The sequence below is a fragment of the Pleurodeles waltl genome, chromosome 5 (assembly GCF_031143425.1).
Source record: "Pleurodeles waltl isolate 20211129_DDA chromosome 5, aPleWal1.hap1.20221129, whole genome shotgun sequence".
NCBI classification, from domain to species: Eukaryota; Metazoa; Chordata; class Amphibia; order Caudata; family Salamandridae; genus Pleurodeles; species Pleurodeles waltl.
This window is the reverse complement of record NC_090444.1, coordinates 762,715,652-762,859,830: the sequence shown is the minus strand read 5'-3', so window position 1 is coordinate 762,859,830 and position 144,179 is coordinate 762,715,652.

The window sequence follows — 144,179 nt, the reverse complement described above, 5'->3', positions numbered from 1 at the left end:
GGATTCAACACCCCAGCTGCTTTATGTCACTGTCATACCATTGACTATTCCCCAGCCAATGTGTATGTGCCATACATGATTTATAGTCCTTTATGTGCCAGGGATGTGGCCAATTGAGTGCCAGAACATGTTCCCATGGGCACACTGTGAAGGCTCAGTTTCCAACATTGACTTAATTCCATGGGCAATTACTGAAAAAGCATCATTACCTATGATGTCACCCCTTTACACACATGTACGGTGCAGGCAAAGCTACACTCACACAGAGTACTGACAGTGTTCAGTTCTAACATTTCTTGACAGCCCCTACCTTATGTGTGGCCCCCTTGCATGCAAACTGTTGGACATGGTGTTGTGGTGGTGAATGGCCTATGAAATTGCACATTGTCCACATGATGGTACAAAATATGTAGTGGTGCATGGATCTTGGCCTTCAGAAGTCACATGCCAGAGATTTGGGTGTCACTGATATGTGAGATGGAGTTTATAGAACCCCCTACATCACCAAGGATGTGTGTACCATACTTGTTGTTTTTGTGTTTCTGACACACTCCCTGAGGTTAGATTCACATTCCAGTGGTATATGTATTGGACAATGAGTAGACCAAGGAATATGGATTTATTGGAGCTATTTACAAAGTATTATTTTGGTTGACTAGGTATAAAAGTTTTCAACACTTTTCTGTCTCCTGCAAACTCCTGCTGCTGTGTTTGATTGTTCCTCCTCATCATCCTCCTCCTCTTCAATGTGGACATCTGCTTGTCCATCATAGGGGACATTGTTTCTGACACGCATGTTGTACAGGATAGCACATACCAGTATGATCTTGCATACCAGCGGGGTAGCATACAGGAGGCTTCCTCCTGTCATGTCCAGGCACCTGAACCTGGATTTGAAAGGCCAAAGATCCTCTCCACCACATTGTGAGTTTTCCAGTGTGCTTCATTGTAGGCACATTCTTCATTGGTAGTTGGACTTGCCAATGGGGTCACGACCCACGGCTGTATGCCATAACTTTGGTCAGCTGCAAAGATAAGAGGGAGAATTTTAGTAAAGACTTGAGAGGGTCTGGAATATTCCATGGCAGTAGTCGGTTGCAGTTTCAGTGGTGAATCAGAGGTGATTGTGGCGTTGTGTATGTTTCAGGTCTTGTAATATGGTTCAGTTTGACTGTGTTGATGTACTTGACATTCTTGAGTACTGACTCAAGGACCTGTATATGACCATCAGGATTCCAATACGTATCCTCATCAAGTATGTAACATGTTTTGTGTAGTCCGTTTTAGTAGCAGGGTCCTCATCTTAGATGGAGGCTACCACCTCCTTGTAGCACAATGGTGTCAGATGTGTAGCCAGCACAGTTGCCCTACAAAGCCAGCCCATTCTGTCAATGTTTACATGTGGCATTACGCATGCAGTGCAACACTTAGTGAGCCTTAGTGGCAGAGGATGGTTGTGTCAGCCATCTTGGCCCTCATTACAAATCTGGTGGTCTCAAGAATGCCAGACTCACAGTGGCAGTTGGACTGCCGCGGTCGTGGCAGTATGACCGCAACATTATCACCATGGTGGGCCCACCATGGTTGACTGCCAACATTGCTAGGTTGCCACAAGCCAGCTGCCTGGCAGTCCCAGCAGTCTTAACCCTCCAGGACAGTGCTGCAAGCAGCACTGCCCTCTGGCTTTCAACTCCCAAATCTGCCAGCCTCTGCATGGTGGTTCCACCGCCATGCAAGGGCTGGCAGAATGGGGGTGTCAGGTGCCACCGAGAGGCCCCTGCACTGGCCATGCACTTGGCATGGGTAATGCCAGGACCCCAAGGACAGGTCCTGTAGTGCTTTCCAATGCACAAATTAAATGCAGTAAAAAGTACAACAAGTGCCCCTGCACCCGCCCCAACTCCATATTGCAGCTGGATCAATTATGAACCAGCTGCAATGTTTTGGCCCTCTTCCCAGCTGGGCTGGCGTACGGAAAAATTATTTCCACCCTCAGGCCCAGCAGTGAACTCCTAATAGGGCCTGCAGTGTTTTGACCACAATGGCAGTCTAACAGCGGTGGAAGTTTGCCAAGCGGTCTCTGCCGGACAACAAACCAGTGATGAGTGTCCAGGTGTAATGTGGAGATAGTCCAAAGGTATGTATCACATATTAGTATGATGATCACATTTGGTACAGGTGTATGTCCTAGCATCTTAGTAATTGGATTTTCAACCGGATTCACTACACATGCACAGTGCAGACTTTGGGAGGGGACCCACCTATTTTTATGAAGTGTCACTTGGTGTAGTGCATGTATGGCCAGTCATGTCCTCCATACTCCTACAGGGGCCTTCTATAGCATCCATGCACATTACAGTTTAGCAGTGAATCTGCACCTTGGTCTTAGTTGAGTAGTTGTGACACCATTTCTCATGATTCTGCCCCATTGTCTTTAATAGCAGGTACATTAGTCTTCCTTTGTGTGCAATACAATGCATTCAACAGATGTATGTGCAGCCTACATGTATGTTAGGTATGTGTATATGGGATGTAGTTGTTTTTGCAGTTGGCACCACTTGGGTGGCATTTGATGTAGATTATGCCTGAGTCTTGCACAACATGAATGAGGTTGGGGTGTGACTTTCTTTATACGCCCATCCCATAGGCCATTGACATGGCGGACCTATTGTTGGTTTGGCCTAATGTGTGTGTAGTATACTTAGTAGTCAACCAGTGGACAGTTGTAGTGGTTTGTGGTCTTCTTCTGTATGCATAGGGGACATAGCTCTGCCTGTCCTTCATGTGGTGTGGCTGTTTGTTTGTGGCTGTGTTAGGTACATGTGGGTGTCTGCATGTGTGATGCCCAATCATTGCGGTGTACTGCGGCATGTTGCTTATTTGTTGTTGCCAGTACATTTTTTGGTCCCATGATCATGCATCTTGGTTGTGGTGTATATGTTGTTTGTTCTACAGGGTTGGTGTGTTGTGTGTGTGTTGATTGGTTGGTTGACTTACCGACAACTAGGCCATTGCCATATTGGAACTGCTCATTGATGGTGGAGTGCTGGAATATGTAAGCATCATGGATGCTGCCGGGGTACTTGGCTGAGCTGTTCGTGAAGAGCCCACGGTGGTCCACAATGGCCTTTGTGGGTGCCATGGTGGTGTTTGGGGTCGCTTTTGTGGAGGAGGAGGGAGCAGCTGACGTTGCGGACATCTGCGGCGTGTGCCTAGCTGGAGCAGTACGACTTCTATGTTGTCCTGGACATAGCAAATGTTCCTTCTGTGAATTTTCCCTAAATAGTGGTGTATGTGGCCCATTTTAACACCTGGACAGACACAGGCATTAAAATTTGACACAAAATGGGGTTAAAATAATTGTTTGGGTCCACATCCCGTCCGTGAGCAATTTTTGCATGGGGTATAAATATTGTGCCATGGGCTTAGAGTCATTTTTTGGACGGGAACACCTACCTTGCAACTCATTGACACAAGGTGGGTTCACGCATCTAAAAAATGACGTTAATTCCTTTATTTTGACACTAGACAGGTCTAGTGTCAGGATATAAATATGGAGTTAAGTTTGTGTAAAAAAAATGACGTGAATTTGTCATAAACAGAGGATAAATATGCCCCTTAGTGACTGTGTTTTGTTTAATGATAGCGTCCCTTGCCCCCCCCGAACCCTGCACTGTGATCTCAACTAATGACTGTGCCCTGGTGAGTTTGATTTGAGTGCGGATAAAGAGACAGAGGCGCCAGCAGTGAAGAGGAAGAAAACTGCAGAGAAGCCACCTGTGGTGAAAAGGAGAATATTTTTCAGGAACAGTGCCAGTTCTCCCCTTGGCTTTTAGTACGGAAACAGTCTAAGCTGGTCCACACATGCGACTTTTTGATTCCAGACCCTGTAAATTACGTTATTTTGTGTGATAAATTCAGTATCATCTTAGAGAGGAAATTGAAACCAATTGTGGATCATCTCAAATGTAGTGAGCGCCACCTGTCTGACTTATTAAAAGTGCCTAATAAATGTAGATGAATTAACATTAATAAAACTAAGCATTCAAAAAGAGTAATGCATAACATCAATAAAAATATTTCAGACAGTGAGATAATGCGTTGCTCTGAGTTAACAATCATTGGTCAATTCAAATATAGCAGAGTCAATAATGTTTGGCTGGGCACAAGTCAACCCTATAACTAACCAAACCAGGGACATACATGTGTGGAAAGAAACACATGCTGACAAAATACTAAAAGCACAAAAAGGACAAAAATAATTTGGAAAAATATAATTTCGGACTGCAGGTCACTAACTAAGTTAGGCAAAAAAAATAAAAAAGGGAAAGCGGCAGCTACTCTGAAGCTCAGTCAAGAGTCTTCAGCGGGGGAAATAAAAGGATTTCTAAGTCTGGAATGGCGTTTCAAATTCAAAGGGACCTCTCAAAGGGTTCAGTATTCAGGGAATCTTCATCAGCAAAGCATCAGGATCAGCAAGCATCTGAGGGCTGCAAAATTCTGTCAGGGACCGCTCAGGACTGCTCCAAAGTTCAAATGTTTGCCGATATTCACAAATCATTCTGATTTATCAAAGATACACAGCAACATCCAATGGGAATGAATCGTATGACTCCAAATTGAAACAGTCCAATTTCTTCCTAGGTCTGTCATGGGAACATCTTCCATCTGTGTGGCTTCATGCTTGTTTGAAACAATTGGATATGAAACCAGACCATGTTTCACACTGTTCTTCCATCAAAGGCACTATGCTACATTCTCTCTATCCTTAAACAACAGAATCTATTACCAATTAGCTATGCTTCTCATGAGAACATAATCTAGAAGAAAGTGAATGTTACAAAATGAATCAACATTTCTTAGCACAGACACAAATTACAAGCATCAACAGGCCTCACTCATGCTAATACAAAATAAAATATAAAATACATTTTATTAATATGTTTAGTGAAACATACCTTATATGCAAACTTATAAATTCATCATTAAGAATATTTTATTATTATGAGTAATGCATTATATCTCAAACAAAAAGCATTTTTACTGCATTTCACTAAGTACAACAGAGAACTGCATTTCTCTCACTTTGCACATATTTGTAAACTCATTAAACAGTTACTGATCACTAGAAATTCAATATAATTTCCATGTGCACTTAGCCTAGAGTCTAAATTACATTAGAACATCAGTTTTATCCTTCTAACATATAATTTAATTTAAATGCCACCGAAGTCGAACTCTGAAATACAAGTAAGTGCACATCATTTAAAATGAGTGCAGCATTCAGGAGCTGTGCATAGTGATGCTGAATGGTGACGCATATATTTTGCTTTATATTTGTTTTAAGAAACCCCTGATGAAGGGTCTATGACCCAAAATGCATTGGGTCCATTTAATGGTGATGTGATGCCATTAATCAAACACACAGATATGATGTCAATGCAACCATACACAGGAGAAGTGTGAAGTTCTATAACACAAGTGAACTGTGGAAAAGTCTTACATCAATTAATAAATAGCTGTGGCAACATATTATGTTTTTTTAATCCATTAAACCATGAGGGATGAATGGAATTAATTAATACAGGGTGATCCTGTGGATCTGCAGTAAAAGTGCATCAGGAAGCTGGTTAGTTGTTTTCACCACCGTCTTGTTGTTTTGGTTTTGTGCAGAATGAGACAATGCATATCTCCTGACAGCACAGAGGATTTATCCAGATTACAAGTTCACATTTGACTACGCTGAGGGGCATATTTATATTCTGTTTGTGCCGGATTTGCATCATTTGTTTTACGCAAATCCAGGGCAAACTTAACTCCATATTTATATTTTGGAGCTAGACATGTCTAGTGCCAAAATTTGGGAATTAACGTAATTTTTTGCCTGCGGAAAACTACCTTGTGTCAATGAGATGCAAGGCGTTCCAGGACAAAAAATGACTCAAAGGCCCTAGTGCCTTATTTACCCTCCCGTGCAAAAATCATGCACGGGAGAAGGAGTGCCTTAAATAATGGCGTTAAGCCTCCTTAGCACCATTATTTAATGCCTGGGTCAGGGCAGGCATTAGGGGACCTGTGAACAGCCCACAGGTACCCTTCCCTGCCCCCAGGGACACCCCCACACACCCCGCACCCTCACCTGGAGGACACCTAAGGATGGGGGGACCAATCCCAGGTAAGTATTAAAAAAAATAAAATTAAGTGCCATAGGGGGGCCTAACTTGGGCCCTCCTACATGGCACTGTGCCCAATGGCTATGCCCAGGGGACATAAGTCCCCTGGGCATGGCCATTGGGCTGAGGGGCATGACTCCTGTCTTTACTAAGACAGGAGTCATGTCCATGGGGGTTGTGCATCAAAAAAATGACGCTAGTCAGGTTAGAGTCATTTTTTTTTTACTCTAACCTTACTAGCGCCATTCTTTCCCGCACAACCTCCAGTTTTCCCTATGCCTCCCTGGTTAGCGTCATGTATTTTGACACTAACCGGGCCTTAGTGCCGGCTTACTTAAATATGACACACGGCTGGCATCCTGGAATGGTGCTAGCTGGCGCAATACTTTGCGTTAACGCAGGTTTGCGTCAAAAAGTATAAATATGGGCCTGAGTGCGCAAATGGAACATAGTCTTGTTACAATCCACAGCTGTGCCATATTTTACTTGTTTTGTAGTCTGATGGTGTTGACTGTTAAAAGCTCCAAGTAAATCTTCTGGCATTATTTAACTTGGGAACGTTGACCAGAAGAAGGGGCGATTTTTTAGCAGTTTTGAGGTGTATGAAGGCCAGGTAGAGAAGGAAGAATTTATTGAGCTTTATGTGTTTCATCGGTATCAAGAAAAGCCTGAAGGCCTATTGTGCTGATCCCCTTTCTGAAGCCAGCTTGGGAGCCTGATAACATTTTTTCCTTGTTCAATTCAATCTTGTAGGTGTTCGAGGAGTAATTTACCATGTATTTTATCGATTCCATAGTGCAGCAACACCGGGCAGGGAGGTAATTTCCTCTTTCAAAGCAAGATCATTTCCTAAGGATAAGAACTATTATTTCTGATTTCCAGAAGCTTAAAACGTTGGCAAGTGTGTAATCTGTATTAAACTGTGTACAATACTGAAGCCTGCAGAGGGGCCTAAATGCAGCACACGTTGCAGAGAACTCAGTCAGGACCTGGAGCTTTGTTGATTTAGGATGTAGATTGCATTAGCCATCTCTACTTCAGTAAAATGGGCATACAAGGCCTGTAGTATTTCTCTTTATGGCTCCTCAATGTTGTTTGCTTTTCGTTGTGTAGTTGTCTCTGGACCTAATCGCTTGACGCACTTCCTAAGAGTGGGAAAATAGCAGAGCCATTTCACCGTTCCTACTTCCACTCTAGGTTCATTGGAGGACCATTACATCCCCATCTGATTTGTTTACAGAACCTTCTGGAATCTTTTGTTCAGTACTTTTGTCATTAGCTGCCGGACTTTGCTTTGAACAGTTCTTCTCTCCTTTATTAACATTTTATATTCTTTCCTCAAAGGATTTAATGTCACATCTCCTGAAAAACGTGTTGACATTTCAAAGGCTGGGTTAGTTCCTGTTTTTACCTTGAAGCAATCTTTATCAAAGCAGTCAAGGTTTCCCCTTTTATTTTTGTTTTTCTTTGTTAATAATGTTTTGAGGTTGGGGAGGGTATTAAAGAAATTTGTTTCAGTAAAATTTTAAAAATGATGGTTACTGAGTGGTTCAAAGATTCTCCTTGCTTTACAATTTATTTTCTTGATGCGTGGTCAATCACAGTCATAGGCCATCCTATGGCCTGCTGGATTATCCTAATGGACAACCATTCATCTACAGCTATTAATACTTTCTGAAATGACCTCTGTTTGAGCCTCTCTAAAGGTAGATGCAGTGAGGGCGTGATGGTCACTTCTACTCTTTGTTGAACACTCATGCAAAGTATCATTGCCTAGAACTTGATGTTGATTAACCCATAGTTGATAAGACTTGATCTGTTTTCTCCCCTGAATGTGGCGTTTGCTGGTGTGTGAGACTTAGTATGTCTGTTTAAGGTATGGACGCCGCCTAATACCTACAGGGTTGTGAATTGGCACTCCCGCTCGGAATCTCTGGGCTACTTCAGCTCAGGCAAATTCCATACATACTTCTTTTCCTCCTATGTCTGTTTCAACAAGACTTGTGTCTAGCTTTGATTTGAAGTCACCACAGACAAGAATGGTCCTGACTTAGTTAGCTATTGTTTTTCTGCTTGCGTATATTATAGCTTTTTCTGTCTTTAAAGGTGGCCCATTTATCTTACTTAGATATGGAGGATAATAGACGTTTTAGATATAAAGGACCAAACCCTATATTTATACTTTTTTAGTGTCGCCTTTGCGCCGCTTTTTGATGCAAAAACGGCGCAAACTTAAAAAATACAATTGTATTTTGCAAGGTGGTGCCTCTTTTGCATTAAAAAATTATGCAATGCGGCGCTAACAAAGTATAAATATGGGCCCAAGTGTCAATTCTCCAGTATGATTTGTTGAACATTACTTCGAATGGCTTAGTAATAAAGAAGTTTGACGATGTGGCCCAGGCAACCCAGATAACAAGGCCACCTTGATTGCTTCGACAGAGCATGAGCATAGCCATCAATAGAGATTTCTTACATTGCCCACGTTTCTTGAAACAGCATATATCAAAAATCTTATATAGAATAGTTGGGGTGGGGTGAATCCTACACTGAAGTGCCTCGTGTACACAGCAGGGCCTAAACCACTTAGCCTCATTATTCTTTGCTACGTCAATTTGGGCCCTGGGTTTTGTTTTGCACTTTCTGGGAATGGTGACTTGTTTTTCACTCATTATTGGTTTTACTGTTGCACTAGGCCTAACCACACAAGTGGCATAGCATTTTTATCTTCAGAAGTGAGGCAATGCTGGGTGGTAGTAATTTAGTGAATTACTGCAGTTTCCTGAAGTTTCCATCACAGAAATGTGAAGACAAATGTGTGTTTTAGTCAACATTTGAGGTTTGCAGGGCATTATGGGTAAGAAAATGGTGTAGGATGGATGCGAAGCACACAACCCTGGACCCACCTAGATGTCTAGTTTTCAGAACTATCTGGGTCTAGTAGGTTTTTCCAGGTGGCCACCTACCCAATCCCAAAAAGTGCAGCTGTTCACCATTCCAAGTGCGATGATACTGGGAGTTAGCCAAACTCTCCTGGCCTAATTTGTAAAAACAACACCCCAAAAAATCAAATATCATCTTGCTTGCCATTGTGATTAAATGCTTTATCCCGCAGGGGAGCCAAAAGACTCTTTCTCCATTTTTGAAGGGGTAGGGCATGGTCATGCCCATGCTGAGTAGCCCCCACCCATACAAAGAAAAGTAATCCCTGGTGTCCAGTGGGCTTTCAGCCTCCCAGGGGGGCAGATGAAGTAATTGCCCCCCTCAGTCCCCCCGTGGATCAGAAAGACTGTTTTCCTTTTTTCAGAGGGGGTGGTGGAATGGCCATGGCCATGCTGGGCAACACCCACCCCTAAAAATAAAAAAGTAATCCCTGGGGCCTCGTGGTTTTCTGCCCTCCTTGTGGGCAGATCGGTCTAAACTTATGGCTGATCTTCCCCTGGGGGGCAGAAAATGGCTAAAATAATCACCCCATAATGGGGAGTGGCCTTTGCCGAAGGGGCCGCTCTCCAAAATATGTTCTTTTAATTCTCTGATATGTAGTGGCATTCTGCCCCAGCCTAACAATAAAACCGATCTGCCCTCGGAGGTGCAGGAAATGGCCACAATAATGCCCCCAATATGGGGAGCAGCCCTTGCCTAAGGGACTGCTCCCTTTCACAAAAAGAAGTCTCTGGTGTCTGGTGGGGTGGATCCCTACTTTGAGATCGCCCTCCTTGGGCACTTCCCAAGCAGGGATCCACTTGGAAAATGTACCATTGAAGAGGGGAGATTCTCCCCCTTCCAATGATATCTCTCTTGTGTGCCTGGGTGATGAGGCAGCCCCCTGAGCACCAAAGCAGTGAAAGTCAAATGAGCTGATCATTTCACTTCACTTTCACTTTCAGTGTAATGACGTCAGTGCGCCATGTGCGCTGATCGTCATCACACTGAAACCAAAAGAATGCCTCAGGCTGAAAAACAAAAAAGAAAATACCTCTGCTGTGAACAGCTGAGGGATTTGGTGATAATGTGCAGAGGACAGAATGGTTCCATCCTCAGCACAAGCCCACCATGGCTGAGGACGGAACCATTCCATCGTCAGCATATAAGGGGCTTGGTTTAAGGGTTTCTCAGAGATTATTTTTTAGTTTAATTACCAAAGTACTTGTTTTACTTTTTGTCATAAAAAAGATTGATGGCCCATTGCCTTTTTCTCCTTACAGTCTGTTAATATAATTTGTATTACAGCTGGTACTTCTTCCTACTTCAGTAAAACAATAGTACAATTGTAGGGTTTGGGTTTGGGGGAAAGGATTAGTAGTGAATCAGTGACCACATCCTCAATTATGTACGTTCTCTTGTTGATCACAGCAATGTGGGAGGTCTTCTTCAGGAATTGGGTACATAGTTCAGAATAAGACATAAGATCAACAAAAACATTGTTCTTGCTGTTGATAGTCCAGAAATATATGAAGATATATCTATTCAAGTAACAGCTAACCAACCAATTGGGGTCACCATCACCTGCATCTAACAGATGATTAACAACTTCCCTCTTCCATCTTGGGAGACAGTCCTGAATAATCTGATTTCCCCGTGATGATGCATCAATGTGCAGTGCTCCAACTCTCTTCCACAGGTTTGTGCCACAGCAGTAGTTATAAATACATACGTTAAACATTGGTTCCATCAGCTGTGAGTAAAAGCTAATCTTGCAGGTAGCCATACTTTTAAAGAAAAAAAGGCAATCTTAGACTGATAACCAAATGATAAGGACTAAAGTGCTAATTTTCGTTCTCTCTATTCCTCTTGTCAATCACTAAAAAGACTCTCTAAAGATCCCTCAAACCTTTCAGGTGGTTGAATCTCAATTTAGAGAATGCCCAAGCAATCTTCCTACATTTGTTAAGTTGGGCACTGGTAGATAATGTACTATATGGTAGGCACATGATCTAAACATTTGTAAATAAAGAATCCTTCTCTGGTCATGCTTTTCCCCTCAAAGGCCAATATTACCATTCGCCCAGATGGGTGGACAATCTTACATCATGATAACCAAGATGTTTAAAATATTTGCTGGTACTGGATGTAACACATTTCTTTGAAAGAAAGCTAGCAGGGTACACAGCCAGACAGGAAGCCTCTGGTAGTTTTTCATACATTCACCCATTAAAATATTCATCTGTGTACTAACATATTAATCAGCATGTCAGCAAGTGGCTATATTTACTCATGGTGGATGAAACTTTTATATAATTGTATTAAAATTAAAGATTAATTAATCAAAGGTATTGCTTATGCTAACTGTACTAATTGACTGCTACTTTTTCCTTTACGTTAGTGTGATTGTGGCACATTTTTGAAGTCTTTTCATGTATTCAGAATAAAATATTAGTATTGATTTATTCCCATTTTTTCTTTCCATTTCAGGTGTCCTATCTACTTTGTTAGTTAGAATAGGCTTTTGTTTATGGTCAGAACAGATAGACTAGAGGATAGTAAGTGGAGCTTAGCTGTGGACATGTAGTGCGTGGGGATGTACCAGGCAGACTGGACCGTTGCTACTTTAAGGCTGTGCAGCTGTGTGATTCTTTGTTCAGTGATGGGAATTGGGGAACTGGTAGGAAGTAGCTTCCAGAACCTTCTACTTTGTATTAATTGTGTGTCCCTGTGCATAGCTTGGCAGATCCTGACCTAACTTTGCTGAGGGAAGACATTTCCCGAACACTGCTGATTTCCCTTACTTGAGGTGTTGAGCTTTATGCTCGAACACTTGCGCGCCTATATTTCTCCTGAACCTTAACTTGGTTCAATAGATGCTGACACCTTCTTCCAAATTACCTATGCAAATATGTGACAGAACAACTAGATCCTAAACAACTATAGCCTAGACCACTGCTGCTAAACAACTAAAAAGTCTCTACAACTTAGTACTGAACAACTACTGTCTAAACAACAATTGTGTCCGAATAACAATTGTCTGAACAACTAATATATATATATATGTATACATATATATATATATATATATATTCTAAACAACTAATAAACCATAAAAAAACAAAAAGAAAACCTTACCTTACAATTAGTTGTTCAGGCAATTGTTATTCAGGTACAATTGTTGTTTAGAGAGTAGTTGTTCAGTACTTAGTTGTAGAGACTTTTTAGTTGTTTAGCAGTAGTGGTTCAGGCAAGTAGTGGTTTAGACCTAGTTGTTCAGGATGTTTCCCTCCCTGAATACCCTATGCCACTCTCAATGCTTTATCTTGATTAGAGAAGTTCCTTTATGGAACCAATCTACTTCCCACTTGTGCTCTGTATCTTTTTATATTTGCATTCCCTTGTTCATTTTATACAAATTTAGATTTCATGATCACATTGATATATATACTTATTTGATAAATTGATACTATTTGACTAACTTATAACCTTGACTAAATTGTTAATAAACCGTCCAGGATACAATCCTTTCTGTCATTATTGCAGAGCCATGTTAGTTTCTCTAAAATGGAATTTCTTTTGCTGATGCTGGCTTCTTTCATACTTTTCAGTTAACAATCAAAGGTCCATATGACCCAGTGTCGCAATCTAATAGATGACTATACTAGAGTATTAAGGTACAAGAAACTGCATCGGATCGGGGGTTAATTTATATGTGGTGTCAGCCTGCTCCTTCCCCATGCTTACCTTTTTTGGGCCACCCTTCCATGGAACTCTTCTGTTACTTCAGGGAAAAGCAACAATGCTTGCAAAGTGAATGGAAGAGGGCTGTCGGCTAGAACAAAGCCATGTTTGACTTCATGGCCACCTCCATATAGTGAGCTACCTCTTTCTTTCTTGTGCAGTTTTTTGGGAGGTACCCACTCATGCCCCTGACTCATTTACCATTTTGTTGTTGAACCTGGATCCCCCCCCTCTCACCCGATTCTGCTGCTGTACTCCTCCTGAAAGGTGAATGCTGGTACCTTGTTGGAGGAACATGGAGACTGTGGGGAAAGAATAGATGAGATGCAGACAAAGTATTCACTTCAGTGCATTTTCAGGTGCTTTCCCGGCTGGCTAGTTATGTATGATATTTTTACTTTTATATTTGCTAGTAGTTGCACAGTTTTTGCTTAACGGTGCATCCCTCTATCTTTTGGGACGTGACCTCCGTGTATTGGCCTCGCCCCCAGAGACAGTTTTATCTGATACTTCTCAGTCTTTCTCAGTGTTGCTTTCTTTATGTTTCTGTCACCAGCATGTTTCTAATGCCTTTGAGTTATCACAATCTTGATACTGACTGGGACTGATGCACCACACAATCTGGCCAAGCAGAGATCACAGTAATAAACCAACATATCAGTATGTCAGTCTATGGTAACATGGATATGTGCAGGTTAGCAATACTTCAAAAAAAAAAACACAAAGGGGTGGATTTATGAATGCATTCCTCCACTGCAAAGTTAGCAAAAGTGACACAAACCAATGAAAAGTGTTGATTTGTTGTTTATGATGGAAACATGCTTAACAGCAACACAAAGTAACAATTTGCACTATTTTGTGTCAAGGGTGCATCCTAGATTTGCACATAGGTGTTCCCACACTACCACCCATAGTTTCTGCTGAAAACCCCTATCTACTAACATTTGTAGATTGAGCTTTGCCCATAAAATGATGCCTCCTCGAGGTAGGTGTTAACATGGAGAAATGTTTTTCTCCAAACATTTCAAACTCTGCCTGAATGCTGCACTGTACAGCACACATACAAAGATTAAATCATTTTAAAGTCTCAGAATACTTTTTGTTGTACTAAAAGGTTACCCTTCTAGTACAAAACATATGCTAGATATCAAGTGCACACCTTTGCGCAATGGTGCAGAGGTGTGTGTGTGGATCTGGGTATTCTTTTTCCGTCACAGCCCTGAGCATGTTAGCTGCAGTGTCATGTCATTGTAGATATGGCACTGCACTGTTTCCACCATTTAGAGGCTTAGTGACCCAACCCCGGTTGTAACAGAAAGTAAAAATTTAGTAGCCTTTCTAGAAAAACAGAAAGTACGTCTTAGAAGAAAACAAATTTCAACCTTCCCTAAGTAAGAAAGGAAAGTAAAAAGAGCCTTTGTTAAAGAAGTCAAAATTGAAGTTAAAATATCAGAAATTCGACTCAGGGCTTGATTTATAGTTTGGTGGAGGAGATTACTCCATCACACGTGATGGCTTTCCCATCCACTGTATTATGATCCCATTATAGCCTATGGAGATCGAAATACGGCTGACAGGATATCCATAACATTTGTGACGGAGTAACCCATCTGCCAAACTCTAAATCAGGCACTAAATGCCTAGATATAAAGTTGGATGCTAATTGAAAATCCTTAGATTTCCAGAGGATAATTCATTAGTGAAATTTCTTACACCATCCTATCCCCAGGGTGCAAAGAAATTTCAGAATACATTTTTCTCCTATTCTAGAACTTCCTACTGAACCGGGAGACTTTTACATTGGCATCATAAACTGAAAGACGCCTGCAGGACCTGCAGTGGGACCTATGTCACAGAGTATCTCAAATGACTAGTGCACAAAGTTTGAAAGATCTTGGGTTAGGGATGGTCGGAGTTTTACCTTTGTCTCTTGTCTTTGAGACGGACCAAAAATCCTCCCAGAAGGGAAATGTTTGAATACTGTTTGTTATGCAAAGCTCTCATAGAGAGCCACTAGAGTGATCATCTGGTTCCTGAATCTAGTAATTCAGTTCTATGACATAGCAACAGTGGGAACAGATCTTGCTAACCATTGCTGCTGGAATGGAATTTGAGGCTGCTCTGTCTGGACTCTGTAACAGTCTGTCAGAGCTGCATCGGAATGCAAAGAGCAGAGCTTTTGAAGAGAAGGGAAGGGAAGACATAGACGCTGGTGGGGCTGGGTGGCATGAGGCTATGTATTGTTTTTAATTTGGTACAGATAAGAGAGACCATTATATACATGCATACATATGTAGGCCCTCTCATTACACCTCATCCCCTGCATAGCAGTTGAAAGCAGGGACATATGATTTTGGGGAGTATGCATAACATGATATTATAGATGTGTAAAAAGTTAAATAAGGTGATGATTTTCACTTCTGGGATCTTAGTAGCATCATAGAAGACTTGAATTTGATCCCACCTTTTTGACATCACTCCGAATTCCACGGTGAACAGTAGCCCTGTAATTCACTGTTACCCCTATATAAATGCATATTTCGATGCTTTCATACCTCAGTATATTCTGAGGCGTAGGCCCAAAAGAAGAGAAACATCCTAAAGTCAGAACTGTTAGGAAATGCTTGTGGGATTCAAGCTCCCAACATGTTGCTAGTGCCTTCCATAAGCTGGTTTTCTTTCCGTGATCTTTTTTGAGCATGTGATTGGCACTTGATGATGCAAGAGAGTAACATCTGAGCAGTGACAAGTAGAGCAAGGGCTCATGACAGTTTGGTATGAGCTTGAATTTTCTTAAAGTGACAAGGCACTTCTTCTTTTCCGTTCTTCTATTCTCAAAAGTTATGTCTGTTCTAATGGGAAGTGCCTTGTCTCAGAATAAATTGAATTGTTTCTTCTGCATTGGAGTTACCACTCAACTTGGAGCAATACTACCAAGAAGATTCCTGAATCTCTTCAGAATTGCGAACTAATTTCCTTTGATAACTGTTGATCTGGATTATAGATAAAGTCTAACAGTACTCTGTAACTTCTGTAGATAAGAAAGGCATGAACTCTTCACCATGAGTTCCAGGTTTTTCTTCCTCCAGACCTATATTGCTATCAGACAGGTGCATCTGCAAAATAGGTATTAAGCCTGCAAATGGCAAGTTTCCGGCTTTAGAGAACACCACAGACACTGCTGGCCCTATGAGTCAATAGGAGGGTAGATTTCCAACGATTGGAGCCTGTCCTGGGCCAGTAGGGAAATAAAAGTGAGCTAGGCAGATGTCAAGATCATCTTAGTTTTTTTCTTCAGCAGTAGAAAAGGAATCCCCTTTCCTATGTTGTCCAAGCTGCCTATCGTTATTTGCGATAGGCAAGGTCAGGGAGGGTGAAAAAACTGAAGAATTGGCAAGAGAATGTATCACTGTATTCATGTGAATATCGAGGCAGTCATCTGCCATTCTTGAGTTGGCAGATTTGATTTTTCAAGGAAAGGAGGACCCAGCTTAGCCACCAAAGGCCAGAACTGCATTCATACTCAGTGCTTTTAGGGCATTTTTCCATCACATTCAGATTTTGTGAACTGCAAGGGCTCCGAATCAAGTAACTTAGGCAAACTATACAGTTTTGAAAATCAGTCACATTAGTGAAGATTTTTAGCTGTGATTTGCTAGCTAACTGAAAAAATGTTTCCTATAAGGCAAGAACGATTTCACACTGGTAAATGTATGCTCACCTTTTTTTGGACCCCTACAGTCAAGGAAAATGAACATTAGGCCATATGTACTAACCAAAAGCTCAGAATTGCAAAATAACATTTGCACTGCTAAATCATTTATTCCTATGAGTAAATCCCATTTTAAAACTCTGTAAAGTTTTACCGTCTCATAGAGTAGGATTGTGAATCAATTCTTTTTCAGTGTTCAGGAGGCATGTTGTGGGCATTCCTTCCAAATATTGATTCAGTATCGATTGTATCAATGGAGTTTGTAATTGCAATCAGAGTCATAAACCATTTAAAAGGTATCACCGCCATGTTGGGATGACAAGCCATTCGCAAAGGGGAAGGATTCCCATTTGGAACCGTTTCTTTTGTGTACGTAAAACAAAACTTTCGAAGGCAGTAGAGATATGTCCAGGTGATCACTGCCTGCTCTCAGTGAGAAGTTTAAAAAAAAAAAAATCTTCTTTTTAAGCAGCCCCATTTCCTTCCAGGAAAACTGACTGCTTTAAAAAATGCTTTATTGAAACAGAAATACAGACATGGTGGCATGCTGACTCTTTCAGTCAGAGTGAGACAAAGTTTGGGCTGGAGAAGAAAAAGATGGCCAAGTGAGTGGATGCACCTTCACATAGCTCCCAGTAAAGCCACTAAAACAATTCCTCCCTTTGTCTCATTGCTGCTGCGGAGGACTCACCACAAGACAACAGTATTTAGGGGCAAACTAACAAAAGGTGAAAACCGAGATTTCAGGTAATTAGTAGAGACACGATTCGATGCGTTGAAGACTGGCAGAAGATCTCCTGAGATTGGAAGACCTTAACAGGTGCGGTTAGGATGAGGGCTACCGTGATAGATGATAGCAGTATGTGGGACTTTAATTACTTATTGGACAAGTGTCTGGACAGTTTAAAGGTGACACTTAGACCCCTTGGTAGGTCCTTAAGAGCACTACAAAGTGTCATGGAAACTATGAACCTCATAAAAATCTGGACAGTGCGACAAGTGGACAAGAGGGGGTACCCTTTTACTATGCTCCACATGACACATTCTACCGAATTGAATTTGCCCCGCTTTACTCTGAGCAGATAATGGAAGTTGGGAGGGTGGAGTATCTGGGTCGGACACTGTCAGACCATGCCCCTCTACTGGTTGAACTGGTAGGAAAAGCATATGCTGCACTGATACCCCAGTGGAAGCTACAGGTGAGTCGTTTCAGCATAGCATATATAGGGAGGAGATTAGGGAGAAACGTAGGGAATTTTTTCACAATTAAAATCTGGCACCTTAGAATCGGCAGGGACTTTATGGGAGGTGTTTAAATTAACTATCTGGGGGAAATGCATGGGAGCAATCCATGGAGCAAGAAAGTCACTGTTAGATAGAATAAATAAATTAAAGGAACGCTGCCGATAGACACATGGTTATGGAACCAGGGGATTGGAAAGCCTGGGGCATAACATTGGAAAATACAGAGCAAGAGTGGGAATGATTAGGCAAACATGACTTTAGAGCACACACTTCGCTACAACATGAACAATGAAATTATGCCAGTTGCATACTTGCATTGATGGTAAATAGGGAAATGGGGACAAAGACTGTGGTAGCAATCAAGAACAAGCAAGGGCATACTCCAATGAATCAAGATTCTATCCTTCAACAGTCTGAGGATTTTTATGTGGCATTATATGCTAGACAGACATGGGGGATAATGGGACAATAGATAGCTTGCTGGAAGAGGCTCAGTTGCCCACTTTGACAGAGTAGATGAGAGAGACTATTAATGTGACAATAGATGTGGAAAATATTAAGTGGGTAATACGGGATATGAGGAAAGGAAAAGCACCTGCAAATAATTGGCTTATTGGTCTTCTTGTGTAAGAAAAGACTATACTTGTTGGCCTTCACACTGTTAGATATGTTCAAAGAGGCGTGAGTGAACAGGACGCTTCCAGAATCATTAAGAGAGAATCAAATAGTGGTTCTGCCAAAGCCTGGAAATCATCCACTGTATTGCGAGTCATACAGACCTCTAACCAGGATCAATGTAAATGCCAAGATTTGGGGGAAAATACTCGTAAGACAGCTAAAGCAGAAGAAACGCTAGTTCACATTGATCAAGCTAGATTTTGCGGGGATGAATAACAGCTATAAAAATACGTAAAGCATCTGTGATAATAGAAAATGAAACACAAACAGGAGAAGATGGTGCTGTTGCTAGTCTGGCTGTGAATACAGCATTTGACACAGTAGATTGGTCATTTATGTATAAAATATTTGTGAAGAACAATTTGGGACAAGGTTTTATGAGATATGTGGTCCTTCTGTACAAAGGGAGCACGGCAGAGTTAAGGGAGGGCAACAGAGTTTCTAGGAGGTGGGAAGTCCAGAGAGGGACACGACAGGGGTGCTCACTCTATCCATTGATTTTTGTGCTAAAAAATGAGCCACTTGCACAACTGATTAGATGGAGACATGCAGATGATATTATAGTAATAAAATGTACATGTGTGATAATATCATTATATGCTGATGATATGTGTTTAACCAGCAGGAATCCTATGGATACGTGTGGAAGAACAGAGAACATGGTGAATTAGTCAGGCCATTGTTTAAGTTTCAAATTAAATATTCATAAGTCAATTATATACCCAATGAATGATGCAGAGCTAGGTGATGGGAAGAGCATACCATTACAGATACAAACCTATCATTTTAGATACTTAGGGATATTAAAGAGTGCAGATTAGAAAGAGATGTACAATTCTAATGTTGATGCAAGGTGGATGACACTTAAAAAAAGCATAAACAAATAGTTACAGTTCCCAAAGTCACTGATGGGTCACATCAATCTCTGTAAAATTATCATGCTCTCAAGAGTGCTGTATGTGCTGCAACATGTGTATAGTGAAATCCAGTTTCCTTTAATTTACATGAGGTACTGTAGCTATTATAATTGGGATGAGGCAGGGCAAAAATAGCTCGGGATGTTCTAAAGCTTCCACCGGAAAAAGGTGGTGTGGTGATCCCCAATTTGAGGAGGCAAAAATACAACATGTGGTTACATGGATGAAAGATCAAGTATGTAATATGCTGCAACAGATTATAAAACCTACAAATCTAATGGCAGTTTGTAGGAGATTTATACGAGGAGGGTAGATTGTTGGGGTTTTGCAACCTTTTGTGAAAATTGGAGAATTGATAACAAAATGTGTACACCAGAATGGCAGCAGCCATTAGGAAAATATGGCCTGTTGTCTCTCAGGAGCCAGAAGTTCATATTTTATCCCAAGCACTAATGGTGCATGCTCAAAATTAGGAGAATGAAGATATAGCACACAGCTCTGATATGGCCAGATTTCCACTTAACCCATGGAGGGACCAAGGTCCGTATTGACAACTATATTGATCTTGGAGGGATAAAAGCTCCTTTGTCCAGCATGCAAAAGATGGCCATACTACATCCTGGAATGATAGAAGAGCTGACTTGTTGATTGGTGGGAGCCAGGGCATCTATTGCCGGTTTGTGTCTTGGTGTTGAACATAAACAGGTTTGATAGCCTCTACAAAAGCAGGAAATTTTAAAGAGATCTTGAGATTTTAAAGAGCATTGCTCCTCTGGAAAACCTAGCTCATAGAGTGCCATGCAGTTGAGGGTTTTGTTTCTATTGTACAAAATATCAAGCTCTCCACTAGAGGATGAGCCATAGGTGGGCTATTATTTTGGTGTCTGTTCATTGTGGGAGAAAAGTAACAAAGCTCCAAACCTCTTGCTCATGAGTGCTCGCTTGTATAAAGAGATTTGTTTGATGTATCCATTTTAAAACAAATAGTCTGTGTAAATAGAAAATATATACCACCAGTATGCTCCATACTTGAGAGTAAGTTATTGAAACTGACCTATGAGTTGCAAAAAGTAACTGTACTTGGATTACCCAGGTATTCTGTTTACTTATTGTAGGGGAGGACTTTAACAAAAAATCAATGTTAAAAATGCCTGATGTCTCATTGAGGGACCAGTTGATTTTGCTAAATATCCCCTTTTGGACTTCCTTGTTGAAAGACCCGAAGTGAAGGTATTATCCTGTTTAGTTCAGCAGAACTTGATTAATGTTAAAGGGCATTGCATTGATGATATGCCTGCTGCCAGCAGCTTTAAATATGGCAAAAACGGTATGCCCATTGATTATGTACTTGTGCCAGTACAGTAGTTTCACTGGGTAAAAAAAAATTAAGGCTCTCAATCTAGGCCCTAGTGATCATAATGCACTTAGGGGCAGCGCCACTTTTCTTGAACCCCTTAGTGCCCCCCTAACGCCACCATTTAAAATACGGTGCACCATGGCGGTAGTCAGGGGAACCAACCTCATCATTTTTTCCTAGTCCGGCGCTTTGCAGGATTAGTGTAAAAAATTGTGACGCTAATCCTGCAAAGTACCCAGAAGCCCATTGAACACAATGTGAGCCTCTTTTTAACACCGGCATTTAGCAGGTATTAAAAAATGCTGTTTAAAATGGTGCAGTGAAATCTCATAGATTTCTTTGTGCCATTTTTTGGCCCCACGCGCCCAAACGCCCCCCCTTGCATACATTAAGCCTGGTGCAGGCGTAATGTGGCGCAAGGGGTTACAAAGTGGCGCAACGCAACCATTGCACCACTTTGTAAATATGGCACAGCATTTTTGGCCTTCGAACGCCACATCGGTGTAAAAAAATGACACTAATGTGGCGTTGGAATGGTGCTGGGCCCACATAAATCTGGGCCTTAGTTTGAGATTATAGAAGCCTTTAAGCCCCAAGAAATGCAGTCCTGGTTGCTGAAGTTGTATACCACCGAAGAATCCAGGTTATGATCACAGAAAACTCATTACAGGCTCTGTCTTCAATTGAATTTGAGCTTCTAGATGTGGAAGTAGGGGAAGTTGGGTAGTATGACAGTCTGATGAATCATCAGTTGGCCCATTTAAACAGGGAAAGGTTGGACCAAGGTTATCGATTGGCTGCAGAAAACTGGTGAGTGACTGGATTGATGATGATTATCGAACGGGGAGAAGAGCTTTGAAGAAGTGCCACCAAGCATCTCAGCAAGAATTCAAATATCAAATGTTTAAGTGAAGCAATTGAAAAAAGCATATTGCAGCCTATGTGCTCATAAAAAAGGGAATTTTACAGAACAAGTTGGGATAAAATGTTAGCTGCAACCGCAGTGAAATACAGCAAGCACTTCTGGAGGCTTGTGAATACTGTTACTTTTATATCACCATCCTTCTTGGAAGCACAGATAGCTGAGGAAGATTGGTATACCTCCATTCACTTCCGTTATAGTGGAGGAAACCCTGAAAATCTGATGATGGCCTGAGGTATTTTGCAAACTGACAAAGAGTCTATTTTCAAATTCTCAAACCGCGGTGGTACTATCAGAAATCATCTGCAATTTGAAATCCTGTAGGGTGGGAGACCCAGATAGCCTTGCATCATTTATTTTTAAGAAGGACCCCAAGAAGAGGGGCCTAATTCTAAGTAGGGTCTTCAAGTGGGTAACAATCATAAGTATTGTTCTGGCTACATGGAGGGGGACCTTAATGAAACCTTTTCAGAAAAAAGGAAAATCTGACTCATCGGCCAGTTAGTGCTTTATATTGCCATGGTGCAATCTATGGGATTTCCTTGTGCCATTTATTATGGCACTTTTAGCGCCTGCTCAAGAGCAGGTATTGAAAGGGAGCTTCCATTCTTTAGAATGGGCCCCTATGTACTTTGCAGGAGTAGTGCCAACAGTTTGGCACTACTCCTGCAGAGTGCATCAATAAAGTTCTTAAAATGACTCTATTGCCCACTACCCTTTGCCATGGTGCGCCGTATTTGAATACGGTGTACACATGGTGGAAGTAGGAGGATGCTAAGGGGCGCAGGGGAAGTGGTGCTGCACTCGGTGCAGTGCCCCCTTTCCATAAATCTGCCACCTAGTTGCCGGGAAATTTGGTGCACAGTTTACCCTGTTTCTCAACAACTGACCATTGTTGGTGATAGCAAAGAGATCAATTGAGCTAGTAGGTTGTCTTTGGTGCTGCTTCGTTGACTTCTGGGTGACCTTCAACATGGTGGACAGAGGCACTTTATGGCTTAAGCTCCATCAGTGGAACATCCCCAAGGCCCTACTGAGTCTCCTGATTGAACTCCATAGTCATAATTGGGTTCAGGTTGACATGGATGGGGCTGTGAGCCTGTCTAGGAGAATTGCAGGGGAGAATGGCTACCACAGGGTTGCGTTCTAGTATCCCAGTGTTTTACTGATTTATAGTGGATCTCCCCCGGCTCTAAGGTGGTCATTATGAACACGGCGGAAACAACTGTCGTGTTCATGCTGGCGGTCAAAACACTGACCGCCAGCGACCCCGGAACCCCGCCGGCCAGATAATGAACATTTCTGTGAGCCGGCGGGTGGAAACCTTGTTTCCGCCCACCGGCTCACAGAAAGGCTCAGCCTGGACATCGACGGCGGCTCCACATGGAGCCTCCGTAAATGCCTCTGTGCGGCAGGTGCAGTTGCACCTATTGCGCAGATCACTGCCCGAAAATCAGACAGTGACCTGCGCGACGGGCCCCTAGGGGTGCCCCAGGGCACCCCTTCCACCAGCCTTTCCTGGCGGGATATCCCACCAAGAAAAGGCTGGAGGGAAATGAAACATTATCCACAGGGTAGATCAGCTACCCTGGTGGATGGTGTTTCAACCCGCCGCCAGGCAGCCTGACGGCGGGTGACGGCTGCCGCTGGCGGCCTTCACCATGTGCATTATATGGCGGTTTGGCCCACCATGCCGGCTGGTGGCTTCAGCCGCCACTGCTGGCATGGCGGGTCAAACCGCCATGATCATAATGAGGGCCTAAGTGTTACATATAAGGCCAGATTGACAAGAAATGGTGCAAAACTGCACTAAAACAGTTTTGCGCCAAAACATTTAAAGCAGCACTAAGACATTTCTTAGCGCAATGTGTGCACTATATTTACAATGTGGCACAACGTGGCGGTAAGGAAGGCTGTGTGCCAAAAAAATGGTGCTAATCTTTGCAACGTTTCCCCCAAAAATTGGCTATTGCTGAACAAGTGTTGCTAACCAGATTTGCAGCACATTACTCCGTGGCGCTAATCGTGATAGCGTCACTTTTCTTCTAAAAGCGTCCAGGAAATGCCCACTAAAACACCAAATAGAAGCATGCAAATTGGAAAAATTGAGAAATCTGGACAGGAGAGGCCCCATAGAGACCCTAATGAGCCAGGTAGCAGCCAGGATGCCCATGCAGAATTCCAGGAGAAAGGGAAAAGTAAGAGTAAGTGTTGCTTCAGGCAGGAGGAAAATAACATCTTGATCACAGAAGTAACAGAGCACCAACACCACCTATTTGTCACCTCTAATTTGCCGTTAGGTAGGAAGGGGGCCATTTGGTAGTCCATAGTAGATAAAGTCAACAGTGTGGCAGACGTTAGGAGAACAGTGGTGGACTGTAAGAAGTGCAGGCATGATTTCAACCACAGAACTAAAGAGAAACTGGCCAGCAACCAAAAGGCAGCACTTCAGACCGGAGGAGGAAGCCCCACACCCCAGGAGCAGCTGGATGAGCTTGAGGAGATGGTGACAACCATTATCCTGGATGAGCTGGTGGAAGGAGTCCAGGGACAAGACAGTGCAGCGTTACAGGATCAACAACAAACAAAGGGTACGTTTCTTTGGGCGGCAATGTTGTAACTCACTAAGGTGATGCACACTGAAGGCACTGTATTCATGCTAATGGGTTGCATGGGGGCACACCAACGGCTACACACCAAACGCATGGTGTCACTTTGCTACCTACACACCTACCTTCACTGTGTCAACCGTACCATCTAGCCAAGTCCAACTCACAATTGGCAGCACATACCAGCCATGTTGCTCACGGCGGGGCACCAAGGGCTGTGAAAGGGCTGCCTGTACAACCCGGAAAGGGCACTAATGCAATGTACACACAACAAACGGTGCTTAATTGTCATCACCATCTGTGGTGTTGCACATTTTGCTGCCATGTACCTGCGCAGGAAATTCTGCATCATACTGTAAGGGGGCCCCTGTTGAAGAGATGATTGCTGTTGTGCATGAAGGGACACCTTTCTTCATAACAGCAGGTACAAGTGCTGTGTTTTTTCCACTATGTGTGAGCACATAGCAACATACATGGAAATGTAAAAGCACTAGAACCAACAATAATGTCAGAAGCTCCCCTGTTACATACAAGTCATCTCTGGGGTGGAAACAATATATGTAGCAATCCCTGTCATTCACATGCTTGCAAGGCATCAGTAGTATGCTCGGCATTATCTGTGTTTTCTTGAAAAGCTCCAAGCATCACACATGGTATGCCATCCACATGCAGTGTCAAGTGTCAATGGTGCACAAAACTACCAGGCCCTGAAAAGGCATAAAAGGCGCCTACCTCAACCTGGTAAATATGGGCTGGCACACTGCACCACTGGTATGTCATGTAAAAAATGCTTTAGTTGGGTAGTGTGCTATCAGTGTCTGGGACATGTGGCCTAATGTGGACAATGCATGTTGAAATGATACAATGCAGTGCAGCAACCCAGCTTGCTGTGCTGTGTTGCATCATTTGGAATGTGCAGGCTAGTCCAATCCTCACGTACATACATTTCATTCTGTAGTACCATTGGTAATGGGCCACAAACTGCTGCCCAACAACAAAACTGCCACACAATGGCCATGGTATAGGAGTGCTTCTGTATCAGGTCTGATTGCACATGTTCAGGAAGGGACATGTCCTTCAACATCAACAATCAGGAAGCTATTCTGAAATCCACCAATGTCTGTTGCAGATTGTAACACACATTGGAAGTTGCAAAATATAGGACTATAACTATGTCAGTCAGGGGGAGCACCACTGCAATGTCACCCCTGAGGCAGTCTTGCTACCTGATACCTTCATACATCATCAAGTTTGGAAATGTGTCAGGTCCCTATGCCACCCCACATGTGTTTTAAGTTTAATGAAGGGGGGGCAACTGTCAACATGCATCCTTCATGTCACCTCTTGTTTTGTGTGCCTTGGCCTGCACCATCCATAGTAAGATGTACTTGCCAAGCCTAAAACTCCCCTTTTTCTGCATGTAGGTCACCCCTAAGGTATGCCCTAGGAAACCCGTAGGGCAGGGTGCTGTGTAGGCAAAAGGCAGGACATGTACCTGTGTAGTGTACATGTCCTGGTAGTGTAAAACTCCTAAATTCGCACTTACACTGCTGTGAGTCCTGCTCACTTCATAGGCTAAGATTGGGGTTGCCCTCATACACTGTTTGAGTTGTAGTTGCTGATCTGAAAGGAGTAGGAAGGTCATATTTAGTATGCCCAGAATGGTGATACAAAATCCTTCTGACTGGCGAAGTTGGATTTAATATTACTATTTTAGAAATGCCACTTTTAGAAAGTGAACATTTCTCTGCACTTAAATCCTTCTGTGCCTTACAATCCACGTCTGGCTGGGTTTAGTTGACAGCTCCCATGTGCATTCACTCAGACACCCCCCAAACATAGGATAATCAGCCTCACTGGCATAAATCTGCATTTTGAATGGGTCTTCCTGGGCTGGGAGGGTGGAGGGCCTGACACTTGCATGTCAAAGTACAATAGCCTGCCCTCACACAAAGGACTGCCACACCCCCTACTGGTACCTTGGCAGACAGGATTGAACTGAAAGGGGACCTTGTGCACTTCTAGGCCACTCTTTGAAGTCTCCTCCACTTCAAAGGCACATTTGGGTATTTAAACAGGGCCTCTGCCCCTACCAACTCAGACACTTCCTGGAGAAGAAACTTGAACCAGAACCTGCATCCTGCCAAGAAGAACTGCCTGGCTGCCTAAAGGACTCACCTGTCTGCTTTCTGCAAAGGACTGCTGCCTTGCTGTTGCCCTTCTGCCTTGCTGCTCTCTGGCTGTGGTGAAGAAGTGCTCTCCAAGGGCTTGGATAGAGCTTGCCTCCTGTTCCCTGAAGTCTCAGGACCAAAAAGACTTCATCTCTACAAGAAGGACTCCTTGTGTGGTGAAATTCAATGCACAGCCTGCCAGAAATGATGCAGAGCCTGCACCACAGTGAAAAATTCACTGCATGCTGAACTGGAAGGACGCAGCCTGACTTCACACCGAGAAGATCGACGCAGCGCCAGCACAGCAACCGGAAATTCGAAGCACGGCCCACCAGATCGCCGCACAGCCGAGCCAGAATTACGCAGCCCGACTTCCAGAGAGGAATCAACTCAGCGCCTGCAGTGCGGTAGAAAATTAGACCCAACGCCCCCCCAAATCGACACAGCTTCTATGACTTCATCCTGCCAGTGCTGAAAATCCATGCATCGTCCCCGGGCCGTCAGAAAACACCACAACCCGAAGAGGATCCACGACCAAGCACCATAAATTGACGCACAGCCGTCCCTGCATGAAAACTAAATGACGCATCGCTGTGTGCGGCCTGAAAAATCGACACACCCACCTTTGTTTCCACGCATCTCCTCCTCTCTGGTTCTTTGCAGAGATTTTGCATGCAAACTAGGTACTTTGTGCTTGAAAGAGACTTTGATTGCTTTTAAAAGACTTAAGACACTTTGGCCCTCATTACAACCCTGGCGGTCGGTGTTGAAGCGACGGTAACACCGCCAACAGGCAGGCGGTAAAAAAAAATGGGATTATGATCACAGCGGAAACCGTCAACATAGAGAGACACTTTAACACTCCAACCGCCAGGGCTGTAGCAACAAACACAGCGACGGTCACTGCCAAAAGACAGGTGGAAGACAATGTACCACTTACCCTATCATGAGAGGCCAATCCGCCAGCTTTTCCGGGGTGGTACCAATGACATCAAAAGCATGGTGGAAACAGTACATCGAAGGGGAACCACTAACCTTCCGACACTCCACGAAGAACCAGGACGCCATGGAGCCCGAATTGCAGATCCTCCCCATGTTGGTGTATCTTCTCATTGAACAGGAAGAAGAAAGAAGGTGGCGCCGGCGACAATGGTGAGTACTGCACCTACCACGCTGGGGAGGGAAAAGAGAGTGACACACATGCAACACGCAACACCCACCCCCCCATCCTCACCCACAACACCATACACACTCAATCAATCAATCAATTATTGGATTTATAAAGCACACTACGTACCCGTGAGGGTTTCAAGGCGCTGGGGGGGAGCTGGTGTTTACTGGTTAAAGAGCCAGGTCTTGAGGAGTCTTCTGAAGGTGAGTAGGTCTTGAGTCTGTCGCAGGTTGGTGGGGATGTTGTTCCAGGTTTTGGCGGCGAGGTATGAGAAGGATTTGCCACCGGAGGTCTTTCTTCGGATGCGGGGGACGATGGCGAAGGCGAGGTTAGAGGAGCGGAGCTGACGGGTGGGGGTGTAGAAGCTGAGTCTGTTGTTAGGTAGGCTGGTCCGGTGTCGTGGTGCGCTTTGTGAGCGTGGGTAAGAAGCTTGAAAGTGATCCTTTTGTTCATGGGGAGCCAGTGAAGGTTTCTCAGGTGGTGGGAGATGTGGCTGTGGCGGGGTATGTTGAGGATCAGTCGGGCGGAGGCATTTTGGATGCGTTGGAGGCGTCTTTCGCTGGGATCCCTGTGTAGAGTGCATTGCCATAGTCCAGCCTGCTGCTGACGAGGGCCTGTGTCACTGTTCTTCTTTTTTTCTGTCGGGATCCACTTGTAGATTCTGCGGAGCATGCAGAGTGTGTTGTAGCAGGAGGAGGAAACTGCGTTGACCTGTTTAGACAAGGTGAGGGAGGAGTCGAGGATGAAGCCAAGGTTGCGAGCGTGGTCGGTCGGTGTCGGTGGGGTTCCTAGTGCGGTGGGCCACCAGGAGTCGTCCCAGGCGAAGGCGGTGGGTCCGAGGATGAGGACTTCCGTCTTGTCCGAGTTCAGTTTCAGACGGCTGATTCTCATCCATTCGGTGATGGATTTCATCCCCTCGTGGAGGTTGGTTTTGGCGGTGCGTGGGTCTTTGGTGAGTGAGAGGATGAGCTGGGTGTCGTCGGCGTAGGTGAGAATGTTGAGGTTGTGTTGTCGGGCCACTTGAGCGAGGGGGGCCATGTAGATGTTGAACAGCGTCAGGCTGAGGGATGAGGCTTGGGGGATGCCGCAGATGATGTCGGTGGCTTCGGAGCGGAAGGGGGGGAGGCGGACTCTCTGGGTTCTGCCGGTGAGGAATGAGACGATCCAGTCGAGGGCTTTTCCTTGAATTCCGGTTTCATGGAGGCGTAATTCCAGGGTGCGGTGGCAGACTGTGTCAAAGGCAGCAGATAGGTCCAGGAGGATGAGGGCTGATGTTTCACTGTTGTCCATTTGGCATCTGATATCGTCTGTGGTGGCAAGATGGGCGGTTTCTGTGCTGTGGTTTCGTCTGAAGCCAGACTGGTAGGGGTCTAGGATGCCGTTGTCTTCGAGGTGGCTGGTTAGTTGTGTGTTGACGATTTTTTCAATCACCTTTGCTGGAAAGGGGAGCAGAGAGATGGGTCTGAAGTTCTTGCGGTCGTTGAGGTCTGCTTTGGGTTTCTTGAGGAGGGCACGGATTTCGGCGTGTTTCAATTTTTCGTGGAAAGTCGCTGTTTCGAAGGAGGTGTTGATGACCTTTTGTAGTTGGGGGCAATGGTGGCGTCGGCTTTGTTGTATACATGGTGGGGGCAGGGTTCTGACGGAGATCTGAGTGGATGGAGTTCATGGTCTTGAGTGTCTCTGTGTTGCTTACGTTGGTCCAGGAGGTCAGGTGGTTTGCACAGGTGGAGTGTTCGGGGGTGGGGTCTGGCGTGGGAGTGGCGTCAAAACTGTTGTGGATGTCGATGATCTTCCAGTGGAAGAAGGTGGACAGTGCGTTGCAGAGTTCTTGGGATGGAGGGATGTCGTTGACGTTGGAGCTGGGGTTGGAGAGTTCTTTCACAATGCTGAAGAGCTCTTTGCTGTCGTGTGCGTTGTTGTCCATGCGGTCTTTGAAGTGGGATCGTTTGGCTTGTCTGATGAGTTGGTGGTGCTTGCTGGTCGCGTCTTTGTGGGCTGTGAGGCTGTCAGGTGAGCGTTTGAGGAGCCATTCCTTTTTTAGCTTCCGGCAGTCGCATTTTGAATTTAGCAGCTCGTCGGTGAACCAGGTGGCTTTTCTTCTGGCTTGGTTGTCGGTGGGTTTTTTGAATGGCGCAAGGGTGTTGGCGCAGTCGTTGATCCAGAGGGTGAGGTTGTTGGCGGCGGTGTCAGGGTCGGTGGAGGTGGGGTGTTGGGTTCTGGGCGTGGGCGTTGCTAAGCTGGTCTTCCGTAACTTTGTTCCAGCATCGGCGGGGTGGTTGTTGGGTACGATGGTGCTCGGAATGTTTTTTGTAGGTGAAGTGGATGCAGTGGTGGTCGGTCCAGTGGAGTACAGTGGTATGGTTGAAGGTGATGTGGGCGCTTGAGGAGAAGATGGGATCAAGCGTGTGGCCGGCGATGTGGGTTGGTGTGTTGACGAGTTGTCTGAGGCCGTGGTTGGCGAGGTTGTCGATCAGAGTAGTGGAGTTGGTGTTGTCGTTGTTCTCCAGGTGGAAATTTTGGTCCCCGAGGAGGATGTAATCCGTTGAGGGGAGTGCGTGGGTGCTGGTGAGGTCGGCAAGGGATTCGCTGAATGGTGCTCAAGGTCCGGGGGGTCTGTAGATGAGCGTTCCTCTGAGAGTGATGTTGGGGTCGGTGTGGATGCGGAAGTGTAGGTGTTCGGCGGTCTGAGGGAGTCGTCGGTGTGGGTGTTGACTTTGAGGGAGGATTTGTGGGCGATGGCTATGCCTCCTCCATTGTTGCGGTCCCTACGGATGATCTTGTAGCCGTCCGGGATGGCTATTGCAATGTCGGGCGCCGAGGAGTCGTTCCACCAGGTTTCGGTACGTCTGGGGCGGTGGAGTCGAGCAGGTCCCAGAGCTCGATGGCGTGCTTGCGTGCGGAGCGGGTGTTGAGGAGTATGCAGTGGAGGTGGTTGGTTTCGGTCTTTGTTGGTTTCGTTGTTCTGTCGCAGGTGAATCTGCAGGTGCGGCATTCAAAGGGTCCGTGGGTGTTCCTTGGTGAGGGCTGGGAGCATGCTGTGATGCGGCCGGGGTTGAGGGTGTTGAGTTGGTCGGCCGTGTAGCGACGTCTGGAGGTGCAGGGGTCTTGTGGACCAGGGGGGTGGCGCTGGGCGCGGTCCAGGGGCGGACGGGCGCAGACGGGCTTACATTTGGCCGAATCTGGCATAAGAGGAGGGGAGGGTGGGAGTGGCAGCTGGGAGGCGGGAGGGGCTGTCCAATGGGGGTGCAGGTGGGAGGGGCCGCAGGGTACGCAGCGGTGGGAAAAAAAGGCAAAAAACTAAGCGGTGAGAAGGAGGGGGGAGGTGGGAGGGCCGCAGGGGACGCAGCGGCGGAAGAGGGAAAGTGGAACTGGAAAGACAAGTGCAAAAACGGAGAGAGAGGAGGTTGCGCGGAGGGCAAAAGTCGGGGAGCGACCTACCTGCAGCAGCAGGGTCAAAGGTTGCTCCCAGCTACTGCGTCGCGTCTGGCATAAGAGGAGGGGAGGGTGGGAGTGGCAGCTGGGAGGCGGAAGGGGCTGTCCAATGGGGGTGCAGGGGGGAGGGGCGGCAGGGGACACAGCCTCGGGAAAAAGGCACACACAATAACACATCCAACAACATTACTGATACACACCGTAACCCCCTTGAAGAAAGCAAGGACAAAAGGAAATGAGTTTAACCAGTGTTATATTGGAACATTCAGATATAGCAATATAATTTAAAGTAATAAGTATATACAAATATTTACAATATGTACACAAGGCCGTACACTGTCCCTTGTAAATGTCCGTGGACCAGTGGTCCCAAAAAGCATGGGCGAAGCCCACACATGACACCTGCCTCAAAACGGAGAGAACACTGCAGGGGTATCAGGTCGAAAAAACACAGGCGCCTCAGAGGGGAAGGGGAGGGGGCACCTCAGCCAGAAGATGGTACAACGCCACTGCTCCTCAAGGGGTCCACATGCCCACAACGATGTCCTGGGGAGTGCAAGGCCACAGTCTCTCAAGTGGGTGGTTTGCCCACTGCTTGGTCCTGGGGAGTGCAAAGCCACAGTCTCTCAAGTGGGTGGTTTGCCCACTGCTTGGTCCTGGGAAGTTCAAAGCCACAGTTTCTCAAGTGGGTGGTTTGCCCACTGCTTAGTCCTAGGGAGTGCAAAGCCACAGTCTCTCAAGTGGATGCCTTTCTCAACTGGTTCTGGAGGGGGCATTGTGCAGAGTCTGCGTCATCCTGCCAAGGATTGGGGGAGTGGATGCATATCTCCACTGGATCTGCAGGGGGCTTTGTGCCCAGTGTGCTTCATCCTGCCAAGGATTGGGCGAGTGGATGCATATCTCCACTGGTTCTAGAGGGGGCTTTGTGCCCAGTCTGCTTCATCCTGCCAAGCATAGGGTGAGGGGATGCATATATCCACTAGTTCTGGAGGTGGCTTTGTGCCCAATGTGCTTCATACTGCCAAGGACTGGGGGAGTGGATGCATATCTCCACTGGTTCTGGAGGGGGCATTGTGCCCAGTGATGCTGCACCTGGTGTGTGGCAGTTCCCATTCTCTCACCTGGGTGTCTGATCCACGAGATGTGCATGGAACAGGTAGCATGATACTCCATGGAGGCAGAGCCACTCTCCATCCTGCAGCGACTTAGGCTGCAAATTGCTGGTAGTGCCAGTGCTGGTGGTGGTGCCACATGTGGTGGCTCCAGGGTCCAGGACGTTATCTGCAGCCTTGGACGGCTGCTCACTGGTGATGCTGCTGACGTCTGATGTAGTGGCACCGGTGGGGCACGTGGCAGTGCAGATGGTGGCGGTGGTGGCATGCGGCGATGGCTGCGGCGAAGATGCTGCCGGTGCTGCCCGTGGTGCAGGTGTTTGTAGTGGTGGAGGGAAAAACCAGACCGTCTCCGGCAGCCTCGGACAGCTGATCCTTGGGGAGCATGCTGCTGACTGACGTTGTGGCAGCGGCAGTGAAGGTGGCGGTGCAGGTGGCTTGCAGGTGGCAGTGCAGGTGGCGGTGCATGTGACGGTCATTGCGACGGTGGTGACCGTGGTACAGGTCGCTGGCATCTCTGGGGAAATGGTGGTCACCAGCCCGTCACCATGAGGCTTCATGCCCTGAGGGGTCTTGGCCTTTGTCTTGTGTCCCTTCCCCTCCTTGCTAGTCACTGTTGGGACCTTGGCACTGTCCTCTTTTTGTTTGGATGAGGCCTTGCTGGGTGGGTGGTGCGACCTTTCCCCTGCTGCTTGCCGGCCCCTTCTTGACCTTGGCAGGTGGCGGTATCGGGTGGTCCTTCCCATCTATAGGTGGCACACTGGCAGCTCTGACGGGTGCCCCCTTCTATCCTCCCGGACTTGCAGGGACCACAGCGGATGTTGATTTGGTGGCTGAGGAGCTGGGCTGGGATCCAGACTTCCTGGCCCTAGGGGAAGGACGGGGAGAGGTGTAGGGAAGAGGTTATTGTTAGCTAGGAAAAGTTTTTTAGACACACTGGGACGGGAAGATGGAGGGAGTGTGGGAGTGGAGGAAGTGGTTGTAGGAGGTGTAGGTCTGCAGAGTTTGGGTGAAGGTGCATGGGCTTGAGGCTGTTGTGAGGTGGATGGCTGTTGAGTGGGTGTGTGCCTGCATTTGTGTACTTTGGGAGGAGGGCTCACAGACATGCTGGGAGAGGACACAGGGGATGTGTGCATGGTTGTGGGGGTGGTGATAGCTCGTGAGCGGTGTGTTGTGATGGGTGTGCTGGTGATGGAGGCAGTGGCTGATGATGTAGTGCATGCAGGTGTGAGTGGAAACGATACTGGGAGGGAGGTGGAGGACGTGGAGGAGGGGGCACAGTGGAGGAAGTGGATGTTGGTATGTGTGCATGAGTATGGTGCTTGTGTGAGTGCCTGTGTGATGATGTGTGGTGCTTATGTTTTCCTGTGCCACTTTTGTGTGTTGATGTGTGTGCCTGCAGGTCTGAAGGTGTGCTTGGGATAGGCTGAGGTAGAGGGGATTGGGTCTGGGTAGTGGAAGTTGGAGGGGGAAGACTGGACACAGGGACAATGGCTGCCATAAGTGCTGAGGCCAGAGCCTGAAATGCTCTCTGTTGGGCCGCCACGCCAGAATGAATGCCCTCCAGGTATGCATTTGTTTGTTGAAAATGCCTCTCGACACCCTGGATGGCATTCAGAATGGATGACTGCCCAACGGTGAGGGATCTCAGGAGGTCAATAGCCTCCTCACTGAGGGCAGCAGGGCTGACTGGGGCTGGGCCTGAGGTGCCTCGGGCGAAGGAGATGCCCACCCTACTGGGTGAGTGGGCACTGGAAACACACTGATGGGCTGCTGGGAGGGCGGTGCTTGTAGGGGGGGTGGCGGCTGTACCTGTTGTTGGAGTGGGCACTGAGGTGTCTGCCACTGCCATGGAGCTTCCATCACAGGAGGAGTCGCTGTCACTGGTATCCCCTCCTGTCCCCGTCATGGAGCCCCCCTCGCCCTTCATCCCACTGGTGCCTTCACCCTCCGTGGATTCACCCTCATGGGCCATGTGGGACGTAGCTCTTTCCATAGCCGGTGCCTCAGCTCCTCCGCCAGATGATGCTAATGCACACAAGGACAGGGTGACAAAACAAGAAGGGGGGGAAGACATAGGACACACATGCTCAGTGTCAACAACAACACTACTGTTGGTGGACACAACACACACTGAACTGCCCTGCGCACTAGGCCTTGCCCAACCACTTACTATGGTAGTCACCAGCCCATGGGATACAATGCCTAATGCCAGCACCTGCACACCTGACACCCACAGGACCCTGCACACTAGTAGTTGCCCAATTGTACCATTTAGGTAGGGGTGCTTCTGAGTCTGCCAACAAGGGACCTACCCTGGCATGATCGCTCTGGCCTAGGGGCACCCAAAGCCCAAAACCCCCCACCCAGCTAATTCCTAAAGCGCGCAAAGTCAGCTTTCTGAAACTGTACTCACCCCCTTGTGGCTGGTGTGATGCCCTCAAGTGCCCATCCAACTCCGGATAGGCCACTTCCAGGATACGAAACATCAGGGGGGTAATGGTGCGATAGGCACCCCTTCCACGTTGAGAGGCCAGCCCCAGCTGGGCCTCCGCTGTCTTCTTGCTCCAGCGGCGCAGGTCCTCCCATCTCTTGCGGCAGTGGGTGCTCCGCCTGTCATAGACCCCCAGGGTCCTCACCTCCTTGGCGATGGCACGCCAAATACCATTCTTCTGGTGGGCGCTGACCTAGAGGGTGAACAGAGTGGAAAAATGTCATTACTCACCCATCACGCTCATTGCCCACCAGTTCCCACCCACACCCTGATGCACATACACTCACCACCTCACATGCAGCACTCAGGCCACCCTCCAACATGTGGCTTACATCCCCACCACTCCAATCAGGCATCGCCCACGCATCATGCTCACAGTGTACTCACCTGTTTGTCTGGAGGACCGTAGAGTTGCGTGTACTGGGGGAGGACCCCATCCGCCAGTTTGTCCAACTCCTCCGCAGTGAAGGCAGGGGCCCTTTCCCCAGGCACTGTGGCCATTGTCACTTCCAGACTCAGGTCACAGCAGCACTTGCAGTTTAGGACCTCTCCTGTTGATGGTCAGGTATCAAGTGAATGAATAGATAGAAAATGGCGGTGACGTCCATATCGGGGCATACCGTCACCATTGGCGTACATCGACATTGGCTCCTAGGACCCATAGGGCCCAATGATAACCAATGCGGAGCTGTGCAGCAGTCTTTGACTGCCTACCACGATGCTGCACAACGCCACCACAGTTACCTCATTTCCCCTTATTGTTCCTCACAAGTCAGGCAGCCGCCATTTTATGTGTGCACATGGCATGGCACCTAACTGCGTCCCAGCACATATTGGCACATATACTGACTCAAGATTTGACACACAGCTTCTGTAACATTAATTCTGACACAGTTGTGCTACCTGTGTGGTTTATACCTTCTGCTCACCGTTCTCCTCCATAGGCTCCAACTGCTGAGGCAGCATTTGAGATGGCGGCATCCTCCAGTGTACAGACCCCGGTGGACCTGTCTGCAATGGAGGACAGACACATTATAATCACATACAGACTTGATCGTGCCACAATCCAAGAACTGTGTGCCCAATTGGAGCCAGACTTGACGTCAGTTATCCGCCAGCCCACAGGTATCCCCCCTCTAATGCAGGTCCTGTCAGTGCTCCATTTCCTGGCAAGTGGCTCCTTCCAGAGTACAGTGGCCATGGCATCAGGGATGTCTCAGCCAATGTTCTCAAACGTGTCGAGCAGGGTGTTGTCTGCCCTGTTACATTGTGTTCCCCCCAGGTCCAGGATTTGGCCACAGTGAAAGCTGACTTCTATGCCCTGGGACATATCCCCAACATCATTGGTGCCATTGATGGTACACATGTAGCATTTGACTCCCCCCGGAGAAATTAACAAGTGTACAGAAATTCAATGAATGTGCAAATGGTGTGTTTGGCAGACCAGTACATCTCCCATGTGAATCTCAAGTATCCTGCCTCTGTGCATGATACCTATATCTTGCGCAATAGCATTATCCCTTATATGATGGGCCAACTCCAGAGGCACCGGGTGTGGCTAATAAGTGAGCCCAGGATCCCCACACAGTATGAGTAGGTGTCTGGGTATGGGGTTGTCCCTAAGGGTCAGTGTGTGTCTCACAATTGTCCCTCGATAGTTGCAGGTGATTCTGGTTACCCCAACCTCTCATGGCTACTGACCCCAGTGAGGATTCTCAGGACAAGGGCAGAGGAACGCTACAATGAGGCACATGGGTGAACCAGGAGGATTATTGAGAGGACATTCAGCCTCCTGAAAGCCAGATTCCGGTGCCTCCATCTGACAGGTGGCTTCCTGTTCTACTCACCGAAGTAGGTGTACCAGATCATCGTGGCATGCTGTATATTGCACAACCTGGCATTGAGACGCTGGGTGCCTTTTCTGCAGGAGGATGAGCCTGGTGATGGTCTTGTGGCAGCGGTGGAGCCTGTGGACATTGAGGAAGAGGAGGCAGAGGAAGAAGATGTTGACAACAGGACAAACATCATCCTGCAGTACTTCCAGTGACACACAGGTAAGAGACTGTGGCCCCTATTTATACTTTTTGACGCACAACTGCGCCAACGCAGTTCTGCGTCAAAAATGTTAACGCCGGCTAACGCCATTCCAAAGCGCCATGCGGGCGCCTTATTTATTGAATGACTCACACCAGGCAGCGGCGGCGTAGGGGAAAATGGAGCTTGGGCGTCAAAAAATTGGGCAAGTGAGGTCTGAGGCAAAATTTTGGCCTCAACCCGATTTGCGCCATTTATTTTTATGCCCAACCCCCATTGAAATGGACTTATGTCCCCTGGGCATGGTCATTGGGCATAGTGGCATGTAGGGGTGCACAAATCAGGCCCCCCTATGCCACAAAAAAAATACGAAAAAAATACTTACCTGAACTTACCTTAACATCCCTGGGATGGGTCCCTCCATCCTTGGGTGAACTCCTAGGGGTGGGCAAGGGTGGCAGGGGGTGTCCCTGCGGCATGGGAGGGCACCTCTGGGCTCCTTCTGAGCCCACAGGTCCCTTAACGCCTGCCCTGACCCAGGCGTTAAAAAACGGCGCCCATCAGGCTGGGCGCTGTTTTTTAAGGCCTGCCCCCTCCTGTGCGTCAAAATGACGTCACAGTATAAATAAGGCACAGAGGCCTTAAAGTCATTTTTTGGAAGGGAACGCCTACCTTGCATATAATTAACGCAAAGCTGGTTCCACCTTCTAAAAAATGACGCACATGGTGGAACTTTGACGCCCGCATGCTCGGACGTCAAAGTATAAATATGGGGCAGTGTTTGCGCCGATTGTGCGTCAAATATTTTGACGCACATTCGGCGCTGTAACTCCTCTTGACATATCAGTTTACTTTAGGACATTGTACATGGCAGCCTCTTAAACTCTGTCTATGGACACTGACTGTTCCCTTTGGATTTCCTTTTTTCAGATCTGTGTACCCCATTCTGCCTTCTGCTATGTGTACTGCTGCCCAACAAATGTCATACATTGGTATGAGTAAATGAACATATGCCTAGGAATGCTTTGCTAATGTTGTAGTAATACATTTGTGAATCATCAGACTGACTCCAGATTGGTATTTGATTAAAGGGTGTTTATTTAGGTGATAATGAGTTTAGGGGTATGTGCAAGGGGCTGGGGTGATGGTGGAGGAAGGTCCATGGTACAGTCCAGTCTTTGGTATCACAGGTACAATGCTAAGGGGGCATAGGAAGTGGAGCAATGTCAGTTCAAGGTGGACAGGGAAACAGAGAGGGACAGAAGGGTGACAATCAGGAGGGTCCTATGTCCTTGTGGGGGTTTTGGCAATGTTCTCTGTCTTCTGGCTGGATCACAGGGACAGTTTGCGGGGTGGTTCTCCTTCTGCAGGGGGTGGGGTGCTGGTGGCCTGTTGGTCCTGTGGCGGTGCCTTCTGTCCATTAGCACCAGCGGAGGTGGAAGGCTGTTCCTCAGGTTGGCTAGTGTCAGGGGCCCTTTGTTGAGCCACTGCCTCCATCATGGTCTTGCCCATGTAGTGACCCTCCTGCAGCCTCTGGGTCTCCTGAAACTTGGCCATGGTCTCCTGGGAATGGTGGTATGCTCCCACGATGTTTGAGAGCGCCTGGTGGAGGGTCGGTTCCCTGGGCATGTCCTCCCCCTGTTGCACAGCAGTCCTCCCAGCTTTCCTGTCGTCCTGTGCCTCTGTCCCCTGAACCATGTGCCCACTGCCACTGACCCCAGGTCCCTGATCGTCCTGGGTTAGTGGGATTGCCTGGGGTCCCTGTAGTGGTGGACACACTACTGATTGACGTGTCCTGGGGACAGTGGCATGGGCCAGCTGGGTGGGTGCTGTGGTGGTGTTTCCTGAGGGGGGAAGTTCAATGGTGGTTTGTGACTGTGTCAGGGGAACTGACTGTCCCGAGGTCCCAGATGGGCCGGGCTAGTCATCTTCATACAGGCGTGCAGAGCTGCTGTCGTCACTGTGGGCCTCTTCTATGGGGGGACTGGATATGTCTGGCACCTCCTGCCCGGTGACGTTAGGTAGGGGTCCTGTTGGTGTGTAAATGCATAGTTATTGTATGTGTGTGTGCCATCTTGTGCAATGGGTGAGTTACCCTTTACTCCTGTGCTTGCATTATTGGCTTGGTCCTTGTGTGATTGGTCACTTGAGCAGTGCACTCCTGTGTGACTCTCACTCATTTCATTTTTTTTATCTTGGTCTTCATCCACCCTATACTGATTAAAGGTATGATGTTTTGGCGTGATGAATAACCAATTTTAATACTTTTTCCTGTTCTCTCCAACCCTAGTCTACTCCTGTTGTATGCTGTCATGCTTAATTAGTAGAACAGCACGCGTAAGAGCCCCCCTTTAGGGAGCCCGTCAGGCGTTGCAGTGCCGGCCTGGCGAGGAGCATTTCCCGATGATGATGCTAGACATCCATTGTGATGCTTGAGGGCCCTTGCTCCTGAGACCCCAGGTTTCCCAGGAAGTCAGAGTAGTTTGGAACAGTGTACTCTAATCCATAAGAAAGATCTATTCTGCCCGTGCAATTTGAAACAGCACTGACTAATGCTGTACACGGTGTGAAGCTGTTAGCATCACATCATGGCCACTTAAAGGACTACCACTAACGGAGAATGTTTTATATGATGTGGTCTGACAATGTTGTATGGACATCCTTCAGCCCAAACACACAGGTCAAGATCTCTAAGGATAACACGAGTTGGCAATGTAGTGACTCAGGACACTGAGTATGGGGTATGACACCTCCATGGTGGTTGAGACGTGGGTATTTCTGAATTCTTGTACATTGCCCACTCTACAGCATAACGAGGCAAGTAATCACATGGTGAAATGTCTCACCATGAACAGAGTTGACATGTGCAATGTGGGGCACACAGTGCAGTCATCTGTTTAGCAAACAACAGATCCACAAAGTTCATATACATGTTATTGGAACTCAGATATCATGACAGACATTTCCAAGGCCCTTTCTGTACATGTTGACACATGTGCAACAAATCAGTCCACATGCATGCATTGCATACTATGACTGTAATGGTATACATGCAATTGTTAAATGGCATCATAGGTCACCAAAGCACTTCTCACACCATACTTTCACCATCCATAACGTATACATACTGACACTTACAGAATCAGCAAAAGTGGAGACCTCTCTGATGGTATAAGGAGGGAGACCACCTGAAACAGTAAAAATGTGGTATTACACTGTGAATGTTGACCAATGAACAGCAGCGACACATAATGCACATCACACATATTTTCTTAATGTACATAGGGGACTTAGGTTAGTGATTACTCAAAAAGGCCAAGTGAGATGTATTTTTGACATACATTGTTAGGCCAAATTTGCATTTGAACATATTTGAAGGGACAATACATCCATGTCTCAGCCACATTGTCCACATGCTGCAAATCACTCACCAGTGCATCATTTTAGATCATAGACAATTGTCATGTCACTCTGTACATACGAAACTCAAAGGACACGATCAGGCATGATTTCCTTTACTTCTGCATCACTTCTATCATCACATTACATGACTATGCAACATACAACATCTGTCATTCCCCTACTAGATAAGGAAATATCTTCATGTAAAACATTTCTACACAACCATGACACAATTGTGCCAACATTGCTGCACAATATACTTGTGTCAAAAACATGCATAACATTCTGGGGATTGGGTGAGGGATGTACCATTTAACAGTATTATGGTAGTTCACTGGCCTCTTCATGGATGCATAATTTTTCAAATAGGTACTACCCACTAGCCTTCCCTCATGCTTCATTTTGTAAATGTTGGACTCTGTCACATAGACATGAACTCTCATTTGCACAACTGGAGTCAACCAGAAAGTTTTTGTACTCACCAACAGTTCCGCTGACCTCAATGCCAAGGAAGTCCAGGGAGTCACTCTCCCGTGTAATAAGGTCTGCCCACTGATGTTTTAGTTGCCGGACAGTCCTCTCCACCTTGAAAATCCTGTTCATATGGGACAGGACCATTCCCCAATGTAGCTTTCTGGCCTTGGTACTGTACCCTGGTGTAAGGAAATGCCTCCTTGGCATGGTTGCCCCCTGACTTTTTGCCTTTGCTGATGCTATGTTTACAATTGAAAGTGTGCTGAGGCCTGCTAACCAGGCCCCAGCACCAGTGTTCTTTCCCTAACCTGTACTTTTGTATCCACAATTGGCAGACCCTGGCATCCAGATAAGTCCCTTGTAACTGGTACTTCTAGTACCAAGGGCCCTGATGCCAAGGAAGGTCTCTAAGGGCTGCAGCATGTCTTATGCCACCCTGGAGACCTCTCACTCAGCACAGACACACTGCTTGCCAGCTTGTGTGTGCTAGTGAGGACAAAACGAGTAAGTCGACATGGCACTCCCCTCAGGGTGCCATGCCAGCCTCTCACTGCCTATGCAGTATAGGTAAGACACCCCTCTAGCAGGCCTTACAGCCCTAAGGCAGGGTGCACTATACCATAGGTGAGGGTACCAGTGCATGAGCATGGTACCCCTACAGTATCTAAACAAAACCTTAGACATTGTAAGTGCAGGGTAGCCATAAGAGTATATGGTCTGGGAGTTTGTCAAACACGAACTCCACAGCACCATAATGGCTACACTGAAAACTGGGAAGTTTGGTATCAAACTTCTCAGCACAATAAATGCACACTGATGCCAGTGTACATTTTATTGCAAAATACACCCCAGAGGGCACCTTAGAGGTGCCCCCTGAAACTTAACCGACTGTCTGTGTAGGCTGACTAGTTCCAGCAGCCTGCCACACTAGAGACATGTTGCTGGCCCCATGGGGAGAGTGCCTTTGTCACTCTGAGGCCAGTAACAAAGCCTGCACTGGGTGGAGATGCTAACACCTCCCCCAGGCAGGAGCTGTGACACCTGGCGGTGAGCCTCAAAGGCTCACCCCTTTGTCACAGCCCAGCAGGGCACTCCAGCTTAGTGGAGTTGCCCGCCCCCTCCGGCCACGGCCCCCACTTTTGGCGGCAAGGCTGGAGGGAACAAAGAAAGCAACAAGGAGGAGTCACTGGCCAGTCAGGGCAGCCCCTAAGGTGTCCTGAGCTGAGGTGACTCTAACTTTTAGAAATCCTCCATCTTGCAGATGGAGGATTCCCCCAATAGGGTTAGGATTGTGACCCCCTCCCCTTGGGAGGAGGCACAAAGAGGGTGTACCCACCCTCAGGGCTAGTAGCCATTGGCTACTAACCCCCCAGACCTAAACACGCCCTTAAATTTAGTATTTAAGGGCTACCCTGAACCCTAGAAAATTAGATTCCTGCAACTACAAGAAGAAGGACTGCCTAGCTGAAAACCCCTGCAGAGGAAGACCAGAAGACAACAACTGCCTTGGCTCCAGAAACTCACCGGCCTGTCTCCTGCCTTCTAAAGAACTCTGCTCCAGCGACGTCTTCCAAAGGGACCAGCGACCTCTGAATCCTCTGAGGACTGCCCTGCTTCGACGACGACAAGAAACTCCCGAGGACAGCGGACCTGCTCCAAAAAGACTGCAACTTTATCCAAAGGAGCAACTTTAAAGACCCCTGCAATCTCCCCGCAAGAAGCGTGAGACTTGCAACACTGCACCCGGCGACCCCGACTCGGCTGGTGGAGAACCAACACCTCAGGGAGGACCCCCGGACTACTCTACGACTGTGAGTACCAAAACCTGTCTCCCCTGAGCCCCCACAGCGCCGCCTGCAGAGGGAATCCCGAGGCTTCCCCTGACCGCGACTCTCTGAAACCTAAGTCCCGACGCCTGGAAAAGACCCTGCACCCGCAGCCCCCAGGACCTGAAGGACCGGACTTTCACTGCAGAAGTGACCCCCAGGAGTCCCTCTCCCTTGCCCAAGTGGAGGTTTCCCCGAGGAAGCCCCCCCTTGCCTGCCTGCAGCGCTGAAGAGATCCCTTGATCTCTCATTGACTTCCATTGCGAACCCGACGCTTGTTCTAACACTGCACCCGGCCGCCCCCGCGCCGCTGAGGGTGAAATTTCTGTGTGGGCTTGTGTCCCCCCCGGTGCCCTACAAAACCCCCCTGGTCTGCCCTCCGAAGACGCGGGTACTTACCTGCAAGCAGACCGGAACCGGGGCACCCCCTTCTCTCCATTATAGCCTATGCGTTTTGGGCACCACTTTGAACTCTGCACCTGACCGGCCCTGAGCTGCTGGTGTGGTAACTTTGGGGTTGCTCTGAACCCCCAACGGTGGGCTACCTTGGACCAAGAACTGAACCCTGTAAGTGTCTTACTTACCTGGTAAAACTAACAAAAACTTACCTCCCCCAGGAACTGTGAAAATTGCACTGTGTCCACTTTTGAAATAGCTATTTGTGAATAACTTGAAAAGTATACATGCAATTGAAATGATTCAAAGTTCCTAATGTACTTACCTGCAATACCTTTCAAACAAGATATTACATGTTAAATTTGAACCTGTGGTTCTTAAAATAAACTAAGAAAAGATATTTTTCTATACAAAACCTATTGGCTGGATTTGTCTCTGAGTGTGTGTACTTCATTTATTGTCTATGTGTATGTACAACAAATGCTTAACACTACTCCTTGGATAAGCCTACTGCTCGACCACACTACCACAAAATAGAGCATTAGTATTATCTATTTTTACCACTATTTTACCTCTAAGGGGAACCCTTGGACTCTGTGCATGCTATTCCTTACTTTGAAATAGCACATACAGAGCCAACTTCCTACATTGGTGGATCAGCGGTGGGGTACAAGACTTTGCATTTGCTGGACTACTCAGCCAATACCTGATCACACGACAAATTCCAAAATTGTCATTAGAAATTGATTTTTGCAATTTGAAAAGTTTTCTAAATTCTTATAAGACCTGCTAGGGGCTTGTGTTAGATCCTGTTTAGCATTTCTTTTAGAGTTTAAAAGTTTGTAAAAGTTTGAATTAGATTCTAGAACCAGTTTTAGATTCTTAAAAAGTATTCCAACTTTTAGAAGCAAAATGTCTAGCACAGATGTGACTGTGGTGGAACTCGACACCACACCTTACCTCCATCTACAGATGAGAGAGCTAAGGTCACTCTGTAAACTAAAGAAAATAGCAATGGGCCCCAAACCTACCAAAGTACAGCTCCAGGAGCTTTTGGCAGAGTTTGAAAAGACCAACCCCTCTGAGGATGGCAACTCAGAGGATGAAGATAGTGACTTGGAGGGAAATTCCCCCCCTCCAGTCCTACTTAGGGAGAGCAGGGCTTCTCAAGCCCTGACTCCACAAATAATAGTCAGAGATGCTGGTTCCCTCACAGGAGGGACCAACAACTCTGAAATCACTGAGGATAACTCCAGTGAAGAGGACATCCAGTTAGCCAGGATGGCCAAAAGATTGGCTTTGGAAAGACAGATCCTAGCCATAGAGAGGGAAAGACAAGAGATGGGCCTAGGACCCATCAATGGTGGCAGCAACATAAATAGGGTCAGAGATTCTCCTGACATGTTGAAAATCCCTAAAGGGATTGTAACTAAATATGAAGATGGTGATGACATCACCAAATGGTTCACAGCTTTTGAGAGGGCTTGTGTAACCAGAAAAGTGACAAATCTCACTGGGGTGCTCTCCTTTGGGAAATGTTCACAGGAAAGTGTAGGGATAGACTCCTCACACTCTCTGGAAAAGATGCAGAATCTTATGACCTCATGAAGGGTACCCTGATTGAGGGCTTTGGATTCTCCACTGAGGAGTATAGGATTAGATTCAGGGGGGCTCAAAAATCCTCGAGCCAGACCTGGGTTGACTTTGTAGACTACTCAGTAAAAACACTAGATGGTTGGATTCAAGGCAGTGGTGTAAGTAATTATGATGGGCTGTACAATTTATTTGTGAAAGAACACCTGTTAAGTAATTGTTTCAATGATAAACTGCATCAGCATCTGGTAGACCTAGGACCAATTTCTCCCCAAGAATTGGGAAAGAAGGCGGACCATTGGGTCAAGACAAGGGTGTCCAAAACTTCCACAGGGGGTGACCAAAAGAAAGGGGTCACAAAACCTCCCCAGGGGAAAGGTGGTGAGACAGCCAAAAATAAAAATAGTAAAGAGTCTTCTACAGGCCCCCAAAAACCTGCACAGGAGGGTGGGCCCAGAGCCTCTTCACAAAACAATCCTGGGTACAAGGGTAAAAACTTTGATCCCAAAAAGGCCTGGTGTCGAAACTGTAGTTAGTCTGGACACCAAACTGGAGACAAGGCCTGTCCCAAGAAAAGTTCCACTCCAAACTCCAATCCAGGTAACACTGGAATGGCTAGTCTCCAAGTGGGATCAACAGTGTGCCCAGAGCAAATCAGGGTCCACACTGAAGCTACTCTAGTCTCTGAGGGTAGGGTGGATTTAGCCACACTAGCTGCCTGGCCGCCTAACATGCAAAAATACAGGCAGCAGCTCTTTATTAATGGGACAAGTGTAGAGGGCCTGAGGGATACAGGTGCCAGTGTCACCATGGTGACAGAGAAACTGGTTTCCCCTGGCCAATACCTGACTGGAAAAACTTATACAGTCACCAACGCTGACAATCAGACTAAAGCACATCCCATGGCAATGGTAACTTTAGAATGGGGAGGGGTCAATGGCCTGAAACAGGTGGTGGTCTCCTCAAACATCCCAGTAGACTGTCTGCTTGGAAATGACCTGGAGTCCTCAGCATGGGCTGAGGTAGAACTAAAAACCCATGCAGCCATGCTGGGTATCCCTGAACTGGTGTGTGTAAAAACAAGAGCACAATGCAAGGCACAGGGTGAAAAAGTAGAGCTGGAGTCTGGAAAAATGGCCCAGCCTACCAAGAGAAAAGGAAAGTCAGTTGGGAAACCAACTGCAACACAGTCAGAAAAAGAGAACCTCTCTTCTCAGGAAGAAGTTCTGCCCTCTGAGGGAACTGAGCCTTTGGAGCTTGAACCTTATCAGGTTGAGCTCTTAGGCCCAGGGGGACCCTCAAGGGAAGAGCTGTGTAAGGGACAAGAAACCTGTCCCTCTCTTGAAGGCCTTAGGCAGCAAGCTGCTGAAGAGTCCAAGGGCAAGAAAAATGGAACACATAGGGTCTATTGGGAAGATGGACTCCTGTACACTGAGGCCAGAGACCCCAAACCTGGTGCCACTAGGAGAGTGGTAGTGCCTCAGTCGTTCAGAGAGTTTATTCTGACCTTAGCCCATGATATTCCCCTTGCTGGGCATTTGGGACAAACCAAGACGTGGGAGAGGTTAGTCAACCACTTCTACTGGCCCAATATGTCCCAGAAGGTTAAGGAGTTTTGTCTCTCCTGCCCCACCTGTCAATCCAGTGGTAAGACAGGTGGGCACCCAAAGGCCCCCCTCATTCCACTTCCAGTGGTGGGGGTCCCCTTTGAAAGAGTGGGTGTGGACATAGTTGGTCCACTGGAACCTCCCACAGCCTCAGGAAATATGTACATCCTAGTAGTAGTGGATCATGCTACTAGGTATCCTGAAGCTATTCCCCTTAGGTCGACTACTGCCCCTGCAGTAGCCAAGGCCCTCATTGGTATCTTTACCAGAGTGGGTTTCCCTAAGGAGGTGGTGTCTGACAGAGGTACCAACTTCATGTCAGCATACCTAAAACACATGTGGAATGAGTGTGGAGTGACTTACAAATTCACTACACCATACCATCCACAAACTAATGGCTTAGTTGAGAGATTCAACAAGACATTAAAAGGCATGATCATGGGGCTCCCAGAAAAACTCAAAAGGAGATGGGATGTCCTCTTGCCATGTCTGCTTTTTGCTTACAGAGAGGTGCCACAGAAGGGAGTAGGATTCTCACTCTTTGAACTTCTGTGTGGTCACCCTGTAAGGGGACCACTTGCTCTTGTTAAAGAAGGCTGGGAGAGACCTCTTCATGAGCCTAAACAAGACATAGTGGACTATGTACTTGGCCTTCGCTCTAGAATGGCAGAGTACATGGAAAAGGCAACCAAAAACCTTGAGGCCAGCCAACAGCTCCAGAAGTTTTGGTATGACCAAAAGGCTGCACTGGTTGAGTTCCAACCAGGGCAGAAAGTCTGGGTTCTGGAGCCTGTGGCTCCCAGGGCACTCCAGGACAAATGGAGTGGCCCTTACCCAGTGCTAGAAAGGAAGAGTCAGGTCACCTACCTGGTGGACCTGGGCACAAGCAGGAGCCCCAAGAGGGTGATCCATGTGAACCGCCTTAAGCTCTTCCATGACAGGGCTGATGTAAATCTGTTGATGGTAACAGATGAGGATCAGGAGGCAGAGAGTGAACCTCTCCCTGATCTTCTATCATCAGACCCAAAAGATGGCTCAGTAGATGGGGTGATCTACTCAGACACCCTCTCTGGCCAACAGCAAGCTGATTGTAGGAGAGTCCTACAACAGTTTCCTGAACTCTTCTCCTTAACCCCTGGTCAGACACACCTGTGTACCCATGATGTGGACACAGGAGACAGCATGCCTGTCAAAAACAAAATCTTTAGACAGTCTGACCATGTTAAGGAAAGCATCAAGGTGGAAGTCCACAAGATGCTGGAATTGGGAGTAATTGAGCGCTCTGACAGCCCCTGGGCTAGCCCAGTGGTCTTAGTCCCCAAACCTCACACCAAAGATGGAAAGAAAGAGATGAGGTTTTGTGTGGACTACAGAGGGCTCAACTCTGTCACCAAGACAGATGCTCATCCAATTCCTAGAGCTGATGAGCTCATAGACAAATTAGGTGCTGCCAAATTCTTAAGTACCTTTGACTTGACAGCAGGGTACTGGCAAATAAAAATGGCACCTGGAGCAAAAGAGAAAACAGCATTCTCCACACCTGATGGCCATTATCAGTTTACTGTTATGCCCTTTGGTTTAAAGAATGCCCCTGCCACCTTCCAAAGGTTGGTGAATCAAGTCCTTGCTGACTTCGAGTCCTTTAGCACAGCTTATCTTGATGATATTGCTGTCTTTAGCTCCACCTGGCAGGATCACCTGGTCCACCTGAAGAAGGTTTTGAAGGCTCTGCAATCTGCAGGCCTCTCTATCAAGGCATCCAAATGCCAGATAGGGCAGGGAACTGTGGTTTACTTGGGCCACCTTGTAGGTGGAGGCCAAGTTCAGCCACTCCAACCCAAGATCCAGACTATTCTGGACTGGGTAGCTCCAAAAACCCAGACTCAAGTCAGGGCATTCCTTGGCTTGACTGGGTATTACAGGAGGTTTGTGAAGGGATATGGATCCATTGTGACAGCCCTCACTGAACTCACCTCCAAGAAAATGCCCAAGAAAGTGAACTGGACTGTGGAATGCCAACAGGCCTTTGACACCCTGAAACAAGCAATGTGCTCAGCACCAGTTCTAAAAGCTCCAGATTATTCTAAGCAGTTCATTGTGCAGACAGATGCCTCTGAACATGGGATAGGGGCAGTTTTGTCCCAAACAAATGATGATGGCCTTGACCAGCCTGTTGCTTTCATTAGCAGGAGGTTACTCCCCAGGGAGCAGCGTTGGAGTGCCATTGAGAAGGAGGCCTTTGCTGTGGTTTGGTCCCTGAAGAAGCTGAGACCATACCTCTTCGGGACTCACTTCCTAGTTCAAACTGACCACAGACCTCTCAAATGGCTGATGCAAATGAAAGGTGAAAATCCTAAACTGTTGAGGTGGTCCATCTCCCTACAGGGAATGGACTTTATAGTGGAACACAGACCTGGGACTGCCCATGCCAATGCAGATGGCCTTTCCAGGTTCTTCCACTTAGAAAATGAAGACTCTCTTGGGAAAGGTTAGTCTCATCCTCTTTCGTTTGGGGGGGGGGGTTGTGTAAGGAAATGCCTCCTTGGCATGGTTGCCCCCTGACTTTTTGCCTTTGCTGATGCTATGTTTACAATTGAAAGTGTGCTGAGGCCTGCTAACCAGGCCCCAGCACCAGTGTTCTTTCCCTAACCTGTACTTTTGTATCCACAATTGGCAGACCCTGGCATCCAGATAAGTCCCTTGTAACTGGTACTTCTAGTACCAAGGGCCCTGATGCCAAGGAAGGTCTCTAAGGGCTGCAGCATGTCTTATGCCACCCTGGAGACCTCTCACTCAGCACAGACACACTGCTTGCCAGCTTGTGTGTGCTAGTGAGGACAAAACGAGTAAGTCGACATGGCACTCCCCTCAGGGTGCCATGCCAGCCTCTCACTGCCTATGCAGTATAGGTAAGACACCCCTCTAGCAGGCCTTACAGCCCTAAGGCAGGGTGCACTATACCATAGGTGAGGGTACCAGTGCATGAGCATGGTACCCCTACAGTGTCTAAACAAAACCTTAGACATTGTAAGTGCAGGGTAGCCATAAGAGTATATGATCTGGGAGTTTGTCAAACACGAACTCCACAGCACCATAATGGCTACACTGAAAACTGGGAAGTTTGGTATCAAACTTCTCAGCACAATAAATGCACACTGATGCCAGTGTACATTTTATTGCAAAATACACCCCAGAGGGCACATTAGAGGTGCCCCCTGAAACTTAACCGACTGTCTGTGTAGGCTGACTAATTCCAGCAGCCTGCCACACTAGAGACATGTTGCTGGCCCCATAGGGAGAGTGCCTTTGTCACTCTGAGGCCAGTAACAAAGCCTGCACTGGGTGGAGATGCTAACACCTCCCCCAGGCAGGAGCTGTGACACCTGGCGGTGAGCCTCAAAGGCTCACCCCTTTGTCACAGCCCAGCAGGGCACTCCAGCTTAGTGGAGTTGCCCGCCCCCTCCGGCCATGGCCCCCACTTTTGGCGGCAAGGCTGGAGGGAACAAAGAAAGCAACAAGGAGGAGTCACTGGCCAGTCAGGACAGCCCCTAAGGTGTCCTGAGCTGAGGTGACTCTAACTTTTAGAAATCCTCCATCTTGCAGATGGAGGATTCCCCCAATAGGGTTAGGATTGTGACCCCCTCCCCTTGGGAGGAGGCACAAAGAGGGTGTACCCACCCTCAGGGCTAGTAGCCATTGGCTACTAACCCCCCAGACCTAAACACGCCCTTAAATTTAGTATTTAAGGGCTACCCTGAACCCTAGAAAATTAGATTCCTGCAACTACAAGAAGAAGGACTGCCTAGCTGAAAACCCCTGCAGAGGAAGACCAGAAGACAACAACTGCCTTGGCTCCAGAAACTCACCGGTCTGTCTCCTGCCTTCTAAAGAACTCTGCTCCAGCGACGTCTTCCAAAGGGACCAGCGACCTCTGAATCCTCTGAGGACTGCCCTGCTTCGACGACGACAAGAAACTCCCGAGGACAGCGGACCTGCTCCAAAAAGACTGCAACTTTATCCAAAGGAGCAACTTTAAAGACCCCTGCAATCTCCCCGCAAGAAGCGTGAGACTTGCAACACTGCACCCGGCGACCCCGACTCGGCTGGTGGAGAACCAACACCTCAGGGAGGACCCCCGGACTACTCTACGACTGTGAGTACCAAAACCTGTCCCCCCTGAGCCCCCACAGCGCCGCCTGCAGAGGGAATCCCGAGGCTTCCCCTGACCGCGACTCTCTGAAACCTAAGTCCCGATGCCTGGAAAAGACCCTGCACCCGCAGCCCCCAGGACCTGAAGGACCGGACTTTCACTGCAGAAGTGACCCCCAGGAGTCCCTCTCCCTTGCCCAAGTGGAGGTTTCCCCGAGGAAGCCCCCCTTGCCTGCCTGCAGCGCTGAAGAGATCCCTTGATCTCTCATTGACTTCCATTGCGAACCCAACGCTTGTTCTAACACTGCACCCGGCCGCCCCCGCGCCGCTGAGGGTGAAATTTCTGTGTGGGCTTGTGTCCCCCCCGGTGCCCTACAAAACCCCCCTGGTCTGCCCTCCGAAGACGCGGGTACTTACCTGCAAGCAGACCGGAACCGGGGCACCCCCTTCTCTCCATTATAGCCTATGCGTTTTGGGCACCACTTTGAACTCTGCACCTGACCGGCCCTGAGCTGCTGGTGTGGTAACTTTGGGGTTGCTCTGAACCCCCAACGGTGGGCTACCTTGGACCAAGAACTGAACCCTGTAAGTGTCTTACTTACCTGGTAAAACTAACAAAAACTTACCTCCCCCAGGAACTGTGAAAATTGCACTGTGTCCACTTTTGAAATAGCTATTTGTGAATAACTTGAAAAGTATACATGCAATTGAAATGATTCAAAGTTCCTAATGTACTTACCTGCAATACCTTTCAAACAAGATATTACATGTTAAATTTGAACCTGTGGTTCTTAAAATAAACTAAGAAAAGATATTTTTCTATACAAAACCTATTGGCTGGATTTGTCTCTGAGTGTGTGTACTTCATTTATTGTCTATGTGTATGTACAACAAATGCTTAACACTACTCCTTGGATAAGCCTACTGCTCGACCACACTACCACAAAATAGAGCATTAGTATTATCTATTTTTACCACTATTTTACCTCTAAGGGGAACCCTTGGACTCTGTGCATGCTATTCCTTACTTTGAAATAGCACATACAGAGCCAACTTCCTACATTGGTGGATCAGCGGTGGGGTACAAGACTTTGCATTTGCTGGACTACTCAGCCAATACCTGATCACACGACAAATTCCAAAATTGTCATTAGAAATTGATTTTTGCAATTTGAAAAGTTTTCTAAATTCTTAAAAGACCTGCTAGGGCCTTGTGTTAGATCCTGTTTAGCATTTCTTTTAGAGTTTAAAAGTTTGTAAAAGTTTGAATTAGATTCTAGAACCAGTTTTAGATTCTTAAAAAGTATTCCAACTTTTAGAAGCAAAATGTCTAGCACAGATGTGACTGTGGTGGAACTCGACACCACACCTTACCTCCATCTACAGATGAGAGAGCTAAGGTCACTCTGTAAACTAAAGAAAATAGCAATGGGCCCCAAACCTACCAAAGTACAGCTCCAGGAGCTTTTGGCAGAGTTTGAAAAGACCAACCCCTCTGAGGATGGCAACTCAGAGGATGAAGATAGTGACTTGGAGGGAAATTCCCCCCCTCCAGTCCTACTTAGGGAGAGCAGGGCTTCTCAAGCCCTGACTCCACAAATAATAGTCAGAGATGCTGGTTCCCTCACAGGAGGGACCAACAACTCTGAAATCACTGAGGATAACTCCAGTGAAGAGGACATCCAGTTAGCCAGGATGGCCAAAAGATTGGCTTTGGAAAGACAGATCCTAGCCATAGAGAGGGAAAGACAAGAGATGGGCCTAGGACCCATCAATGGTGGCAGCAACATAAATAGGGTCAGAGATTCTCCTGACATGTTGAAAATCCCTAAAGGGATTGTAACTAAATATGAAGATGGTGATGACATCACCAAATGGTTCACAGCTTTTGAGAGGGCTTGTGTAACCAGAAAAGTGAACAAATCTCACTGGGGTGCTCTCCTTTGGGAAATGTTCACAGGAAAGTGTAGGGATAGACTCCTCACACTCTCTGGAAAAGATGCAGAATCTTATGACCTCATGAAGGGTACCCTGATTGAGGGCTTTGGATTCTCCACTGAGGAGTATAGGATTAGATTCAGGGGGGCTCAAAAATCCTCGAGCCAGACCTGGGTTGACTTTGTAGACTACTCAGTAAAAACACTAGATGGTTGGATTCAAGGCAGTGGTGTAAGTAATTATGATGGGCTGTACAATTTATTTGTGAAAGAACACCTGTTAAGTAATTGTTTCAATGATAAACTGCATCAGCATCTGGTAGACCTAGGACCAATTTCTCCCCAAGAATTGGGAAAGAAGGCGGACCATTGGGTCAAGACAAGGGTGTCCAAAACTTCCACAGGGGGTGACCAAAAGAAAGGGGTCACAAAACCTCCCCAGGGGAAAGGTGGTGAGACAGCCAAAAATAAAAATAGTAAAGAGTCTTCTACAGGCCCCCAAAAACCTGCACAGGAGGGTGGGCCCAGAGCCTCTTCACAAAACAATCCTGGGTACAAGGGTAAAAACTTTGATCCCAAAAAGGCCTGGTGTCGAAACTGTAGTTAGTCTGGACACCAAACTGGAGACAAGGCCTGTCCCAAGAAAAGTTCCACTCCAAACTCCAATCCAGGTAACACTGGAATGGCTAGTCTCCAAGTGGGATCAACAGTGTGCCCAGAGCAAATCAGGGTCCACACTGAAGCTACTCTAGTCTCTGAGGGTAGGGTGGATTTAGCCACACTAGCTGCCTGGCCGCCTAACATGCAAAAATACAGGCAGCAGCTCTTTATTAATGGGACAAGTGTAGAGGGCCTGAGGGATACAGGTGCCAGTGTCACCATGGTGACAGAGAAACTGGTTTCCCCTGGCCAATACCTGACTGGAAAAACTTATACAGTCACCAACGCTGACAATCAGACTAAAGCACATCCCATGGCAATGGTAACTTTAGAATGGGGAGGGGTCAATGGCCTGAAACAGGTGGTGGTCTCCTCAAACATCCCAGTAGACTGTCTGCTTGGAAATGACCTGGAGTCCTCAGCATGGGCTGAGGTAGAACTAAAAACCCATGCAGCCATGCTGGGTATCCCTGAACTGGTGTGTGTAAAAACAAGAGCACAATGCAAGGCACAGGGTGAAAAAGTAGAGCTGGAGTCTGGAAAAATGGCCCAGCCTACCAAGAGAAAAGGAAAGTCAGTTGGGAAACCAACTGCAACACAGTCAGAAAAAGAGAACCTCTCTTCTCAGGAAGAAGTTCTGCCCTCTGAGGGAACTGAGCCTTTGGAGCTTGAACCTTATCAGGTTGAGCTCTTAGGCCCAGGGGGACCCTCAAGGGAAGAGCTGTGTAAGGGACAAGAAACCTGTCCCTCTCTTGAAGGCCTTAGGCAGCAAGCTGCTGAAGAGTCCAAGGGCAAGAAAAATGGAACACATAGGGTCTATTGGGAAGATGGACTCCTGTACACTGAGGCCAGAGACCCCAAACCTGGTGCCACTAGGAGAGTGGTAGTGCCTCAGTCGTTCAGAGAGTTTATTCTGACCTTAGCCCATGATATTCCCCTTGCTGGGCATTTGGGACAAACCAAGACGTGGGAGAGGTTAGTCAACCACTTCTACTGGCCCAATATGTCCCAGAAGGTTAAGGAGTTTTGTCTCTCCTGCCCCACCTGTCAATCCAGTGGTAAGACAGGTGGGCACCCAAAGGCCCCCCTCATTCCACTTCCAGTGGTGGGGGTCCCCTTTGAAAGAGTGGGTGTGGACATAGTTGGTCCACTGGAACCTCCCACAGCCTCAGGAAATATGTACATCCTAGTAGTAGTGGATCATGCTACTAGGTATCCTGAAGCTATTCCCCTTAGGTCGACTACTGCCCCTGCAGTAGCCAAGGCCCTCATTGGTATCTTTACCAGAGTGGGTTTCCCTAAGGAGGTGGTGTCTGACAGAGGTACCAACTTCATGTCAGCATACCTAAAACACATGTGGAATGAGTGTGGAGTGACTTACAAATTCACTACACCATACCATCCACAAACTAATGGCTTAGTTGAGAGATTCAACAAGACATTAAAAGGCATGATCATGGGGCTCCCAGAAAAACTCAAAAGGAGATGGGATGTCCTCTTGCCATGTCTGCTTTTTGCTTACAGAGAGGTGCCACAGAAGGGAGTAGGATTCTCACTCTTTGAACTTCTGTGTGGTCACCCTGTAAGGGGACCACTTGCTCTTGTTAAAGAAGGCTGGGAGAGACCTCTTCATGAGCCTAAACAAGACATAGTGGACTATGTACTTGGCCTTCGCTCTAGAATGGCAGAGTACATGGAAAAGGCAACCAAAAACCTTGAGGCCAGCCAACAGCTCCAGAAGTTTTGGTATGACCAAAAGGCTGCACTGGTTGAGTTCCAACCAGGGCAGAAAGTCTGGGTTCTGGAGCCTGTGGCTCCCAGGGCACTCCAGGACAAATGGAGTGGCCCTTACCCAGTGCTAGAAAGGAAGAGTCAGGTCACCTACCTGGTGGACCTGGGCACAAGCAGGAGCCCCAAGAGGGTGATCCATGTGAACCGCCTTAAGCTCTTCCATGACAGGGCTGATGTAAATCTGTTGATGGTAACAGATGAGGATCAGGAGGCAGAGAGTGAACCTCTCCCTGATCTTCTATCATCAGACCCAAAAGATGGCTCAGTAGATGGGGTGATCTACTCAGACACCCTCTCTGGCCAACAGCAAGCTGATTGTAGGAGAGTCCTACAACAGTTTCCTGAACTCTTCTCCTTAACCCCTGGTCAGACACACCTGTGTACCCATGATGTGGACACAGGAGACAGCATGCCTGTCAAAAACAAAATCTTTAGACAGTCTGACCATGTTAAGGAAAGCATCAAGGTGGAAGTCCACAAGATGCTGGAATTGGGAGTAATTGAGCGCTCTGACAGCCCCTGGGCTAGCCCAGTGGTCTTAGTCCCCAAACCTCACACCAAAGATGGAAAGAAAGAGATGAGGTTTTGTGTGGACTACAGAGGGCTCAACTCTGTCACCAAGACAGATGCTCATCCAATTCCTAGAGCTGATGAGCTCATAGACAAATTAGGTGCTGCCAAATTCTTAAGTACCTTTGACTTGACAGCAGGGTACTGGCAAATAAAAATGGCACCTGGAGCAAAAGAGAAAACAGCATTCTCCACACCTGATGGCCATTATCAGTTTACTGTTATGCCCTTTGGTTTAAAGAATGCCCCTGCCACCTTCCAAAGGTTGGTGAATCAAGTCCTTGCTGACTTCGAGTCCTTTAGCACAGCTTATCTTGATGATATTGCTGTCTTTAGCTCCACCTGGCAGGATCACCTGGTCCACCTGAAGAAGGTTTTGAAGGCTCTGCAATCTGCAGGCCTCTCTATCAAGGCATCCAAATGCCAGATAGGGCAGGGAACTGTGGTTTACTTGGGCCACCTTGTAGGTGGAGGCCAAGTTCAGCCACTCCAACCCAAGATCCAGACTATTCTGGACTGGGTAGCTCCAAAAACCCAGACTCAAGTCAGGGCATTCCTTGGCTTGACTGGGTATTACAGGAGGTTTGTGAAGGGATATGGATCCATTGTGACAGCCCTCACTGAACTCACCTCCAAGAAAATGCCCAAGAAAGTGAACTGGACTGTGGAATGCCAACAGGCCTTTGACACCCTGAAACAAGCAATGTGCTCAGCACCAGTTCTAAAAGCTCCAGATTATTCTAAGCAGTTCATTGTGCAGACAGATGCCTCTGAACATGGGATAGGGGCAGTTTTGTCCCAAACAAATGATGATGGCCTTGACCAGCCTGTTGCTTTCATTAGCAGGAGGTTACTCCCCAGGGAGCAGCGTTGGAGTGCCATTGAGAAGGAGGCCTTTGCTGTGGTTTGGTCCCTGAAGAAGCTGAGACCATACCTCTTCGGGACTCACTTCCTAGTTCAAACTGACCACAGACCTCTCAAATGGCTGATGCAAATGAAAGGTGAAAATCCTAAACTGTTGAGGTGGTCCATCTCCCTACAGGGAATGGACTTTATAGTGGAACACAGACCTGGGACTGCCCATGCCAATGCAGATGGCCTTTCCAGGTTCTTCCACTTAGAAAATGAAGACTCTCTTGGGAAAGGTTAGTCTCATCCTCTTTCGTTTGGGGGGGGGTTGTGTAAGGAAATGCCTCCTTGGCATGGTTGCCCCCTGACTTTTTGCCTTTGCTGATGCTATGTTTACAATTGAAAGTGTGCTGAGGCCTGCTAACCAGGCCCCAGCACCAGTGTTCTTTCCCTAACCTGTACTTTTGTATCCACAATTGGCAGACCCTGGCATCCAGATAAGTCCCTTGTAACTGGTACTTCTAGTACCAAGGGCCCTGATGCCAAGGAAGGTCTCTAAGGGCTGCAGCATGTCTTATGCCACCCTGGAGACCTCTCACTCAGCACAGACACACTGCTTGCCAGCTTGTGTGTGCTAGTGAGGACAAAACGAGTAAGTCGACATGGCACTCCCCTCAGGGTGCCATGCCAGCCTCTCACTGCCTATGCAGTATAGGTAAGACACCCCTCTAGCAGGCCTTACAGCCCTAAGGCAGGGTGCACTATACCATAGGTGAGGGTACCAGTGCATGAGCATGGTACCCCTACAGTGTCTAAACAAAACCTTAGACATTGTAAGTGCAGGGTAGCCATAAGAGTATATGATCTGGGAGTTTGTCAAACACGAACTCCACAGCACCATAATGGCTACACTGAAAACTGGGAAGTTTGGTATCAAACTTCTCAGCACAATAAATGCACACTGATGCCAGTGTACATTTTATTGCAAAATACACCCCAGAGGGCACATTAGAGGTGCCCCCTGAAACTTAACCGACTGTCTGTGTAGGCTGACTAATTCCAGCAGCCTGCCACACTAGAGACATGTTGCTGGCCCCATAGGGAGAGGGCCTTTGTCACTCTGAGGCCAGTAACAAAGCCTGCACTGGGTGGAGATGCTAACACCTCCCCCAGGCAGGAGCTGTGACACCTGGCGGTGAGCCTCAAAGGCTCACCCCTTTGTCACAGCCCAGCAGGGCACTCCAGCTTAGTGGAGTTGCCCGCCCCCTCCGGCCATGGCCCCCACTTTTGGCGGCAAGGCTGGAGGGAACAAAGAAAGCAACAAGGAGGAGTCACTGGCCAGTCAGGACAGCCCCTAAGGTGTCCTGAGCTGAGGTGACTCTAACTTTTAGAAATCCTCCATCTTGCAGATGGAGGATTCCCCCAATAGGGTTAGGATTGTGACCCCCTCCCCTTGGGAGGAGGCACAAAGAGGGTGTACCCACCCTCAGGGCTAATAGCCATTGGCTACTAACCCCCCAGACCTAAACACGCCCTTAAATTTAGTATTTAAGGGCTACCCTGAACCCTAGAAAATTAGATTCCTGCAACTACAAGAAGAAGGACTGCCTAGCTGAAAACCCCTGCAGAGGAAGACCAGAAGACAACAACTGCCTTGGCTCCAGAAACTCACCGGTCTGTCTCCTGCCTTCTAAAGAACTCTGCTCCAGCGACGTCTTCCAAAGGGACCAGCGACCTCTGAATCCTCTGAGGACTGCCCTGCTTCGACGACGACAAGAAACTCCCGAGGACAGCGGACCTGCTCCAAAAAGACTGCAACTTTATCCAAAGGAGCAACTTTAAAGACCCCTGCAATCTCCCCGCAAGAAGCGTGAGACTTGCAACACTGCACCCGGCGACCCCGACTCGGCTGGTGGAGAACCAACACCTCAGGGAGGACCCCCGGACTACTCTACGACTGTGAGTACCAAAACCTGTCCCCCCTGAGCCCCCACAGCGCCGCCTGCAGAGGGAATCCCGAGGCTTCCCCTGACCGCGACTCTCTGAAACCTAAGTCCCGATGCCTGGAAAAGACCCTGCACCCGCAGCCCCCAGGACCTGAAGGACCGGACTTTCACTGCAGAAGTGACCCCCAGGAGTCCCTCTCCCTTGCCCAAGTGGAGGTTTCCCCGAGGAAGCCCCCCTTGCCTGCCTGCAGCGCTGAAGAGATCCCTTGATCTCTCATTGACTTCCATTGCGAACCCAACGCTTGTTCTAACACTGCACCCGGCCGCCCCTGCGCCGCTGAGGGTGAAATTTCTGTGTGGGCTTGTGTCCCCCCCGTTGCCCTACAAAACCCCCCTGGTCTGCCCTCCGAAGACGCGGGTACTTACCTGCAAGCAGACCGGAACCGGGGCACCCCCTTCTCTCCATTATAGCCTATGCGTTTTGGGCACCACTTTGAACTCTGCACCTGACCGGCCCTGAGCTGCTGGTGTGGTAACTTTGGGGTTGCTCTGAACCCCCAACGGTGGGCTACCTTGGACCAAGAACTGAACCCTGTAAGTGTCTTACTTACCTGGTAAAACTAACAAAAACTTACCTCCCCCAGGAACTGTGAAAATTGCACTGTGTCCACTTTTGAAATAGCTATTTGTGAATAACTTGAAAAGTATACATGCAATTGAAATGATTCAAAGTTCCTAATGTACTTACCTGCAATACCTTTCAAACAAGATATTACATGTTAAATTTGAACCTGTGGTTCTTAAAATAAACTAAGAAAAGATATTTTTCTATACAAAACCTATTGGCTGGATTTGTCTCTGAGTGTGTGTACTTCATTTATTGTCTATGTGTATGTACAACAAATGCTTAACACTACTCCTTGGATAAGCCTACTGCTCGACCACACTACCACAAAATAGAGCATTAGTATTATCTATTTTTACCACTATTTTACCTCTAAGGGGAACCCTTGGACTCTGTGCATGCTATTCCTTACTTTGAAATAGCACATACAGAGCCAACTTCCTACATTGGTGGATCAGCGGTGGGGTACAAGACTTTGCATTTGCTGGACTACTCAGCCAATACCTGATCACACGACAAATTCCAAAATTGTCATTAGAAATTGATTTTTGCAATTTGAAAAGTTTTCTAAATTCTTAAAAGACCTGCTAGGGCCTTGTGTTAGATCCTGTTTAGCATTTCTTTTAGAGTTTAAAAGTTTGTAAAAGTTTGAATTAGATTCTAGAACCAGTTTTAGATTCTTAAAAAGTATTCCAACTTTTAGAAGCAAAATGTCTAGCACAGATGTGACTGTGGTGGAACTCGACACCACACCTTACCTCCATCTACAGATGAGAGAGCTAAGGTCACTCTGTAAACTAAAGAAAATAGCAATGGGCCCCAAACCTACCAAAGTACAGCTCCAGGAGCTTTTGGCAGAGTTTGAAAAGACCAACCCCTCTGAGGATGGCAACTCAGAGGATGAAGATAGTGACTTGGAGGGAAATTCCCCCCCTCCAGTCCTACTTAGGGAGAGCAGGGCTTCTCAAGCCCTGACTCCACAAATAATAGTCAGAGATGCTGGTTCCCTCACAGGAGGGACCAACAACTCTGAAATCACTGAGGATAACTCCAGTGAAGAGGACATCCAGTTAGCCAGGATGGCCAAAAGATTGGCTTTGGAAAGACAGATCCTAGCCATAGAGAGGGAAAGACAAGAGATGGGCCTAGGACCCATCAATGGTGGCAGCAACATAAATAGGGTCAGAGATTCTCCTGACATGTTGAAAATCCCTAAAGGGATTGTAACTAAATATGAAGATGGTGATGACATCACCAAATGGTTCACAGCTTTTGAGAGGGCTTGTGTAACCAGAAAAGTGAACAAATCTCACTGGGGTGCTCTCCTTTGGGAAATGTTCACAGGAAAGTGTAGGGATAGACTCCTCACACTCTCTGGAAAAGATGCAGAATCTTATGACCTCATGAAGGGTACCCTGATTGAGGGCTTTGGATTCTCCACTGAGGAGTATAGGATTAGATTCAGGGGGGCTCAAAAATCCTCGAGCCAGACCTGGGTTGACTTTGTAGACTACTCAGTAAAAACACTAGATGGTTGGATTCAAGGCAGTGGTGTAAGTAATTATGATGGGCTGTACAATTTATTTGTGAAAGAACACCTGTTAAGTAATTGTTTCAATGATAAACTGCATCAGCATCTGGTAGACCTAGGACCAATTTCTCCCCAAGAATTGGGAAAGAAGGCGGACCATTGGGTCAAGACAAGGGTGTCCAAAACTTCCACAGGGGGTGACCAAAAGAAAGGGGTCACAAAACCTCCCCAGGGGAAAGGTGGTGAGACAGCCAAAAATAAAAATAGTAAAGAGTCTTCTACAGGCCCCCAAAAACCTGCACAGGAGGGTGGGCCCAGAGCCTCTTCACAAAACAATCCTGGGTACAAGGGTAAAAACTTTGATCCCAAAAAGGCCTGGTGTCGAAACTGTAGTCAGTCTGGACACCAAACTGGAGACAAGGCCTGTCCCAAGAAAAGTTCCACTCCAAACTCCAATCCAGGTAACACTGGAATGGCTAGTCTCCAAGTGGGATCAACAGTGTGCCCAGAGCAAATCAGGGTCCACACTGAAGCTACTCTAGTCTCTGAGGGTGGGGTGGATTTAGCCACACTAGCTGCCTGGCCGCCTAACATGCAAAAATACAGGCAGCAGCTCTTTATTAATGGGACAAGTGTAGAGGGCCTGAGGGATACAGGTGCCAGTGTCACCATGGTGACAGAGAAACTGGTTTCCCCTGGCCAATACCTGACTGGAAAAACGTATACAGTCACCAACGCTGACAATCAGACTAAAGCACATCCCATGGCAATGGTAACTTTAGAATGGGGAGGGGTCAATGGCCTGAAACAGGTGGTGGTCTCCTCAAACATCCCAGTAGACTGTCTGCTTGGAAATGACCTGGAGTCCTCAGCATGGGCTGAGGTAGAACTAAAAACCCATGCGGCCATGCTGGGTATCCCTGAACTGGTGTGTGTAAAAACAAGAGCACAATGCAAGGCACAGGGTGAAAAAGTAGAGCTGGAGTCTGGAAAAATGGCCCAGCCTACCAAGAGAAAAGGAAAGTCAGTTGGGAAACCAACTGCAACACAGTCAGAAAAAGAGAACCTCTCTTCTCAGGAAGAAGTTCTGCCCTCTGAGGGAACTGAGCCTTTGGAGCTTGAACCTTATCAGGTTGAGCTCTTAGGCCCAGGGGGACCCTCAAGGGAAGAGCTGTGTAAGGGACAAGAAACCTGTCCCTCTCTTGAAGGCCTTAGGCAGCAAGCTGCTGAAGAGTCCAAGGGCAAGAAAAATGGAACACATAGGGTCTATTGGGAAGATGGACTCCTGTACACTGAGGCCAGAGACCCCAAACCTGGTGCCACTAGGAGAGTGGTAGTGCCTCAGTCGTTCAGAGAGTTTATTCTGACCTTAGCCCATGATATTCCCCTTGCTGGGCATTTGGGACAAACCAAGACGTGGGAGAGGTTAGTCAACCACTTCTACTGGCCCAATATGTCCCAGAAGGTTAAGGAGTTTTGTCTCTCCTGCCCCACCTGTCAATCCAGTGGTAAGACAGGTGGGCACCCAAAGGCCCCCCTCAGTCCACTTCCAGTGGTGGGGGTCCCCTTTGAAAGAGTGGGTGTGGACATAGTTGGTCCACTGGAACCTCCCACAGCCTCAGGAAATATGTACATCCTAGTAGTAGTGGTTCATGCTACTAGGTATCCTGAAGCTATTCCCCTTAGGTCGACTACTGCCCCTGCAGTAGCCAAGGCCCTCATTGGTATCTTTACCAGAGTGGGTTTCCCTAAGGAGGTGGTGTCTGACAGAGGTACCAACTTCATGTCAGCATACCTAAAACACATGTGGAATGAGTGTGGAGTGACTTACAAATTCACTACACCATACCATCCACAAACTAATGGCTTAGTTGAGAGATTCAACAAGACATTAAAAGGCATGATCATGGGGCTCCCAGAAAAACTCAAAAGGAGATGGGATGTCCTCTTGCCATGTCTGCTTTTTGCTTACAGAGAGGTGCCACAGAAGGGAGTAGGATTCTCACCCTTTGAACTTCTGTTTGGTCACCCTGTAAGGGGACCACTTGCTCTTGTTAAAGAAGGCTGGGAGAGACCTCTTCATGAGCCTAAACAAGACATAGTGGACTATGTACTTGGCCTTCGCTCTAGAATGGCAGAGTACATGGAAAAGGCAACCAAAAACCTTGAGGCCAGCCAACAGCTCCAGAAGTTTTGGTATGACCAAAAGGCTGCACTGGTTGAGTTCCAACCAGGGCAGAAAGTCTGGGTTCTGGAGCCTGTGGCTCCCAGGGCACTCCAGGACAAATGGAGTGGCCCTTACCCAGTGCTAGAAAGGAAGAGTCAGGTCACCTACCTGGTGGACCTGGGCACAAGCAGGAGCCCCAAGAGGGTGATCCATGTGAACCGCCTTAAGGTCCTCCATGACAGGGCTGATGTAAATCTGTTGATGGTAACAGATGAGGATCAGGAGGCAGAGAGTGAACCTCTCCCTGATCTTCTATCATCAGACCCAAAAGATGGCTCAGTAGATGGGGTGATCTACTCAGACACCCTCTCTGGCCAACAGCAAGCTGATTGTAGGAGAGTCCTACAACAGTTTCCTGAACTCTTCTCCTTAACCCCTGGTCAGACACACCTGTGTACCCATGATGTGGACACAGGAGACAGCATGCCTGTCAAAAACAAAATCTTTAGACAGTCTGACCATGTTAAGGAAAGCATCAAGGTGGAAGTCCACAAGATGCTGGAATTGGGAGTAATTGAGCGCTCTGACAGCCCCTGGGCTAGCCCAGTGGTCTTAGTCCCCAAACCTCACACCAAAGATGGAAAGAAAGAGATGAGGTTTTGTGTGGACTACAGAGGGCTCAACTCTGTCACCAAGACAGATGCTCATCCAATTCCTAGAGCTGATGAGCTCATAGACAAATTAGGTGCTGCCAAATTCTTAAGTACCTTTGACTTGACAGCAGGGTACTGGCAAATAAAAATGGCACCTGGAGCAAAAGAGAAAACAGCATTCTCCACACCTGATGGCCATTATCAGTTTACTGTTATGCCCTTTGGTTTAAAGAATGCCCCTGCCACCTTCCAAAGGTTGGTGAATCAAGTCCTTGCTGGCTTGGAGTCCTTTAGCACAGCTTATCTTGATGATATTGCTGTCTTTAGCTCCACCTGGCAGGATCACCTGGTCCACCTGAAGAAGGTTTTGAAGGCTCTGCAATCTGCAGGCCTCTCTATCAAGGCATCCAAATGCCAGATAGGGCAGGGAACTGTGGTTTACTTGGGCCACCTTGTAGGTGGAGGCCAAGTTCAGCCACTCCAACCCAAGATCCAGACTATTCTGGACTGGGTAGCTCCAAAAACCCAGACTCAAGTCAGGGCATTCCTTGGCTTGACTGGGTATTACAGGAGGTTTGTGAAGGGATATGGATCCATTGTGACAGCCCTCACTGAACTCACCTCCAAGAAAATGCCCAAGAAAGTGAACTGGACTGTGGAATGCCAACAGGCCTTTGACACCCTGAAACAAGCAATGTGCTCAGCACCAGTTCTAATAGCTCCAGATTATTCTAAGCAGTTCATTGTGCAGACAGATGCCTCTGAACATGGGATAGGGGCAGTTTTGTCCCAAACAAATGATGATGGCCTTGACCAGCCTGTTGCTTTCATTAGCAGGAGGTTACTCCCCAGGGAGCAGCGTTGGAGTGCCATTGAGAGGGAGGCCTTTGCTGTGGTTTGGTCCCTGAAGAAGCTGAGACCATACCTCTTTGGGACTCACTTCCTAGTTCAAACTGACCACAGACCTCTCAAATGGCTGATGCAAATGAAAGGTGAAAATCCTAAACTGTTGAGGTGGTCCATCTCCCTACAGGGAATGGACTTTATAGTGGAACACAGACCTGGGACTGCCCATGCCAATGCAGATGGCCTTTCCAGGTTCTTCCACTTAGAAAATGAAGACTCTCTTGGGAAAGGTTAGTCTCATCCTCTTTCGTTTGGGGGGGGTTGTGTAAGGAAATGCCTCCTTGGCATGGTTGCCCCCTGACTTTTTGCCTTTGCTGATGCTATGTTTACAATTGAAAGTGTGCTGAGGCCTGCTAACCAGGCCCCAGCACCAGTGTTCTTTCCCTAACCTGTACTTTTGTATCCACAATTGGCAGACCCTGGCATCCAGATAAGTCCCTTGTAACTGGTACTTCTAGTACGAAGGGCCCTGATGCCAAGGAAGGTCTCTAAGGGCTGCAGCATGTCTTATGCCACCCTGGAGACCTCTCACTCAGCACAGACACACTGCTTGCCAGCTTGTGAGTGCTAGTGAGGACAAAACGAGTAAGTCGACATGGCACTCCCCTCAGGGTGCCATGCCAGCCTCTCACTGCCTATGCAGTATAGGTAAGACACCCCTCTAGCAGGCCTTACAGCCCTAAGGCAGGGTGCACTATACCATAGGTGAGGGTACCAGTGCATGAGCATGGTACCCCTACAGTGTCTAAACAAAACCTTAGACATTGTAAGTGCAGGGTAGCCATAAGAGTATATGGTCTGGGAGTTTGTCAAACACGAACTCCAGAGCACCATAATGGCTACACTGAAAACTGGGAAGTTTGGTATCAAACTTCTCAGCACAATAAATGCACACTGATGCCACTGATTTTATTGCAAAATACACCCCAGAGGGCACCTTAGAGGTGCCCCCTGAAACTTAACCGACTGTCTGTGTAGGCTGACTAGTTCCAGCAGCCTGCCACACTAGAGACATGTTGCTGGCCCCATGGGGAGAGTGCCTTTGTCACTCTGAGGCCAGTAACAAAGCCTGCACTGGGTGGAGATGCTAACACCTCCCCCAGGCAGGAGCTGTGACACCTGGCGGTGAGCCTCAAAGGCTCACCCCTTTGTCACAGCCCAGCAGGGCACTCCAGCTTAGTGGAGATGCCCGCCCCCTCCGGCCACGGCCCCCACTTTTGGCGGCAAGGCTGGAGGGAACAAAGAAAGCAACAAGGAGGAGTCACTGGCCAGTCAGGACAGCCCCTAAGGTGTCCTGAGCTGAGGTGACTCTAACTTTTAGAAATCCTCCATCTTACAGATGGAGGATTCCCCCAATAGGGTTAGGATTGTGACCCCCTCCCCTTGGGAGGAGGCACAAAGAGGGTGTACCCACCCTCAGGGCTAGTAGCCATTGGCTACTAACCCCCCAGACCTAAACACGCCCTTAAATTTAGTATTTAAGGGCTACCCTGAACCCTAGAAAATTAGATTCCTGCAACTACAAGAAGAAGGACTGCCTAGCTGAAAACCCCTGCAGAGGAAGACCAGAAGACAACAACTGCCTTGGCTCCTGAAACTCACCGGCCTGTCTCCTGCCTTCTAAAGAACTCTGCTCCAGCGACGTCTTCCAAAGGGACCAGCGACCTCTGAATCCTCTGAGGACTGCCCTGCTTCGACGACGACAAGAAACTCCCGAGGACAGCGGACCTGCTCCAAAAAGACTGCAACTTTATCCAAAGGAGCAACTTTAAAGACCCCTGCAATCTCCCCGCAAGAAGCGTGAGACTTGCAACACTGCACCCGGCGACCCCGACTCGGCTGGTGGAGAACCAACACCTCAGGGAGGACCCCCGGACTACTCTACGACTGTGAGTACCAAAACCTGTCCCCCCTGAGCCCCCACAGCGCCGCCTGCAGAGGGAATCCCGAGGCTTCCCCTGACCGCGACTCTCTGAAACCTAAGTCCCGACGCCTGGAAAAGACCCTGCACCCGCAGCCCCCAGGACCTGAAGGACCGGACTTTCACTGCAGAAGTGACCCCCAGGAGTCCCTCTCCCTTGCCCAAGTGGAGGTTTCCCCGAGGAAGCCCCCCCTTGCCTGCCTGCAGCGCTGAAGAGATCCCTTGATCTCTCATTGACTTCCATTGCGAACCCGACGCTTGTTCTAACACTGCACCCGGCCGCCCCCGCGCCGCTGAGGGTGAAATTTCTGTGTGGGCTTGTGTCCCCCCCGGTGCCCTACAAAACCCCCCTGGTCTGCCCTCCGAAGACGCGGGTACTTACCTGCAAGCAGACCGGAACCGGGGCACCCCCTTCTCTCCATTATAGCCTATACGTTTTGGGCACCACTTTGAACTCTGCACCTGACCGGCCCTGAGCTGCTGGTGTGGTAACTTTGGGGTTGCTCTGAACCCCCAACGGTGGGCTACCTTGGACCAAGAACTGAACCCTGTAAGTGTCTTACTTACCTGGTAAAACTAACAAAAACTTACCTCCCCCAGGAACTGTGAAAATTGCACTGTGTCCACTTTTGAAATAGCTATTTGTGAATAACTTGAAAAGTATACATGCAATTGAAATGATTCAAAGTTCCTAATGTACTTACCTGCAATACCTTTCAAACAAGATATTACATGTTAAATTTGAACCTGTGGTTCTTAAAATAAACTAAGAAAAGATATTTTTCTATACAAAACCTATTGGCTGGATTTGTCTCTGAGTGTGTGTACCTCATTTATTGTCTATGTGTATGTACAACAAATGCTTAACACTACTCCTTGGATAAGCCTACTGCTCGACCACACTACCACAAAATAGAGCATTAGTATTATCTATTTTTACCACTATTTTACCTCTAAGGGGAACCCTTGGACTCTGTGCATGCTATTCCTTACTTTGAAATAGCACATACAGAGCCAACTTCCTACACCTGGTATGACCCTTCCACCCTGGGCCACCTTGTGGGGGAGGTAGTGCATGACCAATCAAATGAATCCCTCCACCTCCTCAGCACCAAAGTGACGGGCCCTTACATTCCCCAACATCCTACAATCCCACAGCACTGCAGATTCCCCAACAAAAAACAAACCCCGACCTAATCCCAAATGACCCAACTTCCTAACTACCCCAATGACAAACTGTAGGAAAGTGCCATCTTCCTTGGCATGTTCCCCTCATTTTTACCTGTATGTCAGTATGTTTTTATCTATCTCATTGAGATCCTGCTAGTCAGGACCCCACTGCTCCTAGTTTATGGCCCAATGTGTGTGTCTGTATGGTGCTTAACTGTGTCACTGTGGCTCTGCTTATTAGAACCTAGTGCTTATGCTCTACCTGCTTTTAAATTTGTCACTATAGGCTAGTGACTTCATTTACCAATTTCAATTGGCACACTGGACTCCCCTTATAAGTCACTAGTATATTGTATCTAGGTACCCAGGGCATTGGGGTTCCAGGAGATCCATATGGGCTGCAACATTTCTTTTGCCACCCATGGGGAGCTCAGACAAACCCTTGCACAGGCTTGCCATTGCAGCCTGTGTGAAATAGTGCACACACTATTTCACAGCCATTTTCACTGCACTTAAGTAACTTATAAGTTACCTATATGTCTAACCTTCACTTGCTGAAGGGTAGGTGCAAAGTTACTAAGTGTGAGGGCACCCTTGCACTCGCAAAGGTGCCCCCACATAGTTCAGGGGCATTTCCCGGGACTCTGTGAGTGCGGGAACGCCACTACACGTGTGCACTACATATATGTCAATACCTATATGTAGCTTCACAATGGTAACTCCGAATATGGCCATGTAACATGTCTAAGACCATGGAATTGTCCCCCCATCCCAAACCTGGTATGGGGGAGCCAATTCAATGCATCCTGGGGGCTCCACCATGGACCCCCAGTACTGCCAAACCAGCTCTCCGAGGCTTGCACTGCAGCTACAGCTGATGCCACCTCACAGACAGGGTTCTGCCCTCCTGGGGTCTGAGCAGCTCAGTCCCAGGAAGGCAGAACAAAGCATTTCCTCTCAGAGTAGGGTTTACACCCTCTCTCTTTGGAAATAGGTGTTTCAGGCTGGGGAGAGTAGCCTCCCCCAGTCTCTGGAAATGCTTTGAAGGGCACAGATGGTGCCCTCCTTGCGTAAGCCAGTCTACACCAGTTCAGGGACCCCTTGTCCCCTGCTCTGGCGCGAAACTGGACAAAGGAAAGGGGAGTGACCACTCCTCTGTCCATCACCACCCTAGGGGTGGTGCCCAGAGCTCCTGCAGTATGTCCCAGACTTCAGCCACCTTGTTTTGCAAGGTGTGGGGGTACTCTGGAGGGCTCTGAGTGGCCAGTGCCAGCAGGTGACGTCAGAGACCCCTCCTGATAGGTCCTTACCTGATAAGGTAGCCAATCTCCCTTCCAGGGCTATTTAGTGTCTCTCCTGTGGGTTCTCATCAGATTCTGCTTGCAAGTTTCCTTCAGGAATCCTCTGCAACTACTACTTCATCCTCGGATCGACCGCAGCCTGCTCCAGGAACTGCCGTAACAGCAACAAAGTATCCACAAGGGATACTTTTCCTCTGCAACTTCAGCTCCAGCCAGCAACTGCAACAGTTTCCATGGTGTGCACACTCTGGGAACTCCCTGTCTTCATCCTGCACCAGAAAGGACTGAAGAAATCTCCTGTGGAGTGACGGAGTCACTCCCCTGCTCACGCAGGCACCTTCCAAGACGACGACCGGTAACCTTGGACTCCTCTCATAGTGATGAGCCTGCTCCTAAGGACACAGAGCGGGGACCCCATCGACATAGACTGTACTGAGGTCCTGCTGATGCAATTTGGAGGAGGTAAGACCTTGCCTTCCCAGAGACCGACGGTACCCCTGTGTACTGTTTCTTATTCACCTCCTGAGGCCTCTGTGCACTATTTGCAAAATTCCTTCATGCACAGCCTGGCACAGGTCCCAAGCACTCCGTCCTGTGATGCTCAACTCACTGAGTTGTTCTCCAGCGGCGTGGGACCTTCATTTGTTGTGCAACTGAATTTTGCACCTCCTTTGTCCCCATGTCCTGGGACTCCCATGGGTGCTGCCTCGCATCCTGAGGGCTCTCTATAGTACTGAGAGCCCCCTCTGCCTCCTCACACAGAGTTGGGGCCCCCAGGTCCCTCCTGGGTCCAACCTGCGCCATTTTGACGCAAAATGCATATTAGTCGTAACCAATGCTTGTTGGCGACTTCCAACATGAAATCACATCTGCATCCATCCTCTCATTGTGGGACATCTTCTGCATTATGCAGGAACCCGCTGGTATCTTCCTAGGGTGCTTTCCTGCAGTCTTCATCCAACCGGAGACTCTTCTTTTGCACCCTCTTCTGGGTTGGCAGGGGCTCCTGCCCTTCCTGGAACTTCTTTCAACTTCTGAACTTGGTACCCTTCTTCTGCAGGTCATCATTTCGAGGAATCCAGCAGTTGTTGTTTGCAGACTTGGTTGGTTACTGCAATATCCCAATCACGAGGAGGAGAGTGTCCTAAGGAAATTTGCAGTACTTTACTCCTGCTTTTCTGGGCTCTGGGGTGGGGTAATTTACTTACCTTTACTGTCTAGTGTATATATTGTGTATAATACTTACATCCAGAAGGAGTTTTGCCTCTAAAATATTTTTGGTACTGTGTCACCCAAATAAATACCTTTATTTTTGGTAACACTGAGTATTGTATTTACTTTTGTATAAGTACTGTGCAACTATGAGTGGTATTGCATGAGCTTTGCATGTCTCCTAGTTCAGCCTACGCTGCTCTGCTATAGCTACCTCTATCAGCCTAAGCTGCTAGATCACTACTACTTCACTAATAAGGGATAACTGGACCTGGTATAAGGTGTAAGTACCCAAGGTACTGTAGGAAAGTACCATCTTGCCTGGCATGTTACCCCCATTTTTACTGTATGTATGTTTGTTTTTGCCTATGTGTCACTGGGATCCTGCTAGTCAGGACCCCAGTGCTCATAAAGTGTGCCCTGTATGTGTTCCCTGTGTAGTGCCTAACTGTATCATTGAGGCTCTGCTAACCAGAACCTCAGTGTTTATGCTCTCTCTGCTTTTAAAATTGTCATTGCAGGCTAGTGACTAATTTTACAAAATTCTCATTGGCGCACTGGAACAATCTTATAATTCCCTTGAATATGGTACCTGGGTACCCAGGGTATTGGGATTCCAGGAGATCCCTATGGGCTGCAGCATTTCTTTTGCCACCCATAGGGAGCTCAGACAATTCTTACACAGGACTGCCACTGCAACCTGAGTGAAATAACTTCCATGTTATTTCACAGTCATTTTACACTGCCCTTAAGTAAATTATAAGTCACCTATATGTCTAACCCTCACTTGGTGAAGGTTAGGTGCAAAGTTACATAGTGTGTGGGCACCCTGGCACTAGCCAATGTGCCCCCACATTGTTCAGAGCAAGTTCCCCGGACTTTGTGAGTGCGGGGACACCATTAAATGCGTGCACCACATATAGGTCACTACTTATATGTAGCATCAAAATGGTGACTCTGAACATGGCCATGTAACATGTCTAGGATCATGGAATTGTCACCCCAATACCATTTTGGTATTGGGGGAACAATTCCATGCATCCCCGCGTCTACAGCACAGAGCCCGGGTACTGCCAAACTAACTTTCCGGGGTCTCCACTGCAGCTACTGCGGCTGCCAACCCCTCAGACAGGTTTCTGCCCCCCTGGGGCCTGGGCAGCCTGGTCCCAGGAAGGCAGAACAAAGGATTTCCTCTGAGAAAGGGTGTTACACCCTCTCCCTTTGGAAATAGGTGTGAAGGGCCTGGGAGGAGTAGCCTCTCCTGGCCTCTGGAAATGCTTTGAAGGGCACAGATGGTGCCCTCCTTGCATAAGCCAGTCTACACCAGTTCAGGGATCCCCCCAGCCCTGCTCTGTCACGAAACTGGACAAAAGAAAGGGGAATGACCACTCCCCTGACCAGCACCTCCCAGGGGAGGTGCCCGGAGCTCCTCCAGTGTGTCCCAGACCTCTGCCATCTTGGATGCAGAGGTGTGAGGGTACAATGGACAGCTCTGAGTGGCCAGTGCCAGCAGGTGACGTCAGAGACCCCTCCTGATAGGTGCTTACCTTTCTCAGTAGCCAATCCTCCTCTGTGGGCTTTTTAGGGTCTCTCCTGTGGGTATCTCACCAGATAATGAACTCAAGAGCTCACCAGAGTTCCTCTGCACTTCCCTCTTCGACTTCTGCCAAGGATCGACCGCTGACTGCTCCAGGACACCTGCATAACCACAACAAAGTAGCAAGAAGACTACCAGCAACATTGTAGCGCCTCATCCTGCCGGCTTTCTCAACTGTTTCCTGTTGGTGCATGCTCTGAGGGCTGTCTGCCTTCATCCTGCACTGGAAGCCAAGAAGAAATCTCCTGTGGGTCGACGGAATCTTCCCCCTGCCAACGCAGGCTCCAAACTTCTGCATCACCGGTCCTCAGGGTCCCCTCTCATCCAGACGAGCCTGGTCCCTGGAACACAGGAGCTGGGTCCAAGTGTCTTCGACAGTCCAGTGGCCCTTCTGTCCAAATTTGGTGGAGGTAAGTCCTTGCCTCCCCACGCCAGACAGTAATCCTGTGCACTGCGTGAACTGCAGCTGCTCAGGCTTCTGTGCACTTTTGAAAGACTTCCTTTGTGCACAGCCTAGCCCAGGTCCCCAGCACTCCGTCCTGCATTTCCCAACTCGCTGAGTTGGACTCCGAGTTGGAGGGAGACCACCTGAAACAGTAAAAATCTGGTATTACACTGTGAATGTTGACCAATGAACAGCAGCGACACATAATGCACATCACACATGTTTTCTTAATGTACATAGGGGACTTAGGTTAGTGATTACTCAAAAAGGCCAAGTGAGATGTATTTTTGACATACATTGTTAGGCCAAATTTGCATTTGAACATATTTGAAGGGACAATACATCCATGTCTCAGCCACATTGTCCACATGCTGCAAATCACTCACCAGTGCATCATTTTAGATCATAGACAATTGTCATGTCACTCTGTACATACGAAACTCAAAGGACACGATCAGGCATGATTTCCTTTACTTCTGCATCACTTCTATCATCACATTACATGACTATGCAACATACAACATCTGTCATTCCTCTACTAGATAAGGAAATATCTTCATGTAAAACATTTCTACACAACCATGACACAATTGTGCCAACATTGCTGCACAATATACTTGTGTCAAAAACATGCATAACATTCTGGGGATTGGGTGAGGTACCATTTAACAGTATTATGGTAGTTCACTGGCCTCTTCATGGATGCATAATTTTTCAAATAGGTACTACCCACTAGCCTTCCCTCATGCTTCATTTTGTAAATGTTGGACTCTGTCACATAGACATGAACTCTCATTTGCACAACTGGAGTCAACCAGAAAGTTTTTGTACTCACCAACAGTTCCGCTGACCTCAATGCCAAGGAAGTCCAGGGAGTCACTCTCCCGTGTAATAAGGTCTGCCCACTGATGTTTTAGTTGCCGGACAGTCCTCTCCACCTTGAAAATCCTGTTCATATGGGACAGGACCATTCCCCAATGTAGCTTTCTGGCCTTGGTACTGAACCCTGGTATGACCCTTCCACCCTGGGACACCTTGTGGGGGAGGTAGTGCATGACCAATCGAATGAATCCCTCCACCTCCTCAGCACCAAAGTGACGGGCCCTTACATTCCCCAACATCCTACAATCCCACAGCACTGCAGATTCCCCAACAAAAAACAAACCCTGACCTAATCCCAAATGACCCAACTTCCTAACTACCCCAATGACAAACTGTAGGAAAGTGCCATCTTCCTTGGCATGTTCCCCTCATTTTTACCTGTATGTCAGTATGTTTTTATCTGTCTCATTGGGATCCTGCTAGTCAGGACCCCACTGCTCCTAGTTTATGGCCCAATGTGTGTGTCTGTATGGTGCTTAACTGTGTCACTGTGGCTCTGCTTATTAGAACCTAGTGCTTATGCTCTACCTGCTTTTAAATTTGTCACTATAGGCTAGTGACTTCATTTACCAATTTCAATTGGCACACTGGACTCCCCTTATAAGTCACTAGTATATTGTACCTAGGTACCCAGGGCATTGGGGTTCCAGGAGATCCATATGGGCTGCAACATTTCTTTTGCCACCCATGGGGAGCTCAGACAAACCCTTGCACAGGCTTGCAATTGCAGCCTGTGTGAAATAGTGCACACACTATTTCACAGCCATTTTCACTGCACTTAAGTAACTTATAAGTCACCTATATGTCTAACCTTCACTTGCTGAAGGGTAGGTGCAAAGTTACTAAGTGTGAGGGCACCCTTGCACTAGCAAAGGTGCCCCCACATAGTTCAGGGGCATTTCCCGGGACTCTGTGAGTGCGGGAACGCCATTACACGTGTGCACTACATATATGTCAATACCTATATGTAGCTTCACAATGGTAACTCCGAATATGGCCATGTAACATGTCTAAGACCATGGAATTGTCCCCCCATCCCAAACCTGGTATGGGGGAGCTAATTCAATGCATCCTGGGGGCTCCACCATGGACCCCCAGTACTGCCAAACCAGCTCTCTGAGGCTTGCACTGCAGCTACAGCTGCTGCCACCTCACAGACAGGGTTCTGCCCTCCTGGGGTCTGAGCATCTCAGTCCCAGGAAGGCAGAACAAAGCATTTCCTCTCAGAGTAGGGTTTACACCCTCTCTCTTTGGAAATAGGTGTTCCAGGCTGGGGAGGGTAGCCTCCCCCAGTCTCTGGAAATGCTTTGAAGGGCACAGATGGTGCCCTCCTTGCGTAAGCCAGTCTACACCAGTTCAGGAACCCCTTGTCCCCTGCTCTGGCGCGAAACTGGACAATGGAAAGGGGAGTGACCACTCCTCTGTCCATCACCACCCTAGGGGTGGTGCCCAGAGCTCCTCCAGTATGTCCCAGACTTCAGCCACCTTGTTTTGCAAGGTGTGGGGGTACTCTGGAGGGCTCTGTGTGGCCGGTGCCAGAAGGTGACGTCAGAGACCCCTCCTGATAGGTCCTTACCTGATAAGGTAGCCAATCCCCCTTCCAGGGCTATTTAGTGTCTCTCCTGTGGGTTCTCATCAGATTCTGCTTGCAAGTTTCCTTCAGGAATCCTCTGCATAATACTTACGTCCAGAAGGAGTTTTGCCTCTAAGATATTTTTGGTACTGTGTCACCCAAATAAATACCTTTATTTTTGGTAACACTGAGTATTGTATTTACTTTTGTATAAGTACTGTGCAACTATGAGTGGTATTGCATGAGCTTTGCATGGCTCCTAGTTCAGCCTACGCTGCTCTGCTATAGCTACCTCTATCAGCCTAAGCTGCTAGATCACTACTACTTCACTAATAAGGGATAACTGGACCTGGTATAAGGTGTAAGTACCCAAGGTACTGTAGGAAAGTACCATCTTGCCTGGCATGTTACCCCCATTTTTACTGTATGTATGTTTGTTTTTGCCTATGTGTCACTGGGATCCTGCTAGTCAGGACCCCAGTGCTCATAAAGTGTGCCCTGTATGTGTTCCCTGTGTGGTGCCTAACTGTATCATTGAGGCTCTGCTAACCAGAACCTCAGTGTTTATGCTCTCTCTGCTTTTAAAATTGTCACTGCAGGCTAGTGACTAATTTAAAAAAATTCTCATTGGCGTACTGGAACACTCTTATAATTCCCTTGAATATGGTACCTGGGTACCCAGGGTATTGGGATTCCAGGAGATCCCTACGGGCTGCAGCATTTCTTTTGCCACCCATAGGGAGCTCAGACAATTCTTACACAGGACTGCCACTGCAACCTGAGTGAAATAACTTCCATGTTATTTCACAGTCATTTTACACTGCCCTTAAGTAACTTATAAGTCACCTATATGTCTAACCCTCACTTGGTGAAGGTTAGGTGCAAAGTTACATAGTGTGTGGGCACCCTGGCACTAGCCAATGTGCCCCCACATTGTTCAGAGCAAGTTCCCCGGACTTTGTGAGTGCGGGGACACCATTAAACGCGTGCACCACATATAGGTCACTACTTATATGTAGCATCAAAATGGTGACTCTGAACATGGCCATGTAACATGTCTAGGATCATGGAATTGTCACCCCAATACTATTTTGGTATTGGGGGAACAATTCCATGCATCCCCGCGTCTCCAGCACAGAGCCCGGGTACTGCCAAACTAACTTTCCGGGGTCTCCACTGCAGCTACTGCGGCTGCCAACCCCTCAGACAGGTTTCTGCCCCCCTGGGGCCTGGGCAGCCTGGTCCCAGGAAGGCAGAACAAAGGATTTCCTCTGAGAAAGGGTGTTACACCCTCTCCCTTTGGAAATAGGTGTGAAGGGCCTGGGAGGAGTAGCCTCTCCTGGCCTCTGAAAATGCTTTGAAGGGCACAGATGGTGCCCTCCTTGCATAAGCCAGTCTACACCAGTTCAGGGATCCCCCCAGCCCTGCTCTGTCACAAAACTGGACAAAAGAAAGGGGAATGACCACTCCCCTGACCAGCACCTCTCAGGGGAGGTGCCCGGAGCTCCTCCAGTGTGTCCCAGACCTCTGCCATCTTGGATGCAGAGGTGTGAGGGTACAATGGACAGCTCTGAGTGGCCAGTGCCAGCAGGTGACGTCAGAGACCCCTCCTGATAGGTGCTTACCTTTCTCAGTAGCCAATCCTCCTCTTTGGGCTTTTTAGGGTCTCTCCTGTGGGTATCTCACCAGATAATGAACTCAAGAGCTCACCAGAGTTCCTCTGCACTTCCCTCTTCGACTTCTGCCAAGGATCGACCGCTGACTGCTCCAGGACACCTGCATAACCACAACAAAGTAGCAAGAAGACTACCAGCAACGTTGTAGCGCCTCATCCTGCCGGCTTTCTCAACTGTTTCCTGTTGGTGCATGCTCTGAGGGCTGTCTGCCTTCATCCTGCACTGGAAGCCAAGAAGAAATCTCCTGTGGGTCGACAGAATCTTCCCCCTGCCAACGCAGGCTCCAAACTTCTGCATCACCGGTCCTCAGGGTCCCCTCTCATCCAGACGAGCCTGGTCCCTGGAACACAGGAGCTGGGTCCAAGTGTCTTCGACAGTCCAGTGGCCCTTCTGTCCAAATTTGGTGGAGGTAAGTCCTTGCCTCCCCACGCCAGACAATAATCCTGTGCACTGCATGAACTGCAGCTGCTCAGGCTTCTGTGCACTTTTGAAAGACTTCGTTAGTGCACAGCCTAGCCCAGGTCCCCAGCACTCCGTCCTGCATTTCCCAACTCGCTGAGTTGGACTCTGACGTCGTGGGACCCTCTTTTGTGACTCTGAGTCGACCGCTGTCCTCAGATCTTCTAAGTGCCTGTTCAGGTACTTCTGCGGGTGCTGCCAGCTTCTGCTTGGGCTCTCTGTATTGCTGAGCACTCCATCTGTCTCCTCCGCCAAGGGGCGACCTTCAGGGGCCCTAGCAGCACCCAAAATCCTCAACCGCGACTCTTTCAGTTAACAAGGCTTGTTTGCGGTCTTTCTGCGTGGAAACAACTCTGCATCCTCCAGCAAGCCGTGGGACATCTTCTGACCAAAGGAGAAGTTCCTGGCACCTTCTGTTGTTGCAGAATCTTTGGTTTCTTCCACCCAGAGGCATCTCTTTTTGCACCTTCATCCGGGGTTTAGTGGGCTCCTGCCACCCCTGGTCACTTGCGTGACTCTTGGACTTGGTCTCCTTCCTTTAGAGGTCCTCAGGTCCAGGAATCCGTCTTCAGTGTTTTGCAGTCAGTTGTTGTCCTTGCAGAATCCCCTAGCTCGACTTTACTGTCTTTCTGGAGTAGTAGGGTAACTTTACTCCTACTTTTCAGGGTCTTGGGGTGGGGTATCTTGGACACCCTTAGTGTTTTCTTACACTCCCAGTGACCCTCTACACACTACACTAGGCCTGGGGTCCATTCGTGGTTCACATTCCACTTTTGGAGTACATGGTTTTTGTTGCCCCAAGGCCTATTTCTCCCTATTGCATTCTATTGTGATTCTACATTGTTTGCACTACTTTTCTAACTGTTACTTACCTGATTTTGGTTTGTGTGCATATATTTTGTGTATATTACTTACCTCCTAAGGTGGTATATCCTCTGAGATACTTTTGGCATATTGTCACTAAAATAAAGTACCTTTATTTTTAGTAACTCTAAGTATTCTGTTTTCTTATGATATAGTGCTAAGTGATATAAGTGGTATAGTGGGAGCTTTGCATGTCTCCTGGTTCAGCCTAAGCTGCTCTGCTATAGCTACCTCTATCAGCCTAAGCTCCTTGAACACCTCTAATCTACTAATAAGGGATAACTGCACCTTGCACAAGGTGTACGTACCACAAGGTACCCACCATAAGCCAGGCCAGTCTCCTACATTCTGTTGTCACTTGGCTGCCACTGTCTGAATCTATTTTATTGGCTCCTCATCTTCCTCATCCTCACTGTCCAGCCCTTCATGCATGTTACAGTATTAGGTCCAAACAATACTTGCATATCCACTTTGAGTCGTCTACAGGACTTTACCTATTTGCTGTAGCATTTCCATTGTATGGAGGATTAGTGAATGACTCCAAAACATTTACAGACTTCTGCCACAATACTTGTACAGTCTGTGAGTGACCTCCACAAAGTGGCTGGGCCAGTTGAGTACAGGTGTTTTTCAGTTTTCATTCAACATCTGTGTGTATCACATGAGTACCTCCACACAGCTGTAGCCAACATCCTTTGTCAGGTGTCCAATGAGTGCTAGTTGCCTGTATGATTTGTTCAGACAGTTATGAGTCCAGCATGCCTGTGATAAATTCTCTGTGTCCTTATTGCCACATGCACATTACCTAGGTTTTGACACATGCTGTGTCACTGTGTGACATACATGCAAGATGACAACTGATTTGAGTGTGAAAGTGCTGGACAGGAAGGTGTTGTCTCCTCTGGATTTTACTCACTATTTGTCATACATGTGAGTGCCACTAAGGGGTGTGTTTGTAGTTTTTGCCTGTGATAGTGCCATTGAAATTGTCACATAGCTCACAGTGACCCACTGATACTGGCACTGCCTACTGCTGTCCTAACTATGCCTAACATATGGATGGAATTCATCAATTGGATATCAATTTGGTCTGCTGTTATATTTCAATCTGAGAGACTTGTGTGAAATTAGTGTAGCTATGTGATATGGATGTGCAACTGGCAATGCATACATTTCACTAGCACAGTCCTTCATCAGTGCATTGTCTGTGTTTGTTGGTACTTTCAGAGTGTGCGAATCCTTGTTTACCTACTGAAGTGGGCTTGTCATGGTGTCAGAGTTGTGGGTGATTTGCAGTTCCATCCTTACGTCATAAATACTCCAAGACAGTTGTATGGATAAGTGATATATTTACAACAATGGTGCACAGTGGCTAATTGCTTACATTGTTCATGTACATTTTTTAAAACTATATTTGCCCTTCCGCAAGCCCCAGCAGAAGTACTAAGCAGTCCACTCTTGTGTGGTGGGGCTTAATTGTCCTCAAAGTCTTCCCTAGGGTCCTCCACCTATTCCCCCAAGGAGACATTGGTCCTCACACAAATATTGTACAATATGACACAGACAAGTCATATTTTGCACTCAAGTGGTGCTGAATACAACAGTTTGCCACCAGATAAATCAAGGCATCTGAGGATGGCCTTGAGAATGTCAAATGTCCTCTCCATCACTTTCCTGGTCTCTTTGTGTGCCTCATTGTATGCCTTCTCACAGGCAGTTTGTGGATTACCAATTGGGGTCATCACCCATGCCTAGATGCCATATCCTTGGTCTGCAGCAATGGAAGAGAGGATACAATGTTATACTTGCCCTTGTGTATCTTTTTCACTGGCCTGGCGTGGTGTATGAATTAGGGAATATGACTTTCATCTTGCATTGTGTGTGTTCCTGTTTGCATACATAATTATATAGGCGTGTTTTGGCACACCTTCCTTCCAGTCAAGTGTGCAACCTCAGGGGCATGGTAACTGTGTGATTTACATGGCATGACAGTTTACCCCTGCAGGATGTGTGTGATGTAGATGAATGTGGAAATACTTTGCTCTGCCAAAGAGCCATGTTGTCTGATTTTGATCCTTCTGTGTGTGTTCTGTGCCATGAGACAGCTGTTGTGCCCTATGTGTAGCCTGTAAACCTCTCCCCTTTAGGCATGGTACTCCTCTCTTGCACAAATGGTAATTCCCATATTTGCTGACTCACATGCATGTGTGTGTGTGTGTGAACAAAGGGTGGCACTGTAGCTTGGGTTGTATTGGCATTTATGTAGATATTACAGTAGATAGAAAATGTCTTCCTGCACCATCCTGTACCACTGGGGATACCAGCAGTGTGCCGTGACTGCTAGATATGGTTCATTGATGTCCTCACCCTCTGCGCAGACAGTTACTGCCAAGTTGCAACATAGGCACCCTAGCACCTTGGTACTATGATGCCTGAATTGCAGGGATGATTGCTTATATGCATGGAAGTATCCTTTTCTGCACATGACATATCAAGATTGGCTATTTGCTATATGTGTGTTGTAGACTGCTACGCACATTGGGAGATCAAATACAAGTTATGTGTGAAGTATTTCTCCTTTTTGCACGATAGTGATTGCACCCCTATGGTGTGCGCAATTCTTGGTGCTTCCTCAGTTGTGCATATTGCAGAATATGTGAGTAAATGCCAATATGTAATGTGTTATGTGGTGGCACATCCACATCATGACCCAATGAACAGCCCTTCCACACTCAGTACTGCATGTCATAAGGCAGAATTGACAAAGCTGCGTTGGGACCCAGTACAATTGCTGAACACCACCTTGTGAATGCAGAGCAAGCACTGCTATACATGGGCATCATTAAACATGACACTCCAGTGGACACTAGGGGCTTGTACAGTGGTCCTTGTATGTTGTAGTTGTGAATTTGATGTTTGCAGGGATGCATGTTGCATTTGTGTTGCTCATTGTTCCTCCATGTGTCCCTATACATGAGTGGGCAGTGTTGTGTGTGTATATTTTTTACACCTGTGTCTTGTGTGTTTGTGTGTAACATATTTGCTGTATGCTTACGTACATGTAGACCCTTGCCATATTGTCCATTCTGGAAGTATTGGTTGATGGTAGAATGCAGGAAGATGTAGGCATCATGCACATTTACAGGATACTTGGCTAGCAGATACTTGGCTAGCACATTGCTGAAAAGCCTGCAATGGTCCACAATGGCCTGCACATTGATGAATGTGTGTGCTTCCTGTTGCGATACAGATGTTCTCTTTCAGCAGGAGGGGAAAGTATGTGCAGACCATGCCACCCAGCACATGTGGGAACCCAGCAACTGCATAAATTCCCTGTTTGGTCTCCTGCTGCAGTTGCTGGATGCTGGGGAAGATGATGTGGCGAGGAGTGAGGCGGATGATGGCAAATCCACCCATTTCTGCCACAGTTGACTGGAAAAGCCAGAGACCAGCATGTGAAGCACAGACAGTTGCTATGTCATGGGTGGTATGCTGGCTGACTTATGCATCCTGGGTGTGATAGCTGGTGCTATGTGATGGAGCAGGTGCACAATGGGCTCTGGCTTCAGTCTGTAGTACCTTAAGATGCTCTCCTCTCTTTGGCCAAGGATGGATGTCCGCAGACTATATATGCGTTCATTCCTTCTGCGCTACCTTTGTAGTTGGTATAGTGGTGATTGAGGGTGCTGCAGTGCTTGGCATAGTCACAGTTTTCTTCTCCGGGTACCTAACTGGAGCAGCAACAGGTCCATGTGGCCCTGGTTGTTGCCAGAGTGCTTAATGTGTGTTTTCCTTATGTGCATGTCCTTGTGCTCCATTTTAATGCCTGGCCTGACCAGGCATTAAAATCGTGACGCTATTAGGTATTAGCACAGTTTCTCCAATGCACGCACAATTTTTTCACAGGCTTGTAAATATGACGTTAGCTGCCTGGTGTCATTTTTTAGTAGGGAACGCCTCCCTTGCATATCATTTTTGTTAAACTGCAGTTGGTTAGGCGGTGCTACTGAAAAATGGCGCAGACTTCAGATAAGTGGTGATAGACAGGTTTAGCGCCACTTTGTATATATGGCACTGATTTTTCTCCACTGTTGCCCTAAAAATTGTGGCGCAACGGCAGTGCTAAATCCTTGTAAATCTGGACCATAGTTCCTTCCATAAGATTGGGGTCAAGGATACGAGCTGTCTAATGTATGCTGATGACCTGGTGATGATAGACCTCACACCCATTGGGCTTTAACGTAAAATAAATGTGCTAAGCACTTATTATCTAGAGAACAAGCTGTTGGTTAATATTGATAAGACAAGAGCTCTGATATTTACAAAGCGGAAGATGAGTTTTTCTTGGTTCCAAGACAACAAGGGGCTGATATTCTCAGATAATCTAACTTGGAATAAGCGTTTGGTCAGTAGAAGGGTTACTTTGATGGCCAAAAGGAATGGTATGAAGTGGACTGACTGTAATTATGGCAAGTCATACTGTTGAGCCTCTTAGTAAAGTTATTTTGGGCAATTTAATTCCTAAGGCCCTGTGTGGAGTGAAGGTACTGGCCTTGGATAGATGGGTCGCATGGGAGACGCTAGAAACTAGTATCCTGAAATCATTGATGGAATTACAAAAAAATGCAATGATTCAAGCCATTAGGCATGAGCTGAAATTTGTAGCTTGAGAACTTTTGGCAAATGCAAGGGCCCTGCTATATTATTTTTTTATCAAAAATGGAACTCCTTTTGGGAAAGTATTGTACAAAGCCTCCGTGAGGTAATGTCAACCTTCCCTATTAAGAAGAAGCCAGTAGAGATCATTATGGAAAGCAAAGGGGTTCCAAATTTGCAGTTTGAAGTGGCTGAACTGAGAACAAAATGGCCAAATAAAGAGCACTCTCCGGCATTGTGCCAAGGAAACCAGCTGGAATGAGGATCCATTGTATTTAGGGAACTGAAGTTCTGTTGCTTCCTTTTTTAAACCAGGATGGCCTTGAACTCTTCCAGTATGTTTACAGAATACAAGATAGACACCTGTGGAATGAAATTCTACGCCTGAGAGTGGGAGTTGACACGGGGTGGCGGATGCCATGTCTAAAGTGCAGACAGCTGATAATAGAGGCCAACGCCCTTGTAATCTGGGCCCAGAGTACTCGATGTGTAATTTACTGGTGGATTGTACATTTGTCTGAGAGGAAAGGAAGACGATTCCTCGACCAATCTTTGAAAAATAGGGATCCGGTCTAGAGAAATGGGTTTAAATATATTGTGTGGTGATGACACATCAGGATGTTGCCATTGATACCAGCCAATACATATGCAAAATTGACTCATCCTATGAAAGGAAAGTTTGCCCCTGAGTCGCTTGTGGGTAGTGACACGATACCCTGTCTTGCACAATGAACTTTCATTTAATACACAAGTAACTGATATTTTCTGCTGATTTGCTTTTAATATAATATAACTTCTGTGTATCTAGGACATGACAAGTGTCTCAATAAATTACATCAGCTGTATTTTCTCCTATGGTGTTTATTTCAGAAAGTATTTTTATAATGGATTTCTATCTGCTTTGAGGTTTGTGTTGTGTTGTCTAGTAATAATATTATTTAAGCTACATATTAGTGTTTTTATGATATATCTAAATGTTAAGTATGTGTTTTTCATATATTTAGGTGCTATGTATATATGAATTGGAAAATGTAAGCTATATTTCGGTAAGAATTCATTTCTTAGAAATAAAATATTTGACTTAAGTTGAGGGGCATACAAGTGGGGGGCACATGGATTTCAGGGACTTATGAAATGCTTGTGCCACAAGAAGGCAAAAAGATTTGATAAGATCATGATACATGGAGCAGTGATATGGGAGAGGAATCCAAGTAAAACACAAGTATGATCTAAATGTAATTTGGCAGTGGGTACATCTGTACATATGCGGTGGGAATGCCTAGAGATGAAGAGGGTCTGGATGGAAGCAGTTGACAATCTATGTCAATTGTGGTGAATGGGCCTACAGCCAACATTACAAATATGTTTGCTGAGGTCAGTCCCTAGGACTTAATATTTCAAAGAAATGTCTAAAATAATAGACCTGGGACTTATGGTAGCAAGCAAATGAATTGGACTCAGATGGATCAAGGACTTGAATCCAACAATGTAGCAATGGGCTAAAACAGTGATTAGGGGCCTTATTTAGAAGTCGGCGGAGGGGAATACTTTATCACAAATGTGACGGATATCCCATCTGCCTTATTACAATTCCATTATATCGGATGGGGATTGTAATATGGCAGATGGGATACCCATCACATTTGTGAAAGGGTATTCTCTCTGCAGACATCTAAATCAGGCCCTATGTTAGTATCAGTGGAATGAGGGGTGCCAAAAAATTACAGAACAGTTCTGGACACCAGAGGGGCACCTTAATGTAGAACTTTATAGAGATATAATTAGCACAGACTAGCATTGACAAAGAGGAGGATCAAAACCACACTGATCTTAATGAATCAAATGTTTTCTGATTGAACAGTGGTGGGATAATTAGATTAATTGATGTGGAACAGATTTGTCTGATACAAATTGTGAAACAGGACAATAATGGCCACATATTTATTTGTTTAAGACCAGCTCTTACTGTAGTGGTATGCAGAGTGGGGACAGTGTCTGGGTCTTATATCTTATTCAAAATCCAATAAAGACCATTAAAAATAGAACGAGTCTATAGTACGTCTATAGATTGCAAGACACTACAACTGAAAATTTTACGAACTGACCTATTACATAATTTCACCCTGGTCGCCGATTGTGACCAGTGTTTGCGACCATTGTAAATGTATATTTGGCCTATTGCTTATCTACAAGAAACATTCCAGGTCAAGGCTAATAGTGAAAGTATGTACTTAGCTGCTATTTTTTGACACCGACGGCCTAATTTAGATTTTGGCGGTCCCCTAGACAAAAGCCCACATTTGAACCAACTTCTTCACAAAGGAATCTCATCCGCAATTGACAGCACCATAGGCAATAATGGCTGACAGCAGGACACCAGCTACACTTACCGCTGAGCAGATTTGAATCTGCCTTTATGTCAAGGAAAAAGTGGCAGTCCTCAAAGTCTGAGGTGGTGGATTGGAGGAGAAAAGGGGTGAAAACCCATCTTTTTATCCCATTCCACCTCCATCTTCGACTGGACACAACTGGACAACACCCTCTGTTGCTTCTGCCATTGGACCACGGAGAAAATATGAACCCGTTGCTGGACACGAAGGTAGGAAACCCCCGTAGACTATGTCATTGGGGGAGTCACTGGACATGAGCATGGGAGCACTGCAGACTTATACACCATAGCGATTTTTTTAAGTTAATGTGACATGCATATGTTGGGGACACGAGCTGGTCAGACACAGGTGGAGGCCAAACTGAAACACAACACATATTGCACACATACACAACTGTCTTTATGGTGTCACTATTCATAGTCAAATGAATGTTGGCACCACAATGATGGTACATTCACACCTGTCAACTGTGTCCATGTGTGCACATTGCCAGCGAACGTGTACCTGTCATGTTGTGCTCTAGCTGCTGGATCTGAGTCAGTATGTGTATGTGTATGTGCGATTTGAGTGGCTGGTTGAGGTGGAGGGAGCTGGAGTGGGTGCTGTAGTTGTGTCAGCATGTGTGCCACTTCCATATGGCATTGGTGTTGTTGTGTATGTTGTGTAGTTGTGATGTGTGAGTGTGTTTGTGTAGCTGAGTGTGTTGTTGTATTGGTTGCTGTGGTTGTGTCATGTGTGGATGCAGTGTCAATTGTGTGTGTATGTTGTGTCATGGATGTCTGTCAAAGTGTGTATGCAGCAGCTACATGTTGTGTTGTGTTGGTATGTCAATGGATATGGGTGTGTATGTGGTGCGCTGTGTCATGTGTGATGCAGGGGGAAACATATCGCAATAGGTAGTTTGTGTGTATGAGTATGACTTACCTCCATTCCACAGCCACTCCTATTGTACAAGGTCCACTGAGTCTTGCGATCTCCTCCATCCGTCTGCGACTCGTCACCAGTACACCGTCTGCAGAGCTTTACATCTAAATCCCGAGGCCGGAAGATGGTCGACTTGATGGTCTTCTCGGCTCCGCTGCTGACATGGCTTGGCGGTGCGACCGCCAAGATTTAACTAAGGCCCAGATTTATAACTGTCTTCCCTCTGACACCCAATCCCTTTCTGTCATTGTGAGAATGAGGGAAGCTCTCAGCACTCTCTTTATCCTTAGGAAACAACCCCACGACTGTCTAATTGAGGCTAGTTCAGCCTAACATTCTTTTGAAGATGACTAAATATATGCCATTCAATTACGTGTTGTTAACACCTGCTACTTACTAAGCTACCAAACAACAATAAGCAACGTAAAGCCAATAGGCCTGGCTAGAGAAAGTTTTTAATGTTTTTATTTGATATGTACAGAAACATGTCCAATATGCAAACCATGGCAAACATACAGCACAGGAACACCAACCCTAATACTGACATGCAATCCTTTCAATGGGTACATGTAAACAGGCAAAATGCCATCACTCACAGTGAAAGACAGTTAATGAATGAAATAGACTTAGGGGGTCATTACAACATTGGCGGTAAATGGCGCTTACCTCCGTGCAAAAGACCGCCAACACACCGCCGCAGCCGTGGAATGCCGCCACAGCTATTACGACCCACAGCTCGGAATTCGCCAAAATTTAGACACCCACACAAGTCCACCACACCAAAGGTCAGTGACAAACTGGCGATAACAAAACCTCCACCGTCACGCCAACAGGAATATGCCCACACTATCACGAACCACGAATCCACGCAGTGGTCTTTCAACCGCGGTATTCCATTGGCAGTAAACACCGCTGCGCTCAAAATACACACACAATTACAAAACACATCCACATTGGCCAAATGGATATACACACACCTGAAACACATACACACACCACTCCCACACACCCAATACAATATAAAACACACACCCACATCACCCACAAACCCTTACGACCACAATTGTGACTGAAGGCCAGAGAGAGACACCACCATCTACAATCTAGCATCCACAGGCACTCAACACCATCACTCACACAACATCCACGCACAAAACACCACACACCCCTAAACATCACCCCACACATTACAACACACACCACCCCACACATCACCCACACCATCCCATGGCACCGCAAAGACACCCCAGGTTCTCTGAGGAGGAGCTCAGGGTCATGGTGGAGGAAATCATCCAGGTAGAGCCACAGCTATTCGGATCACAGGTGCAGCACACCACCATAGCTAGGAAGATGGAGCTATGGCGCAGAATCGTGGACAAGGTCAACGCAGTGGGACAGCACCCAAGAACATGGGATAACATCAGGAAGAGGTGGAACGACCTACGGCAGAAGATACGTTCCGTGGTCTCAAGACACCACATCGCAGTTCAGAGGACTGGCGGCAGACCCCCTCCTCCTCCCCCACAACTAACAACATGGGAGGAGCAGGTCTTGGCTATACTGCTTCCTGAGGGCCTTGCAGGAGTAGCTGGAGGAATGGACTCTGGTAAGGCAAATCTATCACTACTTCATCCCCCACCCTACCTGCATGCTATCGCATACCCCCACCCTCACCCCCATCATTCCAACTCCTCACATATGTCCCTCTATCACAACCCACCCATCCCAGCACCAATCCCTGCATGCAATACCAAAGCATGGACACCCATCATCAATGCATGGCCACTGCAAATACCCACACACACCCCTAAACATTTAGCATGCAAGGTCCTACACAAGAATGCAAGCACTGGGGCACAGGGTCACCCACCCATTGCACACCATGGCACACACAGATGCAATAATCATGCCTTTACACCCCTGCAGGACCCCTACCCAACGTCAAAGGACAGGAGTTGCCAGACAAGTCCACTCACCCCACACAGAAGAGGCCTACAGTGATGACAGCAGCTCTGTCCAACTGGATCTAGATGACCAGCCCGGCCTATCTGGGACCTCGGGACAGTCGGTTACCCTCACACTGGCACAAGCCACAACAGAGCCTCCCCCCTCTGGAAACACCAGCAAAGCACCCATCCAGCGGGCCCATACCTCTGTCCCCAGGACACGTCAAGCAGCAGTGTCTCCACCATTACAGGGAACCCAGGCTAACCCACCACCCCAACAACACCAGGGCCCTGGGAGCAGTGGCAGTGGGCACACCGTTTAGGGGACAGAGGCCCAGGAAATCAGGGGAACTGGGCGGGCTGCTGTGCGAAAGGGGGAGGACAGGCCCAGCCAGGGAACCCACTCTCCACAAGGCCCTCTCCAACATCATGGGAGCCTACCACCATTCCCAGGAGACGATTGCAACGGTACTGGCCAAGTTTCAGGAGACCCAGCGGCTGCAGGAGGAACAGTATTTGGGGTTCAGGGAGGAACTCAAATCCATCAATACCAGCCTGGGCACCATTGTAGGGGTGCTGAAGGAACTCGTCAACACCAGGAGGAACACTGTGGCACAACTAGGGGCCAATGACACTAGCCTGGATGATGAACTGCCCACCACCTCCGCCGGTGCTAGTGGACAGGAGGCACCGCCACAGGACCACGACACCAGCACCCCACCCCCTGCAGATGGAGAACCAACCCGCAATCGGTCCCTGAGATCCAGGACAAAGACAGAGAACAATGCCAAGACCCCGCCAAAAAATTAGACCACCCTGATTGTCATCCTTCTGTCCCACTTTGTTACCCTGTCCATCCATCAACTGCCCCAGCTTCACTTCCTATGCCCCTTTGGACAATGCACCTGTGAGACTAATAGACTGGACTCTGCCATGGACATTCCTCCACCATCACCCCTGCCCATTTTACAACACCCTCCAATATTTAGCACTTAAATAAACACCCTTAAAGCACAAAACAATCTGGAGTCAGTCTGTGCTTTCGAAAATGTGTATTTGCAATAACTGTGGAAAACTGCTATATCCATTGTATTGTCAACATACCTATGTCACACAGCTCTAGTCCATGCAGAAACAAAGCAGATGTCACACAGTGGGACCCACATCTGTGAAATTGAAAGGGAAAGTGACAACTCAGGGTCCATACACTGGGTGAAAGTGACAGACAGATGAGAGGTAGAACAAGGGTATCAGCTGTAGCAGGCAGTGATGTCTTCTTACCTGTGTCTCACTGGAAGTATTGATGAATCACCGTGTTTCTGTTGTCGATATCCTCTTCTTCTCCTTCCTCGTCTTCACTGTCCACAGGCTCCACAGATGCCACAACACCGCCATCTGGACCATCCTCCTGCAGAAAAGGCACCTGCCGTCGCAAAGCCAAGTTGTGAAGCATACAGCAGGCCACGATGATCTGGCACACCTTCTTTGGTGAGTAGAATAGGGAACCACCTGTCATATGGAGGCACCGGAACCTGGCCTTCAGGAGGCCGAAGGTCCTTTCTATAACCTTCCTAGTTTGCCCATGGGCCTCATTGTAGCATTCCTCTGCCCTTGTCCTGGGATTCCTCACTGGGGTCAGTAGCCATGACAGGTTTGGGTAACCAGAGTCACCTGCAAATGTCGAGGGACAACTGTTAGACACACACTAACTCTTAGGGACATACCCAGACACCTAGTCACACTGTATAGGGTCCATGTCCTCACCTAATAGCCACACACGGTGCCTCTGGAGTTGCCCCATCACATTGGGGATGCTGCTATTCCTCCGAATGTAAGCGTCATGCACTGAGCCAGGAAACTTGGCATTCACATGGGAGATGTACTGGTCGGCCAAACACACCACCTGCACATTCATAGAATGGTAACTCTTCCGGTTTCTGTACACATGTTCACTCCTGCGGGGGGACCAAGGCCACATGTGTCCCATCAATGGCACCTATGATGTTGGGGATATGTCCCAGGGCATAGAAGTCACCTTTCACTGTAGGCAAATCCTCCACCTGAGGGGAAACGATGTAGCTGCGCATGTGTTTCAGCAGGGCAGACAACACTCTGCACAACACGTTTGAGAACATAGGCTGGGACATCCCTGATGCAGTGGCCACTGTTGTTTGAAAAGACCCACTGGCCAGGAAATGGAGTACTGACAGCACCTGCACTAGGGGGGGGATTTCTGTTGGATGGCGGATAGCTGACATCAGATCTGGCTCCAACTAGGAACACAGTTCCTGGATTGTGGCCCGGTCCAGTCTGTAGGTGACAATTACATGTCGCTCCTCCATTGTCGACAGGTCCACTAGCGTTCTGTACACCGAGGATGCCGCCATCTCCTCACCTGCCCCAGCAGACGTGCTCTATGGAGGAGAACAGCAAGCAGAGAGTCAGCCAACACTGAGGTACGAAAACACAACTTTATTCCACAATTCTTTTAATACGCTATGTGCCTGTATTAGTGTGTATGCAAGGCCTAGATGTGTGTGACACATTTAAAATTAATGCCCTGCGGCCCCCTGAAATGGCGGCTGCCTGACCTGTAATGTAGGACAAGGGGATATGAGGTAACTGCGCTGGTGTTGTACACCGTCGCGGTAGGCGGTCGAAGACCGCTGTGCAATCCTGCATTGGTTAACATTGGACCCTATGGGTCCCAGGAACCAATGACGATGTACGCCGGCGGTGACGGTACGTACCGCCATGGACGTTACCGCCATTTTCTCTCTGTTCACTCCCTTGATACCTGATCTTCGACAGGAGAGGACCTACACTACAAGTGCTGCTGTGACCTCAGTCTGGAAGAGACAATGGCTCATGTGTTCGGGGAAAGGGCCCCTGCCTTTACCACGGAGAAGTTGGAGAAAACTAGTGGATGGGGTCCTCCCCCAGTACATGCTACTCTACGGTCCTCCAGACAAACAGGTAAGTACACTGTGAGCATGCCGAATGTGCAATGCCTGTGTGGAGTGGTGTGGATGGAAGATGGGGGGGGATTATGAGGCGTGCATGAAACGACGGTGAGTGCATGTGCGTCATGGCAAGGGTAGGGATGCGGGCCAATGACTGTGACGGTGCAGACAGTTATTTCTTCTACTTTTCCCCTGTACTATTCCTGTAGGTCGACGACCCCCAGAAGAAGGATATTTGGCGTGCCATCGCCAAGGAAGTCCGGACCCTGGGGGTCCACCACAGACAGAGCACCCACTGCTAGAAAAGATGGGAGGACATTCGCCGCTGGAGCAAGAAGACGGCGGAGGCCCAGCTGGGGATGGCCTCCCAACATGGGAGGGCGGCCCATCGCACCATGAACCCCTGATGTTCCGGATCCTGGCGGTGGCGTATCCGGAGTTGGATGGGCACTTAAGGGCATCATAGCAGCCACAAGGGGCTGAGTACACTCTCATTCAGCTGATTCAGCGCGCATTGGAGGTGTCTGGGTGGGAGAGGTGGGCTGTGGGTTCCCCTAGGCCAGGGCTAGTTTAGTAGGCAAGGTCCCTACGTAAGGCAGGTCATGTGGCACCCCACCCCACCTGTGTTCAGAGCCAACTACACCTCGTCAGGCTCCTGTGACTTCCATGTGTGCAACAATCCGGCATAGGCCTTGTACCCCATGTCCCTGTGATTAATTAGGGAACTCTAAGTGCACGGCGTAGTGCTGGGGGCTTCTGTGTCTGTAGTGTCCGCCAACGGTAGCAGTATTGCATGCACTCAACATGTCTTTCTTCTGTCTCCCCCCCCTTTTTGTGGTCTCCCTGTTCTTGTGTTCATTAGCATCATCTGGCGGAGGAGCAGTGGCACCGGAGCAGGAGGGAGCTGCATCCCACATGGCCCTGGAGGGCGACACAACGGAGTCTGAAGCCACCAGTGGGACAGAGGGCGATCGGAGCTCCACGGCGGGGACAGGAGATGAGACCAGCGACACGGACTCCTCCTCTGATGGGAGCTTCCTTGCGGTGGCGGGCCCCTCTGTGCCCACCGCATGTACAGGTACAGCCGCCACCCCCCCTACCAGCACCACCCTCCCAGCAGTCCCTCAGCATGTGGCCCGTGGCCGCTCACCCAGGAGGGTGGCCATCTCCTTTGCCCCAGGCACCTCAGCCCCTGCCCCTGTCAGCCCTGCTGCCCTCAGTGAGGAGGGCATTGACCTCCTCAGGTCCCTCACTGTTGGGCAGTCTACCATTTTGAATGCCATCCAGGGTGTAGAGAGGCAGTTGCAACAGACCAATGCATACCTGGAGGGCATTTATTCTGGTAAGGCAGCCCAACAGCGAGCTTTTCAGACTCTAGCCTCAGCACTGATGGCAGCCATTGTCCCTGTGTCCAGCCTCCCCCCTCCAACTTCCTCCACCCAGACCCAAACACCTGTACCTCAGCCTATCCCAAGCACACCATCAGACCAGCATGCACCCACCTCAACACACAAGGGAAGCTCTGGCAAACATAAGCACCACACATCCCACAGGCACTCACACAAGCATCATACCCATGCACACATACCAACATCCACTGCCTCCACTGTGTCCCCTCCTCCTCGTCTCCCTCCTCCCTCCCTGTCTCGTCTCCACTCACACCTGCATGCACTACATCTTCAGCCACTACGTCCATCACCAGCACACCCATCACCACACTCCGCTCACTTGCACTCTCCACCCCCACTACCATTCACACATCCACTGTGTCCTCTCCCAGTGTGTCTGTGAGCCCACCTCCCAAGGTACACAAACGCAACCACACACCCACCCAACAGCCATCCACCTCACCACAGCCTCCAGCCCATGCACCTTCACCCAAAGTCAGCAAACGTACACCTCCTACAACCACTACCTCTTCCTACACTCCCAAACCCCCTCCATCTACCCGTCCCAGTGTGTCCCAAAAAACGTTTCCTGTCCAACCTTGACCTCTTCCCCTCACCTCCCCCACCCCTTCAGTCCCCTAGGGCCCGCCTTTCCAGGTTCCAACCCAGCACCTCAGCCACAACATCAGCGGGAACAGTGGTGCCAGCAGTAACCGGGTTCTGGAGTGCGCCAAGCAGCAGGGCAGCCAGTGTGCCAAGGAGACAGAACGCGGACAGTCCCCCATCCCAGAAGCATAAAAAGTTGCCCACTGCCCGGCAGGAGAAAGGCAAAACATCTACCACCAAAGGCTCTCCCAGGAGTACAGTTGGGAGTGGGAAGACAGCTGCGCCACCATCCAAGGTGGGGAAGGGACACAGAAAGACAGGCAAGTCACCAAAAACCTGCACAGCTGACAAGACCGCCACCAGCACCGCTGTCAAGGACACCGCCGCCACAAGCACTGCTTCACAGGACACCGCTGCCACCAGCACCGCTGCCAAGGATACCGCCGCCACCAGCACCGCTTTACAGGACACCACCAGCACCGCTGCCAAGGACACTGCCGCCACCAGCACCGCTTCACAGGACACCGCTGCCACCAGCACCGCTGCCAAGGACACCGAGGCCACCAGCACCGCAGGCCAATGAGCGCTGAAAGCTCCGACACTACTGAGGCCACCACGAGCAGGATGAAGCACTCTGGGCACAAAGCCTCCTCCAGAACCAGTGGAGAAAGGCATCCACTACCTCAGTCCTTGTCAGGATGAAGCACTCTGGGCACAAAGCCCCCTCCAGAACCAGTGGAGTAAGGCATCCACTACCTCAGTCCTTGTCAGGATGAAGCACTCTGGGCACAAAGCCCCCTCCAAAACCAGTGGAAACTGTTATCCACTAGAGAGACTGTGGTTTTGCACTCCCCAGGATAAAGCAGTGGGCAACCCACCCACTGGAGAGACTTGTGAGACTGTGGCTTTGCACTCCCCAGGATAAAGTAGTGGGCAAACCACCCACTGGAGAGACTTGTGAGACTGTGGCTTTGCACTCCCCAGGATACAGCAGTGGGCATCGTGCACTTATCCGGCTGAGGTGCCCATCCTTCCCTTCCCCCTGAGGTGCCTGTCGTATTTCTATCTGATGCCCCTGCAGTGTTCTCTCCGTTTTGATCGGGTATTGAGTGTTGGCCTCGCCCATGCATTTTGGGCCCCGTGGTCCATGGACTTTTATGGTGCAATACCTTGGACTTGTATTCTTGGTGTATATATTTGTTTATAGTGTATATATATTTTTTGAGTACTAGATTGTAATCAATTACAAATGTTCAAATCATTTCCTTTTGTCTTTGCATTCTTCCGGGGGGTTGGGGGTGTAACTGTAATGTATCATGATGTATTAGTGTGTGTGTTGTAGTGGGTGAGGGTGGGGGTGTTGCGTGTGTGTGTCACTCTCTTTTCCCTCCCCCCTCCCCTGTGTCGTAAGTGCAGTACTCACCATGGTCTTCGCCACTGGCGTTCGTGCTCCTGGTAGAGGAGCAGGAAGACAAAGGCTGGGAGAACCTGGAGTTCCGGTTCCATGGTGTCCTGGTTCCTCGTGGGGTGTGTAGAGGTGAGCGTTTTCCCTTCCAAGTCCTGTTTCCGCCGTGTTTTTGTTTGCGGTGAATCTGCCCCGGAAAAGGTGGAGGATTGGACTGTTGTAATACTGTGGGCGGTACATTGTGTTCCGCCTGTCTGTTGGTGGTTACAGCCGCGGTGTTGGTTTGTACCGCCGCGGCGGTCGGAGTGTTAAAGTGGCTGTCTATGTTGACGGTTTCCGCCACGGTCGTGATTCCATTTTTTTTACCGCCGGCCTGTTGGCGGTTTTACCGCCGCTTTAATACCGACTGCCAGGTTTGTAATGACCACCATACTGTCCAAGCTTTTCACTGTGGTGAGTGGAAATAAAATTCGAATGGCACTTGAACAGATCAAAGGATGAGGCTGACAGAAAGCCCCTGTATGCACGTATGCATGTATTTATTTTTATTATGATTTTTTTTCCAAATTATGAGGCTGAAAGGAAAGTTAGAGCTGTCTACAGGCCTAACCTAAAAACTGTGATTGGAGCATTATTTTAAACGGCAGATGGGATCCTTAAATCAACCTCATGACAAGCAAGTCACACCTCGTTGTTTTTACATGAACCAAACCATCCCAAACATATCATCAAGAGAATTGCTTATACCCTGGTATGTCATTTAAAGGTTGGATTGTTATGAGGGACACCTTACACAATAGAGGGGGCTATGAGGTTATATTAATAGCAAACTGTGACAATGACTCAACGTAACTTTTTGTTTATATCCTGCAGCCACATTACATCAGTATTGGCCCAAAGGCCGTGTTGCAACGCTCCTCAAACATAGCGGCACATAACGCACTTCTCTGCATTGGTGAGCTAGTCAGTGAATTAAGAACTTATGTCTGAAATCTACAAGGCACCTCTTTGATCTTTGCAGGACTGACATTTTATGCCATCCTTCCAAGGTTGTTAAAATGGGTGTCTGTGAATTTAGGAAAACTCTCAGCTGTCACAATAAAATGCCAAATTCTGCTGTAGAAAGCGCAGTGAAAAAAACTCAAAATATATGCTTATGTCATTTTTAACCGAGATGGCGTTTCACTAGAATCAATGTATTGTTCTGACAAAGCTCAATATCTGATCTTCAATACTCCCTGCTATTTTAGTTACTGGACACCCAGCACAGTTCTGCCTATTTATAAAAACCATTATGATTAACAGCGTGTGTAACTCACGCCTATTAAATGGCATGATTTTCATCTGTGCAGTTTATGCATGACAGAAGAAAGTGTAAGTGAATGGTATCAATTACAAAAAAAACACGTCTGCCTGTTTTACTTACTCTTTCGGTGTGCAGTCTGTGCATTGCTGAAAGTATTTGATTAGGGTTTAAGCACTTGGAACATTTTGAAAATAACTTTGTTTTTATTTTTATGGCCCTCATTCAAATATGTGTCCTATTGTATCTCTTCTTCTTACTCATTCCTCATACTCTGTGAACTATGGGGTAACTTCTGCACTTGTTTCACACATTTAACAGTTAGAACTATATATGTTATGTGTAATTTAGATGTGTTAAAAGCTTAAGAAACAACCCCCACAAACATGCCCTTTCCTCAGCTTCAGTGGATGACGACGTAATGCGCGTTTTGGTTCATAAGCTTGTCCCCAATGAGCTGTCTAGGCACTGTTGATAGATAGGCCGTTTATTCACAAGGTACGTTTCCTTGAAGCTATCGCTGTGAGGGGATGTTTGAGCCTAGGCTCACGTGGCGATCTAATTCTGCATCGAGATATCAAGTCGATTTACGAGCCGCCACCCCTTCGAATGATGGGGGAGTCTTCTACAGCTATTTTGAAGACTGCAGCTACTACTAGTAACGCTTCACTTTTATTTCTACAATGTATTTGTTTGGTGAGATTCTCTGCCGATCAGACATCTTCCTCCTTACAGAAGAATTCGCCACTATGGCAGAAGGCTCCCAAAGGTAAAAAATAGGAAAACAGCATACACCTGATCTAAATCATACACACTTGACACATTAAAATTCCAGACACATAAAGACAGCCAACATTAGGCTCTATTATCTACCCCTTGAGCTGCATGCATTACCACATTGCCGAGCCCTGCTACAGCCACAGGATGGAGCCAGCATCACTCAAGAGGAAAAGAACATCAACAAAAAGGAAACAGACATTGTAGTTACATTTGTGGTAGATCACCACAGGAAACTACATATTCAGCATTCATTCTTACATAGAGAAGCAGCGATGGTATTCTCGAGGCAGGAGGTCACTAGCATGGAGGTTACATTGGAGGTGAAGGCACGCACTGTGAGAACCTTAAAATGAAGGCTAAGACGAGAGGAGTCAGATGAAGGAAGAGTTCTGCTGGACACAGGTGTCCAAGGCTCTTTCGTTAGACAGACCTTGATAACTTCTTTATCTCACCCCCCCCCCACACACGCCCTTGAGGTGTGTGTCCTAATCACAATGCCCTCTGACAAGATACATTTCCTTCCTGTTCCTGGGAACATCAACATGAGGCCTGGTAAGAACGCAACATCCCTCTCTCGAAATACGTTTTTCTTACACCACTCATACCACTCTACCCCCACTACTCTGCAGAGATAGTCGGACTTTGTACGCATATCTCTTATACTAACCCTCTTACAGCTCAACTCTTCAGAGAGTAAACTGGTTTTGTTAGTTTCTCCACACTCGTCTCCTCTTTCAAACAGTCTCCATTAGATGTGCTTCCGTGGAAACTGCTGAGGCGGCAGGAGTAACAATACAGCAGGGCAATAAACAGGTATGTCACTATACTAGCAAGACCTCTCCATTTTTAGCTTTTCATTCTAGCATCTTAATGCTGCCATTAATTACTTGTCTTAAAATAGGCCGAGGCAGTTCACTCAATTGTAAGTTATGATGTCTTGTAATGTGTAATGTGCCTACTTCTTGTCTTATTCCTCTTTAAAAGTTTTGTGTTGTCGTCTCATTCAACACTTGCCACATCCCCTACCCCTGTTCTTATCCCTACACCAACATGAGACGGCAGATAGATGTTAGAAACTGGTAAGTATACCACCTGTCCATTTATGTTTGGTTTAACCATATCTGTCTCTACATAAGTGTCAGAATTATGCACTTTTTAAATGTAAACTACTTGTACGGCACGTTTTTTATGATTAAACAAGAGTTCTGAAGGCAGAGAGGACAGGTGTCTATGTCCTCAAGTCAACAAATGCATCCATACAGAGTGCTACTTCATATGTAAAGATATGTCTTCTGTCAACCATCCATCTATCAACTCAAGCCCCTATTGTAGGTTATCAGTGACTGTAAATTCCTTTGTCACTAAGCCTCATGCTTTGACATGTAATTGCATTGTATACATAATTATGGGCCAGATGTATCAAACGATTTTGCATTCTCAAACAGTGCGAATCGCAGAAACCGTCCGTTTGCAAATGCAAAAACGTGGTCTGCGATGCATGAAAGGCATTCGCAGGCCAGAAGCAAGGAATTGCAATGTTTGCGATGTTTAGCGAAGCAACATGGTTTTGCTTGTCGCATTTTGCGTCTCGCAATTTGCGACATGAAATACCGAATCACCATTAGCATTTCGCAAATTGCGATTCGGAATAGCGGCTCGCAAATACAGATTCGGTATTTCACATCGGAAATTGTGAGATGCAAAATGCGACCCGCAAAATCATGTCGCAATTAGATGCATCAAAAATTAGCAAATTGCGAATTTTAGCAGTGTGGCCTTTTGCACATGCAATTTACCACGGATTGAAACCAGGTGGTAACCAGGTGCAACCTATATAAAGAGGCCCAGAATGCCTCCGACTCTTTTCCACAATCATTGCACTCTACGTCATGGCGAGGAGAATGAGGATCTTGGCAGGTTTGAGGAGAGGGAGGAGGAGACAGGAGCGCATTTTCAGAGTGTGCATTACCCTTTTTGACCAGACTGAGGAGGAAATATTTGAGAAGTACAGGTTGAACTCACCCATGATACTTGACCTGATAGCTGAGCTACAACCCATACTGCGGCGCACAACACACAGGACTAATAGCATACCCGCCCATGTGCAGGTATTATGCTCCCTGCACCTACTTGCCTCAGGGAGCTATCAAGGGGTCATAGTAGCAGCTGGAGGGGTATCACAGAGTGCCCTCTCTAGATTTTTCAATGCATTTCTAAATGCCATGCTGAGTAGGATACACCAGTACATCAGATTCCCCCACACCCCCCACAGGAAATACAGCAGACAAAAATAGATTTCTACCAGATAGCACAGTTCCCCCATGTCCTAGATGCCATAGATGGGACACATGTTGCAATCTGTCTAATATCGGCCACAGAGTATGTGTACCGCAACCGTAAATACCAACATTCCATGAATATACAGGTGATATGCAATGCCTCCTATACCATAACTGATCTCGTGGCCAGGTACCCAGGGAGTACACATGATTCGTACATCTTTCGCCACAGCGGGAGTCACACAAGACTGCTGGGTGGGGAATTTGGTGAAGGATATCTACTAGGTATTTTCCCTGTTAACAATGGTGCATTGATGGCAGTGTGACGTCAGATGGCTCAGCTACTCATTATACCCTCTGTTCCTTCCAGGAGACAGTGCCTACGCAGTGCACACCTACATGATGACGCACTACCTAAATCCTGCAACACCTGCAGAACGGAGATACAATTCAGCACACAGGACAACCCGCAATGTGGTGGAGTGCACCTGTGGCTTGCTGAAGAGTCGCTTCCGGTGCATCCACAAAAGTGGAGTGGCACTACAGTACAGCCCGGACACCACCTGTAGAATAGTGGCCACATGTACGATCTTGCACAATATACAAAGGGTCATACCTGTGGAAATATCAGAGCCAGACTCAGATGATGATGATGATCCCATACCACCCCTACAGCCAGCAGATAGGACCAGTGCAGCAGAGGGCAGGTAAAGGCGTGCTGACATCACGTACAACCATTTCAGATGTAAGTCATGACAACACAACCTCACTGACATGTATTATGGTTGTTAGCACCTTTATTACCTTGACTTCAGGTAACATACGTGTCACTAGGACAAAGCAGTACACATGTCATAAATGAGCCATTTACAGTGTAGCACTATTGTCTTCATAGTTTACTGTAATTCAACATGTGAAGTTAGTCCCCTGTGGCCATCAAAGTCACTTTTTGCGGCCACGCATTCCACTCGAGTGGGCAGTGGCCTCGTCGGCACCTCTTGCATCAGCCTCAGTGGCAGTGGTGTGCCTGGCAATGCAATCCTAGGATCCATCATGGGCACTGCAAGGCTGCTGAGGCTAGATGACTCCTCAGTATCCCCAACTCCAAATTCACTGGGTGTAGCACTGCGATTTGTCAGCATAGTATCCAGAACGTTGGTAATCTGGACCAGTTCCTGGGCAACATCCCGACTGCTATGTGCTGCCTCCACCTGTGCGGCCACAGCACACCGTGATTTGAGGGCAGTAGATGTAGCTAGGCGATTGACTGATCTACAAAAGCCACTGAACATCCCCATGAATCACCTTTCATGCCTGCGGTGCTGACTCGCTCATGCCTGATCTCAGTACAGAGGCCCTTTACTGCATTGGTGTCCGCAGCTGTTAGCTGTCTCTCATGCAGCTTGCAAATGTTTGTATTCAGACACTCCAACTGCTTCTGCAGCCCCCCCATGTTGGCATTGTGTGCCTGCATCTGCCTGGGCATTGCCCTCATGTTTTTGTTTTGCAGGTGCTGCACTTTGAACATTGATGGTCCCAGGCCACCGAAGAATGATGGACCCTCACCTACTTCCGTGTGCTGTGTGCCTGCATCGTGAGGCCTCCTGCTGGGAGTTGAGTGACGCTGGGGCAGGGACTGCTGCCTTACGGTGGATCTGGCTTCTGGGGATGGAGTGTAGCCTTCATTCTGCATATCATCCGAGTCCAGGCTCAAATCGGGGAGAGGTAACACCCTTGCCCTGCGTCTGATTGGAGCAATACTCAATGACTCGCTGGTGTTGGAGTGGGATGGAGGCTGAGTTTCTGCATCCCCCACAATGGCACAATCTGCTGCTGCTGGGCCTGGGCCATCTGCAACGACAATGTGCAGCATGTCATTTATGGATGTATCACCAAATGTTGCACAATGGTAATAAATGTACACTTACATCATATCACTATGTAGTGGGTATTGTGTTCTTCTGGGTGTCGCTCTACCTAATTGCATTCTATGTGCTAATTTCAGCTCTGGGTTGTGGACTACCATCCCATAAGGCATTGTTGTGCCGCATCTAAGATGTGGAATGGAGTACTTATTACAATGGTTTGCACTACTTGCTATTTCCTAAGGGGCATTTGTACATATGCATATTGGGTTACATTTCATTATTGGACTTACCTTTACTGGTGTTTGGTATGCCGGACATGTCCATGTCAGTGACCCCACTGACAGCTTCTGGGAGCAGTGTTGACTCCACCAGGTCTTCCATGGGGATGGAGGGTGCCTGGGTGGATGGTCCGCCTCCTGTGCTCCTTGCCTCCTTTAGCCTGCTGGCCACCCTCTCCTTGACACGGGAACGCAGGTCGTACCACCTCTTTCTAATCTCCTCCAACGAGCGCTGCGCAACCCCCACTGCACAGATTTTGGTCTGTATGTCAGCCCAGAGTTTTTGCTTCTCACTCTCTGGGACCTGGAGTGAGCACTTTCCAAATAGCCGGTCATGGCTCCTCACCACCTCCTCAGTGAGCACCTCCAATTCTTGTTCACTGAACTTCAGCCTTCTCTTCCTCACTCCCTTCTCCTTCCAATTAGCAGCATTGGCCATGTTGATGTAAAGTCCTGGCTTGCTCACAGACTTTCTCCCTGGGCCTGGGCTGTGTCTCTCTCACTGCTCCTTGGGTGTGGCTCCTGGAAACAGCCTGGGCTGACTCACTTCCTGCTTGTGATGTCATCAGGCTTTGCCAGGTGTCAGCTTTGGCAATTTGCGATTTTCAAATACTGAATCGCAAATATTTTTGCGATTCGGTATTTGGGCCTCGCAATTGGCATTAGCGATTTTTAAGAAATCGCTATTTCCGAATCACAATTTTGTTACATTGCATTTTGCGACTCAGAAATAGCGATTTATTAAAAATCGCTATTTACGATTTGCTAGGGTTTTTTTTCATACATCTGGCCCTATATCTCTGACCCTACTTGATAACATCTAGGAGAGTACCCTGTGTTGTTGATGTGCTTTGTACTAAACACAGTCATCATACCATCATACTGTTTGTGTTAGAATGTCTTAATATTCTGTATATGTCTCACTTGTCAGCTTCAGTGATACAACACATCTAATACCCATATCGTGCCCAAGACTTCTGGGGACATCGAGGGACATTCTGGCACCCAATTAAGCCATCCTGTCAGTCAGTGGAGTCTGTGACCTCCTTATGTCCACTAAAGTATAGCATTGCTTATGCTTTTTGGCATCATTTCATGTTTCTTAACAAGGTATGCTATTTGACCCTTTCATCCTTGTGAATGGAATAAGCTGCATATTATGTACATTTATCTACGCTGATATAATTTGTGTCACCTGTCAGGTTCTTCTTGGTGGCATAGTCATATATCTCAACTTTCCAATCAATCTCCAGCAATTAGATCAGGGGAGACATTTCCACCACCATCTTCAAGGACACTGGAGCAGCAGTTGTCATAAAGGGGTCCATTCTCAAAGTGAGCATCTGTGTCAGAAGCAGATGAGATGTTATTTGTAAGGACAAGTATGAATCAAATATTGATATTGTATGGTTAAGTTTTCTGTCATGTAACTATGCCAATGTGTAATTTCTGGCTGACAGCTAATGTGAAATATGTCTGGTGAGGGCCTTTCCATAATCTTAAATGTCTGGTTTACAATTTATTTAATCTCACTTTTGCAGGTCCTGGGAATGAGAGCTTGAAAAAGATGCTGCATCAGCCACACATGTATGACAGCATGCAGATTTACAAAACAATCTTATTTTCCTTTAAGCTGTTATCTTTGGTGGTGGACCATGCAGAAGAGGAAGAGAAGGAGGAAATTGTTCGACCCACCCAGGATCCAACCACAAATACCACCTCCTGTCCATCCATCTATCTTTCTCAAAGGGTTCTTGTGTGTATTTGTGTCTGACCACCAGGGTCTTAAGGTGGCGGTCAGACCGCCACAGCAGCGGTGTTCCTGGTCGCCACTGTGAGGCTGGCAGTCTCAAGACTGTCAGGCTCTTAATGAGGCCCAAAATGTCTATCAGAAAGCTCCAATGAGGAGTACATCGTTCGCTATGCTGTTCAGGTAGTGTCTTTTCAATAGCCCTCATTTTACCCATCATTTCTTTCAGTTCCTGAGAAATTGCAAGCTGACCAACAAATATCTCCCTCATGGCTTCTTCAAAACAGCCATAGTGACATATTCAAGTTGGGAATGAGCAACACATCGAGGCTCAGGTTTGTCTGTGGTGACTGCTTCCTTCAACTGGTGTTCTTCATGGCAAAAACCTAGTAGAGGAGGTAAAGCAGAGGGTACATTGAAGTGCAGCAGTTGTGGGAACCGCTGGGGTGATGGAGAGAATGGCCACAGGCTCAGATGATAAAGAGGCCTGCTGCTGGGACACCCCTATTTGATTTTCAGTGGGCCAGAAAGAGTACTGTTGTTCATCTTCTCCTGGGAGGTGGTGTTCATCTCTTCCACATCCTCCCCAGAGGGCTAAACAAGCTCCACTCAGAGTCTTTTTGAGGCAGAATGAGTGTGTATTTGAGAGAGTGCATCCTCCATGCTTTTGCCTGGTCCTTCCTCCTTACTGGTGGCATTAAATTGTTGTTCCCTCTTAGCAGCCAAGGACATTGATGATCTGTGCCTTTGGTATTACTTGCTTCCTACTTTCCCAGTTTTGTCTGCTTAAAATGAATGGAGACAAAATGAAGAACTGATGAGTGAAAAATGTCATGCACTTCAAGTAACTAATTAAATGTATATCAACAGTAATGTGATATAGATTGACATTAACATTACCCCACTATGCAGGGCATTTGTCTTAGATTAGAGTTACCTGGGTCTGACTAGACCATCCTTGCTTCTTTGGTCCTAATATCATGGTGTGGCACCGATGCTGTCTCAGGATGACATGTGGGTGGTGTGATAGCCCACCATTCAACAGTGAGCAGACAATGACCAACTACGGTGACAGAGAAACCAAACTAGGGATGGTGATAAAGTAATACGTGGCAGTGGTATGTTCCCGGGCTGCCGCACAGCAAAGCCAGTATTGAATGCCTAACCTTGTGTATCTCGAGCCCCTAGTGCAGGGGCAATTTGGGGAGGCCGAGACTGGTAGTGTGCAAGTGCTGGGTAGGGTACATTAGAGCTTCTTCTCAAAACGAGGACTGGTGTCCCCGGAGATGAGGCTAAAAACAAAGATGGGGTTAGAGCCAGGCTGTCCTGAACTGTAAGTGGCAGGCCAGCAGCTGCAGTAGTGGAGCAGAACATAAGGTGTTTGGCACCACATGAGGAGGGCTGGTGGCCCCAAGGACTCCTCTCCTTAAATGGTGGACATTGGGGACCACCAGGACTGAGGGGGGGCAACAAAGACATAGCCAGCCACAGAGTGCAATTGGTCAGGTTGGACTGAAGGAAACCAGATGATGCTGCTGCATAGTTGGTTCTCCAGGAGTGGAGGTCTATGTAGGTGAGACCAGTAGAATGGCTGTTGGAGGGGACCAGTGCTTAGAAGCACTCACAGTGAGCCTAGTGAAGAAAGAGGATAGTGGACACTGCTGTGATGCTGAGGTAGCTTTTGCATCCATGGAGGAGCTGAGTGACAGATCAGAACAGACCAAGGACCTTGATTAATGGCTTATGGTTTCGCAGAGACCTAAATAAGGAGCAACACAACTGCCCATGCTACTGTAACTGACCCCTGGTATACTGAGAGTGGGCTACAAGCAAGTGGAAGACCGAGCAAATACTCTACACCTGTCTGAAGATAGCAGCAATGGTGGACAACTGGTTTGTGCACCCCCCACTTCTCCCACATGAGCGAATACTTCACACCTGTCTGGAGATAGCAGCATTGGTTGAATACTGGTGGTATACCCCCCTCACCCACTCTCCCCAGGCTCGTGAGCATTTGGATTTCCCTAGTGGGATGAGAGTGCACCACAGGAGTTGCCCTTAATGAGACAGTAAGAGGAAGAACTCACTGCACCCGTGATGATATCCAGGGTGACCCTGCCCTGGCAGGTGCCTGGCCCCTGCAGGTGGATGGCTAGCATGTGGCAAGAGGTGACAAGCCAGCAGAAAATAAACTGGACACCATACTGGTGGCTATCTGCATAATGAGCGACTACTGGAGCACTAAATAGACACCTTTTGTGGGCATGAAACTGTTGCAGGCTGACCTCCAAGAATTGGCAGAAAAAGTGTCTCAGACCGAGCAGGAGGTGGGTGATCAGGCACCAGTGACAGCGGGCTCTAACAGCAGCAGACAGGGTGGGTGAGCTGGTCCAGGCCCTTGAGCTATGAATGAAGGGTCAGGTGGCACAGGCCAGGTGCAATGATATACGTGTGATTTGCCTTTCAGAGACATTGAGGACTCATCCATGACCTTGTAAGATTCTGTGTCTGGGGAAAACAGTGTGACAGCCTCTGAGGATAGCGTGCCTCTGACTAGGGTCACCCTGGCTACTGCAAGGGCAATTTTTATCAAGCACTGGTTTTACTTTTATCATCTATGGGGGCCCAGCAGCTCAGCTAGGCACTAATATATGGTTGGCTATCATGTTCTGGACTGGGTGAGGCTCATGGCCCGGGGAGCTCTGGAATGAACGCTGAAGAAGGCTGCATCACCCTTCAGAGATGTGCTCTGATCTCCCCAAACGTGCTAATGGATGGGGCGCTGGTTGCTCAGTTGGTGAGCTGGACCCAGCTGCTGGCACAATGTTATGACCAGATGTTTTAGTTTGGATGGGGTGTTGTGACTGCAGTCCTGAGTGCTAAATGTTGGAATTTGTTTGTTGTGGTCATCGTTGGATGCATTGTGTGGTTACTCTTTTCCAGAGAAATTAGCTGGGCCTGGTGTAGGAGATCCGCAGGATGGGTGGGATGCAGATGGGGATGGTGTGGATGTGGAAGAGTGAGGTGATGGCTAATGTGCATGTACTAACGTGGAATGTGAGGGCCTGAACTCATCAAGTAAATATTACAGCATCCAAGCATATATGGTTCTTCTACCGAGACTGCTGTATTTCTTTGCAGCTCTTCCAATATCTGTACTTAGAAAAATATTCAGGGATGTCAACACATAATTGTTACAGATCATCTGGGGATCCGACAGGTGGATAATAATGCTGGCAAAATAGCACTTACCCACTTTGGAGGGTGATGGCAGACCTGGAATTAAATCTTTATTATTTAGCAGCACAGTTGCAGTAGGTGGCTAAATGGCAAGATCCTAGTGTGGTACCTGCTGCAGAGTTCCCTCTATGCCCCCTACAAAGGAAACTCTCAATCTCTTACTGTTGGTCCCATGGGAAGGACATATCCACAGAGTGAGGGGATCATGGTAGCTACTCTCTGGTACATGTGGACTCACGCTCTGCAGTGCTCTTAGATGCCCTATGTCCATGAGCCCCCTCTTATGGTTCTATCGGCCCTACTTCACAGGTGTAACTGGAATGGGCTTCGGGATTAGACAGCCCTGGGGTTGCCAGGGTTGGGTTTCTCTGTTTGAATTGGATCACTGCAGACTTTGCAGACAATTCCAGTGCTGTATACCCTATTGTATGGGGCAGTCGCGACAGTGGTGGTAGACTGAAACCGCTGAGCATTCAGTCCATGTGTGCCCTCATATAGTCTGTGAGATTAGAGGGCATAGGCATGCAAAATTGTTGTTTTATGAGCCGATTTTGGCACCATCAAAGAATGGACTAGAGTGTCTGTATGAGTGCTTGACAATGGACATAGGTCCCCCCATCAGTGATGCAGGTGGTACTTGTACATTCCTCTAAAGTATTGCTTATCGCACGCTTTAAGCTGATACTTTATTATTTCCTGAATAGGGTACATATCACCCCCAAGTAAATAAACATAATATTCCTGGGGGCTCAGGCAAAGTGCCCCAGGTGTGGGGAGGGAAATGCAGAGTATTACTACATGGTTTGGCAATGTCCCATCTTGGATCAATAGTGGGACAGAGTGGTGAGAGTCACTCTGACAGCTCAATTGCTAGGATGCCAGGAGTTTGCCTGTTGAGATGGCACCCCAGATCAAAAGCTACTGTATTCACATCTAAGTTTGTAAACTTGGCACTGTTCTTGGCTAGATGTCTATTGCCAATGAGCTGTAAGTCACCAGGGGTCCTAGGGTACGTAACTAAAAGGCTGAACTCACCAAATGGGCCAGTTGTATTGCAGCCAACGGTCAATTGGGGGTTGAGGGCAAGGGACTAGATTGGTAAATGATAATACAGGTTTTTGCCATGGCTGGATGATGGAGGGCAAATATTCTATCCTGAGGTGGGTGGGTTGTTGACTAGCTGAGCACCATGTTTGGCTCAATTTGAAGGAAGCTCTAAAGGCCTGCAGTGTCTAGATTGGGCTCACCAACATCGTATCTCTGTTGACTAGTGTATGGATGTAAAGATATCAGCCATCTTTGTGTGGCGTCTCTGTTATGCACTCTTATACATGGACTCTCTTGCCTCACCTGGGCATACTTCTGTAGGATTTAAGTTTGGAAATACAAAATTTATTGATAGTGTTGAAGAGATGTGCATCTTGTACAGACATAATAACCACAGTACGATTTTGAGTGTATTGAATAAATAGGCAGTGTGTTGACCCGGTGAGAGGGGATTGGAGGTCATGACTCATATAACCAAACACCCGGCTCTCACCAAAATGGAGGGCATGTAAATTACTGACTGACACAGTAAAGAGTGGAGTTGACGGTGATGAGTATTGACATGTAAATGTATGGCATGTATTTAATAACTCAATAAAATACATAAAAAAAGACAGAGAAACCAAACTAGTACCTTAGGAGAATTGTTAGGCCACTTTTCTGTCCCACACCTTCAGACCTTAACCTCTATTCTATGCCCCCACTAAATCCTGGATGGGATGGTAGTTGAATAGCAAGATCTACCAGTAAACCCTATCACATGATGATGTTGTGCAACTCTCTACAACTATTATGATATTGTCTACAACTTCTTGGAAGTACTGAATCACCCCCACCCCTCATTAATATCAAGATATCTGAATCAAGCCTTGAAGATACCAAAAGTGTACAATTGGGAGTCCTATTGTGCCTCTTTTGGGGCTCTGTTGTTGGAAGAGAAGATATGGGGAGAGACAGCATAACTAAACCAACTGCAAAAAAAAAAAAAAAGAGATATACTGTTAAGTGTACCTCCAAGATTGACAATTTGACCCATACATGTATGCCTTCAATATCAGAGTCATGCCAATGTCAATGTCTATTGTATGACGTTATGAGGGGCTATGTTTGAGATGCCACCCTTGTAAATGCATACAGAGTCAATGTGAGTTCTTTCAACTTACCTATTAGTCCTGCCATCAATAACATTGATAGTTTTGTATGTGTGTAGTCCTCCTGTGTGCTCCTAGGAGGGACAGCATACACATCAGTGAGGCAGCCTCTGGCATCACAGACAGCTTGCACATTAATGGAGTTTCAGTGGTGCCTCTTGTTGTAAAGGGGATCCCTGTGTGGGGACCAACACAAGTAAATATTAATGATTATGTATTGTGTGTGAGTGATGTTTGGTTTCATATTATGTGCACAATGAATGAGTGAGTGTGAAATTGGTATATATGTATGCTTATCACAATGAGACCTGATTGGTTGATTCTTGCATAGTTGTGTGGCACCTGTGTTGTTCCAGGATGGCATATGTAGATGGTGTGATAGTCCACCCTTCAACATTGAGCCAACAATGTCCAACTACACTGACACAGAAACCAAACTAGTAGCTCAGGAGAATTTTTAGGCCACTTCTCTGTCCACACATGCAGACACCGACCACTGTTCTATGTACCCCACCACCAGGAGCCTCCAATTGGGACCGTAATTGAATAGCAAGTTCTACCAGTAATCTCCATGCATGGTGACAGAATGCAACACCCAACAAGCTATTATGAAATCCCACACAACGTTTGAAAAGCAGTAGATCACCCCCCCATGTTATTAAGACCTTTGAATCAAGACTTGAGTATACCAAAAGTGCATTTAATAATGGCTCTCTTGGGGCTGTGTGGTTGGACATCGGAAGGGTGTGAAGAGATGGGGAGAAACAACATACCTGCAATCAATGGCACCTAATACCCCAAGGACGTAGGTCAAGACATAAAATAACCTGCCACTTGTTGCTGTTTTACAAGTGTGTTTGTGGCTTGACAATGAGCTGATGCACCCGAATGGTGATACATCTGAGTAAATGTTGCACGTATCACAAGTGGGAAGCCTGTGAGATGCCCATGGTATCCCCGTAGACCATCTGGAAGAAACATTGGCCAGAAAGTAGAGCGCAGCCAGCATTTTGACATGTGAAGGGTTGACCTGGGAGCAGACTGCTGGAAGGTGCTCCAGCTCCCAGTCAACAACCAAGTCAAGAATAACTTCAGGTGCGAAGTGGTCTTAGCCAATCACTACTTTGTTGGGAATGCTAAACATGGTGACCCTCTGCCTGCGAATCCTCTCACTCTCCTCAAACAATTGTTCACCAAAGTGAGGAACAAGGCAACAGAGATATTCACCATCATGTAAAAGAATAATTTTTGGTCTGTATATTGATTTCTTATGTAAGTAGGCTGTGTGTGATTGGTTATAGTAGTAATTAGTTTCACCAGTTGATGAGGGATGGAGACCACACTGGTCTTGCACCCTCTTTGAGGTTAAAGGTAATTTGAATGAAGCCACTTACATAAATAAATTAAATGTTAAGTAGATAATATTTATAATCCAATTTTTTTAAAATACAAAACATTTTGTCGTTCTGTTTCCTATTTTTTACTACTTGTTGTCTCCAATTATTTCTGTGTGAAGACGTTGCAGTACCAATAAGTGGCAATGGGTGGTCCTTGCTTACTCCAAGGTTCGGCTGAAGTAGATTTGAACCTGCTTTGCTGGTAGTACTTTTGTAATAAAAGTTTCTGTAACCTTTGTGAATTTACATTTTCAGATTCTTAAGTAGGTATGTTTTTATATTTGCATTTTTCACCCTAAATATCTCTTCAAATTTCCCTACACTTTTCCTATTTTGTACTAATCACTTGCCATTTTTAACCACTCCCTCTTTTCTGTATGACATTAACAACTAAAACAGAGACCTACATGCGCCAAGATCTCTACACAGAAGAGATAGGACAAGTGGAGACAGATATTTCTGCATAGAGGAATGTGAATTGCATTTATGAGTATATGAAGAAGTACTACTGCAGTTCTCCTTTACATACTCTTAAGTGGCTTTAGTGAATAGACTCCAAGATGCTTATTGTGATGTCACTCAATGTCACTTATTTCATAGACATGGAAAGAATGAGGGGCTGAGTGGACAAGCAGCAATTCAATCACGGGATCAAACACATATCCTTCAAGTCGATACCTTTGTCCACTAAGCCACCAGACCCAACATGATTATCACCACATGTGTAGTTTTGCTTTTAATTCAATTTTGGTACCCATCTTTATTGGGGTTTTTGGACAATAACAACACAGAATACAGGCCAGCATAGGGCAACCAAATTACCACAGCAATCAGCAAGCAGTTGTCTCTCCGCTGCCCATACAGGAATGTCATAAAGTTTCAAATGAATCAGGAGAGACAGGTTCCTTACAGTTTATAAACATAGAACTCAATTGAACAACAAGCCATATCAGTAGCATACTTCTTCCTGTGTTCCCCACCCACCCATCACACATATGCACAAGTGCAAAGTATCTCATCGAACACCCTAGCCCTGGGCATCAGGGTTGTCCTGGTGTGTCCGCAAGGCATCCATGAAACTGTCCCAATTTGTCCCAATGGGTCTTTTTGTAATCCACGGTCCTCTTGTCCCAGCGCCATAGCCTCAGCTCTACCCAAGGTAGTACTCGAGCCTTCCAATGCATGACAATCAATCTGCAGACTGTGAACATTGAAAAATCAGTGAAGCGGTTTGTTGCGGTCCCTGAGTGCTTATGTTATATAGCCCTAACATGCAGCTTGCCATGGGTCAGTGTGGCCTGTTATTTCACCAAACCTGTCTGTGACCTCTAGCCAGAGGCCTTGAACCTCCTGGCAAATCCAGAACATTTGGGCCATGTCCGCTTCAGGCTCCATACATCGCAGAGAAGCCAATGTGGATCTCTGAAAGATTGTATGGCGTCTCACCAGGGTAAGGTAGGCCCTATGTAGTATGTTGTGCATTGGAAGCGGGCATTCCGGGACACATTACAGGGATCTACATAGGGCCCTGCCCAGTCTGTTTGTGTCAGTTCCTTGACCATGCCCATCTCCCAAGTCCTACAGAGCGCTATCAAGGGGTCTTGTGGTAGGTGTGAAAGGCCCTGGGTTAGGGATGTTATCAGGTAGCATCCGTCACCCATAGTATGTAATGTAAGTATGAGTGGGTGTTGATCAGGTTCCGTATCAGTGCTGTGCCAAAGCCTTCCAAGTTGTGCCGCTAGTCGGCCGTAGGCCTGAAAGTGAAGGAGGTCTCTGTCATCCATAAGCTGGTGAAAAGGGACCAGTGTCCCATCCAGAAACAAATCTACAAGTGTGCCCACCCCAGCCACCTCCCATAGCACTACTTTCTCACCCACATTAGTTATTTGAATGACCCCAGTCCGATCTCTGGTGCATACTGAGGCATAATTGGCATGAGGCACAAACTCCTTTGGAAAGTATTGTGGGCCACACGTAACAACCCACCTGCTCAGCACTCCGTGTGGGAAGAAAGCTTCATGCATCATCGTTGTGTGGGGGATCCTGAGCCCAGTCACAATTTGTCAACATAGTGACCCGCCAACCACCAAATAGGCCTCTGGAGTTGCTCTACCAAATAATAATGTTTAAAGTTGCGAACTATTCAGCATCGACCCTTGTTCCACAGAAAGCCCCCAAAAATTGTATGCAATGTATGAAAGATAATCTGAGGAATATTCACTGAGAGATTGTGAAAGTAATTTAAAAGAGGAGGGAGTTTCACAAGTTTTGATAAGGACACCCTGCCCTGCAGCAAGAGAGGGAGCATACAGAAAAACACAATTTGCGGTTGAAGAGACGCCATTGCCATCATGAGGTTGTCATCAATGAGGTCTCAGTGGTTTGATAAATGTTAATGCCTTAATAACAAAAGGTGTGCGGCTCCCCTTGGAGAGGGTGTGTATTGACCCTGAATTGCTGCAGTGGGCATTGCTGGTGGATTGGGAAAAGGAAGCTTTTGGACCAGTTTACTCCTAGCCCTGAGGTGGCACGGAACACTGTTATTACACTCACAATCTCATCAATGCCTACTCGCATATCTCTTACATAGATCAATACATCATCCGCAAGACCACTTTCATTGACCCTTCTAAGGTATACCCCAGGCATGACCCACCTGCCTAAGCCTCAATCAGTTCAGCAGTTCAATCACCAGGGTGAATAGTACTGGGAAGAGAGGGTATCTATAGAGATGATAACGCAGCAGATATATTCTTTTTTTAAAAATGTAAGTTTCAAGTACACAACACCTCCAGCAGAGCTCCTCCCTTCAGCTCCCTTTCGCCTCTTCTTCCACAGTCTTCTACATTAAATATCTGACCTCATAGAACCTAAACATTCCATCCCACTCCCAGATTCACAAGACATCTTCACACATCTTTCCCCTTATAATGTTGAATAATAATATAATAAAAATAAAAATAAGCTTTATACATTAATACTATACACCTATACCATATTATATAAATCACACAATGGAAATGCATCAACATTTAACTTTACACACATTCCCTAACCTCCAAACCGACCCATTTCCAAGGATCACTACATTATGTTTGGTTTATTTTAATTTATGAGAAGTTGAGTACTTACTTTCGCCTTTTTGGACGCTATTTCCCTTCTTTATGACAACCCAATCCCCCACACGAATGTGGCATTGTTTGGCACCCGTTCTCCTATTATAATACATAGCAGCTTCTCTTTGTTTCCCTTCAACTTTCTTCCTCACAAGCTCATGATCCACCATCACCCTTCCTTTCTCCCTTAGCCACACGGGACACTCTTTCACTCCAGGCTCCATACCTTTGAAGGACACAAACGGTGACACTCCTTTTACTGAATGCGGGGTCATCCTGTGCGCCCATATCATCTTTTTTAATTCGTGCATCCACAGAAGATGATTGGCTAGCGGCAACTGAATATTCTCCATTACAATGCGATTCACCCTCTGCGGACGGAACAAGGAGACCCTTTCATGAGTTATTCCCATACTAGCTAAGTAGTCAGTAATCTCTCTAGAGACAAATTGCTCATCGTTATCCGACACAATCGTCTTAGGAATACCTTCCTCAACAAAAGCTTCTTCAAAAAATTCAATAACATTTGACGTAGTCACCTGCCCTACAGCTTTGATCAAAAACCACTTTGAGTGATAGCCCACTAAAACTGTTATGTACTTGCTCCTCTCACCAAGTTTAGTGATAGGACCTATAAAAACTATAGCCAACTTCTCCCAAGGTTTTCTCAGAAATGGCACAGCCCTCAAAGGAGGCTGCCACACAACTTTAGTCTTATCACTATTTGCACATGCCGTACAATTACTTCCAACTTCCTCCACCTCCTGATCCATTCCTGGCCACCAAAAGAATTGTCTTACTTTCCTCTTCATCATTCCTCTACCCAAATGGCCTTCTTGAACAATCCTAATTATGTGCTTACGAATCCCAACCGGTGGAATTAACTGTTCTCTTCTCATCATCAATTGTAAACTCAATTGGTCTTTGACTTTAAAACAGCTAGACAACTCATCCTTCCAACCACGCACAACTCTCTCCTCTACCTCATCCATGATTAAATCTTCTCTTCTAGCAAGTTCCCATTCTTCTACACAAACCGCTACACTTCCCAAAACTTCTCCAATTTCCTGCACTACAGTATCTTCCTCATCTCTTTCTCCTATTTCCACTGGCATTCTTGATAAACAATCTGCCACTACATTCTTGTTACCTCGTAAAAAATTAAATTTGGAAATTATAACCCATTACTGTTAACAACCATCTCAAGATTCGTGGAGTGATACCTCCTTCCAAACCCTTACCACCTTTGGAGATATATTTCAAGGGCTTGTGATCCGTTCTTAACTTAAAAGGTATACCCCACACGTAAAACTTAAAATGATTGATTCCCTAGCAACATGCCAAGGCTTCTCTCTCAATAACCGAATATGACAATTCCGCACCTTGCAACCTTCTAAAGAGAAATCCTACTACATACTCCGCCCCATCCTTGACCTGTGTTAGAATTGCATCTATGCTCACCTTGCTGGCATCCGTAGTAATATACGTTTGCGCTGTCACATCGAAATGTCCTAATTGGGGCGCATGCGCATTACATCTATTGATATTACTAAAAGCAAACTCACATTGCTCATCCCATACATATTCTACATTTTCCTTCATTAGTCTCCTCAAGGGTTCCACCACCTCAGAGAAATTCTTTAAAAATGTTGAATAATATTCCGCTAGACCAAGAAATTATTTCAGTTCATCCTTACTACAAGGTATCGGAGCATTTTCAATTGCAGTTACAATACTTTTCTTCAGTTTAATTCCTTCACCACTCACAACATGTCCCAAATACGTTACCTCACGTTGTCTAATTGGATACTTTTCCATCTTTATGGTTAAACCATCTTCCTCAAGTCAACTCATCACTTCCTCAAACAACAAGTCATGCTCCGTTTCATTCCTCCCCACAATCATTATGTCATCTTGAAAGCATAGCACACGTTTCATATCTTCAAAAATATTTGTCATCAGTCTCTGGAAAACAGAGGATGCTGAGGCTAGACCAAAAGGCATCCTTCTATAACGGAATGCCCCCAATGGCGTAACAATAGATGTTAAGTGTCTGGAATGCTCATGTAGCTCCACTTGATGATACACGGATGACATATCCAGTACATAGAATACCTCACCTTTCCCTTCCATTGTTTGCATTTCAGAAATATTAGGGAGTGGTTGTCTGTCAACCCATATGTTTTTATTGAAGTCTCTAAGGTCAATGCATAAACAATTTTTTCCTCCATCCTTTGGCGCCACTACCATTGGCGCTAGCCACTCAGAAGCTTCAATAGGTTCAATAATGCCCTCATCCAATAATTTGTCTAATTCCTGTTTCAACAGGTCCCTCATCATGTAGGGAATATTGCGGACTTTATGAACCACACGTTTAGCATTGTCCTTCATTATAATCTTATGTGAAAAACCTTTCAGTAAACCTAACTCAGTAGAAAATACTTTTGGACATTTTTCAAACAAATCTTGTCGAAGTACCTCATTAATTTCCTCGCTAACTTCAGTTAACATCACTGGTTCCTTCGCATTAAGATTTAAAATTATGCCCAGGTCCTTTTGATGATGCCACCCTAATAAGTCTATCCCACAATCAGTAATACACACCCTTCCATAGACAGCCCTATCTTTGAAGGTAATCGTCATCTATTTAATTCCCAGAATTTCTATTCATTTTTCATCATACCCTACATCTTTTATATCTGGTTCATCAAGTTGAGAATTTTGTGTATTTGACTATCTTGATTGATATGCCACCCTAGAAATAAGTGTGAACAAGCTCCCTGAATCTATCATTACATTGACAGACACATTGTTCAGACTCAATTGAGCATGTGTTTTTTTCAATTCATCAGTACTTTCAATTCTTATTTGCGTCTTCTCCATTGTTGAACCATCCACACATTGAACACCCAACATACTTTCCAGAGATTCTCCATTCGCCGTCACGACTATCTCACAAACATTCTCGCACATATCTTTGGTTTCTTGATCAACTACATGGAATTTCCTTGCCACCACTCATCTCCGATTTGAACCTACACACTTCAGCAAAATGCTCTCTTTTTCCACAGCTTCTACATAATGCATTTCTTGCTGCACACATTTTACTTGATGCAATATGTCCCAGAGCCTCACACCGGTAGCATTTACTCTCTCTCTCCAATCAAATTTCTCTGGCCCTCGGTTCCCTAATTTTTAATTTTTCCTCCTTCTACATTTGGTACACTCCTTCTATCCCTCATATTTATGTTCAACTCAGACTTATTTTTTATCTCTTCAATAGTACAGTATGTTCCTTTATGACGGCTTATCAAATTCTTGCAACAACATGGCTGCATGTTCCATTCTTTTTGCAATCTGTATGGCATCTTCCAAGGACGGATTCTTTATCAACAATTTTTCCCTTATCTTTTTTTCATAGGAACATCTCCCAATTTGATCCTTTATTAATGAGTCAAACAATTGTTCAAAAACAGCACGATAGTGCCAATCCTCTAAATGCCACCACAGATGATGCCATATCCTCATCGAACTTCTGCACTCTTCAAACAAATTTGTGGCATTCCAAAACTAAATTTGTTTTAGGAATAAATTAAATGTCCAACATTTGTACTGACATATTGAACACATTCATTGGCTGCCCATCACCCATCCCCAAAGACACTTCAGGCAAATCCTCATAAATTCTTCTCCTCTCAACTCCTAAATGATGCAAGAGAATAGCATGCTTTCTCACTGGGCTATAGCGATCACTCCCAATTGCCAAAATGTACGTTAAAAACATTTTTTTCTATTGTTTCCACGGTATTGGAGGCTCTCCCAGAGTTGATAGAAAAGGGGGTGGTGATGTTATGCTTTGATCCCCCATAGTACTGTATATATCCTCAATATATTGTCTCTTTTACCTAATTAATATAATGAATACAAAAAACTAACACAATTAATTAAAATAAAACATTAATATAAGTTATTATAACAAGCTAAAAAAAATAACTAACATAATAAATTCCTTTTAGTCTTCTTTCTATTACTACTTCCTGCTATTATTCATAGTCCTCTTTCCATCTCCACTTCCTTGTTTCACTTCCTTGATAATGAAGCTCATGTTGCTGTGTGTTGTTTTAACTTGGTTAAGGCAGACATTAATTTCATGTAATTTTCAGGCAACCCAACTTATCACCCTCAGCATGCATCTTAGCTTCGTATGCCCTAGATGTCTAAACGCCATAGCAATTCCACAAGCTGACCCTGTCACCCCCTGTGCTTAAGTCAGAGCCGGCCTTTCAGCAGAGTCATGCTGCACAGTGGCATCGAGGGCTCCTAATGATGCCTCCATCTGGGTCAATTCGTGCTGTAGGGCAGTATGTGCGCTCACCACTGTATGTCTACAGTGGCTCTTCAATAACACTTTCACTGCTCCCCAATCCATCAATCTAGTGGTAGCTGTGCCCAGGTTATGGGTTAGGTAGTTTGACTGGGCAGTGCTAGGTTTGTATTCGGACAAGGTCTTCCCTAAGTATTCAGCACTTGCAACTTTCAGCTGGGTGGCATGGTGGTAGAGAATGCAGTTGAGATGCACGTAGCGTTCATGTAGCAATGAATAATATGAATGCTCCCTGACATCCGGGTGTTGCATACACCAACTGTCCACTAGGGACCAATGCATAAGCCACTGGGACAAATAGGTTGCAGCATCACCAAAGGGGAAAAATGGCAGGGGTGGGTAGGAATGGTCTAACTACGGGTTCGGTATGCAATTGAAACCCCCAATGATCCAGGGTATGTGTGTCCATCTGTTCAATATGGTGACTTTCATTGCATAAACGCTTCCCATTAACAAGGGCTTGCCATCTAATTGACCCTCCACAAAGACATAACACTCCTCAGGGTCTTTTCACGTTATCATGGCTTTGATGGGCAATGACGGCCTCACACATATAAGGGTTCCACGAGTGAACCCTGAATATGTGTTACATCAACACTGGCCCTGTCCTTGTTTCTGCAAGTGTATACCCTCTCCTTTGGGTATGTGAGTTTCCTGTAGGAATGCAATCTGGGCGTCACTACTCTTAGTGTACTGTTGTATTGCATGTTGGCTACACATTAGCCCCATGCCCTGGATGTTCCAAGTGATAAATCGCAATCTAGCCATTTTAGTCACTGTCTCCTGGGGGAAGCGTAGGGAGGGAGGGTCAAAGGCATAATGTTGGATCACTTTGTTACAGAGGACGGGTGGTTCACTGTATGGCTTAATGAAAACTAATAACAGAACTCCTGATTCCCCTGCTCAGGGCAGCATAGTAACGTCTAACTGTCCAAACAAATAATATATATTACACTCATGGGGTGCTCCAGTCCCTATGTTGCAACACACAACATACCTGGAGAGTGATGGTGGGTGGCCAACCTGACACACGTAGTATGTACTAAGCCAGCACTCATGCAACTCAAAATAAGCGGGATAGGGTAAACGGGTATGACCCTTATGTTACAAAGTATATCTCTGCAGTGCAGTGAAGAGCCACCCAGGGAGCCCCCACCACGTCCATCTTTTTGCCTTAGACCAGCAGGCAATGGACACTGTATGTCTGCCAAATCCAAGAGAAGTGGGGAAAGGATGGATTTTTGCATGTGCACCGCAAAACAAACAATTATCTGCAGGGGATTAGTCGATGTTAGTTGACAACAGCAGATGCAATTGTTTGAAACCCCCTTCAAGCGATTTCATCCACCATCTGTGGTGTGACCGTCAGAAGGGCACCAGAGGTAGTGCTTCCCTCTAATATACTTGATCAACTTTAGGTAGTGCCTCTTCAAGATGCCACCCATTGGGGGAACGTCTTTCTGCCCACATGTTGGTGGCCATAGACCGGGCTTGCATCTGTTCTTCGTGTTCCTGAGTGGGAGTAGGGGCACCCATTATCCCACAGCAAGGATACAGCAAGTGATGGAGGAGGGAGACGCATTATCTGGGAGCCTTGGATCAAAGGCATAGTGAAGATATCTATGTTTGTACATAGTCTCTTTTCGGGAAGTTGAAAATCTACAGCAGGAAGAAGTAGATGGGTGTAGTCAATGGTATTTCCACAAAGCCAGATACTACTTTGACGAAGAACCGCTGAACAGGATTTCAAGTGCAGAGAAGAATATAGTGGGAGAAGCAGTGAAGCCAATCCGACCAATGATGCACCTCGGGTGGATAGCCAAGCAGATTGGTCATGGTCTCCTCCTGGTTCTCAGAGTAGTTTTTGCCCAAAAATGTTTCAAGTCCTCAATTATGGGATTTGGCCACCCTAGTACCTTTAGCACCACAGCCATAGATCCAGGACTGGTGGGATAATGCTTGGGAATTGAACACTCACTCAGGTTAGGTCCCGGTGCAGGTTTAAGATGGTGGGAACCTTTTGTGTACCTGTGACTCTGAAAAGGAGGCCAGCAAACATGCCCTTTGAGTCTCTCTGGTAGTCCTGGATTCAGATGAAGATGCAGGGCTCATCAGCAGGGTTGACTCTGAGGGTTCAAGGCAGGCTCCAGGTAGCAAAAAAGTCCTTCCAGAGGCAGTCTTGCAGAGTGCACAGAAGGTCACAGCAGAAGGCAGTCCTCTGAAAGGCCTTTCATAGGTTCTGGAGTGAAGAGTAGGTCTGAAGGTCCTATATTTATATGTTGCTGCAGTTCCTCTGGAATATGGGAGAAGCTTCTATAAAAGGGTCTATGAAGTGCATGGAATTTCCTGATTCCTCTGCCCTGGCTCCAAGTTGGTTGCTGTGACAATGTGGAGGTGATATTTCCTTTTTGTTAAGGCAGAGCACACCCTAAGCGGTTGCAAGTGGGGCTGTACTTAGCTGTGCTCCACATCCTGCCAGCAGATGACCCATTCAGGCACACCTAGTTCTTCTTCTGTGTGACTGCCTGGGAGGAACTTAAAAAGTCAGAAGTTGTATCCCATCATGAGACCCAAGGCAGTCTTCGAACACAAAAGGACTAAGGACAGGAAAATGCAAACTTTCTAAAAGTTCAAAACTGACTGATGTGTTATCACTCACCTGCCTAATGCCGCACAGCCATGCTGACAAAAGTCATGAGAGTCAACAAACAAGAGTCCATTTTTTATCCAAGTATTCCGTAGTAATCCATGTGTATTTCAATGTTCTTCAATGATTTCCAAATTCAGACAGAGGTAAAATGGTGAATTTAGAAATGCCTGAATTTAGAAATCCAGGAAGAACACTGGAATAAATATAGATTACTATGAGTTACTTGGATAAAAATTGGACTCTTGTTTGTTGATTCCCATGACATTTATCTGCATGGCTGTGTGGATTTAGGCAGTTATGTGACAATGCGCCAGTTAGTTTTGAATTGAATATCCATGCTACTGGGAGAGAGCACAAGCCGAGTCTGCATCCACAATTCTGCCATTGAGTATTTTGTGAAGTAGTTGATTCCAAATAAAACAAGGCGTGTTCTAGCATTTGATTTGACAACTTTCTAAAAGTGACATTTTCAAAAATGTAATTAAAAATCCAACTTTACCACTGAAGAGGATTTTCATTACAATTCCATAGTTACCATACATGGTCTGCATACCTGGTCCTAATCAAAAGTTAGCACTTAATAAATGTAATAAGGCAACCCAATGTTATCCTATTTGACAGGCATGACTCACAGCAGTGAAAAATGACTTTAGGAGTATTTGACCACCATGGCATTTAAAACTTAAAAGTACATGTCCAACCTGTTAATTGCAAAGCACCCTGCACTATTGGCTACCTAGGGCCTACCTTAGAGGTACCTTATATGCAATCAAAGGTGAGTTTAAGGCTTGGCAAAGGAGTTACTTGAAAAGCTGACTTGGACTTCTAAAATTGCATTCAGGCTGTAATGACAGGTCTGGGACATTTTTTAAGGTGCTACTTAAGTTGGTGGCACAATTATTGTTGCTGTCCCACTAGTAGCATTCAACTTACAGGCCTTGGGTATATGGTATACCACTCTACAACTGAGTTATGACTAAATTTAGAATGTCAATTAGGTGTAAGCAAACTAAACCATGTTTAGGGAAGTGAGTACCCACACTTAAGCATTAGTTAGCGGTAAAGCACAGAGTCCTAAGACCAAGACAACACATTTTAGCACAAAAATAGAGGTAAGTAGGCATAAAGCTTGGTGGAAAACCACAGGAAGGCTGACTGGTCCAGCGCTCTGGGTTACAGTGATCTGAGTATCCTATAAACATGTATTCTTATACTTTTGAATAATAAGTATTTATCCTGATTACTTCTGGGAAAGGGAGGGGTAATTTCTATCCCTTTCTTAGTTAAAAAGCTTTCATGAAAAATCCGGATCATTTTTGACCTGCTTGTGAAGTTCAACCACTATGGAACTGAAACTTTCAGAATCACAAGTATGCTGTACTTAGTAAATGTCACTACTACACTTGATCTGGAAGATGCCTATATCGATGTACCACTCTCAGAGTACATCACCACTTCCTGAGGTTTTCTTCCCAACTAACCAAACTAATTGTAAATGCTGCCCTTTGAATTAAAATCAATATTGACGATCTTTATTAAATTCCTAGCACTCCTTGTGTGAGTTCTTCATGTCAGTGGTATCCTGACATACTCTTACATTGATGATTAGCTGATCGGCAGAGGTTCATCTGAAAAAGCAGACACCATAACACAGTGGATGGCTTCTGAACCTTAAGAAATCATCCCTGAGTCTCAGTTAGCTGAGATACTTTGTTATAATCAGGTGTGACACAGTGCTTGGAATGTTTTTTCTCCTTCTACCAAGAGCTGTAGGCCCATATTTATACTTTTTTTGCACTGCATTTACATAATTTTTTAATACAAATTCAGCGCAAACTTAACTCCATATTTATATTTTGATGTTCGGCACATCTAACGTCAAAATATAGGAGTTTGCACCATTTTTTGGATGAGTGAACCTACCTTGCGCCAAGAGGATGCAAAGTAGATGTTCCCATCCCAAAAATGGTGCCATCCCCGTAGCCCCATATTTTCCCCCCATGCTGAAATGATGCACTAGCGGGAGGAGGAGCTAAGTAATGGTGCTAAGCTTGCTTAGCACCATTATTTAACGCCTGGGTCAGACCAGGCGTTAGGGGACTTGTGGACCCATTTCCATGATAAAACACTATGGAATGGGTCGCCAGTTGCCCTGCCCAAGCCCAGGAACACCCCACCTCCATCAGAGCGACACCAGAGGATGGGTGACCCTATCACAGTAAAGGCTAGGTAAGGTTTTTTTGTATTTTTTTTTGCCATGGGGGCCCTAAGTTGGCGCCCCCTTCATGGCACAGGGTGCAATGGCCATGCCCAAGGGACATACTTGTGCACTGTGCTGGCCATGACTCCTGTCTTATGTAAGACAGGAGTCATGTTTTTGGTGGTTGTGCATCAGGAAATGGAGCTAGTCTTGTTAGAAGCATTTTTTTTGCCTCTAACCAGACTAAAGGAATTTTCTGACGCACAACCCCCTCCCACCCTACCGCCACCCCCACCCAGCTAGTGTCTTTTTTTAAGATACTAGCCCAAGTTTAGCAATAGCTTGTGCCATTCAATAAATACGGTGCCCAGCTGGCATTGTGAAATGAGGCAAGCAGGAGCTAATCTTTTTCCCGCAAAACTGTATTAGCACAGTTTTGCGGCAAAAATAATAAACATGGGCCTTAATGTTTCATTTTTTCCTCCTGCATTTGTTTCCAGGCTAGATAGCTTCTTCTTAATAAAGGTTGCAAGTTCAAGATGATATGGTCTTATCTCCCGATGTGATTTCTTCATTGAGTGCGATTCGAGAACCCCTAGTGGAGTACATATACCTGCACTGGAGTCCTGCCTCAGTGACTTTGTTTCCAGCATTCTTGTGACCCGCACAACTCTTCCGAGTGCTAGTGAATAGTAAATGCTAAACACTTCTGTCTTTATTCCAGATGTCAGCAACCATGGCTGAGTGAAGTTCTTAAGGGCTCCTGTTCAGCCCAAGGATTGTAGTCCTTGGTATAGAATTCCAGGTTCTATAACTAAAGAAATCCTACTTGTTAGAAATCGGGTCTTTGGTTGGCAGTCAGGTTACCCCCTGTCCAAGCAAGGACCCTCACTCTAGTCAGGGTAAGTCACACACATTCCAAATTATCCTGTGCCCACCCTCTGGTAGCTTGGCACTGAGCAGTCAGGCTTAACTTAGAAGGCAATGTGTAAAGTATTTGTGAAATAATTAACACACTAACACCATATAGCACCACAAAAATACATCACATAGTGTTTAGAAAAATATATAATATTTATCTGGATACATGCAGGTCAAAATGATCAAAGATGCAATAATTAAATGTAGGGATATCACTGAAAAGTGATATAAAGTGTCTTAAGTCTTTTAAAAGCAAACAAAGGGGGTCATTACAACCCTGGCGGACGGTGTTAAAGCAGCGGTAATACCGCAATCAGGCCGGCGGACAAAAAAAGGGAATCATGACCCTGGCGGAAACCGCCAACAAAGACAGCCACTTTAACACACCGTCCGCCACGGCGGTACAGACAAGCAGCGCAGCGGTCACCACCAACAGACAGGCGGAAGACAATGTACGGGCCATAGTATTACAACCCGCCAATCCGCCACCTTTTCCGAGGCGGATTCACCGTGGATAAAAATACGGCGGAAACAGTTGCTGCAATGGGAAAACGCTCACCTGAACACATCCCACGGGGAACGAGGACTCCATGGAGCCGGAACTACAAATACTCCCTGCGTTTGTCTTTCTGCTCCTCTACGACCACCATCTACGTTGGCGCCGAAGACAACGGTGAGTACTGTACCTACAACATGGGGAGGGTTGAGGCAAAAGCTAGGGGGACACCCACAAAACACCCCCACCCGCACCCCCACCCTCGCATATTACAACATACACACCAATGCATTTCCAAACATCACAGTAACAACCCACAATCCCCCCGGAAGAATGCAAAGACAAAGCGAAATCCGTTCAAACATTGTAATGTTGCAATAAACAAGTCTTACAAAAATATACAGATATATACGAAAATCTGGCAGAAATATATACAGTACGAGAAGTAGTGCAGATATGTACATATCAATGTCCGTGCATCACTAGTCCAAAAATGCATGGGCGAGGCCCACAAAAGATACCTGACCACAATCGGAGAGAACACTGCCGGGGCATCAGATAGAAATACTACAGGCACCTCAGGGGGAAGGGAAGGGGGGGCACCTCAGCCGGATGACTGCAAAGCCAGGTCCATGACGGGGCTCCATGCCCACTGTTCAATCCTGGGGAGTGCAAAGACACAGTATCTCAAGTCTCTACAGTGGGTGGGTTGCCCACTGTGCCCTCCTGGGGAGTGCAAAGCCACAGTCTCTCAAGTCTCTACAGTGGGTGGCTTGCCCACTGTGCCATCCTGGGGAGTGCAAAGCCACAGTCTCTCAAGTCTCTACAGTGGGTGGCTTGCCCACTGTGCCATCCTGGGGAGTGCAAAGCCTCAATTTCGCAAGTAGATGACATCCGCCAGTGGCTCGTGAGGGGGACTGGTGCCCAGACTGGATTAGTCTCCCCGTGAAAGTTCCTGTCCTGTCAGTGTCCCAGCTGCACATGGGATAAGGATGCTTGATGTGGCGGTCTATTCATTTTTACCCGGTGCATGCCCTGTTCAGTGGTCTTCACCATGGCGGTCATTGCCCTGTTCAGCGGTGCTTTGCCATGGCGGTGCTTGCCCTGTTCAGCGGTCTTCACCATGGCGGTTCGGGACTGTTCAGCGGTGCTTTGCCATGGCGGTGCTTGCCCTGTTCAGTGGTCTTCACCATGCCGGTTCGGGACTGTTCAGCGGTGCTTTGCAATGGCAGTGCTTGCCCTGTTCAGCGGTCTTCACCATGGCGGTTCGGGACTGTTCAGCGGTGCTTTGCCATGGCGGTTCTGATACGGACATTGGTGTGTGGCATGACGTTCCCTAGACTGGGCATTGGTGTGTGGCATGACGTTCCCTCATAGCCCACCTGGGCTGTGGCAGCCGGGGCCTTCCTGGGTACTGACTCCGGCGGTGGTCTCCTGACCAGTGACAATACTTGGGCCCTCCTGGGCTATGACTCCGGTGGTGGTCTCCTGACAAGTGACGATACTTGGGCCCTCCTGGGCACTGACTCCGGCGGTGGCGGTGGTCTCCTGACCAGTGACGACGGTGCTGGCGGTTGGGTCTCGACCGCCGGGAATGATGGCGCACTTCTCCGCCGTGATACTCACAACAGGCTGGGCAGACTTCCTCTGGCCCTTCCCCACCTTTGGTGGAGTCACAGCTGACTCTCCAATCCCCTTGGAAACCATGTGAGTTGTTTTCTGACCAGGAGTCTTCACACGGTCCCGTCGTCCACTCTCCAATTTCAGAGCCTTTACAGGGGGTGGGCTGCCAGTGCCTTGGCTCCGGGTCACACTGCCTGCCCTGGTGGCCGGTGCACTCCACATACCTTGAACAGGCACCACTTGCATTGGAAGCTTTTTGGCTGAGGCGCTACGACGGGACTGATGAATTGGAGGGAGGTGGGGGCAAAAAGGTCAACTTTTCAGAGGGACAGTTTCTGACAAACACTGGGATGGGTAGTTGGAGGGGGCCTGGGAGTGGAGGAAGAGGAGGTGGTTGTAGGAGGTGTCACTTTAGGTGTTTTGGGTGCAGGTGCAGGTACTGGAGGCTGTCGTGAGGTGGATGGATGTTGGGTGTGTGATTGCCGGCGTTTGTGTACTTTGGGAGGGGGCATCACAGACACACTGGGAGAGGACACAGGGGACGTGTAAATGGCAGTGGAGGTGGTGAGTGCAGGTGAGCGGCTTGTGGTGCTGGGTGTCCTCGTGCGATTCCTGGTGCCTGTAGATGTGGTGCATGCAGGTGTGTGTGTAGACAAGACTGGGAGGAAGGAGGGAGAAGAGGAGGAGGGGGACACAGTGGAGGCAGTGGATGTTGCTGTGTCTGTATGTGGGTAAGGCTTGCGTGAGTGCCTGTGGGTTGTGTGGTGCCTATGTTTGCTTGAGCTACTTGTGTGTGCTGACTTGTGTGCATGCTGGTCTGTCGGTGTGCTTGGGATGGGCTGGGGTACAGGGGATTGGGTCTGGGTGGAGGAGGTTGGATGGGGGAGGCTAGACACAGGGACAATGGCTGTCATCAGTGCTGAGGCCAGAGATTGCAGGGTTTGCTGAAGGACAGCCTGACCAGAATGAATGCCATCCAGGAATGCATTACCGTGTTGCAACTCTCGTTCTACACCCTGGATGGCATTCACAATGGTAGACTGCCCAACAGTGAGTGACCTGAGGAGGTCAATGGCCTCCTCGCTGAGGGCAGCAGGGGTGACTGGGGCAGGGCCTGAGGTGCCTGGGGCGAAGGTGATGCCCACCCTCCTGGGTGAGCGGGCACGGTGTGAACGCTGAGGGGCTGCTGGCAGGGCGGTGCTGGTAGGGGAGGTGGCGGCTGTACCTGTAGAAGTGGGGCGCACAGATGGTGCCGCCACCACAAGGGAGCCCCCATCGGCGGACGAGTCCGTGTCGCTGCTTGGTGATCCAGTGGCCGAGGTGAAGCTCCCCTCGCCCTCCGTCCCACTGGTGCATTCTGAGTCCGTGGTGTGGCCCTCCATGGCCATGTGGAATGCAGCTCCCTCGTGCTCCGGTGCCACTGCACCTCCGCCTGATGATGCTGATGCACAAAAGAACAGGGAGAGCAGAAAAAGGGGGGGCGGGACAGAAGAAAGACAGGTTGAGTGCATGGCATACCGCTACCGTTGGCGGACAAGACAGACACAGCAGCCCCCTGCATTACGCCGTGCTCCTGGCCTCTGCATATGCAATTTCTGGGATACGGCCTACATGGCAATGGTGGACATCTGCACACATGGATGCCTCAGGGGCAACTATACCTCGACTTGGCACTCTACTGAGGTGGGGTAGAGTGCCACATGGGCTGCATTACAGAGGGGCCTAGTCTTCATGTTTCTGGCTGGCCTAGGTACACCCACAGGCCTCCTCCCCCACCCAGACCCCTCTACTGCGCGCAAACTCCGCAGAATGAGGTTGTACTCACCCCCTTGTGTCTGCTGTGATGCCCTCAAGCGCCCATCCCACTCCGGGTAGGCCACCGCCAGGATCCGGAACATCAGGGGGGTCATGGTGCGATGGGCACCCCTCCCATGTTGGGAGGCCATCCCCAGCTGAGCCTCCGCCGTCTTCTTGCTGCAGCGGCAAATGTCCTCCCATCTTTTCCAGCAGTGGGTGCCCCGTCTCTGGTGGGCCCCCAGGGTCCGGACCTTCTGGTGGGCGCTGACCTACATGACATGCACAAAGGGAAGAGGAACAGTCATTACCAACTGCACCGCCAATGTGAGTGGCCCCCTCCCTACTCTGGCCATGTGGCCCATTCATTCACATGCATTAATGTTCTATGAACTCTGCCCCCTTCCCTCCTCCAACCAGCCCTCTCCACCCAGGCCTAGCCCATACAATGTGCTCCCTGTGTACTAACCTGTTGGTCTGGAGGACCGTAGAGTAACGTGTACTGGGGGAGGACCCCATCTACCAGTTTCTCCAACTCCTGAGCAGTGAAGGCAGGGGCCCTTTCCCCAGATGCAGCAGCCATCGTCGCTTCCAGAGCGAGGTCACAGCAGCACTTGCAGTGTAAGTCCTCTCCTGTCGAAGGTCAGGTATCTAGTGATTGAACAGAAAGAAAATGGCGGTGACGTCCACGGCAGTGACGTCCGCGGCGGTGCGCTTCATCACCGCCGGCGCACCTGTTCATTGGCTCCTGGGAATTAACCAATGCAGCATTGCGCCGCGGTCTACGACCGCCTACCGCCACGGTGCGCAACGCCAGCGCTGTTACCCCACAATCCCATTGTCCCAGTTTAGAGGTCAGGCAGCTGCCAATTCAGGGGCCCACATGGCTTCATTTACCTCTGCGTCACACATAGCTAGGCCTACACTCAACACACATACAGGAAGGGTTTTGTGATTGGTGTAGTCTTGTGTGTAACTGTGGGTACATACCTGGATGAAAAATGACTGATTCGTCGCTGTTGTCCTTTGTAGGCACCGTCAGCTGGGACATGTGAGAAGATGACAGAATCCTCCGGTGAACCGACCGCTGGTGGACCTGTTGACAATGGAAGAGCGACATTTAATCGTCACCTACAGGTTTGACCGTGCCACAATCCAGGAACTATGTACCCAGTTGGAGCCAGACCTGATGTCACCAATCCGCCATCCGACTGGAATCCCCCCTGATGGGCAGGTGCTGTCAGTGCTCCATTTCCTTGCAAGTGGGTCATTCCAGACAACAGTGGCCATGGCATCAGGAATGTCCCAGCCTATGTTTTCCAACGTTTTGTCCAGAGTGTTGTCTGCCCTGCTGAAACACATAAGGAGATACATCATTTTCCCTGAGGTGGAAGATTTGCCTACAGTTAAAGGTGACTTCTATGCCCTTGGACATATCCCCAACGTCATAGGTGCCATTGATGGGACCCATGTAGCTCTGGTCCCCCCCCACAGGAGTGAACAGGTGTACAGGAACCGGAAGAGTTATCATTCCATGAATGTACAGATGGTATGTTTGGCAGACCAGTACATCTTGCAGGTAAATGCTATGTTCCCTGGCTCAGTGCATGACGCCTACATCCTGCGGAATAGCAGCATCCCTGATATGATGGCTCAACTCCAGAGGCACCATGTGTGGCTACTGGGGGACTCTGGTTACCCCAACCTGTCATGGCTATTGACCCCAGTGAGGAATCCCAGGACCAGGGCAGGGGAACGCTACAATGAGGCCCATGGGCAGACTAGGAGGGTGATCAAACACACCTTCGGCCTCCTGAAGGCCAGGTTCAGGTGCCTCCATATGACAGGTGGTTCCCTATTCTACTCACCGAAGAAGGTGTGCGAGATCATCATCGCCTGCTCGATGCTTCATAATTTGGCCTTGCGACGCCGCGTGCCTTTTCTGCAGGAGGATGGTCCAGATGACGGTGTTGTGGCAGCTGTGGAGCCTGTGGAGCCTGTGGACAGTGATGAGGAGGAAGCTGAGGAAGAAGTCAACGACAACAGGGAGTCAGTCATACAGCAATATTTCCAGTGAGACACAGGTGAGAACATTTTAATTTTTACCATAACATTAACTTTCACACGTCTACCTCTATCCTGTCTGTCGATTTCAAGCAGTATTTGGTAACTGAGTTGTACCTTTCCATTACGGTTTCACAGGTGTGGTTACCAACATGTGTCATCTGCTTGCATCCTTCAAGGACTTGTGATGTGTGACATAGGTATGTTGGCTTTACAATGGGAAACGCCTTATGACTCTGTCATTGATAATACATATTTACAATCTCACAGACTGACTCCAGATTGTTTTGTGTTTCCAGGGTGTTTATTGAAGTGCTCAGAAATGGGAGGGGGTTGTAATATGAGGATGGGTGATGGCGGAGGAATGTCCATGGCAGAGTCCAGTCTATTAGTCTCACAGGTGCACTGCCCATCTGGACATAGGAAGTGGAGCTGGGGCAGTTCAAGTATGGACAGGGTAACAAAGTGGGTCAGTGGGGGGACAATTGAGGTGGTCTCATTTCCTGGCGGGGGTCTTGCCATCTTGCTCTGTCCTGTTCCTGGCTCTCAGGGACCGCTTGAGTGGTGGTTGTCCGTCTGCAGGGGGTGGGGTGCTGATGTGGTGGTCCTGTGTCGGGGCAACCTGTCCACTAGCGCCGGCAGAGGTGGTGGGCAGTTCATCGTCCATGCTAGGGTCAGGGGCCCCTTGGAGTGCCACGGTGTCCCTCAAGGTGTTCTGTATGTCCTTCAGCACCCCTACGATGGTGCCCAGGGCGGAGCTGATGGTCCTGAGCTCCTCCCTGAACCCCAAATACTGTTCCTCCTGCAGGCGCTGGGTCTCCTGAAACTTGGCCAGGACCGTGGCCATCGTCTCCTGGGAGTGGTGGTATGCTCCCATGATGGAGGTGAGGGCATTGTGGAGAGTGGGTTCCCTTGGCCTGTCCGCCCCCTGTCGCACAGCAGCCCTCCCAGTTCCCCTGTGTTCCTGTGCCTCTGTCCCCTGGACCGTGTGCCCACTACCACTGCCCCCAGGTCCCTGTTGTTGTTGGGGTGGTGGGTTCTCCTGGGTTCCCTGTAGTGGTGGACACACCGCTGATTGACCTGTCCTGGGTAGGGAAGTATGGGCCCGCTGGGTGGGTGCTGTGCTGGTGTTACCAGAGGGTGGAAGGTCAGTGTTGGGCTGTGCCTGTGCAAGGGGAACCGACTGTCCTGAGCCCCACGATGGTCCGGGCTGGTCATCTGGATCCAGTAGGGCAGAGCTGCTATCGTCACTGTGGGACTCTTCTGGGGGTGGAGTGGTGTTGTCTGGACCCTCTGGTGTGGTGACAGTCCTTCGGGTTCCTGCAGGGGCATAACAGCATAATTAATGCATTTGTGTGTGTGATGGTGTGCAATGGGTGGGTGTCTGTGTACCCCAGTGCAGGCATTCCTGTGTGGGGGCTCTTGTGATGATGGTTAGGGGGTGTTCTGGGTATGTGCAGTGGGCATGCTTTAGTGAGGGATGACCATTCTTAGTTGTGTCATGCAGGGCTTGGTGTTGGGATGGGTGGTTTGTGTTATTAGTACATTAGTGAGGAGTTGGAGTGATAGGGGAGGGGGTGAGGGTGGGGGTGTGTTATAGCATGCAGGTAGGGTGGGGGATATGATAGTTAAGATTTGACTTACCAGTGACCCATCCACCACCGACTCTTCCGAGGCCCTCTGGATGCATGATGGTCAAGACTTGGTCCTCCCATGTTGTTAGTTGTGGTGGAGGAGGTGGGGGTCCGCCGCCAGTCCGCTGAACCGCGATGTTGTGTCTGGAGACCGTTGAACGCACCTTCCCCCGTAGGTCATTCCACCTCTTCCTGATGTCCTCCCTATTTCTTGGGTGCTGTCCCACAGCGTTGACCCTGTCCACGATTCTGCGCCATAGCTCCATCTTCCTGGCTATGGAGGTGTGCTGTACCTGTGAGCCAAATAGCTGTGGCTCTACCCGGATGATTTCCTCCACCATGACCCTGAGCTCCTCCTCTGAGAAGCAGGGGTGTCTTTGGCATGACATGGGGTGGTGTGTGTGATGTGTGGGGCGGTGTGAGTGTTGATGTGTGTGGTGATATGTAGTGGTGTGTGGTGTTTTGTGCGTGGATGTGGTGTGGGTGATGGTGTTGTGTGCCTCTGTATGGTGGTGTTGTCTTGGCTGTGCTGTCTCTCTGGCCTTCGTCTGTGAATTTTGTGTCGTAGGGGTTTGTGGGTGATGTGGGTGTGTGTTTTATATTGTAGGAGTGGTGTTTGTATGTGTATCAGGTGTGTGTATTTGGAATTGTCCAATGTGGCGGTGTTTTGGAGATGTGTGTGTATTTTGAGCGCGGCGGTGTATACCGCCAATGGAATACCGCGCTTGAAAGACCGCCGCGTGGATTCGTGGGTCGTAATAGCATGGGTGGGTTTCTGTTGGCGTGGAGGTGGAGGTTTTGTATTCGCCACTTTAACACTGACCATTGGTGTGGCGGAGTTGTGTGGGTGTCTGTATTTCGGCGGATTCCGAGATGTGTGTCGTAATAGCTGTGGCGGACTACCGCTGCCGCGGCGGTGTATTGCCGGTCTTCTGCACGGGCGTAAGCGCCTTTTACTGCCAATGTTGTAATGACCCCCAAAGTCTCTTTCAAGCACAAAGTACCTGGTTTGCGTGAAAAATCTCTGCAAAGGGCCGTAGAGGAGGAGAAGCGTGGAAACAAAGGGGTGTGCGTCGATTTCTCGGGTCGCACACAGCGATGCATCATTTAGTTTCCACGCAGGAACAGCTGTGTTTTTATTTCCGGCACTCGGTCGTGGATCCTCTTCGGGTTGTGGGGTTTTCAGACGGTGCGTGGATTTCCTGCTCTGGCAGGACGGAGTCACAGGAGCTGCGTCGATCCGGTGTCAAATTTTCTACCGCATGGCAGGCGCTGCGTCGATTCCTCTCTGGAAGTCAGGCTGCATAGCTCCGGCTCGGCTATGCCTCGATCCAGTGGGCCGTGCGTCAAATTACCAGTCTCTACGCTGGCACTGCGTCAATCTTCTCATTGCAATGTTGGGCTGCGTCGTTCCGGTTCGGCGTGTAATGACAATTTCACTGCAGTGCAGGCTGTGCATTGTTTCTGGCAGGCTGTGCATTGAATTTCTCTGCACAAGGAGTCCTTCTTGAACAGATGAAGTCTTTTTGGTCCTGAGACTTCAGGGAACAGGAGGCAAGCGCTATCCAACCCCTTGGAGAGCACTTCTTCACCACAGCAAGAGAGCAGCAAGGCAGCAGGGCAACAGCAAGGCAGCAGTCCTTCACAGAAAGCAGTCAGGTGAGTCCTTTTGGCAGCCAGGCAGTTCTTCTTGGCAGGATGCAGATTCTGGTTACAAGTTTCTTCTCCAGTAAGTGTCTGAGGCCCCGTTTATATACCCAATGTGCCTTTGAAGTGGGGGAGACTCCAAAGAGTGGCTTAGAAGTGCACCAGGTCCCCATTCAGTTCAATCCTGTCTGCTAGGGTCCCAGAAGGGGGTGTGGCAGTCCTTTGTGTGAGAGCAGGCCCTCCACCCTCCCAGCCCAGGAAGACCCATTCAAAATTCAGACGTATGCAAGTGAGGCTGAGTATCCTGTGTTTGGGGTGTGTCTGAGTCAGCAGGATTTTATATCACCATTCTGGCCATACTAAATATGACCTTCCTACTCCTTTCAGATCAGCAGCTACCACTCAAACAATGTATGAGAGCAGCCCCAATGTTACCCTATGAAGGGAGCAGGCCTCACAGCAGTGTAAAAATGATTTTAGGAGTTATACATTACCAGGACATAAAACCTACCTAGGAACATAATCTGTCTTTTGCCTGCACACAACCCTGCCTTATGGGCTACCTAGGGCAAACCTTAGGGGTGTCTTATATGTAGAAAAAGGGGAGTTTTAGGCTTGGCAAGTACTTTTAAATTCCAAGTCGAATTGGCACTGAAACTGCACACACAGGCCTTGCAATGGCAGGCCTTAGACAAGGTTAAGGGGTTCCTTAAGTGGGTGGCACAATCAGTGCTGCAGGCCCACTAGTAGCATTTAATCTACAGGCTCTGGGCACATATAGTACACTCTACAAGGGATGTATAAGTAAATTAAATAATCCAATTGGGTATGATCCAATGTTATCATGTTTAAAAGGGAGAGAGCATATGCACTTTAGCACTGGTTAGCAGTGGTAAAGTGTGTAGAGTCTAAAAAAACAACAAAAACAGTGTCCAAAAAAGTGGATAGAGGCAGGCAAAACGTTAGGGGAGACCACCCTAAGGCTATCAGGTCTAACACTACAGCAATCTTCATAACAATGCTTGTTGTTGAAGACAATCTCATGGCCCATCCTGTACTAGTAGCAACTGAAAAACAGGTGCTTAAAGCATGCATTAAATGACAGGGGAAACATTCTACAAGTTTTCGATGCCATTCTGCATTGGCTGTGCCTCTTGATTGAGATTAACCAATGCTCTCTAGATCTGGATGCCCCTTGTCTATGTCATCCCCCACCTTGTATGGGGGAACAATTTTATGCTGATTTCTAGAATCACTGGTGTCCTCCCTGATCCCATAACTCCTGAAACTGCATCTGCTGTTCATAAAATTGTAGAGAGGACAAACGGACCAGGGACTTTCCTTCATTTTCAACTATTAGTCATTGGCACCCAAGTGATCTATCTAACATTCAGGTGGTTGAGCCTCAGAATCTAATCTGTTCACCTCTAGGGCTAAAGTCTTCTGGACTACTGCTGCAACAGGATTTTGGATCCAATTGCTTCAGCCATAAATGCTCAGGTGACTACCTAGCACAAGAATCTTTGTCTTGCATTCCCAGTTTTTCTCAGGAGTTCTAGATAAGAATAGGAGGATGGGTTTACAAATGACTTGTGTAGTCCCATTCTGCAAGAGAAGACCATAACTCCTCCTTCTGTGGAGACTGCCAGCCTTCTTAAATATCCCTTCCCTTTCAGCTCATGTCCTTTGTTGGCCAAAAATTCACTTCCAGTCATTGCTATGCAAGAGGCTGGTGTTTTCATCTGTGAACAGTTGATTCTCCAATTGATGGTTGTGAGAAATCGGGGCATTAATTGAGAAGGGCGAGTACACACATTAAGTAATAATCACAACCCTTGTCAGGGTTAACCACTAAAGTCACTAAATAAACCTGAGTTCAACTTGCTGGTAGTTATGGTGCAGAGCAGACAGGTGTAAATTAGAGGCACTGTATAAAGTATTTATGCGGTACAAAAACAGTCATGGAGTCAGAATACAACACAAGAAAAATCCCAAACCAATTTAGAAATATTGAGAATATTCTAATAACTAAAATGACACCAAAACAACAATCCAACAAATGCAATTGTAGTATTGAAATTTTAAAGTTTAAATAGGCAAATAGTATTTAGTGTCATCTGCATTCATCCAGTTGCGCTGACTGACACCTTGATACAAGTTAAGATCGAACTCAATGAAGTACAGTTTGAACACATAAACCCCGTTCAGCCAGATTATACATTTTATCTTTTGACTTAGAGGCATAGTTATCAAGGGTTTTGGTTGCCCTTTTGCTATACAAGGAGGCGCAGGGTGATGCAAAGCCTATTGTGAGATTGACCAATCCATGCTAGGCAACCTCCCTTGGTCCTGTGTGGTTTGGTAAATCTGGAGTAATACAAAGCAGAATAAGGTGCTGCCTTACGTTACTCTGTGTCACTGAGGCATTCCATGGGTGGAATGTGGGCGTTACCTCGCATCCCCCCAGGGATTTTTAAGCGTTGCCAGATTTACCACTACTGGTGGACCTGCAAATGTGTCCAAATACTATGCCTTCCCAGGAGAGGCATAACAAGGAGAAATACATTTATGTCTCCTCCTCTTTTCCTCTAGAAGTGTGCTGCATTCTGCAATACATGTAGAAAGAGGAAAAAAGCTTAGAGAAAAGTTTTGTTCCCCTTCCAGTATAAAAACAACTATGCCTGTAATGCAACTTACCTCTTACATCAATGCCGCCTCGATTGTCCCTCCTCTTCCCTCGATGTGGTATCCCCACATTCACTGGGACACCAACACAGGCTCCCCAGCAGTCCTGGTGCTGCTTTCATGCTAAAGCTAAAAAGAAAGCAGTGTCAGGATTGATCTGAACGGCTGCTCAGACACAACCCTGGGGCCTGTGCAGTTTCTCCAGCCTGGCTGTTGAACATAGTCGGGCTGGAGAAACCTAAGTGCGCTTGTGTGTTTGGCTGGCCTGAGACGTCCAGCCAAACACACATGCGCACTTAGGTATGCTCCACTCCCCTTCTCTTTTTCCCCCTCCTGTGGCCCAGCCCGACCCCTCCCTTCACATGTTGGCTGAGCCAACATCAGAAAAATAAAGCAATGATGAACTATCATTTTATTTTTCTGCTGCTGGCTCAGCCAGGGGAGGCAACCGCCTTTGCCATTGAGAAGGAGCCACCCCTGGATTTAACTCTCTACATCCTGCAGTCTAAAGTTTCTCCATGGGCATGTCTGAGCTTGCCTCCTGTTTCTGAAGCCTCAGGGCTATCAAAGACTTCACCTGCATTTTCTTACCAGCACTTGGGATTCTCTGCTGTGAGTACCGTTCTGCCAAGTCGTGCCAAATCCAGTCCTGGGCATTTGAGGTGAGTGTGGTGCTGCAACTCAAGAACTTATGCAATGACACCAGCGCATCACTTAGAACCAATGCATCCCGCTGCAAAAACGCTGCTTTGCCACTGCCTGCACCGAAGCCGCACACACCGCTCGCCGACGGCATGTCACAACAACCCCAACTTACAACTCAGCGTTGGCTTGGCCGACACAGCACCAATGCATCGGAACCAGTACTCAGCACTTCTGGATATCGATGCATCAACAACATTGCCCGATCAGGAAACAACGCATCGTCTGCAGGCACAGTGCATCCCCTCCTCTGGATCAATGCATCATCACTGAGCATTGATGCAACAAAGATACTGGCAGCTGATCTGTGTGAATCCTGTACTCAGCCTGTGCTCCATCGCGTTCAGACTGCACTTTTGGATTTGCCCTGATCCAGCGTGACCAGATAGACCCGGTTGGAGCTTTTGTCCTTTTTTCTAAGCACTGCATTTTGATTTAATCTTTTAAAATTCCTAACTTGATTTGCATATGTTGTATTTTTGTCATTAGGTTTTCTTTTACTAAGATAAATATTGACTATTGTTCTAAACTGGTGTGGAGTCCTTTTGTAGTGTTTTCGCTGTGTTGATTTAGTTTAGCCTGACTGCTATGTACCAAAGTACCAAAGGGTGAGCATAGGAAAACCTTTAGTGTGTATCTTATTTGCCCTAACTAGGATTGTGGTCCCTACTTGGACAGAGTGCAAGCCTCTGCTAAACAGAGACCCAATTTCTAGCATATACCATGGGGCCTGTAAATTAAATCGTTGGCCTGCAACACTGATTGCACAACCCACTTAAGTAGCACAATAAACACATATCAGGCCTGCCACTGCAGACCCTGTGTATGCAGTTTCATTGCCACTTTGACTAAGCATTTAAAACCACTTACCACGCCTTAAAATCCCCTAAGGTAGACCCTAGGTAGCGTACAGGGCAGAGTGCTATGTAAGTAAAAGGCAGGACATGTACTGTTACATTTTACGTGTTCTGGCAGTGAAAAACTCCCAAAGTCATTTTCCACTACTGTGAACCCTACTCCTTTAACAGCTACATTTGTGCATTACCTCCAGACAGCCACAGTTCATTTGCAAATTGATAGGTCTGGGCAGGGAAGATGGGAAGGGCTCACACTTACACTTCAAAGGGCAGTTGCCTGATCCGACACAGAGCTGATTACCCCCAACTCATAATCTGGAGCCAGAGTTGGGATAAAAAGGGGAACCTGTGCACTTCAGAGAGTTCCTTTGAAGTCACCCCCAGAGTTCCTTTGAAGTCACCCCCACATCAAAGACACTTTTGCAACTTGTTCCGTCACACATAAAATTTTGGTACCACTCTGGGCTAAAGGAACTAGAAGACGTTTTACTCTGTGGTGAATGTATGACCTGGCAGGAGATTTATGCATGTTGTGGTGATTCATGTAAGCGATTCTTTTTTAGTTATCAGCAGATTATTCAGCTTTTGAGATTCCATTAGTTGGATCCTGTAGGAGGCTGGACTGGTTTGAAGTGGGTACCTTGGGTACTTATACCTTACACCAGGTCCAGTTATCCCATATTAGTGAAATGTAGTAGTGTTCTAGCAGCTTAGGCTGATAGAGGTAGCTATAGCAGAGCAGCTTAGGCTGAACAAGGACATATGCAAAGCTCATGCAATACCACTTATAGTTACACAGTACTTGTACACAAGTAAAGACAATACTCAGTGTTACCAAAAAAAAAGGTAGTTCATTTGGGTGACAGAAGGCCAAAATTAACTTAGAGGCAATACTCCTTCTGGAGGTAAGTATTATACACAATATATACACGAGACAGCAAAATAAGGTAAGTAATTAGACATACGATAGGGCAAACAATGGGAAATGCTATAGAATGCAATGGGAGAAAATAGGTCTAAGGGTAACACAAATCATATAATAAGAAAGTGGAATGCGAATTACAAATTCCCCCCTAGACAAGTGTAGTGTGTAGAGAGTTGCTGGGAGAGTAAGAATGCAGTAAAGGTGAGTAAAATAGCCCACCCCAGAGTCCAGAAAAGCAGGAGTAAATTATTGCAAGTTTCCTTAGGACATTCTACAAGTTGTGATTAGAGTTACTGCAAGAACCAAGCAAGACGGCAAACAATAAATGGTGAATTCCTGGACCTGAAGAACTGCAAAGGAAGGAGACCAAGTCCAGAAGTCAACGAAGTTCCAGGAAGGACAGGAGTCACTGCCAACCTAGAAGAGGGTGCAAAAGAAGAGTCCCTGGTTGGACAAAGACTGCAGAAATTCACCCAAGAAATATGTCAGTGGGTTCCTGCATGATGCACTGGATGTCCCACGAAGAGAAGTTGGATGCAGGTGAGTTTTGGCACTCTATTCCTCCAACAAGCCTTGGATCCGGCAAAGTCTCATTTTGCATCAAGTTGGTGCTATCTGGACTCAGGAGGGTCCTAGGAGCCTCAACTCTGCGTGAGGAGGAAGAGGGGGCTCTCAGCACTTTAGGGAGCCCTTAGAACACCAGATAGCACCCATGGGAGTCCCAGGACATGGGAACAAAGGAGGTGCAAAATGTGGTTGGTGCAGCACCACAAAGGAAGGTCCCACACCGCCAGAGGATAACTTAGTGAGTTGAGCATTACAGGATAGAGTGCTGGGGACCTGGGCCAGGCTGTGCACAAAGGAATTTTGCAAATAGTGCACAGAGGCCTCAGGAGGTGAAGAAGATGTGGTGCAAAGGGGTACTGTTGTTCTCAGGAAGGCAAGGTCTTACCTCCTCCAAATTTGGACAGTGGGACCTCAGCATAGTCTTTGTCGATGGGTTTCACCCTCTGTGTTCCAAGGAGCATGCTCGTCACCAGGAGAGCAGTCCAAGAGAACCGGTCGGCAACTTAGAAGGTGCCTGCTTGAGCAGGGGAGTGACTCCGTCACTATGCAGGAGATTTCGTTGGTCCTTCTGGTGCAGGGTGAAGACAGGGAGTCCTCAGAGCGTGCACACTATGGAAACTGTTGGAGTTGCTGGCTGGAGCTGAAGTTGCAGAGGAAAAGTAGACCTTCTGGTTATTTTTTTGCTGTTTGGCAGTACTGGGGGTCCATGGTGGAGCCCCCAGGATGCATGGAACTGGCTCCCCAATACCAGATTTGGAATGGAGGGACAATTCCATGATCTTAGGCACCTTACATGGCCATAGTCGGGATTACCATTGTGAAGCTACATATAGGTATTGACCTATATGTAGTGCATGCGTGTAATGGTGTCCCCGTACTCACAAAGTTCCAGGAATTGGCTCTGAACTATGTGGGGGCACCTTTGCTAGTGTAAGGATGCCCTCACACTTATTAACTTTGCACCTAGTCTTCAGTAAATGAAGGTTAGACATATAGGTGACTTATAAATTACTTAAGTGTGGTGAAAATGGCTGTGAAATAATGTGTGCACTATTTCACGCAGGCTGCAGTGGCAGTCCTATGAAAGGGTGTGTCTGAGCTCCTTATGGGTGCCAAAAGAAATGCTGCAGCTCATAAGGATCACCTGGAACCCCAATGCCCTGTGTACCTATGTACCATACACTAGGGACTTATAAGGGGGGTCCAGTGTGCCAATTGAAATTGGTAAATAAAGTCACTAGCCTATACTGACGAATTTAAACGCAGAGAGAGCATAAGCACTGAGGTTCTGATTAGCAGAGCCTCAGTGACACAGTTAAGCACTATACAGACACACACATTAGGCCATAATTTATGTGTACTGGGGTCCTGATCAGCAGGATCCCAGTGAGACAGGCCAAAACATACTAACATACAGTTAAAAATGGGGGTAACATGCCAAGAAAGATGGTACTTTCCTACAGATCTCCACTTAGAAACACATCCTGTGTTGCAGGCGCTTTTCAGGTCCAGCCTTCTTGGTATAGGGAATTGGCATAGGCTGTTATGTAATCAAGGAACACAGACGTGCTTGACAGCTGTCCTAGAGAAGATTGTTAAAGCCACTAAATGCTGTTTCTCTGAGGATGATTGGTATGTGATTTCCTTACAGCCTTATGGGTGGCTAACTTTAGGTGAATGTTGTTCTTATCTTGGTGGATGGCGTATTGTACCCCTGCAGCCCTCCATAGAATGTTTCCCTCTTTAGAGGATTGGTGCTTTCAGTGCAAGCAGGAGGGCGTAGGTGAGTAGCTCCATATTTTCTACTCCTACCCAAAACTGCTGCCTTTTTGGCATAATCTTTCTTCAGTCTTGAGCCAGGCTCTGGGAGTAGGCGCAGAGTGGGAACCATTGATGGTTTTATTTGACAAACAAAGGGCTATCAAGTGAGTAAACTTGCACAAATAATTTTTGCCAATTGCACTTTTTTGAGGCTTGTTTGCTGATTCTCCAACTCGCATACAGAACGGGTCCCATTATATGAAGACTAGTTAAAAAATATGTCCACAACAAGAAGGTTTGAGGATGCTTTAAGGGCAGGAGGCTGAAGAGATTTCAGTCACCATTGGTGCTATTTTAATCATTTATAGATTGTGGGGATGGTGCTGTATTAATTATCCAGGCTACGAGAGTGGTAGGGGAATAGTATTACCCTTGGCATCATTGTGTTATTCGCTTTTATCTTGTTGGCACTTTTCCACAGGTTCACTTTAGTAATACAGCGACAGACACTATTAGGTCCTTCACGGAATTATTCATCAACCCCACATGTTCGGAATAGCATGGGAAGCCTATGTGATTTCTGGTCAGGAGTTTTGCCATGCGTTCTATTTTTCTCAGCAGCTTTTTCTGCCTGGGCTCTGGTACCCTAGGTCATGGATCGCAAACTAACCTCCTATTTTTATTGACCTCTGTCTTTTAGGTGGTATTAAGTCAATGCCTTTTCCAGCACACCTGCACTTTAGTATTGGTGTATCTAGCATTCCGACTTGTTTACGTAAGTACTCGTCCACTTTAGCACATATTCACTTTCATTCAACTTTAGGAATTTAGGAATTGGGGTTTTAGCGCATTATCTGCTTGTTTGATGTTATTGTTTTCTAGGAATTTTGACAAAAAGTTTGCTGCAAGATCTATTTTTTATTGTCAAAATATGCCGCACTGATGAAGCTTATCGAAAGTTCGACTCGGGTTCTGGGATATTTTAAGCTATTCTTATTCTGTGTTTTGTATATTGTATACCATCTCTGCTCAATAAAAAAGTACTGGATGTCTGACTCCCTGAAATTAAATCACTACTGGACTTAGGAAGAGCTCTGTTGAAGTAAAGACTGCTGTGCTGTAAGGATTGCTACTTTGCCTGGACTGACTACTCGAAGGCACTGCTTCTCTGCTTCACTGAACTGTCATGTTGCCTGCTGATCTCTGCCCTTCTAAGGACATGAACTTGACCCATCTTGCTGACCAGAGTGACTCCAAGGGCTTGCTGGCTTCCTCTCTGTTTGCCTGGAGTCTCAGGGACATGAAAGACTGCCTGCAACTCTCCTGGTGCTGCTGGACTCTACCATCTGTGAGTCCTACCCTTGCCTGAGGGGCCCCTTCCAGTCCTGGGCCTTAGTATAGGGTTTTTTGCAGCTTTTTCCATCTCGATGTGAAGGCATTAGGGACTTTGCACTGATTGGAGCCAATGCATCTTCCCTTCCACACTGATACAGTTGATGCTTGGCGGCATCGCCTCGACACCCGTGCAGCTTGATGCCAACAGACATCGGATTCCCCATCAATGCAGCTTGATTATGACACTCAGTGCTGCTCAACGCGACACTTTGCATTCTCTTCAACAGAGCTTGGAGACAATGCAGGAATCCTTTTGCGTGGCTCAACTGCGACACAGTGGACTCTCAATATTCACCAAATCTCCATCTAAGATACTTTGGCCCATATTTATACTTTTTGACGCTAAACTGCGCTAACGCAGTTTAGCGTCAAAAAATTTAGCGCCGTCTAACGCCATTCTGAAGCGCCATGCGGGCGCCGTATTTATGGAATGGCGTTAGCCGGCGCAAGCAGACCGGCGCTGCCTGGTTTGCGTAGAAAAAAAACACGTAGACCAGGCAGCGCCGGCGTTGGGAAAAAATGACGTTAGGGCGTCTTAAAATGGGGCAAGTCAGGTTGAGGCAAAAAAATCGCCTCAACCCGATTTGCGCCATTTTTTTACGACGCCCAGACGCCATTTCATGACTCCTGTCTTAGTAAAGACAGGAGTCATGCCCCCTTGCCCAATGGCCATGCCCAGGGGACTTGTGTCCCCTGGGCATGGTCATTGGGCATAGTGGCATGTAGGGGGCCACAAATAAGGCCCCCCTATGCCACCCAAAAAAAAGTAAAAAGATATAAAAAATAATACTTACCTGAACTTACCTGAATGTCCCTGGGGTGGGTCCCTCCATCCTTGGGTGTCCTCCTGGGGTGGGCAGGGGTGGCAGGGGGGGGTCCCTGGGGGCAGGGGAGGGCACCTGTGGGCTCATTTTGAGCCCACAGGCCCCTTAACGCCTACCCTGACCCAGGCGTTAAATAGTGGCGCAAATGCGGGGTTTTTTGACCCGCCAACTCCCCGGATTTTTGCCCGGGAGTATAAATACGACGCATTTGCGTCGCCGTCATTTTTTTAGACGGGAACGCCTTCCTTGCATCTCATTAACGCAAGGAAGGCGTTCACGCAAAAAATGACGCTATTTGCCAATACTTTGGCGCTAGACGCGTCTAACGCCAAAGTATAAATATGGCGTTAGTTTTGCGCCGAATTTGCGTCGAAAAAAACGACGCAAATTCGGCGCAAACGGAGTATAAATACGGGCCTTTGTTGGGGGGACCTATCTGGGTCCTGTAGCTGGCCTACCGTCCATTGCAGTTAGCCAGAAATTTGGATTTGCACTGGTCCATTGTGACCCCAAGAAACCTTTTGACCGCTAAGAACTTCTTAGCACTATCTCTGATTTAATCTTTAAAAATTCCTAACTCAAATTCTAATGATTGGATTTTTTGTTGTTTTGGTCTTGTTTTACCCAGATAAAAATTCTCTATTTTTCTTAACTGGCGTGAAGCCTTTTAGTGGTGTCCTTCACTGTGCTACAGTTATTTGAGTGTTGTACAAATACTTTACACATTCCATCTTATGTTAAGCCTGGCTACTCTGTGCCACGCTACTAGAGGGTGAGGACAGGTTAATTTTGAGGGTGTAACTGACTTACCCTGACTAGGATTGTGGTCTCTACTTGGACGGGGTGCATACCTCTGCCAACTAGAGATCCAATTTCTAACAACAAATCAATGTAATAAAAATGACATGCAAGGAATGTGAGCATTTGTCAACTATAACAATGGAAGTTTGACCTATACCAAAGCCAAATGATCCTTTTTTTAGCAGCTGGTCACCTTTGAAAGTAGTGGAGTGTAATAACTATATCTATATATACCAATTGAAATGACACCCTACCATCTGTCAATAATTACCATCATAGTGCTAGGGGCAGCATTTGTCCTGGGTGTTCTCCTGATGAAATGGATGCCCACTAGGAAAAGTATTAGATACAATATGCAAAATCTATTTGATCCCAACCATATTCCATGGGTGACCCATGTGTCAAAAATTACCTCTAATATGTCAGTGCCAGCATTTCATCATGGCTGACTGCCCCCTTTTACCTCATAAACCATGGTTGTCCTAATTCAAAAAATGACATCACTATGCCAGCACCAGTAATTAACCATGGAAAACCCATTGCCAAGAATTACCTTTAGTGTAAGGACCAGCATTTTGTCATACGTCCCACTTATGCCAAGAATTAGCTAAACAATATACCATCTCCAGTATATTGTCATGGGTACACAATATGCCCCAAGAAAAATCTCCAGTATACTTCTGCAAGCATGCATGAGATACCAGGTCTCAGAGGCAGTACAAGAAGATCCTTTGTGTGCTTCCACAATGAGTGAATCCTGGTAGAAATGCCCTTTGCTCCAGGCCTGCTCAAGTTCCCCCTTTTATGTTAATTTGTGCATATAGGAGACTAGCGCTGCTGGTTTCCAGAATGGATGCAGGTGGAAGCATAGTGGGTTGAAGCATTTTGAGGACATAGGAAGAATTGGGTTAAAACCTGCCCAGCTCTGTGGCCATCTTGGATCTTGTGCAAGGTCTTTCGAGATCTGGTGGAGTACAGGGCAGTATATCTTTATGAAAGGAGAACAAACCCTAAATTCAACCACTAGTCAACAAGGGATTCTCCTGGAGACCACAGCTTAGAATAGAGCTAGGTGGGGGGCTTGGCTTGACGCCGTTTGAGGATGGCTGCATTCTGCGGAGCTCCATGACCGCAGCAGGAGTCGGAAGAGCCGGCTGATTTTCGTGGACATATTTGCATACTCCTGCAGTGCAGAAAAGTTAGGGGAACATGCATGGAATGCATTGTTCCCCTTAAAAGGATTTAAAAGGTATTTTTGTTTGCCCTATTTGTGGATTTTCATGGCGGTCGTGTGCGGCCGCCATTTTGTTTTTTTGTTTTTACCTCTCAATTTTCTTTTTTACTCATGCTTTGCTGTCTGAAGTATTCTTTTTGCATATTTTTGATCTAAAAGTGTATGTTTATGCTCTCTGCTCACCGTGCCTTGCCTTTTGGAGGATTTTGTCCAGCTTTATTCTGTTTTTCGCTCTACTCTCTTTTCTGAGGTGAACTCCTGCTTCATAAAGTATTTGTTTTGTTACATTTTGGGCAGAATTATATATTTTTTCTTATGGGCAGATCTAGTAATCTTCACTTGACTACTAACAAAGTACAGAGCAATAAAAGATGTGATAATAGTCAAACTCTTTTGCTCCTTTATCAAATATGTAGAGTACAGGAGCTGCGTCTCTTGATGCTACACCTTCAACCCCTGTTTCTCCTCCTATAGTTGTTAATAAAGTTTCTTCCAAGCTTCCAGTAACGGTTTCAATGTCCATGAATAAGATAGCTAAAAAGGATCCTCCATCTCCTATTGAAGTTGTTGATACCATCTCTATGGAGTTACTCCTTGAGGAAATAAGGGCGCTCAAAGCCTATTTGGAACATACAAATAAACAATTACAAATATTGGATGACAAATGGCCTCTTGTGAAGAACAGAGTATCTTGTGTGGAATGAAGAGAGGAAGTGCTTGAGGAATCATTTGCGGCTATACAATCTCTACAATCTGAAGTTATTATGTTGAAAAGCATGCAGAGGATATCGAAAATCAAAACTGTGGGAATAATCTATGTATTTACGGTCTACCTGAAGGAATTGAAGGTTCGGACTCTTTATCTTTCTTTCAAGCATTTCTGCGCAAGATTCTGGACCTGCCTACTTCTCCGGCTTTGAATATACAGAGAGCGCATAGACTTGGTCATCATTCACATTTGGCTCTGACGCCAAAGAAACCAAGAGAAATAATACTTTATTTTTTGGAATATCTAGACTTGCTAAAGGTTCTCAGAGCAGCCAGAGGTAAAGTTCGGATCACATGGTCAGGTTCCAATCTCTTTTTTGATCAAGAATATGCTAAGTCGACAGCAGACAAACAAAATAAATTTCTGGATATGCGTCTGGCATTAAAGTCGCTTAATACTCGGTTTGGTCTCTTTCATCCATGTCTGTTCAAGGTGACTTACAATAATAAGACCACAACATATGAAGATCCAGTATTACTTCAGCAATTTATTGAGCCTTGTAGAGGTGAAACAATAGACATTTCCCAAATATCAGAGACTTGACTATCGTATTGATTATTTTTATTTGTTTTTCCATTTTTGCACTTATTTTATGGATATGCCCATTATTAGTTCATGTATTCTTAAGTGTGTTCAATTGTCTAAGGAATTTAAATGTTTCCTATGTTCCTCTCTTTTTAGATCTTCATGAATTAACGTACCCGTCATTTGTGGTAGCAACCTGCGTAGCCGGATCTCTCTTCACTTCCGTATCTGCGGTCGTGGAGTGAAGGTTTCGTCGTCTTCCCTTTGTGGTTTCACCACCCTCACATTGTTTTTGTCTTATAGGTATGTTTTTATTACTCGTTCTGTGTTTTGTCTGTAGTTTTCATGTTACCCTCTCT